Source organism: Lucilia sericata, unplaced genomic scaffold (genome assembly GCF_015586225.1).
Source record: "Lucilia sericata isolate MDLA Ls3-8-SP2 unplaced genomic scaffold, ASM1558622v1 Contig000134F_arrow, whole genome shotgun sequence".
Lineage (NCBI taxonomy): Eukaryota > Metazoa > Arthropoda > Insecta > Diptera > Calliphoridae > Lucilia > Lucilia sericata.
In genome coordinates this window covers 3,997-148,175 of record NW_023994166.1, presented here as the reverse complement: position 1 = coordinate 148,175, position 144,179 = coordinate 3,997, and the positions used below count along the sequence as shown (strand labels likewise).

Here is a 144,179-nt window from a genome sequence, read left to right as displayed (position 1 = left end):
TACCACCCCGACTACATCAAAGTTAATACGGATATAATCAATTTAACTTTATACTCGATTTCATTATTACCCTTTTAATCATAAATGTATGTATGTATGTACATATTGTGGTGGAAAAGTTTTACACAACTGCAAATGTTTTACTATTTTATGAATGTCTGTCTGTTCATGTTTACGTTTTACATAATATATGACCTATAAATGTTGTTTAAGTTAAATTCATATAAATTTATACCCATAAGTATAATTGGGTATACAATTATATATTCATACACATACATATTAGCAATTAATAAGTTCATGTACATATTGTTTATAATAAGCACTTACAGATTCTCAACTCAAAATATGTACATATAAGAAACTCAGATGCAAATATAGCAATCTCCATTATTTATAAATTACAAATTCAAATTCGTTTTTACACGAAAAAAATGTAATAAATATTCTTTCATATACCCTACACCAATGTAGTGGGGAGGATATATTGGGTTTGGGATTTGGAGGCTCTATTGGGTTTATGGTTGTTTTTGCTAATTTTTCTAATGCACAATAATATTGGTCCTACACTTCAGCTTAAAGTATACCAATCTGCTTAGACTTATTTTCTGAGTCGATTTAGCTATGTCCGTCCGTTGGACTATCTGTCTGTCCATAATAAACCTTGTATTCAAACTACAAGTCACAATTTTGAAGATAATTCTATGAAATTTGGTACATGATCTATTGTCCCAGGGACAAAGCTTATTGAAAATGGATAAAATCGATCCAAGATTCCCATAGAACGATGTAGCTATGTCCGTCTGTCTGTCCCTCCGTCCATCCATCCATGTAAACCTTGTAATCAAACATAGGTCGCAAATTTTCAAGATAATTTGATGAAATTCAAGGACAAAGCCTATTGAAAATGGTTAAAATAGGTTCATTATTTCACCTAGCCCCCATATACATCCGTATCGCCAAATAAGGCTTTCAAGCCCATAATTATGTCCCCATACAAAGTCGCCATCAAAAAATGACTTGATACAATAGTATTACGATGAATTTCTGCATAAATAACTTTAATGTTAACGTAAATCCCTCTATGAAATTCATTTATAAGAATAGGACCATATTTCTCCTCTTCCTTATAATCACTTTTTTAAAAAAAATTTAAAATATTGCGAAATTAGTGTAAAAACTGCTTAAATACTTTACTCTTAAAAGTAATCCTAATTCTTAACACACACACTTGTATAGAGTATCATATGGTCGATCACGACCGACTATACGTTCTCACCTGTTAATGAAGCGCTAAGAAACATAAAAAACAACTAAACGCCTGGATTCAAATCTCGGCTGAAACAAAAAATTATATTTCTAATTTATGCTTTCTACATACATAAATGTCCCGAAATAACTAGCTATTACATAACTTATTTGAATGTTTATTTGTAACAAGTAAAAATAAGTAGTTATTCACCCCCAATAGTAAGTACGCAGAGGGAAGAGGAAATATACACGCCTGCTACCAAATTGACACCAAAGAGTTTATAATTTTTCAATAACATCCGTTGTCAAAGTATATACATACGTAGGATAACATTAACGTTGCGTTGTCAGCATTGCAACAATTCGTTGTCGAAATCTGAATTTTATACCCTTCCGTTGTTTAAATGTTAAAAATCGTGGTAAGCTCACTATTGGTAACGGGTTGTTTATCAATAGTTAGCTTACCACGTTTGATATCCTTTAGATTTCGACAACGAATTGTTGCAATGCTATCAACATTACATAGTGTTGTCGTACGTATGTATATACTTTGAGAACGGATTGTATTGAAAAATTATAAACAGTTTGGTGTCAATTTGATACTAGGCGTGTATATTTCTTTTTCCCTCTGTGTAGTTTTAACTAATCTGTCTAGCAAACATTTGGTAATGACATTCAATTTAAAGTAAAGTAAAGTTTAAAGTTGGGCAAGGAAATCTGCTAGATTTATTTAATTCTATTCCTATACATCACTAAAAAGTAAAAATGTTTAGGAAGACTTCCTTAATGGGAGCGGTTCAATTGTGGATCGAGCTTTGAAAAATTTGTAACAGTGAATAATTTCATACAACAAACCATACAAATAATTTTAAACGATTTATGAACAATAATCAGATTTTCTCTAAGATATTTTGGTTTTAATAAGACGTATTAATGTCGAATTTTATTTGCCAGTTTAAACCAGTTATGATAGTTAAGTCATTTTCTGAAAGATGGATTCCAGTAGGCCTGGAAGAAATTATATAATCATATATCCTTTCCTCAGGGCCCTGTAATGCCTTCTACAGATAGACGGATCCAGAATATATAAAGTCCAATAATTCGATATTTTATAAAAGTAAAGATTTTTCCCATTAATTGCCTGAAACTACAAAAGTGTAAATCGCTACTACTGCTTCTATATCCTTTCTATAAAATGGTTATAGGCGATAATTAAGTATACTTGAATTACATATAACATGTTTGCAATATTAAACTGGTATATATGAATGGATTTCTGTAAGGACAATACTATGTCAGAATACGTATGAAATTCATACGTATGAATGTAATCGAAAATGTATAGTATGTGTGTACTATAATATATTTGTATGTTCGTTGTAAACAACAGGATATTTGTTTTAAAAATTTACGAGTGCATACTGATGATGAAATATCTTCATCATCTGTAAAATGTATGTAATATTGACCTTCGGAAATTATTTTCATTTAAATAAATCAATGTGTTTTTATACCCTACACCACTTTAGTGGGGAGGGTATATTGGATTTGTGCTCATGTTTGTAACATACAAAAATATTCATCCTAGACCCACCTTAAAGTATACCAATCGGCTTAGAATCGTTTTCTGAGTCGATTAAGCTATGTCCGTCCGTCCGTCTGGCTGGCTGGCTGTCCATGTAAACCTTGTGCGCAAGGTACAGGTCGCAATTTTCAAGATAATTGGATGAAATTTGGCACGCACGTTTTATTTGACCTAAGGACGAAGCCTGTTTAAAATTATTTCACCTAGCCCCCATACAACAGAACCCCCGAAAAGGGCTTCTGAGCTCATAATTATGTTAAATATACAGATATATCGATAAAATACGGCACAACTAAGTTTTATAGAAGTCTTGATGACCCTGCCAAATTTCATAAAGATCGGGCCACATTTGACCCTAGCTCCCATACAAAGTCCCCTTCAGAAAATTACTTGAATGTCCCAAATTAGCTTATAAACACAAATATCGCGATGAAATTCAGCACAATAAAATATTATGTCAATATAAATATATTCACAAAATTTTATCGGGCTTAGTCCATATTTGCCCCTAGCCCCCATATAAAGCCTCTTTCGGAAAATTAGGTTTTCATCCATAAATTGCTTAAATGTATCGGAACAAGGGAATATTGAATATAAATGCTTTATTATGAAAAATAAATCACATTTAATATTCATAACTGGTGTAGGGTATCATATGGTCGGCCACGCCCGACTATAATTTCTTACTTGTTTTTATTGAAAAAGATTTAAGAAATCTGATTTAAAATTTGCTAACTGAAATGGTAAGCAATTTAATTGCAATCGTAGGCAGAGAATGTTTTACAGAAAGAAAGTAATTATTTTCTCTTTTAATATATTTTTATTTTAAAAATCTTCACAAAATTATTTATGGTCATTCAATAGTGGGGAAAATTACAAATTAAGTAAGCTTAAGTTGAATTGCCTGGATGGTTACCAATTTAGCCATTTAAGTTATCGTGATACCCTTGAAAGTTACATTTTTCAATTTTGTGAATTCTGTGGTCTGGGTAATAACTAATATGCTCAAAATCACATATAATCCGTCGAAAATGAAATTTCCCCGATTTTATAACGTTGAAATAGAAAATCTTAACAAATTCAATACTGTAGATTTTAGATTAACTTCTCGGAACTCTTTTCGCGATCGATTTGGTCTCGAAACCGAACTGTAAAGAAATTTAACGAGGGCTTAAATCGATCTTATAAAAGACCAATGCATCACTCTAGATAATTGCAGAATCTTGTAATCTACAAAGTTAAAATAAATAAACTATATGTTAAAGCCATACAACTAACTTAATATTTCATCTTAATCTCCGCCACTACTCGTACTTATGTGGTTGAGGTACTTTTAAAATGAAAATAAACCAACATAATATGTAATATAGAAAACCAGTATTAAAACTACTTAGCTCTTTTAAATCCGGTATAAAATATTGTAATAAAAAAAATCTCTACAATAAAACTGATCCAATCGTATTTCCTTTTTGATGTGTAAAAATTCTTTAAACAAAAACATTGAAGAAATTATAGTCGGAGCAGGCCGACTACATAATCAACTATAGTACCCAGCAAAAAAAGACTTTCCAAAAAAAGCGAAAAAGAAGTAGAATTAACTCTATGGAAGTACTGAAAAAGGCCTGAAGAAGTGGTGATTTTATTTGATTCCAAATTTACTGCTTCTGAATACAACTAATTTGACTTAAATAATATTAACATTAATAAGGGAAATAGAAACATTTAATACAAAATCCCAAAAAATCAAATTTTTAAACTCATAAAAATGTACGAATAAAAAAAAATATATCTTCAGCAATGAAAAAATATATTTATTTTCGCTTCTTTGGAAGTCATTAAACATCACTTCCACAGAAGGTAAAAAATTCACTTAGTGCTACTTTTGATGTTAGTCTTTTGGAAGTACTTCGTTTTATTTTTGCTGGGTAGTAATTTGAAAACTGGAGGTCTACACGACGCGATCTACGCTTCTTCGCATTCTACGCGGCTGTCAAAAAAGTATCATCAATGTCGTTGTGTGCTACAAGTTACAAGCACAAAAGCGTAGGATGTTTTGACGCGTAGAATGCTTAAAGTAGATCTACTTTCTACATTTGTAAGCGTCATAAGGGGCGCACGAATATGTCAGCTGATTTTGACAATTTTTATATCTTCCAACATCATCAGTGGTGATAGAGGGTATATATAACTTTGTGATTCCGTGTGTAACACCAAGAAATATTTATCTGAGACCCAACAAAGTATATATATTCTGCGTCCTTATCAAATTCTGAGTCGATCTAGCTATGTCCGTCTGTCCGTCCGTCTGTCTGTGTAAAACACGCTCACGTAAAAACGATACTAAATAAATTAATGAAAATCGGCCAAAAGATTCACTATTGCCCTATGCAGTTTGGTATTGAAAATGAGCAAAATAGGTTCACATCGGGAAAAGTTATGAATCAAAATTTAAAACAACTCCGAAAAAAATAATAATTTTTTACACATTCTGATGTAATTTTCTCGAAAAATACGCAAGATAATTCCATGAAAATCATCGTACATTCGTTTCTACACAAGAGCTTGATTCCTGCTGAAAATTGCCAGAATCGGTCCACAATTTCATATACCTCCCATACAAAAGTCCATATTCCTGAAAAATGCGTTTTTTGTTAATAACATCCGTCAGAATGTTGATATCTACACAAAACTTTACAAATTAAAATCTAATGTCAATAGAATTCATTCAGAGAAAAAAATTTCTGCATCGGTCCATAATTGGACATAGTGTGAAAGTTTTTTCCGATCGGTCCATAATTGGTCATAGCTCCCATAGCAGGTCCCCTGCCCAAAATCTTTTAAACGCGCATAACACATTACTAAATTAAGAAATCCTTATAATATTTGGTGGAAGTATTGCTCATATGCACAGAAATATTAATGTGAAATTTTTTTTCCGATCGGTCCATAATTGGTCATAACTCCCATACAAGGTCCCCTCCCGAAAATCACTTAAAATCACATAACTCATTTGCAAATGAAGATATCCATTTAAAATTTGGTACAAGTATTGCTCTTATATACAGAAATATTACTATTGAAGTTTTTTTGGATCGGTCCATAATTGGTCATAGTTCCCATTCAAGGTCTCCTCCCGAAAACCACTTAAACGCGTATAACTCATTACTTAATTCAGATATCCATACACAATTTGGTACAAGTATTGCTCATATGCACAGAAATGTTACTGTGAAAATTTTTTCCGATCGGTCCATAATTTGTCATAATTCCCACACAAGGCCCCCTCCCGAAAATCGCTTAAAGGCACATAACTCATTACCAAATATTGAAAGAAAATGGCGTTATGTTCAATAAATCTTGGAATTGTAACAGATTTGAGCTGTTTAAATCTTGGGGTTTTTCTATTTAAGAGATAAGAAAACTTATTTCTACAAATATTTTATCAATTAAAAAAGTATTAATACAAAAGTAGCACACTAACTTGTTTTATTCTATTTTTAATGTGTATTTATCAATTTTAATAAACTAAAACAAGTTAAATTGAAAAAATATAAATAAAAAAATGAAAAAAAAATGCGAAGTTCTTTAAAAAAAATAAAAAATTGACGCTTAAGAAGCATAGCATTCAACTTGTTGCGTAGGATGCAAAGAAAGTATGAAAAGCACGAAAAGCTTTGATGAGAAAACGCGTAGTATGTTCCTCCAGCTGAAGAAGATCTAATATGAAGGAGTTATGCCGGTCTTATAATAAATGACCAATATGTAGTACATACTATAACAATTCCAATATTAATGAGAAATTAATAAACATGAAAGGAAATTTCGATAAAAGGTCCTCTAAGGGAAGGCATGGAAAATTTAAATTTTAACCATTTCCAAAATAAGTACTTTTTAAGGATTAAATATATTAAATTACTTTATTGTCTGTTAGTCCATTGACAAGCAAAAACTCGTCCTGTACTTACACAACAGCTTACTTTTCAATGCCTACTTCATACTGCCTGTATTACCTTTAAGTGCTCTTATAATGACTTACATATAATCAAATACATAAGTACTTTAAATTGAAATTTGCCATTTTATTTGGACAATTTATTTGATCGCGCTCTAGCAACTGTTTTTTACACACACACAGAAGGAAACTAGTTTTTCGATTATTTAACGCATAATAAAATAACTAAGCAGTGATGTGAGTAGGACAGCGAACTAATAAGAGAATTAGGTTCGCATTATGTGTGCGGCTAAACTCCCTATTTGTAAGTACTTATTTAAGTTGTTATTTGTAATAGAATGTGGTAAATACTTGCTTCCGTGTTAAAATACTAAAGAATAAGTAGTGAAATGCGGCTTGTTTAGTTTTTGAACTCATTATTTTTCAATGTAAGTTTTTGCTGGGATTATATCGATAGTCTATCAAGTTTTCAAAAAATTGCCTTAAACTGTATTTGAACTCATTACTTATCAATGTAAATTTTTGCTGGGATTATATCGATAGTGTATAAACTTTTCAAAAAATTGCCTTAAACTCTGTTTTTTGGATATTTGTTTCTTTCAGAACAAGCTTTCTATTTAATTTGGATATGCTGAACACAAATCCTTCAAAATATTAAAAATCATCACCCATCATGATACAAATTAGTTTAATAGTATTTGTTTTTAATACTTTGCGGTAGATTTTGGATAAAACACCATATTCTGGTGCGTTTTGAAAATTTAGCTTTATGAAAATATTCGTAAATAAAAATACTCTGTTATAAATTAAAAGAGTTGCAGCTTTTGCAAAAAAGTGATCATTTTCTCAGGCTTATAACTTGCAAACAACAAAAATTGTAAACATATAAAATCAAAATCTTCATCTTAATTTTTTCATTTCAAGTGGAAAGTTTTGTATTGCGAAATTGCACTGTTTTTATTAAGAACACCTGTACGTATACGTGTTAATGATTTATTGACATTACATATATTAAGTATACGCCTAATTTAGAGAAGCACTTGCAATATTTTGTTAAAACGTAAAAAATCGTTTTTTTTTAAGTTTTATTTGCAATTTTGGTCTTGTAAAATAAACTATGTACAAGTGTCTTGACCAGCTGATTGTCTAATACTTTAACTGATCTAATAAAATTTAAAAATTGATCCTAGATAGAGTAGAGTAGTTAACGTTACAAATAACAGCACAAGCACATAATACCCAAATCCATTTTAGTAAAAATACTAACGCAACTACAGCCAATTCCTCCATTTGCTGATGAAGTAGAATATAAAAACAAAATTGGCATTCGAGTAGTAAAGTAACAAAAATCATGCACCCACTTACAGTAGAAACCTGATAAGGTCGATTTCAAGTAAAAGAAATGGACATGATAAAGCAGCATTCTGTAAAGAAGATATAGATAAATACTGGGCTAAAATGGCTTTTTAAAAAGAATCATTTAGTAATAATTGACTTAAAGTTTTATCCGTCTTTTCATGATAAATAATAAAACATTTTCCAACTAGTTTTACAAAATCTTCTATGTTTTATTTTTTTTACACTTGCATTATAATTGCAAATACAATTTATTATCAAGAAAAAAATTGGTGTTCTACTGTCATAAATGGTATATAAAACAAAATGAAATCCCAACTGTGTTTCACACCGTAAAAAAGACAACAGCGAGAAAGAATAGCGTGCAAAAATGTTTAAAAAGAATTGTGTCATTGTCAAAAGCATCACATGTTTGTAAGTTTCGTTGTAATTTATAGTTTTCTTTTACAATCAGCCAAGTAAATGCTTTTGAATAAAAAAGAAACATACTTTAAATGAGAAATACCTAAAATAAACAAAGGATGAGCTATTTAAGGCGGCAAAAAAGGAAAAACAAGAAAAAACTTATTATATAGAAAAGCTTTAAACTTTGAAAAAAAAAATACAAAAAAACATGTAACAAAATTCACAACATACCGAAAACAAACAAAAAACAACAAACAACTGATTATAGTCATAGTGTTGCACAAACATAAGTTTTTCTCTTGCACATAACACACGTTTGTATATAGTATGATACATATGTGCAACCCATTCAGACATATTTGTTTCGAGCCACTTGAAACTACCAACAACACTTTGCGGCAATACTCAAACCTCATTTTAGGTTTATCACGAAAAAGTTCTTGTGAGTTCTTCTTTTTTTTCAACAACATATCAGAAATGTTACAAAAAAAACTTTTTAAAATATACAACATTTTAAGTAGTTAAGATAAAATTTTAGTTTTTGGTTTCCTTATGTTTGTTTTCTTTTTACTCACATGTTCTCTCTGTAACTGGAAATTTTAAAAATAGAAAAAAAAAAATCAGCAAAATTTTCACCAAAAAAATATTTAAAAAATGTTTCATATTCTTTTTTTCTGCATTAAATAAAAAGAACGCTGCAACGTGGTTGAACATTTACACATGCCTTTCTTAACCCCTTTTATTATAATGGAACAGTGGTTTAAAATGTTCAATATTTCAGAAAATTCAAAAAGTAACGGTAGATGACTGTAAATGTACCGAAAAGTCCCGATTTTTTACCTTTTCAATCCTTTTTTTTGTATATCATTTATTCAGGCTTCTACATTTCTAATATCTTGGTTCTAGATTAAATCTTATAGAAAACTCAAAAACTACCAGTTCAAAATGAAAAAGTACAAAAAATGTATTATTTTTAACTAAAAAACTGAAGGGGTGCTTTACCCGATGAATAACAAAAGAGGGCCAAAAAATACTTTTAAGGAGTTTATGCACTCAGGGTGCTACACGCATTACGTTGTATTTCGTTGTAAAATATGCCAGAAAGTACTTTTTAGAGAATGAAGAATTGCCAAATTTAATAATGCAGATTTTAATTCACTTCGGAGGCGGTGGGTTCGATTCCCATCTCCTTCAAAACTAACTAACTAACGAACTAAATAACTAACTAACTAACTAACTAACTAACTAACTAAACTAACTAACTACCTAACTAACTAACTAATCGAACGAACGAACGAAAAAGAACGAGAAAACGAACGAAAAGAAACGCACGAACTAACTACTAACTACTAACTAACTAACTACTAACTAACTAACTAACTAACTAACTAACTAACTAACTAACTAACTCTAACTAACTAACTAACTACTACTAACTAACTAACTAACTAACTAACTACTAACTAACTAACTAACTAACTAACTACTAACTAACTAACTAACTAACTAACTAACTAACTAACTAACTAACTAACTAACTAACTAACTAACTAACTAACTAACTAACTAACTAACTAACTAACTAACTAACTAACTAACTAACTAAACTACTAACTAACTAACTACTAACTAACTAACTACTAACTAACTAACTACTAACTAACTACTACTAACTAACTAACTAACTAACTAACTAACTAACTAACTAACTCTAACTAACTAACTAACTACTAACTAACTAACTAACTACTACTAACTAACTAACTCTAACTAACTAACTAACTAACTAACTAACTAACTAACTAACTACTAACTAACTAACTAACTAAACTAACTAACTAACTAACTACTACTAACTAACTACTAACTAACTAACTAACTAACTAACTACTAACTAACTAACTAACTAACTAACTAACTAACTAACTAACTAACTACTAACTAACTACTACTACTAACTAACTAACTAACTACTAACTAACTAACTAACTAACTAACTACTAACTAACTACTAACTAACTACTACTAACTAACTAACTACTACTAACTAACTAACTAACTAACTAACTACTACTAACTAACTAACTAACTACTAACTAACTAACTAACTAACTACTAACTAACTAACTACTAACTAACTAACTACTAACTCTAACTAACTACTAACAAACTAACTATCTAACTAACTAACTACTAATTATTAACTAACTAACTTATAGGTCGCAATTTTCAAGATAAATTGATGAAATTCGCAAGTATTGTTCTTTTCTTAAGGAACAATGATTAGAAAATTTTAAGGAATTACATCCAGGAAACAGATTTTCAAAATAATCGGATAATAATTTCGCTTAAAGGGTGATTCACGCACCTCAAAAAAAGCATATAAGAAAAGGGACATGATATAAAGTTTATAGCATCCACCTCTTCAACCTAACATACATGCCACATTTCCACAGTGCCTACATGCAGTAACACATACCTAAATTTGCACAAACACACACACTCTTCAAAAGTTTGTCCTTATGCACATGTATGCCATTTTACTTTCAACAGTCATACGCACTCCTTTTCTGTGTTACTTGTATTCTTTAGTTTACTTTCACCTTAAGAGGCTGTAAAAGTCCTTGTACTACCACAGCTGATATAAAAAAACATATAAAGGAAAAAGAAAAACAACAAATTAAAAGGTCATAAGTTCATTTTGGTTTTTGTTGTTCCCTTTTGTTTTCATATATTAAGTATTTATTATAAATGTGAAATATTTCTGTCTTACAGATGTTACAAGCATTTATTTAAGTACATATGTATGTATATGTGCATGTGCGTGAGATAAAGATAAATATCATGTGATAAGAGTGTATGCATGTAAGTGAAAATTTAAAATTTTCTGAGTAATATATTCCTTAAGTACTTTTTTTATAAAATCCATTTTTCGCGATTTTCAATTAGCTGACCATAAATGTAAAGAAACAAGAGTTGCAGAAGACAATTTAAGTAGTAGTGTATCCTTACTTTATGTTCTCAGATTTAAAATCAATATTTATTTCTTCTTATTTACTTTGATAAGTGGTAACCAAAGAAAATCACCAAAATATACATATATATTTACTTACTTAATAACTTCCTCTTCGTTTATATTTATCACTTAAAGTAAAAGTTTGCCACATGCTGCTGTTAACTAAATAGTTACAGTTTACCAAGGCAAACAGCCATCACAGTTGGTTACACTCGCTACCAAATTTTTATGTGCGGTCATGTACTGCATGAGTCAGGTATACTTATAAGTTAGTGGATTTAAAAGTATGTAATGTACGTGGTTTTAAACTTAAATAAAAACAAAAAAAATCTAAAAGTTTTTATAACATATTTTACTTACTTATTTTACTGTGCAACTTAAATGGACATTTTCTGTTACCATTTAATAAATACAGGTATGTAAAGTAAGCTGTTCAATAACACGTGAAACCACTTTGATTGGTGGACCAACATTTTCAGAGGCTTTTTAAATAAGTTTAACTAACCTTTCAAAAATTGCATATGCCAACAAATTTTCAACGCAGAAACCAAAGTATACTTTTGGTGGATTGAGCCCCGCTGAATCCGAATCTGGATTCCGAATTGCCCCTTCACATCTGGGATTTGAGTTATCGTGTCCTAAAGATTATCCGTTGAAGTTGACGGACGGACAGACATCGTTAAGTCGAATCAGAAAGTGTTTTTCAGTCGATTAGAGTCGATCCTCAAATAGATGTGGATCCAATATTTTTGCCCGTTATAACCAATATTTGCAAAGCATAAATAATACGAATATGCTGAAAACCATGAGTTTTCAAGTTCTATGAGAAGATATCTCGTAGAAGATGATATCTCAGATGTTAAGCCTTTAAATTAAAGTTTCTAGAATCGACTTTCAGACGTCATACAACATTTTATGAATAAAGTTTTCTTGAAGCAGTTATAACGTCTCAAAAAAGACCAAAAATTGCGTTTTTTCAAGTTTGGAGACACGCCATCTCAAATCCCAGATGTGATGGAGAAAATCTGAGATTCGGATTTAGCGGTGCTCAAGAAACGTCTAAATTGGTCTCTGGGTTTCGACTTGTTTCAAATGTTGTCGGCCTGTGTTATTATAATGATCCATTTATATAATCCCAAAACGACTTCCCTAAAAACATTATTGGAGTACATGATCATTATTGAAAATTTGTGATAGACGGACAGTACACTATGGACCATGATATGATACTGCGATAAAGGGTGGAATATGATACCCCATACCAGTAGTTATGTTAAAAACCTGGATTTTTTTCATAATAAAGCATATAATATTTTTTAAATTATTTCGGAAATATTTTAATAATTTATTTAAGAGGTCTTATATGGGGGTAAGGGTAAATACGGGCCTATCCTTATAAATTTTGGAAGAGGGATTTACGTTTACATTACAGATATTTATGCAAAAATTCATCGTGATATTAGTGTTTGTAAGTGGATTTTGAACTTTAAGTAATTTTTTGAAGGGGACTTTGTATGGGGGCTACGGTGAAATGAGTCCCGATCAATTCGAAAATTGGCAATATCATTAAGACTTATATATAACTAAGTTTTGCTGATTTTTTAGAGATCCATTTAACATTTAACATAATTATGAGCTCAAAAGAACTATTTGGGCGTACGGTTGCATGGGGGCTAGGAATAAAAATGGACAATTTTAACCATTTTGGGTCAAAAGAAGAGTATGTAATTTCATCAAATAATATAGAAAATTGCGACCTGTATCGTGCGTACAAGTTTACATGGACGCAAAGACGGACAGACAGACAGACAATCAGTTAAACAGACGGATATTGCTAAAACGACTCAGAAAGTGATTCTGAGTACACACTTTAAGGTATCTAGGACCAATATTTTTGTGTGTTACAAACATCAGCACAAACGCATAATAGACTTCCCACTATAGTGCTGTAGGGTATAATAATACACTTTAGCATATACACTATATATTAAACTTTAGTTATAAAAATTTACTCGGTGTTTTTGAAACCAGTTAAAAAATCTATTGCATTCTTTTAAATACATGCTTACCAAGTGCTACTCAGATAAAAAAACTTCCAAAGTAACTTGCATACTTTAGGACATTTTTTATGCATATTCATAATTATACCCTATACCATCGTGAGAAGGGTATATATAAATTTGACATTAGGTTTGTTTCGTATCCTTATAGATAGAGGATTAAGCTATGTATGACCGTATGTCTGTCTGTCCGTCTCTAGGTTTATTGAAATCAATTTTCTGAAGGCCCCAGATTTTTTATGCATTCTTAGATAAAAATAATTTTTTTTCTTGTATTAAAACATATATTCAAATTTTCTGGAACTTTTTCTTGTTCCAATGATATTTTTTTATTTTTTGTACTAAAATTGGTATTGACTGCTTTTAAAATACTATGGTAAAGGGTATATAAGATTCGTCACAGCCGAATATAGAACATTTGCATTTTTTTTAAAAAGAGACCAAAAATACCAAACTGTTTTTTTTTCTATGAAAATATAAAATGTATTAAAACGAAAATGTTTGTAAAAGTAAGTGGTCATCTTTAATTGAAATTTAAACTTTTGTAAAAATTTCAACAAATATAAAATGTATATGAACTAAAAAAACTTCAACTGAACTTTTAAGGCAGTAAAAAATCTTGATGTTTTATTTAAATCATATAACATATAAATCATATAATATTCGTATATTGTTGTGTAATAATTTCTAAGCTAAACTGGAAAATATTATTTTTTTAAAAAACTTAAAAATTAAAAAGAATTAAATTCTTCACTAATTACTACTAGTAGTTTTCCTAACTACTAGCAATTTTAAGCCAGTACATTTTCCATGCTAAATTTAATCACAAACTTTAATATTTAAGTATCTTAGTACTAATAATTATCATATATATTGAACTATTTGCCCCATTTCCAACATAATACAAAAAGCCTTTAAATGGCTATATAATTTATTTAAATTACACTTTTCACTTATCTTTTTAAGCATAAAAAATATAATATTAAACATAAATTTTTAGAATTCTTAATGAACACTGTAATTTTCGTTTCTATGTTAACAACACAAAGTTTAACTTAAGTAGCTGTTGGGCGTTTTATAGCAAAAGAAAACAACAAAAATATAAAAGGCTTTAAATTATCTGCAATAAAAAAAATTATACATTATTTTACTTTGAAATAAAACCGGAAAACAAAGAAGGATGTTTTAAGTGTTGGTTTCCAGCAACAGCAACAATAGCAACTGTCCTTTTTGTAGTGACAAAAAGGTAACAATTTATATCCTTTTAATGCTTTAGGGAAAATATATTCATGTTAAAAGAACAAACAAACAAACAAACGAAAGAAGCTATAATAGATATTTTATTGGCCTTTTACAGTGATATGATTTTAATTTTGAGTAAATCATATTTGTTTCAAATTTCGTAAGTTCTTCAAAAGCTATAACTATTTTTATGCATATTGGAAATAAGTTTGACTTATTGATAATTTTTTTAAACATTAGTTTGAAATTTTTAAAAATTTCTTTTAAATAAATGTATAAATTTTAAATTTATAATATAAAAACAATTAAGAGTGCTGCATTCGGAGTCTAATATACCCTTCACCATAGTGTTACATTTAAAATTTTTTTGACTGATTTCAAATAGGAAACTTCTCGAAAGCATGTCAGATAGAATTGTTGAAAATTTAGATACCCAAAATATCTTTGTTCTTCAGAAAATTGATTTCAAAAGATAGGCAGACAGACAGACGGACATGGCTTAATCGACTCCGCTATCTATAAGGATCCAGATTATATATACTTTATAGGGTCGGAAAATTATATTGTAGAAATTACAAACGGAATGACAAAATTACATTTACCCTTCTCACGAAGGTAAAGTGTATAATAACTATTACAGAAAGTATTCGATATGTTTGATTACTTATGTGTTTTTCAAAAAAACTAGTCTTGGGCTATTTCTACTCTGGCGTTCACCCGATTCATGTCTTCTCCAAATGCCCGCTGAAAATTCCTAAATTTTTTTTGCAAAATTTTATGTTTTTCAAAAAATTGTCAAAATTATCCAGAGCTTGAATTGCATATAAATTATATATTTGTGGAAAGAACTAGTCCTGGGCTACTTCCACTGTGACAGTCACCCGATTCAAGTCTTTTCTAAATGCTCGTTGGATCCTCTTGAAAATTTATAAATTTGTTGCAAAATTTGATGTTTATTTTAAAAAATCTTCAAAATTATCCATAAAAGCTGTATATTTTTGGAAGGGACTTGTCCTGGGCTAATCTGGCGTTCTCCCGATTTGTCTTCTCCAAATGCCCACTTAACCCACCTGAAAATTCTTAATTTTTTTTGTAAAATTTTATGTTTTTTCAAAAAATTGTCAAAATTATCCGGAGCTGGAATTGCATATAAACCATATTTTTGGGGAAAGAACTATTCCTGAGCTACTTCCACTCTAGCAGTCACCCGATTCAAGTCTTCTCTAAATGCCCGTTGGATCCACTTGAAAATGTTTCCATTTTTTGCAAAATTTGATGTTTTTTCTAAAAATTGTCAAAATTATCCGGAGCTGGAATTGCATATAAACTATATATTTTTGGAAAGAAAAAGTCTTGTGCTACTTTCACTCTGGTGGTCACCCAATTCATGTCATCTCCAAATGCCCGATAGATCGACCAGAAAATTCCTCCTTTTTTTGCAAAATTTTATGTTTTTTAAAAAATTATCCAGAGTTGGAATTGTATATAAACTTATATTTTAGAAAAGAACTTGTCCTGGGCTTCTTCCACTCAGGCGGTCATCCGATTCATGTCATCTCCAAATGCCCGCTGGATCGACCAAAAAATTCCTACATCTTTTTTTTTTTTTTGTAAAATTTTATGTTTTTTTTCAAAAAATCGTCAAAATTAACCAGAGCTGGACTTGCAAGAAAGAACTAGTCTTGTGCTACTTCCATTCTAGCGGTCTGCCTATTCATGTCATCTTCAAATGTCCGCTGGATCGACCAAAAATTCGTCCATTTTTTGCAAAATTTTATGTCTTTTCTAAAAATTGTCAAAATTATCCAGAGTTGGAATTGCATATAAACTATATATTTTTGGAAAGAACAAGTCTTGTGCTACTTCCACTCTGGTGGTCACCCAACTCATGTCATCTCCCAATGCCCGATAGATCGACCTGAAAATTCCTCCATTTTTTGCAAAATTTAATGTTTTTTTAAAAAATCATCAATATTATCCAGAGGTGGAATTGATTAAAAACTATATATTTTTGGAAAGAACTTGTCCTGGGCTACTGCTGTTCTTTCGTTCATTCCATTTATGTCATCTCCAAATGCCCGCTGGATCGATCTAAAAATTTCTAAATTTTTTGCAAAGTTCGATGTTTATTTCAAAAAATCGTCAAAATTATCCAGAGCTGGAATTGTATATAAACTATATATTTTTGGAAAGAACTAGCCCTAGGCTACTTCCACACTGGCGGTGATCTGATTTATGTTTTCCCCAAATGCAGATTGGATTCATTTGAAAATTCGTCCATTTTTTGCAAAATTTTATGTTTTTTCAAAAAAGCGTCAAAATTATCCAGAGCTGGAATTGCATATAAACTACATATTTTTGGAAAGAACAAGTCTTGTGCTACTTTCACTCTGGTGGTCACCCAATTCATGTCATCTCCAATATTGTCGTATATTTGTCGACAAATTTATAAAATATTTTCAGACATTTTGTAATTATTTGTACTATTTAAGAAGATGTTCGATAAAATAAATACTTTTTAAATCTACATTATGATAAAAACTCTATTTAAGGATAGAATGAATACACTGAATTGGTATAGTTTGGTCGGTCACTTATTTAATCTCAAATCATGCTTTTAAATTAATTAAAACAAACAAAGCTTTTCTAAATTTAAATGAAATCATTAAAAACTTATAGAAAAAATTAAAAATAAAATACATGACCCGTTTAAAAGGGAGTAAAACAATCCTATTTAGTTAACTTTGTATTATGTTGCTGTTACATTCTTCTTACAACATTTATGAACTATATGCCCCCAAACAAGACAGAAAAGAAAACAACAATGCATGTCGGATAGATTGTATATGAAATTTTAATTAATATTGTTGCAAATTATAAGCAAAAAAATAATTAAATTTATATTAAAAAATAAACTTTTGCCATAAATTTTATTTGCTTAGGTAAACAAATAATGTTGTTGAAGGATATTAATGGTAAAAAAAACAAGGATAGGATAGGAGAGGGAAATAAAATAAAATGAACTTAACTAGGAATAGAAATAACAAATATTTAGTTATATGGTCAAAAGTTTACGGCAAAATAGGAACATAGCAGAAACATTTAAAGCATTGACTGACACAAGGAGAATATTTAATTTGTTTTATTTTGTTGAAAATTATGTGGTTTTTATGATTTACTATATGATGGCTGGAGATGACGATCACTGCTTTCAATTTATAGCTGTTCATACTCATGCTCCCATAAATTAGTAAATATTTTTATGCATGGATACATTTACAAAAACAAAAGTCTTATAAAAATAGTTGTAAAAAAATAGGAACAGAAATTTTAATTAGTACTAAACTTTTAAATTTATGCTAAATAAACCAAAAGGATTTCTGCTGCAGACAAAAAGTCAGTTTCCAGCAGGAAAAGCTTAAACATTACTCTATTTTTATACACTTCACCTTCGTGAAAAGGGATATATAAGTTTGTCATTCTGTTTCTTATTTCTATAATATAATTTTCCAACCTAATAAAGTATATATTTCGAGTCCTTATAGATAGCGAAGTCGATTAAGTTATGTCCGTCAGTATGTTTGTTGAAATCGATGTTATGAAGACCCCAGATGTCTTTAGGACCCAAATCTCAAAAATTCTGTGAGACATGCTTTCGAGAAGTTTCCTGGTTAAAATCAGCAAAATCTGTCCATAAATAACTGTAATGTGAGCAAAAATGCGAGATCATCAAATATTAGATTTTTGTGCTTGTAGACAAGACGAAATAACAACAACATACAGCTTCATACAATAAAGCTGCATGTTGTTATTGTTTTGTTTATGCCGAAACCATGGATAGAAAATTGTGTGTAGGAAATTAAGCAGGGATGGGGAAAAAATGAAGAAAACAATAATTTAAAAATTTTTAAAATTAAAATATGCTAATGCGGTGTTGCTTGTAATTCTGGTACCAAGTACTATATTTTGGTACTTTTTCCTTCATTAACTGGTACTTTTTGAGTTTTCTAGACAATAGAACCTAAAAACATAAAACGAAGCATGTAAAGCCCGGAGAAAATGAGAACTTATAAAAGGGCACTTTTTGGTACTTTTTCGTTTTTCAAGGGTACTTTTCCTACAATATTGAACGTAGAAACATAAAGTTAAAAATTCAGAGCTGAGTGACTAAAAATCTGTGGGAAAGGAATTTTAGTACTTTTGGGTTTTTATGCAATATTGAACATATAATCAGATATAATGTATTCTGATGGAATGAAAATCTATAAGAGTGAATTTTTTGTTACTTTTTATTCTTCAACGGATTCTCTTATAATATTGAACCTAAAAAATTCAAAATTGAACACGCATTAAATGGTACTTTTTTGACTTTCTGAATTACAGAATAAGACATATAAGATCCTGATGGAATAAGAAGTTATAAGAGTAAATTTGTTGGTACTTTTTCTTTTTTCAATTCATACTCTTTTAATATTAAACAGAAACGTAGAAATTAAGCAGGGATGGGAAATTGAACGAAAATCTATAAAAGGGGACTTTCTGGTACTTTTTAGGGGAATTTGTTTTAAACACACTGTAGCGAAGGATATATAAGATTCGGCACAAACGAATATAGAACTCTTACTTGTTTATACAAAGTAGCCTAAATCCTAAATATGACACTCACATACTTTTTTTGCCTGTCAGAGAAAATAACATAGATTCAAAAATTTTTTTTTTTATAGCAAAAGTCTTTTAAAATTTATTTTATTAATAAAACAGCCAAACAAAAGTGTAACTCATAAAAAAATGTTTACAGCATAATTATATTTAAATAGTTATAATGATTGAGTGATTAATGTTGTTTTGTAAAACACATTTAGAAAAAAAGGACTAGTAAAAATGTGTAGAAAAATATTTCAAGGTTACTAAAGGATTTATGGTGAATATAAAAGAAAATTTATTGTAGTAATTTTTTAAGTATGCTCCAGATAAACAAATTTAATATCTTGTTGTTTATATAGGAGAATATTTTAAACAAAAAGGTTTTTTATTACTTTTCTCCCATAAAAAGTTTGTAAATTTTTTGAATTAACTCAAAAAAAAAAAACAAACAACGTTTAATAGATTCGATAGATAGATAAATTTTCTTTTAATAAAAAAATTTAATAAATTTTCTATTTAAAAAAATTCTTGGTAAATTCTTTATAGAAATGTTTTGATATATTCGTTACTTAAGAAAAACTCCTAATCTACATATTATCAAATTACAGAAAACATAAACTTTTCAATTTCCAATCATTTTTTAAAAAACTTTACAGAAAATTCCCTTTGTTCCGATTTTTTCATATACGATAAACACTGGTAATAAGAGTATGTAATGAATGTAATGCAGGCGGTATGTAGTAGTCTTTGAAAAGTAAGTAGTTGTGTAAGTACAAGTCATTACCGAATGTTTTAATGTGTGTATAGTATTATTTTAAAAGGAAATTTTATCTCCGTAACCCAAACATACCATGTAGTTAATACATATTACTCCAATAGCGATACAAACTAAATAAATGTCAAAAAATATAAAAAAAGCAAAACTACAAAAATGCTCCAAAAACTAATAGAGCATCAAATCGCTGCAGTTTGGCTAGTGGAAATGAATTTCCTTTCAAACAAAACATTCCATCATTTATCGTCTCAGTTTCATAGATTTAAACAAGCGATTTTTTCAACTCATATAACAACCATTTATTCCCAGTAAAAACTTTCCTTTTATCGCGCAGAATGGGAATAATATTTAGATATTTATTAAAAACCATTATTTGATAATTTCTACTTATTTAAGTACTTATTTGTAAGCGTCCATAATAAGTACTTGTCACTAATGTAGTACCTTTTTAAAAAAATGGTTTAAAATGCCAATGTGCAAGCTTTTTAACTCATTACATATCAAAGAAAGTTTTTCCTGGGTACATATGAAAACGTGAGCGAATGCACCAGTGTTTGCTAACGAAAATATATCTAAACTAAAAAGCAACATACAAAACCATACATACACATAAATAGTAAAAGACACACAAGATTGAACAGGAAGTTAAAAGATAATAAAGTTCCCCGAAATGAAACCAAACAACTACCACTAACACACAGTCCATAGAGCACGAAAAAAAAAAACAAACAAAAACAAAGGTTTTTCAACGATAGAAAACAACAACAAAAACACACATACATTTTAAAACACTAGAACGTTAGAGATGAAAAAAAAAAATCCAGCAGTTGGCATTAAATCAATACCATATAAATATTGTATAGCACCAACTGGCTGGCAACTGCGAAATTTTTATTCACACGTCGAACGAATGAAATATTATCAAGAAAATAGTCACGTATCGTAGGGATCACATTATAAAGTTTGTATTGATAATTATCAAGTCTAATAAAATAAAGTAGAATCAGATTGTGTTGACACTTGACTTTTTTTATGTGCGTGTGTGTGAGCATCACACTGTATTTTAGAGGAACTTGAGTGTTAAGTTAAATTTAGCGAAATTATTTTATAGTCTCCTTCAGTTAGAATTATTTTATACTTCATGTGAATTTTAATTTTTTGAACAGATTTCCGTTTCTAAGGAGCTTAAATAATTTTCGATTTACTTGAATGGGTTTGTAACAGGTATTAAATATTTCTATAACGCATATCAATTATGATGGAATTTCTTTAAAATTTCACTTTTATAGGTACGAAAACTATTGCAAACCCATTATAATAAATAAATTTTTAATATATTATATATTAACACAAATCTTTTAGTACAAAAATGTCGATTCCAAATTTATGAAAAAATTTCTTGGAGAAAATTTGGAATAAAAACTTAACTAACTAACATAGCGAACTTAACTAACTTAATTAACTTAACTAACTTAACTAACTTAACCTAACTAACTTAACTAACTTAACTAACTTAACTAAATTAACTAACTTAACTAACTTAACTAACTTAACTAACTAACTAACTAACTAACTTAACTAACTTAACTAACTTAACTAACTTAACTAACTTAACTAACTTAACTAACTTAACTAACTTAACTAACTTACTAACTACTAACTTAACTAACTTAACTACTTAACTAACTTAACTAACTTAACTACTTAACTAACTTAACTACTTAACTAACTTAACTAACTTAACTAACTTAACTACTTAACTAAACTTAACTAACTTAACTACTTACTACTTAACTAACTTACCTAACTACTAACTTACTAACTTAACTAACTTAACTAACTTAACTAACTAACTTAACTAACTTCACTTAACTAACTTAACTAAACTAACTTAACTTAACTAACTTAACTAACTTAACTAACTTAACTAACTTAACTAACTTAACTAACTTAACTAACTTAACTAACTTAACTAACTTAACTAACTTAACTAACTTAACTAACTTAACTAACTTAACTAACTTAACTAACTTAACTAACTTAACTAACTTAACTACTTAACTAACTTAACTAACTTAACTAACTTAACTAACTTACAACTTAACCAACTTAACTAACTTAACTAACTTAACTAACTTAACTAACTTAACTAACTTAACAACTTAACTAACTTACTAACTTAACTTATTAACTTAACTAACTCAACTATCTATCTATCCATCTATCTATCTATCTATCTATCTATCTATCTATCTATCTATCTATCTATCTATCTATCTATCTATCTATCTATCTATCTATCTATCTATCTATCTATCTATCTATCTATCTATCTATCTATCTATCTATCTATCTATCTATCTATCTATCTATCTATCTATCTATCTATCTATCTATCTATCTATCTATCTATCTATCTATCTATCTATCTATCTATCTATCTATCTATCTATCTATCTATCTATCTATCTATCTATCTATCTATCTATCTATCTATCTATCTATCTATCTATCTATCTATCTATCTATCTATCTATCTATCTATCTATCTATCTATCTATCTATCTATCTATCTATCTATCTATCTATCTATCTATCTATCTATCTATCTATCTATCTATCTATCTATCTATCTATCTATCTATCTATCTATCTATCTATCTATCTATCTATCTATCTATCTATCTATCTATCTATCTATCTATCTATCTATCTATCTATCTATCTATCTATCTATCTATCTATCTATCTATCTATCTATCTATCTATCTATCTATCTATCTATCTATCTATCTATCTATCTATCTATCTATCTATCTATCTATCTATCTATCTATCTATCTATCTATCTATCTATCTATCTATCTATCTATCTATCTATCTATCTATCTATCTATCTATCTATCTATCTATCTATCTATCTATCTATCTATCTATCTATCCATCTATCTATCTATTAACCTTAACGACAGTCAAAATTTAAAAACACTATTTTTCTTCTCTATACATTATAATTCCGAAATGTTTAAGCCATTCAGGCTAAAACTTGCTGGTCATGTTTCCAGTGAGATTATAATCGTCTCATATAGTGTATGATGTAATGGGAGCTTATAAAATTTCACAAACTGAATATTTTTTAAGCTCCTCTGCAGCTCTCACATATACTTGCTAAATTCTAACCTAAAAACAAGAAAAAGGAATTAAGAATTGGACCATTAATCTAAACGAAAGTGTACGATTGTAGTACTAGATTCAATGCATTTTCATTTACAAAATAATACTCAGACGGTGGCGATATTGTCGTGAACAAAACCAAATGCATGTAATAGCAGTGGTTGCAAGCAGTAGAGATATAAGTCGAATTAATTTATGTATTCCACCATATTCTGCTGAGAAAATATATAGATAGATGATATACATATGTATGCAATTATATTTTCAAACGGTTATTTTTCTCAGAACTATTATTTTCGAGTTAGGCTGTATGGGCTTGTAAACACATATGTTTGTACGTGTAATAAATATGTATAGGAAGGTTTGTGTACAAAACATTTGTTGGGGGTGTAAATGTATGTAATAAATGTAATGAGAAAAACATTTGTATAAATGGGTCAAACATGTTTGGGAGTTGCATTCTTCTTACGAACTAAACTAAGCTGTGTATTCGTTCGTTGTTTTCATGCTGTTTTAGCTTACACTTTGTACAAAATTTTTAAGGCAAAATATAATTTCCATCAAATGAAAGGTTTACATTAAAAGTACATATTAGAAAAAGTTATTATTTTACTCATGGTAAAAAGTGTTGAAAGCTAAACACTTGTTGAAGCCTTGGTCGAATTTTAGTTCGAATGATTGGAGATCTTAAAGCAATTTATTTATTTTTCAATAATATTTACATTAAAATATATTGTTAATGAAGGTTGTAAGATTTTTTTAAATTCTTACTAATGATAGAAAGTTATCAACAATTTAAGATTTGAGTTTAATTTCATTTAAGTTACGAGTGATCTCGAAAATTTTTACTTCTAGAACAAACTGTAAATTAACTTTTCAAAAGTAGGGAATTTTCCGAAAATCGTTTTATCCAGCAAACTCAATAAAACTAAATTTATGCTCATACAACATGTGCAAACTATATTAACCTATTACACAGCTACCTATAGGAAAAATTGAGAGCACCGAAATTTATGCACTAACCAAACTGAGAAATTCAAATGGAAAAAATTCCAATGCATTTTGTGTTATTAAAACTTACCTAAGACAATAAAGTTCTTGTAAAAGGAAAACTCAAGCTCAAAATGCTGTAAACTATGCAATAAAACTGGTGGATTAATGTTTGTACATCACTCATACACTCACTCACTCCTCCCATTATTTGCTTTGTCATACGTATTTGTAAAATTTATCCTTGCACTTACCCAGTTATACACATCCTTTTGTAATACTTACAGGAAAACTTTAACGGACTATTTTCAGACACACACACGCTCATGAATGCAAATATGTAACTAAGTCCAAGTTTATTTGGAAGTGCATGTTTGTACTCGCACGTAACTTTTAGCATTAAAGATACATAGAAGTTTGCCACCGAAAGAAAACAGAAACTATTACAAACATAAAATCTTCATACTACCAGCCACCTACACCAGCTCAATCTTTCAGTAGTTTTAGTTATTTCGTTGTAATAGTTTTCCGTTGCAATAACAACAAAAAAAGAACAAAAATAACTTTATGCTGAGCCATGCAAAAAACACTTAAACTTTGTTAGTAGTTTTAACAGAAATTTATGATCCGGAAACAAAGCAGAAGAGAATGAAGAAGGATTTGTGGATTTTAGACATCAGCACAATTTAAAATTTCAACTTGGAGAAACGTTTGTTTGTTGTTGTTGTTGCTATTTCAGTGAAATACAATTTTGTTAATAATATTTTAAGTAAAACACATTTTTTGTACAATGTTTTATAAAATTTATGAGTTCACGAAGTACGTTGATGTATTTGTATGTATGTTTTATATATCTAATTTTGCCAAAATAAAACTTTATTAAAAATTTATACAAACACAGAGGGAAAAATAAATATACACGCCTGGTACCAAATTGACACCAAACTGTTTATAATTTTTCAATACCATCCGTTGTCAAAGTATATACATACGTACGACAACACTATTTAATGTTGACAACATTGCAACGATTCGTTGTCGAAATCTAAATTTTATACACATCCGTTGTCTAAATGTTAACAAACGTGGTAATCATACTATTGACAAAAAATCCGTTGCAGTCAATGGTGCGTGACCTTATGTGACAAAAGCTTGCTTTTAAAATGGAACTCGCTATATAGAAATCTTATCTATTGTAAGGAAAAGGTTAAAGGTCAAATCAATGATTACCAAAATAGACAAGATACAAAACTAAATTACTTCTTTATTCAGCTTAATAAATGTTTTTCTTTACTACCATCTCTTTACAAATGTTTATGTTAATTAAAGACTTAACCTAAAATACGTTTTAAATATCTTTAAATCTTTGTTTGATATATTTTTAATTATTTTACTACCGCAAAATCAATACGAATAGAAACCAATATTTATCCCTACATAGAACTCTTACAAAAACACAAAATTCTTACAGCAATACTAGCTAATTACCCTAGTTATTTGTTTTTGCTATTGTAGCTACATGTTTGCTCCTTTTGCAAGGTAGGTATGTACATTAGGGTGGCTTTACATTTTAAACAATGCTGATTTTCCAGCCGAAAATGAAAATTAAGTTTATTCTCAATCAAAAAGTTCAAAATGTTTGTCCAGATGTCAGAACTTGGTAAGTTGGATCCAAGAACAAAAAGGTCCTTTTTGAGGTTTTTATGAGTTTTCAATCAATTCTTACACAGAGAATATATGCAATAGTATTATATATCAAAGAAAAGCTTAAGAAATGTTGCATGAATCAATGATTTCACTGGATTGTAGACCTTTCACATAACATCTAAATTTCACTACCATATTTGTTCTTCATACAAACAAGGCCACCCTAATATACATACTATACTCATTGTAAGAACCACATTAAATGGTATTATGTATCTTGCAATTACAACCAACTAACTGAATACGATCAAAGTGACTTTTATAACCAATTTAACACTAAAATTCACATACAGCTACATCGAGAGTAAATACACGTATGTGTACATATATCTGTACATCAATAGATACAATCAAACCAAAGTGAACTGCAAATGTATATTGTTCTATATGAAGATACTATAACTCATGACGACAAATCACTTTACATTTGTTAAATATTGTGTAATTAATACTTAGCTCATGTATGGCATCAGAAGCTGCAAAAGAATTTATTTAGCTACAATTTCTTATACAATGAATTTGGGTTTTTCTTTTTGTATGCAGTAGATTTTGGTTAGTAGCTTGATTGATCAGTGAAGTTTTTAGTGGGAGAGGTTACCACAACAGGGCACCTTGGGTATGTTAAAAAATTAAAATTATTGCATCTTTTTGTTAAAAGGAAAATTAATTTTTTCTTAAATAAATAAGAAAAACTTTCCATAAAAAGAAAAGGAAATTAATTGAAAGATTTCTATACAGAAAAAGCTAAAGGAAGAATATCTTTTGAAAATGTTTTATAAACCAAAAATTTTATAGAAAATTTTCTATATAAAAGAAAATTTCATAATTTTTTCATAAAATAAACACTTTTAAATATTTTATATAAAATTTATCGTAAATTTTTTATAAAAAAAATTTATGCAAAAATTTTTTATTAAAAGAAAATTTGTCACAAATTTTCTATAAAAAGGAAAATTTTATGAAAATTTTCCATAGAAAGAAAATTTATAAAAATTTATCGAAACTTTTGTTTTCTTGTATCGAAAATTTTCTACAAAAAAGAAAATATATCTAAAATTTCCTATAGAATGAAAATTTTTAGAAATTTTTAATCAAAAATTTTCTGTCAAAAAGAAAAATTTATCGAAACTTTTTCTAAAAATAAAATTTATAAAAATTTTCTACAAAAAGAAAATATATCGAAAATTTCCTATAGAATGAAAATGTTTAGGAAATTTTTTATGAAAAGAAAGTTTATTGGAAAACTTAATTAAAAAAGGAAACTTAATTACAAAATTTTCTATAAAAAAATTATCAAAAATTTTTTCAAGAATATTTATTGAAATTTCCTATAAGAAGAAATTTAAGGAAAATTTTCTATAAAATAGAAAACTTATCGAATATTTCCTATAAAAAAGAAAATTTATTGTAAAATTTCTATAAAATATTAGATGTATCGAAATTTTCTATAAAGAAGAAAATTTATCGAAAATGTTCTATAAAAAAAATTTATTGAAAATGTTCTATAGAAAGAAAACTGATCGAAAATTTTGTATAAAAAGAAAACTGATCGAAAATTTTGTATAAAAAGAAAACTGATCAAAAATTTTCTATAAAAAGAAAACTGATCGAAAATTTTCTATAAAAAGAAAACTGGTCGAAAATTTTCTATAAAAAGAAAACTGATCGAAAATTTTCTATAAAAAGAAAATTAATCGAAAATGTTCTATAAAAAGAAAATTAATCGAAAATGTTCTATATTGATTGAAAATGTTCTATAAAAAGAAAATTGATCAAAAATTTTCTATAAAAAGAAAATTTATCAAAAATTTTCTATAGAAAGAAAATTGATAGAAAATTTTCTATAAAAAGAAAATTGATCGAAAATGTTCTATAAAAAGAAAATTGATCGAAAATGTTCTATAAAAAGAAAATTGATCAAAAATTCTCTATAAAAAGAAAATTTATCGAAAATTTTCTATAAAAAGAAAATTGATAGAAAATTTTCTATAAAAAGAAAATTGATCGAAAATGTTCTATAAAAAGAAAATTGATCGAAAATATTCTATAAAAAGAAAATTGATCAAAAATTCTCTATAAAAATAAAATTTATCGAAAATTTTCTATAAAAAGAAAATTGATCGAAAATGTTCTATAAAAAGAAAATTGATCGAATATGTTCTATAAAAAGAAAATTTACCGAAAATTTTCTATAAAAAGAAAACTGATCGAAAATTTTCTTTTTATAGAAAATTTATCGAAAATTTTCTATAAAAAGAAAATTGATCAAAAATGTTCAATAAAAAGAAAATTGATTGAAAGTGTTGTATAAAAAGAAAATTGATCGAAAATTTTCTATAAAAAAAAAATTATCGAAAATTTTCTATAAAAAGAAAATTGATCAAAAATGTTCAATAAAAAGAAAATTGATCGAAAGTGTTGTATAAAAAGAAAATTGATCGAAAATTTTCTATAAAAAGAAAACTGATCGAAAATTTTCTATAAAAAGAAAACTGATCAAAAATTTTCTATAAAAAGAAAATTGATCAAAACTGTTCAATAAAAAGAAAATTGATCGAAAGTGTTGTATAAAAAGAAAATTGATCGAAAATTTTCTATAAAAAGAAAACTGATCAAAAATTTTCTATAAAAAAGAAAACTGATCGAAGATTTTCTAAAAAAAAAATTTTAGAAAATTTTTTATAAAAAGAAAATTGATCGAAAATTTTCTATAAAAAGAAATTTGATCGAAAATTTTCTATAAAAAGAAAATTAATCGAAAATTTTCTATAAAAAGAAAATTGATCAAAAATTTTCTATGAAAAGAAAAATTAACGAAACATTTTGTACAAAAAGAAAATTTATCGAATTATCTAATTTTGTATAAAAACAAAATTAGTCGAAAGTGTTGTATAAAAAGATCGAAAATATTCTATAAAAGGAAAATTGATCGAAAAGTTTCTGTAAAAAGAAAATTGATCGAAAATTTTCTATAAAAAGAAAATTCATCGAAAATTTTCTATGAAAAGAAAAATTAACGAAACATTTTGTACAAAAAGAAAATTTATCGAAAATTTCAAGAACAAAATTATGGAAAATTTTATATAAAAATTAAATTTACGATTTATCTCATTGTGTGCAGTTCATTTTTCAAAACTCGACTAGTTTATTTTATATTTACAGCAATCTGTCAATCTCTAAACAATTAATTGAACAAAACACCCGATCAATTTACCCACCAAAACAGTATTTATCAGATAGTAAATTTGAAAGTGTAAAATTTAATACACGTAGACAAGCAAAGACGAAGAAGAAATCTATCGATTTTATCTTAATTTGTGATAATTGTATTTAATTATTTGCAATTGTTTGACTTTATTAGGAACCCACAATTTATTCGGTATTAGTAGTGACAGTTCAAGAGGGTGTGTTATTGTTTAGTCCCCTAAATTTTTAACATTTTGTGGTTCTACAATATGTTTACATAGCTAAGGCTCAACAGCCTTAACATAATTAAAGAATGGTTTTATTTAATTTGTATGTCTTTAATTGGACTATAATTAGCTCAAGGTTGATTAAGGAGAAAAATAAAATGAAAGGAATAATAATGTACAAAGCCTAATTATATTGAACAGTTTGTAGACTGTGTATTAATTAAAATACACAGGTAAAGAAACTAAATTGTATATAAATTTAGGATAATAAAGCGAACATGAACTTGGGCAAATAAGGATACAATTAAAGTAATTTTAAAATATTAGAGTGGTGGTGAAGATAGTTTTAAAACGTGGGCATCATTATGAGTAGAAGGATGATCACCTCTTTACTAAATAAATACTCAAAAGTTTAAAGTCTTAATATATTAAAAAACATTTTAATATTTAGTATTGTTTGAACATTATTAAAAGAATACTGTTACGTAATTAAATGTAATTTTATTTTACTCATATGAACAAAGAAATTATAAATGCCAATGTGTGACACTTCTTTGTTATTTCTTCAATAATCCTTTTTCTTTATAAAATAAATAAAAATCTTGGCAAATTGTTTTAAATCGCTCTTAAACAAAATGAAATGCATTAAAATGATTTTCTTATACTATTATTCTCAAACTGACATTTTCACATGCACGTAATTGAAATTAAATACTTTTATTTACTTTTACTTAAAACTGACACACACACACACATGCATATGAATGTACTTGTAAATATCATCCACACAATATACTAGGTATTTGAAATGGCATTGTATTATTCATTTATTTCTTTCCATTTGTAGATGGTTGACACACGTTTGCAACAAAGTACGATTTTCTTTTCAATTGGTACGTACGTTTCAATAACAGTTTTACGTGTGGGGAATACGTATGATTTCTTTAGGATATGAGATGAGGCAATGAATACCACAAATTAAATTTGTCACAACATAAAGAAAAAGTGTTCAACAAATATACTGAACTCGTATTCGTAAGTATTATACTGACATGTCATTCGGATCTGTATGAAGGTGTAATATACACGCTTGCACGCACATATTTCTGTCAACAATTTAATTTAAAATCGCAAAGGAGAAACTTTTTTAAATACAAACAACGATATTAAATGTTTTCATAACACGAGTTCAGAGGAAAAAAAACAAAAAAGTTTATCAAATAAAACTTCAAATTTTATTTGTTTAATGAAAGTTTTAAAACTATTTGTAATAAATGAAAAAATATTAATAAATACTGAACTATTTTTTTTAATATTAATTTTATACTCAATACGAATATGACACTTACTGACAATTTTAATAAGTACTAAGACAATTTGTGGAAAATTATCAAACATTTTCTTAACAAATAATGAATTTTTAAGAATGGAGGTGTTATTTTAAATACCAAAAATTATCATAAGGAAATTTATTAAAATTTTTTTAATTTAACTTAAAAGAGAATTTATCGAAAATTCTCCGCAAAAAGAGAATTAAGCAAAAAGAAAAGAAAATTTATGGAAAATTCTTTATAAAAAGAGAATTTATCAAAAAATTTTTATAAAAAGAGAATTTATGAAAAAATTTTATAAAAAAGTGAATTTATGCAAAATTTTCACTAAAAAAAAAAGAATGTTTATGAAAAATTTTCTTTATGAAGAGAAATTATCGAAAATTCTCTATAAAAAGAGAATTTATCAAAAATTTTCTTTAAAAACAGAATTTATCGAAAATTTTTTATAAAAACAGAATTTATCGAAAATTTTCCATATAAAGAGAATTTATCAAAAATTCTCTATAAAAAGAGAATTTATCAAAAATCTCTATAAAAAGATAATTTATCAAAAATCTCTATAAAAAGAGAATTTATCAAAAATTCGCTATAAAAAGAGAATTTATCGAAAATTTTTTATAAAAAGAGAATTTATCGAAAATTCTCTATAAAAAGAGAATTGAAAATTGTCTATAAAAAGAGAATTTATCGAAAATTCTCTATAAAAAGAAAATTTATCGAAAATTCTCTATAAAAAGAGAATTTATCGATAATTCTCTATAAAAAGAGAATCTATCGAAAATTCTCTATGAAAAGAGAATTTAATTTAAATATATAAAAAGAGAATATATTGAAAATTCTCTATAAAAAGAGAATTTATTGAAAATTCTCTATAAAATGGGAATTTATCGAAAATTCTCTATAAAAAGAGAATTTATCGAAAATTCTCTATAAAAAGAGAATTTATCGAAAATTCTCTATAAAAAGAGATTTTATCGAAAATTCTCTATAAAAAAAGAATTTATCGAAAATTCTCTATAAAAAGAGAATTTATCGAAAATTCTCTATAAAAAGAGAATTTATCGAAAATTCTCTATAAAAAGAGAATTTATCGAAAATTCTCTATAAAAAGAGAATTTATCGAAAATTCTCTATAAAAAGAGAATTTATCGAAAATTCTCTATAAAAAGAGAATTTATCGAAAATTCTCTATAAAAAGAGAATTTATCGAAAATTCTCTATAAAAAGAGAATTTATCGAAAATTCTCTATAAAAAGAGAATTTATCGAAAATTCTCTATAAAAAGAGAATTTATCGAAAATTCTCTATAAAAAGAGAATTTATCGAAAATTCTCTACAAAAAGAGAATTTATCAAAAATTCTCTATAGAAAGAAAATTTATAGAAAATTCTCTATAAAAAGAGAATTTATCAAAAATTCTCTATAGAAAGAAAATTTATAGAAAATTCTCTATAAAAAGAGAATTTATCGAAAATTTTCTATAAGATGTGAATTTATCGAAATTTTTCTTTATAGAGAGAATTTATCGAAAAATTTCTTTATAAAGAGAATTTATCCAAAATTTTCTTTAAAAATAGAATTTATCGAACATTTTCTATAGAAAAAAATTTCTTATCGTATATTTTCTATAAAAATGTATCAAAAATATTCCATAAAAAAACTCATCAAAAATCACCGTATACTTATTATGAATTACATATGTAGAATTAAATATTAATCATACGTCCACAACTAATTTAATGTATAAGATTTTTTTAAACAAAAATAGATGCTAAATGAATTTTAAAATAATAAAATGGCTCCAACTTGTTCTTTAGTGTGTGTGTTTTTTCAACAAATATCTAAGTAAATGTTTAATACAATTTGCCATGACATTGCAAATTTTAGTATTATATGTCATAATGTATCGTTATCTGATAAAAAAAAATTATTTTGTTCAAACTTTCGGAATATTAAAATGCATGCACGTATAGTAAGTATAACTATGCAATAAGTATTTAAAGAATTTAAAATTTACTTTTCATGTTTAAAGCTGTGTAAAAGAAAATAGCAGCATTAAGCTTCAAAATATTTATATAAATTACAAATCTGTGTATATCTCTTGGCTTAGTACACTTAAGCCAATTAATACCTCTGTATTAAAAAGACTACCCTTGTTATCTACTTATAAGCTATGCCATTTCAATTTTCAATACTGTATTACTATATATAATTTTAAATTTATCTCTCATTCTTATATGTAAACATATTTCTTTCTCTCTGAAGCAAACAAATTGCATGTATTTATCGCCATCATTTTCATTTAAATACCCAGAACAGTTCCCCACAGTAAGTATGTATGACAAAACTAAAGTTTTAAATATTTCTTTTCTTATACTTATAAGATAGAAATGAACGAAAAATGTCAGCTACTGCATTATAACATTGCACTCATCCATAAACTACTTCATATCGTGACAAACTAAACCACAAGAGATTCATGTCAGTATAAAAATTTTATTTTTCTTTTAGAAAATATGTACAATAATAGTACTAGTCCAACCAAAAATAAAAAACTACAGCAAAAACACAAATTTATTCTTATAGATACTTTTTTTTCTATGGAAGATAGTGAAACGTTATGCACGTTCTTACACGCATTTTATACAGAATTTTCTTAAAATTCATTATATATCATTTTTCATTTTTAAAGCACAAAATGTGGGAAACAGCAACAAAACATAATAGAAATATTTTTGAGAGTAGAAAATAAAGAAATTTAAGAATGATATTGCAATGAAAACAAGGGAATAGAAAAAGAAAATCATTTTTTATCTACAATTTGGCAGTTTTGTACTTTTTTCTATATTTTTAGGCAAGCAATGGCCAGTTTAGTTAGGTTGTATAAAAATTAGAAAACATTAAGGTTATCCAAGAAAATAAAAATCGCTGAAGTTCTTAACTAAAATGAAAGCTTAAGAAATTCTTAAAGTAAGTTTTTCAAAAAACAACAAGAAATACTTTTATTATACTTGGATCCAGCTTACCAAATATTGATGTAAGAACAACAATTTTTAAAATTTACTCTTAGATTAAATTCAACATTAATTTATGTTAAGAACTTCAGAAACTTTTGTTTTAGAGCGACCCAAATGTACATACATTTATAGCTTTAAGGTTCCTTGGTGACCAGAACAGTCATACTGTTGCAACCATAAGGACAGTCTGTCTGTACATACATATGTGCGTATGTATATAAGAGACATAGAATGAATTTATTTAAGTGAAATCGAATATTTTATATCTTTTTTTCGTTTTTGGTAAATAACAAAGTAAATAATAGAAGTAAAAAATTCTTAAGCAACTAAAAAATATTTTTGAATAGTTTTTATAAATGACAATATCATTTGATATTCCAGTGAGATTTTTAGGCATTTGATAGGTTTGATTTTCATTCAAAATTAGCATTGAGAGAATGAGCACTCCATTTAAAGAATTTGAAATACAATTTTATGCATGTTTTTTTGCATATACATACACATGATAATTGATGCTGTATCTGCTATTAAAAATAAAAGATAGTCTACTCTATAGTCTAGTCTATAATCTAGTCTATAGTCTAGTCTATAGTCTAGTCTATAGTCTAGTCTATAGTCTAGTCTATAGTCTAGTCTATAGTCTAGTCTATAGTCTAGTCTATAGTCTAGACTATAGTCTATAGTCTAGTCTATAGTCTAGACTATAGTCTATAGTCTAGTCTATAGTCTAGTCTATAGTCTAGTCTATAGTCTAGTCTATAGTCTAGTCTATAGTCTAGTCTATAGTCTAATCTATAGTCTAGTCTATAGTCTAGTCCAACGGTTCCCAAATGGGGGTCCGCGGACCCCTAGTGGTCCGTAGTAAAATCCTAGGGGGTCCGCGAAGACGAACGAAAAAAACATGAATAGACAATATTCTTTTATATGTATGTACAAATATCTCCAATTTTTGTGCAATAATCCCAAATTTTTTGGTGACTTTTTGAATTTTATTTTTTCGGTTGTTTATCAGGAAGAAGCTAGGCCTTACAAATTTATTGTATAACTTTTATAAAGTAAAGTATTGCGTGATTTGTAATTTTTATTTCCTGTATATGTACTGAAATAATGGTTTTTATTTCAGACAAATAATACTTTGCCTTACAATTAAATTAGGGATACTGGTATTCCGGAGTATGAAGTTCAATTCAAAGACAAGCTTATTACAGATTTAAGTTTATCAAATTGTAAGCAAAAGTGTTCTTGTTTGAAAGGACTAAAATTATATATTTTCAAAACAGAGGTGACTCTTTATGCATCTCTTTATAAATATTCCAATCCGACGTGATACACAGATTTTAACTTGATTTTGTCGACCAATACATATTATTAAATTAACATCAGAAAATCCATAGCGTTTCGCGTAAATATGTAGCCAAAAACCATGAAGTAAAATAATTCGTTGGTATTTTAAAATTCAAATTTAAGTTCCAAATTCACAGTACTTTAACAAAGAGTTCAAATCATATATTATGCGGATAACGCATTCCGCAACAACATAGAAGAAGTCCAACTTTCTTATATTATTTTCCCGAAAACTTAGCTCACTTACTCAGTTCACCCTTTGCAATCGCAACAAATTTTTGAAACGTGACTCCTTAAGCACATGTGACAATATTTGATAAAGAAACCTTTTCGCTACCTTGAAGAAAAATGAACATGAAAGATCTCAAGATCATAAAATGAAACATCATGAAACATATCAACAAAGAAGTCATTCTATCTTCAAAACATGCAATTGAAAACCTATTTGAAATATTATATATTCTCGATGTACGGGAATATTTTATAGATATGACATCTCTACATTTATTAGACCTAGGGATTAATGGACTAGGTCAATTTTCGGATGGACAATTATTTAGAACAATAGAATATCAAAATATGTATGGGGGTCCGCGAAATTAAATAAGTTCTTCAAGGGGTCCGCGAAGTAAAAATCGGTGGGAACCGCTGGTCTAGTCTATAGTCTAGTCTATAGTCTAATCTATAGTCTAGTCTATAGTCTAGTCTATAGTCTAGTCTATAGTCTAGTCTAGTCTATAGTCTAGTCTATAGTCTAGTCTATAGTCTAGTCTATAGTCTAGTCTATAGTCTAGTCTATAGTCTAGTCTATAGTCTAGTCTATGTCTAGTCTATAGTCTAGTCTATAGTCTAGTCTATAGTCTAGTCTATAGTCTAGTCTAAGATAGTCTATAGTAGTCTATAGTCTAGTCTATAGTCTAGTCTAATAGTCTAGTCTATAGTCTAGTCTATAGTCTAGTCTATAGTCTAGTCTATAGTCTAGTCATAGTAGTCTAGTAGTCTATCTAGTATAAGTCTAGTCTATAGTCTAGTCTATAGTCTAGTCTATAGTCTAGTCTATAGTCTAGTCTATAGTCTAGTCTGATAGTCTAGTCTATAGTCTAGTCCGCTAGTCGTATAGTCTAGTCTATGTCTATAGTCTATAGTCTAGTCTATAGTCTAGTCTATAGTCTAGTCCTATAGTCTAGTCTATAGTCTAGGTCTATCGTCTAGTCTTATAGTCTAGTCTATAGTATAGTCTATAGTCAGTTATAGTAGTCTATATTTAGTCTATAGTATAGTCCTAGAGTCTAGTCCTATAGTCTAGTCCTATAGTCATAGTCCTATAGTCTAGTCTATAGTCTAGTCTATAGTCTAGTCTATAGTCTAGTCTATAGTCTAGTCTATAGTCTAGTCTATAGTCTAGTCTATAGTCTAGTCTATAGTCTAGTCTATAGTCTAGTCTATAGTCTAGTCTATAGTCTAGTCTATAGTCTAGTCTATAGTCTAGTCTATAGTCTAGTCTATAGTCTAGTCTATAGTCTAGTCTATAGTCTAGTCTATAGTCTAGTCTATAGTCTAGTCTATAGTCTAGTCCATAGTCTAGTCTATAGTCTAGTCTATAGTCTAGTCTATAGTCTAGTCTATAGTCTAGTCTATAGTCTAGTCTATAGTCTAGTCTATAGTCTAGTCTATAGTCTAGTCTATAGTCTAGTCTATAGTCTAGTCTATAGTCTAGTCTATAGTCTAGTCTATAGTCTAGTCTATAGCCTAGTCTACAGTCTAGTCTATGGTCTAGTCTACAGTCTAGTCTAAGTCTAGTCTATAGTCTAGTCTATAGTCTAGTCTATAGTCTAGTCTATAGTCTAGTCTATAGTCTAGTCTAATTCTATTATAGTTAGTCTATAGTCTAGTCTTATAGTCTAGTATCTATAGCTAGTCTATAGTTAGTCTATAGTCTAGTCTATAGTCTAGTCTATAGTTAGTCTTAGTCTTGTCTATAGTCTAGTCTATAGTCTAGTCTATAGTATAGTTCTATGTCTAGTCTATAGTCTAGTCTATAGTTAGGTCTAATAGTCTAGTCTATAGTCTAGTCTATAGTCTCGTCTAGTCTATCTTCGTCTAGTCTATGTCTAGTTTATGTCTTAGTCTATAGTCTAGTCTATAGTCTCGTCTATGTCTTAGTCTATAGTCTGTCTATAGTATAGTCTATAGTCTGTCTATAGTCTAGTCTATAGTCTTGTCTATAGTCTAGTCTATAGTTATATATAGTATCTAGTCTATAGTATAGTTCTATATCTAGTCTATAGTCTAGTCTATAGTCTAGTCTATAGGTCTAGTCTATAGTCTAGTCTCTAGTCTAGTCTATAGTCTAGTCTATAGGTCTAGTCTATATTCTAATTCTATATTCTATTCTATAGTCTAGTCTATAGTCTAGTCTATAGTCTAGTCTATAGTCTAGTCTATAGTCTATCTATAGTCTAGTCTATAGTTCTAGTCTATAGTCTAGTCTATAGTCTAGTCTATAGTCTTAGTCTATAGTCTAGTCTATAGTCTAGTCTATAGTCTAGTCTATAGTCTAGTCTAGTCTAGTCTATAGTCTAGTCTATAGTCTAGTCTATAGTCTAGTCTAGTCTAGTCTAGTCTAGTCTATAGTCTAGTCTATAGTCTAGTCTATAGTCTAGTCTATAGTCTAGTCTATAGTCTAGTCTATAGTCTAGTCTATAGTCTAGTCTATAGTCTAGTCTATAGTCTAGTCTATAGTCTAGTCTATAGTCTAGTCTATAGTCTAGTCAATAGTCTAGTCTATAGTCTAGTCTATAGTCTAGTCTATAGTCTAGTCTATAGTCTAGTCTATAGTCTAGTCTACAGTCTAGTCTAGTCTAGTCTATAGTCTAGTCTGTCTAGTCTAGTCTAGTCTAGTCTAGTCTATAGTCTAGTCTAGTCTAGTCTAGTCTAGTCTATAGTCTAGTCTATAGTCTAGTCTATAGTCTAGTCTAGTCTAGTCTAGTCTAGTTAGTCTAGTCTAGTCTATAGTCTATAGTCTATAGTCTATAGTCTATAGACTATAGTCTAGTCTAGTCTAGTCTAGTCTAGTCTAGTCTAGTCTAGTCTAGTCTAGTCTAGTCGAGTCGAGTCTAGTCTAGTCTAGTCTAGTCTAATCTATAGTCTAGTCTATAGTCTAGTCTATAGTCTAGTCTATAGTCTAGTCTATAGTCTAGTCTATAGTCTAGTCTATAGTCTAGTCTATAGTCTAGTCTATAGTCTAGTCTATAGTCTAGTCTATAGTCTAGTCTATAGTCTAGTCTATAGTCTAGTCTATAGTCTAGTCTATAGTCTAGTCTATAGTCTAGTCTATAGTCTAGTCTATAGTCTAGTCTATAGTCTAGTCTATAGTCTAGTCTATAGTCTAGTCTATAGTCTAGTCTATAGTCTAGTCTATAGTCTAGTCTATAGTCTAGTCTATAGTCTAGTCTATAGTCTAGTCTATAGTCTAGTCCATAGTCTAGTCCATAGTCTAGTCCATAGTCTAGTCTATAGTCTAGTCTATAGTCTAGTCTACAGCCTAGTCTATAGTCTAATCTATAGTCTAGTCTATAGTCTAGTCTATAGTCTAATAGTCTAGTCTATAGTCTAGTCTATAGTCTAGTCTATAGTCTAGTCTAATAGTCTAGTCTAATAGTCTAGTCTATAGTCTAGTCTATAGTCTAGTCTATATTCTAGTCTATAGTCTAGTCTATAGTCTAGTCTATAGTCTAGTCTATAGTCCTAGTCTATAGTCTAGTCTATAGTCTAGTCTATAGTCTAGTCTATAGTCTAGTCTATAGTCTAGTCTATAGTCCTAGTCTATAGTCTAGTCTATAGTCTAGTCTATAGTCTAGTCTATAGTCTAGTCTATAGTCTAGTCTATAGTCTAGTCTATAGTCTAGTCTATAGTCTAGTCTATAGTCTAGTCTATAGTCTAGTCTATAGTCTAGTCTATAGTCTAGTCTATAGTCTAGTCTATAGTCTAGTCTATAGTCTAGTCTATAGTCTAGTCTATAGTCTAGTCTATAGTCTAGTCTATAGTCTAGTCTAGTAGTCTAGTCTATAGTCTAGTCTATAGTCTAGTCTATAGTCTAGTCTATAGTCTAGTCTATAGTCTAGTCTATAGTCTAGTCTAGTCTAGTCTAGTCTATAGTCTAGTCTAGTCTCTAGTCTAGTCTAGTCTAGTCTAGTCTAGTCTAGTCTAGTCTAGTCTAGTCTAGTCGAGTCTAGTCTATAGTCTAGTCTATAGTCTAGTCTATAGTCTAGTCTATCTATAGTCTAGTCTATAGTCTAGTCTATAGTCTAGTCTATAGTCTAGTCATAGTCTAGTCTATAGTATAGTATATAGTCTAGTCTATAGTCTAGTCTATAGTCTAGTCTATAGTCTAGTCTATCGTCTAGTCTATAGTCTAGTCTATAGTCTAGTCTAGTCTCTAGTCTAGTCTATAGTCTAGTCTATAGTCTAGTCTATAGTCTAGTCTATAGTCTAGTCTATAGTCTAGTCTATAGTCTAGTCTATAGTCTAGTCTATAGTCTAGTCTATAGTCTAGTCTATAGTCTAGTCTATAGTCTAGTCTATAGTCTAGTCTATAGTCTAGTCTATAGTCTAGTCTATAGTCTAGTCTATAGTCTAGTCTATAGTCTAGTCTATAGTCTAGTCTATAGTCTAGTCTATAGTCTAGTCTATAGTCTAGTCTATAGTCTAGTCTATAGTCGTCTATAGTCTAGTCTATAGTCTAGTCTATAGTCTAGTCTATAGTCTAGTCTATAGTCTAGTCTATAGTCTAGTCTATAGTCTAGTCTATAGTCTAGTCTATAGTCTAGTCTATAGTCTAGTCTATAGTCTAGTCTATAGTCTAGTCTATAGTCTAGTCTATAGTCTAGTCTATAGTCTAGTCTATAGTCTAGTCTATAGTCTAGTCTATAGTCTAGTCTATAGTCTAGTCTATAGTCTAGTCTATAGTCTAGTCTGTCGTCTATTCCATAGTCTAGTCCATAGTCTAGTCCATAGTCTAGTCTATAGTCTAGTCTATAGCCTAGTCTATAGTCTAGTCTATAGTCTAGTCTATAGCCTAGTCTATAGTCTAGTCTATAGTCTAGTCTATAGTCTAGTCTATAGTCTAGTCTATAGTCTAGTCTATAGTCTAGTCTATAGTCTAGTCTATAGTCTAGTCTATAGTCTAGTCTATCGTCTAGTCTAGTCTATAGTCTAGTCTATAGTCTAGTCTATAGTCTAGTCTATAGTCTAGTCTATAGTCTAGTCTATAGTCTAGTCTATAGTCTAGTCTATAGTCTAGTCTATAGTCTAGTCTATAGTCTAGTCTATAGTCTAGTCTATAGTCTAGTCTAGTCTAGTCTATAGTCTAGTCTATAGTCTAGTCTATAGTCTAGTCTATAGTCTAGTCTGTAGTCTAGTCTATAGTCTAGTCTATAGTCTAGTCTATAGTCTAGTCTATAGTCTAGTCTATCGTCTAGTCTATTGTCTAGTCTATAGTCTAGTCTATAGTCTAGTCTATAGTCTAGTCTATCGTCTAGTCTATCTTCTAGTCTAATGTCTAGTCTATAGTCTAGTCTATAGTCTAGTCTATAGTCTAGTCTATAGTCTAGTCTAAAGTCTAGTCTATAGTCTAGTCTATAATCTGGTCTATAATCTAATCTTTAGTCTGGATTCTACTCTAGGCTATAGTCTAGTTCATAATATAGTCTTTAGTCCTGCTTGTAGTGTAAAACCTAAAAGGTACTCTTTCTGTTTAAAGTTAGTACAATTATAGATCAATCTACTGACCAGTTTTAGTCCTGTCCATATATTAATCAGTACTGTAAAAGAAAGATCTATTGACCAAAATACAGACCAGTCAATAGGCCAAACTATAGATCAATCTACAGTCCTGATTATAAGTCAATTTACAGTCTAGACTATAGATCAATGTTTACCCCAGTCTTTAGTCCAAAATTTTGACTAATCTATTGTTCAATCTATTCATCTATAGTCCAAAAGTTGATAGTACTTAGGATAAACCGAAGACCAATTAAAATTCCAGATCAATATACAGTTTAATCTATAGACCAATCTTTAGATCCAACTATAGACTAATCTTAAGCAACATACATACATATGCAAATATGAATTTGAAATTTTGAAATACCTTTTAGACAATCACATGATTGACTTTTAGGCATTTCAAAATTTTCTTTCAGCATAAAATTTGTTTTTAGAAAAAAAAAACATATTTTAAATTGTCTCCTAATAATAGCAATATACATATGTAGAATGTCGCCTACTCAAAAAACTTCATATACAACGAACCAAATAAACTTATAGAAATATATATATATTTTTCTTGTTTGTTGGTAAATAAAAAATCCATTTTATTTTCAAAATTTCAACTTTACAGCCATTCGCAATACTTTCTTTTGCAACTCTGTTCCTTTCTAATTGCATTACTTAGTAAGTAAATCTCTTTGCTTAACAGAATTTTGATTCTGATCACATTGCTTATGAAATTCTTGTTTTTTTTTTGTACTTTCAATTTGCTTTCTACCTTTTTAAAAATGTACAATGATTGCATTTGGTTTTCAATCCTTTTTCTTTTAACCTTATTCAATATTTTCAGGATTTACATTATGAATATGTATGTATGCTGTTGTCGATATTGGATATAAAAGCTTTAAGCTTCTTCAACATTTTTGGAAAAAAAGTAGGTATGTATGTATGTATGTATGTATGTATGTATGTATGTATGTATGTATATTGTTTTCATATATTCGTGCATGTTTGAGATTCTTGTGGTTTGGGTTTGTAGATATATTTTTTTATTTTCATTAGTTTTTTTTTGAACGAGAACTGTTCTGAGATAGAGAAGAGTATATCTTTTTAATGTACTTAGTTTTTACAGTATTTCTGAAGATTCAAGTATAAATAGCCAGCAAAAACTTACATTGAGAAGTAAGGAATTAAAATGCTGAAATTTGTTTACACAATAGCATTTTAAGTCTTTATTTATAATAACAAGAAAATTGTAATTAGTTAGTGCTCAATTACACATTACAAGTAATTGTAATGATTTATTACACGCTAAACTTAATATATATTCATTACTAAGAAGTAGTATAGTAATGGCTTACAAATAACTATATACGAAAGTTAGGTTAGGTTAGGTTAAGGAAAAAATAATATTTTTACTTTTAGAAGACGCAGTGGACGTATCCACGATGGGTTTTTTATTTAAAAACAGAACTACTTAGGTATCTCATGCACATTCTAAAATTTAGTATTTCAACTAAATAAAAATTCTACAATGTCACCATAATCTTCGGTGTAACTTAATGGAAAAGAAAACAAACAAGTAAGAAAGTATAGTTGGGCGTGGCCGACCATATTATACCCTACACCGGTTATGAATATTAAATGTGATTTATTTTTCATAATAAAGCATTTATCTTCAATATTCCCTTGATCCGATACATTTAAGCAATTTATGGATGAAAAACTAATTTTCTGAAAGAGGCTTTATATGGGGGCTAGGGGCAAATATGGACCAAGCCCGACAAAATTTTGTGAATATATTTATATTTACATAATATTTTATTGTGCTGAATTTCATAGCGATATTTGTGTTTATAAGCTAATTTGGGACATTCAAGTAATTTTCTGAAGGGGACTTTGTTTGGGAGCTAGGGTCAAATGTGGCCCGATCTTTATGAAATTTGGCAGGGTCATCAAGACTTCTATAAAACTTAGTTGTGCCGTATTTTATCGATATATCTGTATATTTAACATAATTATGAGCTCAGAAGCCCTTTTCGGGAGGTTCTGTTCTATGGGGGCTAGGTGAAATAATGGACCGATTTTAACCATTTTCAATAGGGTCAAATAAAACGTGCGTGCCAAATTTCATCCAATTATCTTGAAAATTGCGACCTGTACCTTGCGCACAAGGTTTACATGGACAGCCAGCCAGGACGGACATAGCTTCATCGACTCAGAGAACGATTCTAAGCCGATTGGTATACTTTGAGGTGGGTCTAGGACGAATATTTTTGTATGTTACAAACATCAGCACAAATCCAATATACCCTCCCCACTAAAGTGGTGTAGGGTATAAAAACAACTAATACAAATATTTATAGTAAATTCATTGCATAATATTCCGCAACAGCACGAGTAATATCCAATTACAACTCCTATCTTCATCCAACTTAGTGAAATTGTGCAGTTACTTGGTACCCACTTGCCAGTCGTATTTATATTTTGATTAGTTTCTTTGGACTCCTCTTACACTTAGTTTGAAGTTTAAGAATAATATGTATAAAAACTGAAAACTTAATACATATTTAATGCCAAAGTAACTATCTAAAGTCATACAGACACACTGCTTCATAGTTCCAGATGGTCATTAAATGAGAATAATTGGGTAAAGAAATGGAGAAAGCGAAAAAAGAAACAAAATGCAAAAAGTCCTGTAACTACGTTGATGATGTGCTTAAAATATAAAATTTGCTAAGCAATGTTGTGATGAACAAAATATTTTCTTCATTATTTGAAAACTACTACTTTAAAAGGGGGGGCCCTGGTAGCACAGAATTGCTCAAAAAAAAAAGTGCAAAAATATAAATTTTTCTATTAAATGATTTATTTTTTCTGAAATTTTCAGAAAATTCTTAGTAAAATATATATATTTTTTAAATTATTGTCCTAATCATATTATATTTTATATAAAAAATTTTCAGTGTATTTCATTAACAACTTAATGGAAAGTTGTTGAGAGAAAAGTTTTTAATTTCGTTTGCAAATTTATAAAAGTAGAAATTATACAGAAAAACATTAACACCTTAATGACCAAGGACCTAGGCAAAAATGTAAAACAAAAATATAAACTTAAAAATCAAATGTCAGAACAACAGCCTCATCAATTCTCATCATAAGTACTAGAATAATTGTTCACAATATAACACTCAAAATGTTAATACGAAAATACATTGCCATTAAATTCTCATTCCCCGAAAGGTTAAATTAAAAACCTCTCAAATTGCAATTCTTATTTCCACTAAATATGCAGACAACTTAGATGTTGCTACTAATGAACTTTATGACGATGATGATGATATTTGTATAGCACTTTAGTGGCTACTGATGTTGATGGTAATGATGATAAGGATGATGATTATGCTATGTACTCATAAAGTCATGTGTATTGCTTCGAATCTATTAGAGCAGAACGGAAGTTAAAAATGCAAACTTTTTTTTTGTGGGAGATAAAGAAACAAAAACTAAAAAAGCAAAAGTTTTCAGTTAATTTCACATCAAATTATAACTTGTTGTCCAACAACATACCACCCACTCGGGAAAACTTTTCTGTTTTTCAGGATTCAGTGTAAAATGGTTTATGGTCATTACTGAGCAATAGTAACGTGTGTGTAAGTGTGTGGTTCAGTTGAAATGAGTGTTTGAAGTGGTGGCTAGGTTTTTTTTATGTAAATGTATAAAATTTAGTGAAAAGTTTATATTAGTAGTAAATTCACAGAGTTTGCAATTTTTTTCTAAATAGAGAATTTAGCAAGAAATATAAATTTTTTATTAATATAGATTTCATTGAACATTTTTTGTGACTGAAGAATTTAGAAGATCGTAAACGGTCTATACACAGAAAAAAATAATTCATATTTGGAATGAATTTTGAAATAAATTGAATGAATCGAACATGACTTTTTTTTCCCAAACCATTTTCATTCAGAATACTAAAAGTTCATAAAATGTATGAATTTGTACATGAAAGATTTTTTTGTTTTTTTGTTCATTTTCTTTGATTTTCATCAAAAATGCAATAAATAAATAACCGTTACCTATTAATATCTTCCATTTTTTAGAAAATAATCACATATTAGCGTATTTTTATGATAAATAAATAAAAATGCTGGAAAACAAAATATGAAATAAAAAAACCAGCATATAGCTAAACATCCATTCTTCAGAAAATGCTGCATGTTACGCGCATATTTCATTGTTTTCAATCTAAAAATCATAAAGAAATAAAAAATGTTCTAAAGAAAATTTCAAACATTTTTTAACAAACAGAAAAATATAAAGAAAATTTTTAATATTTTAAGTCAAGGCTTCTAGATTATGTTTAAAAATATAAAAATGAAAAAATTCATACAATTTAGGAACTTATTCTTAAATATTATTAACTTTAGTCAATGAAAGCAGTTCATAATATTTATGCTGAAACTTTTTTCTGTGTAGGAAATACATAATTTATAAATATTTCAAATAGCGATCTGGAAATTTATATATAGACCAGAGTATAGACTACACTATAGACTAGACTATAGACTAGACTACAGACTAGACTATAGACTAGACTATAGACTAGACTATAGACTAGACTAAAGACTAGACTATAGACTAGACTATAGACTAGACTAAAGACTAGACTATAGACTAGACTATAGACTAGACTATAGACTAGACTATAGACCTAGACTATAGACTAGACTTAGGACTAGACTATAGACTAGACTATAGACAGACTATAGACTAGACTAGACTAGACTATAGACTAGACTATAGACTAGACTATAGACTAGACTATAGACTAGACTATAGCTAGACTATAGACTAGACTATAGACTAGACTATAGACTAGACTATAGACTAGACTATAGACTAGACTATAGACTAGACTATAGACTAGGACTATAGACTAGACTATAGACTAGACTATAGACTAGACTATAGACTAGACTATAGACTAGACTATAGACTAGACTATAGACTAGACTATAGACTAGACTATAGACTAGACTATAGACTAGACTATAGACTAGACTATAGACTAGACTATAGACTAGACTATAGACTAGACTATAGACTAGACTATAGACTAGACTATAGACTAGACTATAGACTAGACTATAGACTAGACTATAGACTAGACTATAGACTAGACTATAGACTAGACTATAGACTAGACTATAGACTAGACTATAGACTAGACTATAGACTAGACTATAGACTAGACTATAGACTAGACTATAGACTAGACTATAGACTAGACTATAGACTAGACTATAGACTAGACTATAGACTAGACTATAGACTAGACTATAGACTAGACTATAGACTAGACTATAGACTAGACTATAGACTAGACTATAGACTAGACTATAGACTAGACTATAGACTAGACTATAGACTAGACTATAGACTAGACTATAGACTAGACTATAGACTAGACTATAGACTAGACTATAGACTAGACTATAGACTAGACTATAGACTAGACTATAGACTAGACTATAGACTAGACTATAGACTAGACTATAGACTAGACTATAGACTAGACTATAGACTAGACTATAGACTAGACTATAGACTAGACTATAGACTAGACTATAGACTAGACTATAGACTAGACTATAGACTAGACTATAGACTAGACTATAGACTAGACTATAGACTAGACTATAGACTAGACTATAGACTAGACTATAGACTAGACTATAGACTAGACCATAGACTAGACCATAGACTAGACTATAGACTAGACTATAGACTAGACTATAGACTAGACTATAGACTAGACTATAGACTAGACTATAGACTAGACGATAGACTAGCCTATAGACTAGACTATAGACTAGACTATAGACTAGACTATAGACTAGACTATAGACTAGACGATAGACTAAACTATAGACTAAACTATAGACTAAACTATAGACTAGACTATAGACTAGACTATAGACTAGACTATAGACTAGACTATAGACTAGACTATAGACTAGACTATAGACTAGACTATAGACTAGACTATAGACTAGACTAGACAATAGACTAGACTAGACTAGACTAGACTAGACTAGACTAGACTAGACTAGACTAGACTAGACTAGACTAGACTAGACTAGACTAGACTAGACTAGACTAGACTAGACTAGACTAGACTAGACTAGACTAGACTAGATAGACTAGACTAGACTAGACTAGACTAGACTAGACTAGACTAGACTAGACTAGACTAGACTAGACTAGACTAGACTAGACTAGACTAGACTAGACTAGACTAGACTAGACTAGACTAGACTAGACTAGACTAGACTAGACTATAGACTAGACTATAGACTAGACTATAGACAGGACTAGACTATAGACTAGACTATAGACTAGACTAGACTATAGACTAGACTATAGACTAGACTATAGACTAGACTATAGACTAGACTATAGACTAGACTAGACTAGACTAGACTAGACTAGACTAGACTAGACTAGACTAGACTAGACTAGACTAGACTAGACTAGACTAGACTAGACTAGACTAGACTAGACTAGACTAGACTAGACTAGACTAGACTAGACTAGACTAGACTAGACTAGACTAGACTAGACTAGACTAGACTAGACTAGACTAGACTATAGACTAGACTAGACTATAGACTAGACTAGACTATAGACTAGACTAGACTATAGACTAGACTAGACTATAGACTAGACTATAGACTAGACTATAGACTAGACTATAGACTAGACTATAGACTAGACTATAGACTAGACTATAGACTAGACTAGACAATAGACTAGACTAGACAATAGACTAGACTAGACTAGACTAGACTAGACTAGACTAGACTAGACTAGACTAGACTAGACTAGACTAGACTAGACTAGACTAGACTAGACTAGACTAGACTAGACTAGACTAGACTAGACTAGACTAGACTAGACTAGACTAGACTATAAGACTAGACTAGACTATCTACTAGACTAGACTATAGACTAGACTACTAGACTAGACTATAGACTAGACTATAGACTAGACTATAGACTAGACTATAGACTAGACTATAGACTAGACTATAGACAAATAGACATACTATAGACTAGACTATAGACTAGACTATAGACTAGACTATAGACTAGACTACTATAGACTAGACTATAGACTAGACTAGACTAATAGACTAGACTATAGACTAGACTATAGACTAGACTATAGACTACACTAGACTAGACATAGACTAGACTATAGACTAGACTATAGACTAGACTATAGACTAGACTATAGACTAGACTATAGACTAGACTATAGACTAGACTATAGACTAGACTATAGACTAGACTATAGACTAGACTATAGACTAGACTAGACTATATAGACTAGACTATAGACTAGACTATAGACTAGACTATAGACTACACTATAGACTAGACTATAGACTAGACTATAGACTAGACTATAGACTAGACTATAGACTAGACTATAGACTAGACTATAGACTAGACTATAGACTAGACTATAGACTAGACTATAGACTAGACTATAGACTAGACTATAGACTATAGACTAGACTATAGACTAGACTATAGACTAGACTATAGATTAGACTATAGACTAGACTATAGACTAGACTATAGACTAGACTATAGACTAGACTATATACTAGACTATAGACTAGACTATAGACTAGACTATAGACTAGACTATAGACTAGACTATAGACTAGACTATAGACTAGACTATAGACTAGACTATAGACTAGACTATAGACTAGACTATAGACTAGACTATAGACTAGACTATAGACTAGACTATAGACTAGACTATAGACTAGACTATAGACTAGACTATAGACTAGACTATAGACTAGACTGACTATAGACTACCTAAGACAATATGATCAATCGTGTGTTTTGTATAAAAACATTTAACAAATAGAAATCTGATCGTGTAGTTTTCAAAAGTAGAAAATTGATCCGGTATTTTCCTATAAATTAATATAGAATTGATTAAAAGTTTTTAAGAAATTTAATTTATTGGAAAACTTTTATTCATAATAACGTTTTTATTTTATTTCAGGTTCACGGAAACAAATTTCTAAATTACAAATTTTCTAAAATTTTTCTTTTTATAGAAACTTGAAACCCTATTTATAATTTTACGAAATGTGGTTAAAAAGATAATTTTATGGCAGAAAATTGCAATATTTTTCAATTTAATATTTTGATACGCTTTTCAGTAATTTTAACAGAGCGAAATTAATTTGTGTTATAAATTAAGTTTTTTTCAGATATAATAGTTAAAGTAAACAAAGTATCGAAAATGTCTTAAAGTGTTATTGCAGATTTTACTTAATTATATCAAAAAAAATCAGTAAATGTAAATAAAAAAATTTTTAAATGACAATTTTATGGTTCCTACACAAACTCTTATTTAGACCATCCCTCTCATCTCTGTAATACCATTATCATCTGCATGTTACTTTAAACTTCCTTTCTTTAATATAATAATCTACCAGGCGTTTACTTTCAATTTTCATTATTCCTCTAACTTTATGCAACATTTAATGGTCTTTGTTGCATGTAGCAGCCAGTGATATTGACATTTTCGCAGTAATTTCTTTCATTTTCTTTCTTCGCTTCTTCTTTGTCATTGGCCTGATGGTTATTGGTTTGGTTTGCCTTGGTTTGGCAGGAACTTTGCGAATATTATTTTCTTTTTTTAGAGAAGGTGTGTTAGTTGATTGATTATTGAAACCTAAGAGTATTTAGCGCTTGCTGGTAATGATTATAATTTTTCTTTTACACACTTTACTTTTTTTGAAATGGAAATGACTTAAATGATTTTGCAGTTTTTCAAAAAAGAAAATAAAGTTAAATTATTTAATGATAAAAGAAAAGTGCATGAAAAATTTCGAGATTTAAAGTTTCAAATTTGTATGATATTTTTTATATATTTTTTTTTAGCTACATTCATAAGTGTATGATAATCTTTAAAGAATAATATACTTTTACACATCTAAATTAACAAACTTTTAAGTGTTTTCATATTTTCCGAACAAATTTTCCCACATAAATTTACACCTGTATATGGTATTAAGAGAAAATATGGAAGTGTGAGGCCATTTGCATAATAAATATTTTTATAAACTTTTTTTTAAAAAAGTTGCCAAAATAAATTATATGAAATATTTTGTAACAAGTCTTAACATTTTAAAGCCATTAGATGGAAATTACTCTTTGCTAAAGTAATCTAATCATTCTGTAAAAAATAAGGCAAAAAATAAGTTTAAGAACTAGTAGATAATAGTAGTGGTAAACAAATAACATAAGAGAACATGAAACTATAAAATAAAAAATTTTAAAAACTTTACAAAATGATGAATAAACTGTGGAGCAATGACCTGAAGAATATTCAGTATTATACCCAACAAAACAGAACTTCGATTAAGCAGATCTCAACTCTTAGAAATTACAACACTAAGTGATAAAAGACTAAACAAAAAGAACTCATATCTTGCAACCCGCTCGGAATTTGTTTCTGTCACAAAGAATAAAATTTGTGAACATATAAAATCAAAAAAACTGCATCTTCATTTTCATTTCAAGTAAAAAGTTTTACATTGTGAAACTGCACTGCTTTTATTAACGACACCTGTACGTATACATGTTAATGATATATTGATATTACAAATATTAAGTATACGCCTCATTTAGAGACTCACATGAAAGTAAACAAAATCATTTTTTTTTTAATTTTTTTGCGATTTTGATCTTGAAGATAACGTTGTTCTTTTTGAAAAGATCTAAAATCAAAATTCCGAACGGTTTGCAATATATGCCTGAGAAAAGCATCACTTTCTTGCAAAAATGACACCAAAACATTGGAAGCCCATAAAAAACTGCATTACTTTGGGCAAAACTGGAAGACACGGGTGTTTTTTTTTGTCTTCTATCACGTATTGGTGTCCATATATGGTCATATTTTTTCGTGTTGTCCTGTATATTTTAATAATTTCCATCCGAAGTGTTCATAATCGAATGTTTTGCTGGGATGTAATGGAATAAAAATGGCTATCGTTCATCAATAACAATCGATTTTGTTAATTTTATTTTTTTAACTCTAGAAGGACATAGATTCCAACATTTTTGATTCTTACATTAACTAGGTATTATAAAAGTACAGTGGTACATTCGTACAATATAACCAATATCAGCAGCAGACTTCCTCCGTTGACAGAAGCGCTTATTCCGTGTCAGGAGGCTGTTGGGCCAATCGAAACACGACTTATCATCACAGTGCATTGTTGCGTTTGGTTGCACTTCGATTTACAAAAGCCTTTCTGAAAAAAGTTTTGTATCGAGAGGAATTCGTAAGGGATAAGAGCGTGACATCGAGTTTTATGACTTTCTAGTGTATGGAGATGTTTAGCAGATGATACCGACAAATCCAGGGATGCTAGTGAACTTTAACCACAAGGGCACAAGAGATAGCACAGGCACTCGACACGACAGCATGGGTTGGTGAGTGTTTGCATGCTACCACTGGACTAATCTTTAGCACACAATTCGCGCCAACCTGGATAACGGTGTGGGTATTTAAACTTATTTCGGTAACGATATATTGGCGGTATTTTTACGGTAATGATTATCTACTAGAATAACCGTATTTTACAGGTATTTTAGCTTATTTCTCTAACGGGGTCTTAGCGTTATCGTTATTATTTCGGTATCTATAGTTTAGCGATAACCGTTTTTAGACTTATTTCGGTATTGATATTTTAGTTGTAATGGTAGTTGTATTGAAAATTTTAGCGGTAACGATAGCTTGGCGATAACGGTTGCCAATCTTGTATTAAACTCAAAATGGAACACATGCTTAATGGAATTCGAACCTTCACACTTAAGAGCCGGACTGTAATGTCTCAGTGACAGCAGAAGCAAATAGCACAGTTCTTCCGACTGACCATACCAATATGGATAATAGACATGTGTCAAGTATTAGGTGTTATTTTTATTTTAAAAATCTAAATTTGTAAAACATTTAACTGCAAGATATATTGACATTATATATTAAATATTTTATTGTCCACTGTACAACATAAAAATGTATATATTATACATACATACATGTTATACATACACAAATGAATGTATGTTGTAACTGTATTGTGTGTTTATTTACACATGTAGAGTAAATTGTACAACTGACTTATGTATGAAGACTTTAATAAAAATTACATAGTATATCACTAAAGGGTGTTCCAAAATTCATGACATTTCTGCTTCATCAGGAAATTAACAGATGGATAAAGAGGCAGACCAACATCGATAAATCAGTACCCCGTTTCTGTAACTTTTAGTGAGAAGTTCTCACATCGAGAAGTGTGAAACAAAAAATTCCATCGTTTCTCGATTTGTGAGTAAAAAGTGTTTCTGTAACTTAAAGTGAGAAGAGGCTACACGAATTACTTTTTTATTGGAAATTTCCAATAAAACAGCTGTCAAAAATATAAAAATTAAAAGAAGAAAACGAACAAATTTATAAACGAAGAATAAATAAACAAAAAATATAGAAATTAAATGAAAATTGTTCGAAAAATTATCCCACTAAATTCGCCCTTGCCAAATTCTAAGTTTACGCCCACGTACTTTTTAGCATTTGCTTCTGTATATCCGAAATTCCTCGTATTTTCTAAAAATTAGTGAACAATATTTATTTGAATCTTAATTAATTATAAATATTACATTACTTTTTCATTATTTCATAGAATTCGTGTTAAATTAATATTTTTTTAATTAAAATTTTACATTCCGCACCGTTTTAAAATGTGAGTTTTTTTGACAGTTCATGTGAGAAACTTCTCACAAAATTTTCTTACAGAAACACTTTTACTCACAAATTTCCAATAACTTACTTCAAAAAACATAAATGACAGATAGTTCTCACAAAATTTTCTTACAGAAACACTTGCATGTGAGAAATGATATTTTGTTTCAATTCAAATTGTTTTTTCTTCAATTTCACTGTTTCATGCGAGAAACTTCTCGATGCGAGAGTTACAGAAACGAGGCACAGATTTAGAATATATGTGTATTTATATACTTTATAGGGCTAGAAAATTATTTTATGGATATAATCTTCTCACGAAGGCGAAGGCGAAGGAAATATCTAAAAAGATCTATATTCGGCTAAGCCGAATTTCATACTTCTCTCCTATAAGTTATTTTGAAACATCGAACATTTATAGAAATTTTCATTTTATAAAATTTGAAAACGAGTAGAACTTTATTACAATGTTATTATACCCTACACCACTTTAGTGGGGAGGGTATATTGGATTTGTGCTGATGTTTGTAACGCACAATAATATTGGTCCTATACCCACCTTAAAGTATACCAATCGGCTTAGGATCATTTTCTGAGTCGATTTAGCTATGTCCGTCCGTCTGTCCGTCCGTCCGTCTTGTAATCAAACTACAGGTCGCAATTTTGAAGATAATCCAATGAAATTTGGCACATAATCTTCTATTGTTCCAGGAAAGAAGCCTATTGAAAATGATTAATATCGGTCCATTATTTCACCTAGCCCCCATACAACTGAACCCCTGAATAGGGCTTGTAAACCTTGTAATCAAACTACAGGTCGTAATTTTGAAGATAATTCAATGAAATTTTGCAGATGATCTTCTATGGTACCGGAGACGAAGCCTACTGAAAATAGTTAATATCGGTCCATTTTCTCACCTAGCCCCCATACAACTAAACCCCCGAATAGGGCTTGTAAACCTTTTAATCAAACTACAGGTCGTAATTTTGAAGATAATTCAATGAAATTTGGCAGATGATCTTCTATGGTACCGGAGACGAAGCCTACTGAAAATGGTTAACATCGGTCCATTATTTCACCTAGACCCCATACAACTGAACCCGACAAATAGGGATTTTAAATTTATAATTATGTTTAATATACTCGCATCTCGACAAAAAGCTGCAAAACCAAGTTCTGTACTAGCCTTGATGACTCTCATGAATTTTATAATCATAGGGTCTCATTTGACCATAGCCCCCATACAAATCCACCTTCAAAATTTGACTTAAATGTCCACAATTTTATTCAACAATAAATAGCTTAAGTATAATTCAAGGCAAGGTGCAATTCAACTTAAGTGCTTTATTATGAAAACAAAATCACATTTCATTTTTGTAACAGGTGTAGGGTATTATATGGTCGGCCTCGCCCGACTATAATTTCTTACTTGTTAATTCATGAGTTGACTTTATATGGAAGCTTTGATTTATTATAGGAGCTATAGTCAAGTATAGACCGATACCGGTTTTAGTTGGTAATATAATTTCAATTGATATTCGATTTTTATGTGCAAACTTTGCTGATAATACCGATAGTCTAGAGGGAGTTAGTAATAATAAGAAATTTTTAGCCGATTTTAAAAATTTTCAACCATGTTAATCGCTGATCTAAAGAAAAGAGTTTGTTAAGAAAAACTAATAAAGAATGAGAAAAAAATATTATTATAATAGGTTCTTTTCGTTATTTTGCCCATATATCCGTTATTTATGGACAGAATTCTGATAGAATTGTAATAAACCTAACATATACTTTGGTATACATTTTATATATAAATACATATATACATACTATAATACTTCTTTAATAGATAGATTGTAAGTACAAATGTTTATATGCATGTTTAGTTTGAAAAGTAAACAAACCTTAACTTTTATTTACCCCACCTACTCCCCTTCCATAAAAAGCACATACACTACACAAGTGCTTACAATGTACTTCTCTATGTAATTGTATACTCTTATAAATACTTACACATATACATTACAGTGGCTCCAAAATAAATGTTGCTGATGTTTCCCCAGAACCTTAAAAAAATTACTTTTTTTACATTGACCCTTTGAACTTTTAGAGACAATAATTTTCGATGCTAACATCAATACTTTATTTCTTCTCTATAAAAACGGGGCCACCCTAATGTACACCCAACTACATACATAAAATTACATTGTACATAAACAAATAGTAGGAAAAAAAAAGAAGAATGTGTTTATTTACAAAAGATTTAAAATTTATTAGTTTAACACACCTATAGATTTTCAAATAAAAAATACAAAATAAAAAAACTGCATAGAAAGAAGATTTTATGTGTGTAACGTTAAATTACATTTGTACTTTGATAAACTGGGCGTTTTATAACAGCAACAACAAGGAAATCTTATAATAAACCTGGTGTGAAATGTAAATTAAAAAGTATTTATTTTATGATTCCTTTATTGATTTTTTTATTGACATTTATGAGAAGTTTATAAAAGGAAAAATTTTACCTTTTTATAAAAAAAAAACAAAGTTAATATTACTTTGATTTCATTTCTTTGTAAAATATAATAATTTAATTAGGTTAGGTTAAAAGGCCAGATATCGTGGTAGCTGTGGGCAGTGTTTCGTGGAAAATGTTGGAGGAGAAACCTTATATAGCGAACTATGAAATAAATTATCATCTAATGTTCAAATCTCCCATTCCGCGTTCTTAAGGTATGGTTATTCAGAAATCAAATCGATCGACAAATGCTTGGAAATGACGGAGGATGTGTTCCAATGTTTCACTGTCCTGCCCCCATCCTCTACATTCGTTTGAATCCGAATCAAACCAATTAAGCTATGTCTGTCTGTCTGTCTGTCCGTCTGTATGTCCATATAAAACTTGCGCACGCTTCAAGTTTTCAAGATAATTTGATGAAATTTGCACATACTCTTTCTTTGACGACAAGGAGGAAACCTGTTGAAAATTGTTGAAATCGGTCCATCGGCCCCCTTACAACCATGCCCCTCGACTAGGACTTTTAAGCTTATGATTATGTTAAATGTTCTAGTTTCTCTACAAAAATAGGCAAAACTTAGTATAAATTATACTGCCAATTTTTGTAATAATCGACCCTCGTTTGACCCTAGACTCCATACAAATTCCCCTTCAGAAATTCATAAATAACTTTAATGTAAACGTAATTCCCTCTATCAAAATTTATAAGAATAGGCCCATATTAACCCTTGCCCCAACTACTAACTACTTTTTTAGAAAATCTATGTTTTTGTCAGCAAATTGTTATGATATTTCGGAGTTATGGTTAACATACGCACTGGCGTAAGGTATCATATTGGCGGCCAATCCAGACTATACATTCTTACTTCTTCTTAATTAAAAATATTGATGCAGTTATGTGAAAATTATAAAGCTCAATATTCATCTAATCTATAATTTATTAAGCTTCAATATGCCATCAATATTCAATTACTTCAGCTTATTTCTACATTGTTCCATCAAATATATACCTTCAATATGCTCTACTTTTTCTATTTAATTATTCATTATACAAGTTGTCATGCATTTAGAATCTCATAATTTGCATTAAAATGTATGTAAACAACTCTTAAGCATTTTTTTTTTTTTTTTTGCTTCATCATATAAACTTCGTTCACTCATAGTTATAATAAATGTCAAACATAGATGGAAAAGTGTGAAAATACATTAAATATTTTTATTATTATAAAATTTATTATTATTTCACTTAAATACCATGGAAAACTTTGTTAATCCCACTTGTGTGTTGGAAAACGAAAAAAAAAATAAAAAATAAGCATCAGCAGCAGCAGTAACTAACTTCGAATGCATTGTTTTAAAACTATGATGACAGCTTTATGAGAGCGATGAACAACAGCAAATGTAATGCCATATAAATAGATAATACTTACAAACGTACAATATTCATATGTACGTAGACAAGAATCAACTCTTCAAAAACAAGTACTATTCCCCCTACTTTCGTGCATATATAAAACGAGTACAAGTTCCACTTTTTTGCTGAAGCAGTTAGACAATTGGGAGTTTTTATGGTAGCAATCCCAACAACATTAAAACATTGACTATAGTATTTAAAAAAAAATCCTGAAAATATATTATCATTTCTTTTTAATCTTACCTACTTTGTTGTGTAGTTTTTGTTGGTGAGGGCGGTTTGTAATGTTAGTTTTGTCGGATGTTTGTAATCATATACTTACAATAGTACTACAATAGTAAGTACTACTGCAGTACTTTTAAAGCAAGCAAGTGTACTGCAGTTTTAAAAGTGCTTAAAGAAATTTAAAAAAATAGCAAATATTTTATATAATGAAGGTTTTTATTAAATTTCAGAAGTTACTTCTTTAACCTAAGGTAGGTAGATAAATATCACAGAACTAGTCACAGATTCATATATTCGATTCTTAATATATAATAAACTGATCAATATAAAATCTATTATTTTTTACTGCAGGGTTTTATCGGAAGGAAGTACAAGCTGTACACACATTTCTATACCTACACCTTCATGTGTTATTTAAAAGGGAAGGAGAAACATAGAGAAAAGTTGCAGAAACTAATTAAAAATTTATAGCAAAAGTACTAAAGAATGAAACATTGTTATTGTTGTATAGAATAATAACTGTAAAATGTAGTAAGTTACATCCGCCAAAAAAACAAAAGAGATAATTTGGTACTTATAAATCCTAAGTATACATGTGTACATATGTATTTATATATAACAGATAATTATACATAAAAAATAGGAAATAATATATGTATTTATCTAAAAACAAGGAATCATATATACCCGTTTAATGTGGAGTTAGAGATGTCTTAATAACAAATACATATGTACATACATATGTATGTAAATGTACCTTAACATTTAACTGCTATACACTCAAAAAAGATTGATTGACAAATATACACCACAAGTTCTTAGTACTGCGTTCTCGAAAATTGGATCTTCGCTCCGGAACGACCCGCGACAGCTGTATCAACCGAAAGTTTTTCCCCAGGAAAGAACTATCGGCCACAGTCGGACCGTTTACAACAACAACAACAGTATTGTGTTCTTGGCATAAGGTAGCACAAGTATAACGATCTCAAATAAATCAGATACAATTTCGCATAACGCCCTATCAAGACTATTTTCCAAGAGTTTGCAATTATGCCAGGCGATATCAAATGACTTCTCAAAATTCCGGTGATAGTCAAGTACCCATATCGGTAACTGACCTCAGTCAAGCCGCCAATTAGTCTGGTAATTAAAAAATGTTAGATCAGTTTACCAAAAGACGATATTGTCCTATAACTGGCTCAGTGCCTTGGGTTCGATTTCGTCATCATAATTTGGACAATCTGTGTCCTAGGAAAATTTTCAACATTCAATCGGTGATGAATGAATGATATCCAACATAAAATGATGATGAAAATGCTACCAGAAAACCAGCGTGTTCTCAATACAAAATCGGCGATTCCATCAATACGACTGGACCTTTATTGGATCTTTTCCTCACCTATAGGATCAGCCTGTGTGAAACCAAGTCGGTCCGGGTAAGTTCTGTCAGCAAACGTTTTGGCAGGAGCCCTATATTGCTCAGGGAAGTCACCCGATAATCAATGGGGAAAATTTTACTGCTTTAAATTTCTTAACTAAATGAGAATTATATTATATAATTATCTATAACTATAACTTCTGTAATCTTCTATATTAAAAAACTGAATTTGGACTTTTTTATTATTATTATTTTTACTATTATTCGTAGGACTCCCATTTCCGATTTATACATCAGGTCGTATTAATAACAGTCACTTGACATCTCAAATCTTCAATTCTCAAGTACCGAACAGGAATATTAAATAGTAAGGCCATCGCGATTCTGTAGCTGAACTCGCGGAGTATTCTCTGTTGCAACCAAATAGCCTTTAGTTTGAACGTAAATATCGAAACCCTTTATATTCAAACGGTTAAATTAACAACGATATTTGTACGTAAGACTAATTTTGAATTAGATTTAAAAATTTAAGCTTATCTTAATCGAATAATTAGTTGTTGATGGGATCATGGTCTAAAAGTAGGACATTGCTGTAAAGTTTAGCTTTATTCTCCGAAATAATATATGGACCTAAATTACAATATACCACCGCTCTTTTGTGTATTATACAAGATGGTGGCAATTTTCGTACATGGTTCCGCCAGTCCATACGCAAGCTCTTTTCTCACGTACTCGAGCTATGGAATCTCTAACTATTGCTGCCCCGTTGCGCAACTTCCGAGAAGCAAAAACATCATAACCACACAAATGGAATGGCATACGTTGATTCGACCACAGTACCTAGGGACGTAATAGGTAGAACGAAATACGAATGCAGTTATATGGTTGGACTAAGTCCCTACGTCCTAACACCCCTTCATTCATCCCATATCATATACACTTGACATCAACTCACTTCCAACGCAATGCCCTACAAAACAGCAAACTTCCCGCGAGCACCCTGAAGGGATCACTCCAATAACTTGGACAAGACGAAGTACGAAAATTAGGACTACCAGTTCGCGTGGTGACAGATTGTATGAATCCCTGGTTTGACCCCAGAACAAATCATTAAAAATATATAAAGATATATTTGACACCACCAGTTTATAGATCCAGCTGACTACAGGTACTGGTAACACCTATTTTTCTCCTTATTGCAATCACACCAAATTTGGAGAAGTTCATCAAGATAACATGCCCTGGAAGAATAGCCACCTCAATACACACTTCTTCAATTACAAAATACAATCCATTTTACTTTTAACGGAATTGTTTAAACATTCTCAATGTTGAATCAAATTTTCGCTAAATTTTCGCATCTCCGTACCACCTTCAAAAAACTTCAAAATGAAGAAAAATCTTCATATATTGCAACACAGGGACCGCATTTCCAATAATGGAAACTTTTAATCAAACAGGATATCGAAACTTAACAATCAAAGTTTATTATCACCTAAAGCTTTGTGTCTGACTACGTTATTTTATCGGCTGTATAAAAAGATCTTAATATTTGAAAAGGACAAACTTTTTAATTCCCCATTTTAACTGCACAGCCAACAATATGAGTTGCATTAACTTTTGCTTCAAACTAGTCAGTGTTATCACTATTATATTTAATAGACTTGTAGTAACAACTGTCAACACAGAAGAGTTATTATTAAAAATAAAAAAAAAAATATTTTTAAACCTTTTAGTTGTCGTCAACAGTCATATTTAAATGAATGACAAGAGGGTTTGTGGATTAATCCTTGTTGTTAGCAAACTTTTAATTGCGCCTTGTCAGTGTGACATTTGTTGAGAAAAAATTATGAATAAGATTTTTATATTCAAAATAATATTTAGTCTACTAAACGATTGTTTAATTAAAATTTTTAAATTAAATTGACAAGCATCCGTGTATAATTAATAATAATTTTGGTAAATATTTAGAATACATTTACACAGCTTGTATTGCCCTAAAAAAAAAAAAAACATAATCTTAGCATTAAAAAATTACATTACATTTGGGCAAATTTGCCACTTTACAGTATGTTAGTTAATATGTAGTTAAGTGAAATAAAGGGATGTTTTACAATAATGTTAAATGATTATTCGTTAAATTACTTTTAAGGTATTCTTCGTTAAATTTAAAGTATCATACTGTCATGAAAATTTTTGGCAGTGTATTATTTGCTCTCAATGAACAACAGATGTCGCTTTGATATTTTTAGTCACTACTCAAACCATATTCACAATAAAGTCTAGAATTTGTGCGTTAAGTCTTATTGTGAATTCGTTAAGTTTGTTTGGTGCTTGTCTTTGGTATCAATAGTTTGGAATGTACTGAGTTTAATTCACCAAAGAATTCTTTATTACGATTTAAAACCGAAATGTAAATACATTCGTTAAATAGGTTAATTGCATAAATTCACCATATAACTGTTTAAAACTCACCAAAATGAGGTGAGTTTTTCACATCTAGGAATACGTTAATTTAAAGGTAAGTTATTTTTACTCCAATTCTTTCAATATCGGGTTATTATGCTCTACATAACTACAGTAATGGATTATGGATTTATGCTGGTGTTTGCATCTGACAAAAAACATTGGTCCAAGCCCTTCTTGAAGTGTACCAATAGGCTTAGAATCACATTCTCATCACATTCAGGTTCAAGTCGCAATTTCCAAGCTTTTTGATCCAATGACTAAGCCTATGTAAAATGGTTGAAATGGGTCCATTATTTTACCTTGCCCTCATATAACCGAACCGCCCGATTGAATGATATACTAATACCTCGAACAAATCGTCACAAAAATTTGCAAAATCAACCCGATTTAGGAAGTAAATGTAAAAGTAGGACAAAGGAACTAAGAACATCTGGAACATTTATTCCTCACTAATGGAAATGGCGATGTGGTTTCAGGAGAAATATTTACAAAGTAATCATTCTGGTCGAAATGTTGTTGTTGTTTGAAATTTTCAAAGAATAACAGAAAATGGGATAATGAAATGAAAGAAACTAAAATGTTGAAAGTGTGTTCAAGGTGCATATAATAAATCCCATTTTACAAATCCGTTGAGAGCCAGAAAAATAATTCCCGATTTCCTTTCTTAACTATTCTAGCTTCAAGTCCATGATGCTACAACCCGAATCTAAAAACGAAACAAATATTGATTTTAATCTGTTAACTAATCTTCGAACACATATTATTTTCTACAAACAAAATCGTATTTCACTTTTTTAAAATTTCCTCTATTCTAAACAAAATTTCAAATTCTAAAAATTTTATTAATAATGCCATAATATCACAACATCTAATAAACAGCAATTTAATTTATTTGTCGATGTGCAATCTTTACTTTTGACATTCCTAATCGCCACTTAATATTAATAAAAACAACATCTTATTTATTTTTTGAGACATCTTCTAAAGACAACAAAATTCTATAATCTTAAATGGATAGCTGACAAAACTTTTAATGCCCATTTACATAATTATCATCTCATTCCTGCTTTTGATTTCGAAATGATTAATTTGGCCATGAACAAAGCAAAAAAAAAACAATAATAATAAAATTGTGGAGAAAAACAATCTTAAAATGATTCAAACATAAAAATTCCTTCACTTTCGGTACTTTAAACAAACATTTTGTTTATGAAAGAAAAATAAATTAAATACAAAAACAAAATGCCACATATTTCTTCATTAAAACAACGTTCTTAATTATAATTTAAATAAACTAAAGTAACAATTACCAAATCGGAATAAAAATTAAAAAAAAATTGACTTCGGCGAATACAAAACTAAAACTATAAAATTATTACATTTTCAAACTCATGTGGATTCTTTCTTTGCATGCCTATGAGGGAATGACTGATAGGCTGACTGTCGATCCGTATGTCAGACTGAATCAATGAATGGTAACTAGAATATGGTCAAACACTAAACCACCCCTCCTGCATTATTTTTTTCCCATTGCTTTCAAAAAATATCGTTTTAATATTCAAACGGCACACATTGTTCTTTACATCAGTCAGTCACTCAGTCTGTCAGACAGACCGACATCTGTAATTTGCACCATGCATCATAAACAAACCAACATTGTAAACTAAAAATATTTCTTTTTCTACATGCCTCTCTTATTCGCTTTGTATTTATTTATTAATTTTTGAATTATTACAATGACTTCGATGAGAAATAAGGGAATGTAATACACACATAGTTTTTCTGTTTTGATTTGAAAGTTCTAGAAAATCAAAGGTTTAGTTGCAAATAAAAAAATGAATCCCAAAAGAAAAACGTAATTAAACTAGATGGATAGAGTAAGTTCCATTAAATTCTCCGTTAAAAATAAGTATTTTTAAAATTTACTAAAAATTAAAAATTTTCTATAAAGCGAGAATGAATCGAAAGCATATGGGCGGTTCCAATTATCTATCTATCTATCTATCTATCTATCTATCTAATCTATCTATCTATCTATCTATCTATCTATCTATCTATCTATCTATCTATCTATCTATCTATCTATCTATCTATCTATCTATCTATCTATCTATCTATCTATCTATCTATCTATCTATCTATCTATCTATCTCTATCTATCTATCATCTATCTATCTATCTATCTATCTATCTATCTATCTATCTATCTATCTATCTATCTATCTATCTATCTATCTATCTATCTATCTATCTATCTATCTATATCTATCTACCTATCTATCTATCTATCTATCTATCTATCTATCTATCTATCTATCTATCTATCTATCTATCTATCTATCTATCTATCTATCTATCTATCTATCTATCTATCTTCTATCTATCTATCTATCTATCTATCTATCTATCTATCTATCTATCTATCTATCTATCTATCTATCTATCTATCTATCTATCTATCTATCTATCTATCTATCTATCTATCTATTTATCTATCTATCTATTTCTCTATCTATCTATCTATCTATCTATCTATCTATCTATCTATCTATCTATCTATCTATCTATCTATCTATCTATCTATCTATCTATCTATCTATCTATCTATCTATCTATCTATCTATCTATCTATCTATCTATCTATCTATCTATCTATCTATCTATCTATCTATCTATCTATTTATCTATCTATCTATCTATCTATCTATCTATCTATCTATCTATCTATCTATCTATCTATCTATCTATCTATCTATCTATCTATCTATCTATCTATCTATCTATCTATCTATCTATCTATCTATCTTTCTAGATATCTATCTACCTATCTTTCTAGATATCTATCTACCTATCTTTCTAGATATCTATCTACCTATCTTTCTAGATATCTATCTACCTATCTTTCTAGATATCTATCTACCTATCTTTCTAGATATCTATCTACCTATCTTTCTAGATAGATATAAAAAAAATTATCGAAATTCGGCAAAAAAATAAAAATGTTATCGAAAAATTTCTTTAAATAAAATTTTTTTAAATTTTTTACAAATATATAAATATATATATATTTTTTTTTAAATTAATTTATTAAACATTTTCTTGAAAAAGAATTTTTTTTAATTTTTTCTCTAACTAAATTTAGATATTTAGAATTTTTTTTAATTTTTCTCTACCTAAATTTTTCAAAATTTAAATTAATTTTTTTCCGAAATAAACTAATTTGTTAAATAAGAAATATATCCAAAATTCTCTGTGAATAACTTTTAAATTTCTTCAATAACTTATCGAAAATTCTTTTAAGATAAAAAAACTATGTTTATTTAAGTAATAACATTCGGGAAACAGTGTTTTAAAATTGTGTTGTTCATATTGCTATTTTATATTGTGTACACAATTAAAAATACCAATGTAAAATCAATCAGAATTTATCTAAAGAATGCGGGGCCACATAAATGTCAGATAGATTTTTATTATTGCGTTATTGTTGTTGCTGCCCTCCAATATTTCCAGTATTCATTCGATTCTTATTTTTTTAATGTTGATTGGTTTGTTTACACAAAAGATACATTTTGCGCTTCTGTTTCTTGTTTGTTCTATTGATACGTTTTATAGTCTAACTGACTGACTGAATGACTAGACTAGCCAAAGTTAAGTTGATAGTTATAACATTTCATTTCTCTTAGAGGCATTATTTTCAAATACTCTCATGTACATAAGAATAAATTACTCACACACTTGGACTTTTGGATATGTAGTATAGAGGAAAAAATATTTACATCAGGCATGGAAAATTGAAAATTTTATAAAAAAGTGTAATACTACATAGTACATAAGTCCATAGACTAGTCTAGTCCATAGCATAGTCTACACGGTAGACTAGTAAATAGATTAATTTATAGACTAGTCCGCAAACTCTTAGACTTCATCATACTCTAATATTCTAATCAATAAACTAGTCAATATTCAAATAAATAGTTAAGTTAATAGTTGCGTCCATAGACTAGACACAAGTCAGTAGACTAATAGTCTAATAAAAATATGTCTAGTCTAGTATTTTGACTAGATACTTGTCAGTCCATTGAATAGTCTATATCAATAGAATAAGTAGTTCATAGAGAAGTCAATAGACTTTACAAAAGACTAATTAATAAACTAGTCAATAATCTAATCAATAGTCAAGTCATTAGACTTGGCCTAAGACTAGTCAATATACCAGTCAAATCAATAGATTAGCTATAGAATAGACCATAGTCAATAAATTATCTAACAAACTAGTCCACAAAATAATCAGTAGTTCCCTAAACTAGACAATAGACTAGTCTATAATTTAGACTATTACCTAGAAAAGTTAATAGTTTAATAGATTAAACTATAGACTAGAAAATTGACTACACCGCACAGTGGGGCAGAATGGAAATTTTTTGGAAATAAATCTGGCATTTCTAAACGGCTGATCCGATCGGGATAAAATTTGGCGTGAGCGTAGCCAAGGAGTATTCGAGTTTAAGTTTTGAAGATGAACCCTGCAGATGCCCCAGGGACGGCGCTGTGGCGGCTCAAAGTAGGGTACCTACGACATGTAAAATTTTTAAACTCGTGCCATTTTTTTGTTTTTCACCCAAATACATAGATTTTTATATTTTGTGAAAGCGCTCGACGAGATCTTGAAAAATTATCTTATAATATCCGAGTTATAGGCATTTAAAAATTTAGTGATACAAAATTGACCATACCTTGGTCCGCCTTTTTTTGAATAATTTAATTTTGGACCAAATGGACTCAATTTTTTCTTGTTAGTTAGACAACAAAATTTCCAATAATATACAAAAAATTTCAGATCAATATCGTTTACAGATCCAAAAATATACGTTTTTTAATTTAAAAATTCAAAAAATTTTAGATTTTTGGCGTTTTTTTGCCAAAAATGTGTCTTAACTCTTTTATTAATAAAATAAATTTTTTATTAAGAACATATAACAATTTTATAGTTTTCTAAAAGGTATCTTTACGCAGAACGCTTTGGCGTAAAAAACTTGTCCTATTTTTTGAAAATGTTGCCACTGCGTCCTTCCGAATATGACCTATTTTTTATCAAAACTTCAATTTTGGGCGACATGTTCTAAAATCCCAAAGCTGGGATCAGAAAACTGAAAGCAGTTTTGGAAACCTCAATATGTTTTCTATTTACTCCAAAAGTATTTTCCCAGCCCTGAAAGAAATGTGGACCCTATGGGCAAAAAAGTAAAAAATCCCATTTTTGGGATTTTCATTCCTATTTTTGGGAATTGCGGGATGCCCTTTGACCTTTTCAATTTTTTTTTTGCATATTCTTATTTGAAATGACAAATTTAACAAGCGTTGAAAATTTCATTGAGTTTTGTTCATAAATAAAGATTTTGTCATATATTACATATTTGTTTAATTTCTAAAACTATGATTTATATCAAAATTTTAATAGGATCGCAGATAGCTACAACAATTTAGTCCATATTTATCCCTTAATATCATTTTTTAGTTAGATATGGAAATTCTCGACCCTTTACAAAAAATTTCAAGCCAATATCTCAATTACATTCAAAAATACTATATGTTCATTTAAACCTGTGTCCTTTAATTTCATCTTTTTCATATTTTAGTATTAAGTATGACAGCACATATTTAAATCTTATATTTACCTATTTTCTATTTGTTTGCTTATCCTTATAATTGAAAGGTCCTATTATGCTTAAATTTTAAAAAATTTATAACTATTTTTTACCTAAATTTTTTCGACAGATCATTTCGTTCTGTTTCGTTTATGATCATGTAGGTAAAAATGTACAGGTAATGATAATTTCGATTCATTCACTAATAAGAAATATCAATGACTGAATTACAGGTTATAGTAATATAGTCCTAAATGTTAATAGGTAGACAATTCGTAATTTTTTACTTTGGAATACCTGTATCGGAAATGACAAGAATTGGTATATAAGTAAACTTCTCAGATTTTAAGTACCATATTTAATAAATCTACAATGAAGATTACATTAAAGTACGAAGAGTTGTGTTCCGTTTTATGGAGTATATCTTCAAAAGGGCCAGAAAGAATTGAAGACATTTCAAATTATATAAAAACTACATATAGTAGAAAAGTAGACAAAACAGGCATATCAAAAATTGAAAACTTTTTAAAACTTTTTGATGTAAAAAGTAAGTCTGTGGATGGAAATCAAAAGAAATTTCGATTAAAATTTTGTAGTTGGATGGAAACTACTACGGAAATCTCAACTTACAACACATCAATAGGAGCGCCTTGCAAGTCATACGAAGACTTATGTTCAAGGTAAAAAAAGAGGGTCACACAAAAACTTTTTTCAATCTCAAATGAGAAAATTGCTGATACATTTAACGAAATGCTGAAAAAGGAAAACCAACATATGGATGTCGTACATATTGCAACTATTCTTCCTAATGCATCACCAAAACGACTTAAGCGAATTGTGGAAAGTATACCAACTCCAACATCATAATCAAATTTTACTGAAGAGGAAGCAATAGCGCTTATGTTGGAACTGGGTCTCAGTCGAAATAAGTACCAAATATTAAGAAAAGCTCTGCATGAAAAAGGACACAATATATTACCATCATACAAGGCGATCCAGGAAAAAAAAACAAACTATCCTACTAAATCAACAAAAAATAATGAAGAATTGAAAGAACTGAGAGCTGCGGAAAAAAGCAGAATCCAAGAAGAATTTAAAGTTCAGATGGGATTAAACATCGACAAACCACTTTCAAGTTGCGGTAGTACAAATGACGGTAATACGTCGAGAAGGTTTTTTCGTGATTTTGAAATAACTTCAAAAATAACTGGAATCGACAAGGAGTTGCTTCGAAGAGTTAAAACTATTTTAATGGCACTGAATAGTAAACATAAAATTAATGAAAATCAATTTGGGGAATACACATCTGAAATTACTAAATTACTTGTATCTCTGTATCCATGGAGGGAACTAACACCAACAGTACACAAAGTATTGTGTCATGGTCAAATAATAATTGAATCGAATATTCTTCCACTTGGAGAGTTAACAGAAGAAGCCCAGGAAGCGAGGAATCGAGATTTTAAGCATGTTCAACTATTCAGCTCAAGAAAATGCTCCAGGCAATCACAGAATGAAGATATTTTTAATAGTTTACTTCTATCTTCTGATCCTGTTCTTTCAACTATGCGAAAAAGATGGATTTGTTATGAAACTCTATCATCTCAAAACAAGGAAGATTTAAAGGACTTATATTACCTTCTGGATATGTATACCGATATGACAGATTATTTTATAGAAAATAAGTAGTGTTAGGAATTAACTATATAAGTAGGTTGTAAGAATTAATTGTATTATGTTTAAGATAAACAGTTCAAATAAAAAAAGCTATTATACTAACTGATGATATTGTATTAAATTGTGTTTTATATTTCGGTGGGCGGGAAAGGTAATTTGTGTGGGGTGATTTAGGTGTTGTTGTGCGTGGCTCATAATAAAATTATAATTTTTTTTATTTAATATACAATATTATAATAAAATAATTAACTAAATAATTTTTAAAAATTGTCCAAATATTTTATTCAACACCAAATGTATGTTCTGTCATACTTAATACTAAAATATGAAAAAGATGAAATTAAAGGACACAGGTTTAAATGAACATATTTTTGAATGTAATTGAGATATTGGCTTGAAATTTTTTGTAAAGGGTCGAGAATTTCCATATCTAACTAAAAAATGATATTAAGGGATAAATATGGACTAAATTGTTGTAGCTATCTGCGATCCTATTAAAATTTTGATATAAATCATAGTTTTAGAAATTAAACAAATATGTAATATATGACAAAATCTTTATTTATGAACAAAACTCAATGAAATTTTCAACGCTTGTTAAATTTGTCATTTCAAATAAGAATATACAAAAAAAATTGAAAAGGTCAAAGGGCATCCCGCAATTCCCAAAAATAGGAATGAAAATCCCAAAAATGGGATTTTTTACTTTTTTGCCCATAGGGTCCACATTTCTTTCAGGGCTGGGAAAATACTTTTGGAGTAAATAGAAAACATATTGAGGTTTCCAAAACTGCTTTCAGTTTTCTGATCCCAGCTTTGGGATTTTAGAACATGTCGCCCAAAGTTGAAGTTTTGATAAAAAAATAGGTCATATTCGGAAGGACGCAGTGGCAACATTTTCAAAAAATAGGACAAGTTTTTTACGCCAAAGCGTTCTGCGTAAAGATGCCTTTTAGAAAACTATAAAATTGTTATATGTTCTTAATAAAAATTTTATTTTATTAATAAAAGAGTTAAGACACATTTTTGGCAAAAAAACGCCAAAAATCTAAAAATTTTTGAATTTTTAAATTAAAAAACGTATATTTTTGGATCTGTAAACAATATTGATCTGAAATTTTTTGTATATTATTGGAAATTTTGTTGTCTAACTAACAAGAAAAAATTGAGTCCATTTGGTCCAAAATTACGCCCGGTATTCGAAAAAAGGCGGACCAAGGTATGGTAAATTTTGTATCACTAAATTTTTAAATGCCTATAACTCGGATATTATAAGAGATAAGTAGTATGTCCAAGCATGTTTTTTCAAGATCTCGTCGAGCGCTTTCACAAAATATAAAAATCTTTGTATTTGGGTGAAAAACAAAAAAATGGCACGAGTTTAAAAATTTTACATGTCGTAGGTACCCTACTTTGAGCCGCCACAGCGCCGTCCCTGGGGCATCTGCAGGGTTCATCTTCAAAACTTAAACTCGAATACTCCTTGGCTACGCTCACGCCAAATTTTATCCCGATCGGATCAGCCGTTTAGAAATGCCAGATTTATTTCCAAAAAATTTCCATTCTGCCCCACTGTGGCACCGTAGCATATTATACTGACTATTCCATAGTTCTGCCAATAATAAAGTCTATAGTGTAGTTAATAGTCTAGTCAAAAATCTAGTCAATAGACAAGTAAGTAAACTAGTCCTAAGATTAGTTTATAGAGTGGTCCACAGACTTTTCAATAGACTATTTAAGAGTCAAGTATAGTCTAGTTTATGGTTATCAATAGTGCATAGACTAGTATATAAACTTGTCAAAATTATAATAGAATTGAAGATATTAATATATAAACACAAAATCCAAAAAATCTATTTTATTAAATGATTCGACACGTACCGGTAGTTCACTTAAGGATAAACAAATCTAAAAAATAAGTAAACACTACCAACATCGCTGCCCGAGTTCAGATTATTTAAAATGGATATTGTGTAAATCTTCTAAGTGATAGAATTATTCGGAAACCACGTTTCGATTCAAGAACACTTAAACTGTCATAATCATGCCCTAAAATTCAAAGGATCAACAAAAAACTTTGCAGATCAGTGTAATTGAAAATGAGCAATCGAAATCTTTAGTCGAAATTTTAAAGTACATATTTCTCATTTACTACAAGACTGCATAATTCAAAATTCGGGCCTAAAAGTCATGTTTTAATAAATATTTTACAAGTAGGAATTGCCCATCCCTGGTATTTTTTGTATAGAAAAATAGTAAAAGAAACAACAGCAAAAAAAACCAAGCAAATTTAATGGGTACAATAAGATACCGGAGATGATAAAAAGGTACTTATTGGAAAAATGCCACCATTTTAAATATAGTATTTTGATGACTTCTTCTTAGTAATAAGTCCAAAGTGAGAATGCCTAATTTATTAAACTAGCAATGTATAAATGATAAAAAAAATTAAAAAAATATTCGAATAGAGATTTCAAAAAAGAAAAATGTATAATATAAATGAGTATTAAAAACTCATGTGCTTACGGTAGGTTAATGTATTAGTCTGTCGTAACGGAGGTCGTGGGTTCGATCCCCACCGGAAGCATAGATAAAGGGGCGCACAACAAACAAGCCCATTGGAGGCTAGGTTACATTCCTTCAAATTCCATCAAACTAACGTTATAACCCCATAACCCAAAAGGTACTTTTTTACAATTACACAAAAAGTACCCAAATCCCTGAAAATAATTCTAACATACCCTCCGATACAAAACTCCAATACAAGCAAGCAGACAAACAAATAAGATACTGCCATAACAAACATTATACTCATTAAAATGTTGTATTTTGTTGTTGTCCAAAGGAATTTAAAATAAATTAAATACAATATGTATCGGTGAAATATTAAAACGAGACACCGAAAGATACAAAGAGTAAAACTTACTAAATGAGATAGTGAGAGAGAATTTTTGGAATATATTCAGAATGGGAGAATTTATTGGTGGGCGAACAAGTAAACGACCTGCCTGTTGTATCTATAAGATACATTTTTCCATTTTAAATATTCGCTCTCGTTTACTCTCCCTCCCTCTCCGCCTTATAAAATTTCTCTCTTTCACTCTTTTTGTAGTAAGTATATTTTTTTTGTATATTTTCAGTGAATAAAATCGGCTAAAGCAGCGCCCTCATTTCAGAGCGGTCACATTGCGTACTATCTACGGAATGCTGAAGTGAGTTAATGCGCTTGTTATAATAATATTTTTTATGACTGTTTATTTGTATTTCAATTTACGCAGTGGACTCAAGACGGCGGGAGGCGGGGTGCTATACGAAGTACCAGAGATTCATGACAAAACAAAAGAATCTTGTGCTTATTTGTCTGTCTACTGTATGATTTTTTTTATATTTTTTTTTTTTTTTTTTTTTTTGGTATTGTTTTTTTATTATTTTTCGTACGAATGCGAGTATTTATACTTACTCGTACATGATGAGATCTAATATTATGAATGTGGTATTTTGTAGTTTTAGTTTTATTTTTTTGTTTTCCATATTGCTGTTTTAAAATTTTTTGTTGTCGAATTGAAAATTTTTTCGCTCAATATCTCCACTACTCATTTGTATTCTTCGCGTGCTGTTTTAATGGCAAAAATGTATTATTTTGCAGGTGTTGATACATCATAATAATAAAATACCAAATAAGAAATAAAACTAAACAAAAATTCATAATAAAATACTATGAAATTTGCAAAGTACATATTTTTTTTTGTTATCGTAGCTCATTAGGCTAAAAGAGATCATTTGGATATTATAAAAGCACATGTTGGTTTTTGATTTTTAAGGCTTCAAAAGTTTAAGATTAATGAAAGAAGAATCAATGTTTGTAAAATTTCTAAAAAAAATTGGCCCCTTTACATGTACCTAGGTTATACCATCTATTTTAAGCCTTTTGAAAAAAGAATCTAAGGATATGGCTTTTGATAAAACCTAAGGGAGTTGCTGCTGAAACGGCGTAGGAGATATTAGAGACCAGATCTGGCAAGCTCATCTGCTTGTTTATTTCCATAATAGTCCCTATACATAGGGATCCAAACAAGAGTAATGCCAGACAGGCGACCCAGCATTGACAGATCTTTCTTGCATTATTTGATTAATAGGGAAGTGGTAATATAAGAGTTTAGTGAAAGAAAGACCGCTTGACAATTGTCTTATGTTGCCACGAATATTAAGATCGCATAGTACCCTACATGCTGACATTATTGTAAATAATTTAACCTGAAAAACACTACAGTTGTTGAGACAAACTTATAACAGATTCTTTGCAGAAGTCACCAGAACCAACATCGCAGTTCATTTTAGAACTATCTGTAAAGATTCTGGTAATATATTGGCTTAGTTGGTTACCTCTACACCACCCGCTTGACAATCGACTAAAATACCTATGTAGTCACGAATATTGAGATCACATAGTTTTCCTGCTGACATCGCAAATATGTCAACCTGAAAAACACTACAGTTGTTGGGAAAACGGTGTGACTTAATTATCCAAGTTTCTTCACAGAAAACACCAAAAACCAACACCGCAGTTCATTTTGGAACTATCTGTAAAGATTCTGGTCGTATATACGCTCGGTACGCTTCCCCTACACCATCCGCTTATGGAAAGTACTCCGACTTTGAAAGCTCTATCCAAGTCTGTGAATGGGGTATAATAGTTGGTTCAAGATTGGAGGTAGAAGGCTTAAAATCTCAACATGTCCATATATCATTGATCTCCAACTTCCGTATGAGTTAACATCGCTGCGTTGCAAGTCATTACTTATATACAGATCCGAATATGTAATATGTACAATATAGTATTCAGAGCTTCTGAATGACTTAGTTCTTAGAGCAGCTGTTATTCCAATGCACACTGATCTCTGCTGAACTTTGTATAGCTGATACAACAAATTTCTTCTTAGTTGAAAATGACTAAACAAGAGTGATTCCATCAGCTAGATATTTAGCATTGTTTCATAGTGGAGAGATAACGCCGTACTGTGGTGGGCCTCATTTCACTTGGTTGGACTTTACGTTGTTACTAAGACTTGTCGTAACTATTCTATATTTGAATACCAGTTTCTGATATATTCTTCAACATCTGGAAGAGCTTCTCCCATAGTATATTCAAGGGATTTTTCTATAACTCGTACAACCTCAAGTAGAGCTGCTTCTGTAGATCAACCTTTGAAGTAGGTATGTCCACTAGTTGTAAGACGTAAGAAGCCGTCTAGTAGCTGCCTATTAGGCAGTGCCTAATATGTGAATCAATGAGTCTTTCCAGCGGTTTGAGCTGATGAGATGAAATACTAATTGGAAAGTCTTTCGCATTCTCATAACTTCCTTTGCAAGCTCTGGGAATAAAAACTGTGTACTATATGAAGCCAAGGGCTGACATACATATATTCCTTTCCATTTTGAAACATCTTTTTCAAAATACCATGCAGTCCTGGTGATTTGAATGGGGAAATACTATCAATAACCGACGAAATTCTATCATAGGTGATGGTATTACTATTGATTCCCGATGGTGTCCTATTTTCAATAGCAGTTTCCGCGACAGTATCTTTGCAGCCCAGGAAATGTGTATTCAGTAGGATATCAAGAGATTCTGCTGATGAGTTCGATCAAGCGTCGCCTTTCCTTTATATATATGTTGGAATAGATTGGCAGAGTTGATCATTTCACAGTTAAACCACTCATAAATATTTTTAATAAATTTTTCCAAATATATCCGATTTTTTGGATCATGATTTGAATGTTACTTCTTCTAATTGATCAATTATGGACCGGACTCTTCAGAACACAAGATAATTTCTTATAACAAATCAATTTGTTGAATTTCTCTTAATATCTTAATTTTTGAACGATTTATATACAACAAACCCATCTTCTGTAAGAGTGGTCGGTTAAGCCATTGTGCGAAAGGTACAGGTTGAAGTTTTGACCCCTAGATCCCATATAAAGCCTCTTTCAGTAATTAAGGTTTTCGTCAAAAAAATTACTTAAATCGTAGCAAGGTTATATTCGACATAAATGCTTTATTATGAAGTGGTACTAACAAGTGGTGCAAGGTATCTTATGATCAGCTATCTCTATCCGACAGAAAGACGAATATGGCTAATTCTAATACATTTGTGTATATAAATGCAATATTTCGATAATCGATATAAGGCCAATATTTCGATGGTGATTTATTAAAAAAATATTTTTCTATATATGTTAAATTCTTTAAGAACATCAAATCATTCTGTACGACATAATATACAATTTGAACTTTTAATTGGACTCAATGTTTTTTAATTAGTTGCAATTTACTGCCAATGTTTAAATACTTTTGAATTTATTTCACCAATTTTCCATATAAAATTTAATTTTAAATATAATTTTAAGAATATATGAATTCGTTTTATAATAACATACTTACAAAAAAATTTAAGAAATAAAATTCCAAATTCTTTAGGTAACATGTTCCTGACCTACTATAAACAACAACATATAACATTAGTCCATTCACGTACGTAAATACCCTAAGAGCATTACAAAATCGCATAAAAGAATATATGTATATATTTTTTTCATCTTAAAAATATTTGGCATGTCAGATAGGTATTGATGATACACTCACTCTTAAAATTAAATTTCCAATCAGATTTAAATCCATTTATAAACAAATTTTGCCCCCTTTGGTTTTCTGGTTGTGTTTCTATGTTTTTGGTTTTTCATAAAATACCTGTATGATGAACCCAAGTAACAAATGGTGTTGATAGTGCGTACATACCCAGCAGATGCTTGAGTAATCATAAAATACACTGTACAGTGGACGATTACATACCATACAGATGAACGAACGTACGTTCGTACTTACGTATGGACCAGCAGACAGATTTTTTACAGGTATTCATTGCAAATATAACACACACAATTTAGTTACAAAATTAAAAACAACTACGTACAAAATTATCTTAAAATACTCGTACTCATACTTGATACTAAAAAATATTTATCTTTTACACAATTAGTTTAAAACAAAAACAGGCGATGCCAAATGCTAAGGAAAAGCCAAAAAGTTAACATTTGTACTTTTAACAGCAGGTACAATTGTACTTTTTTATTGATTGTAAATTTTTCATAAAAATTGCACAATACCGCTGCATTTGTGTTTGCTTATTAACTTTAAGGATACAGTTATACGAGGGTTATTCCAAAAATGTATACAAATTGTTTAGAAAAAGGCACATCTATTCATATTTAGTACACCTTACAAATCTTTGCAAAAAGCCCACGACAGCTACAAAATATTTTAAATACCTGTTTAACAATATTCAAGGCGAATTTTCCTAAATTTGTTTAAAAGATTTTTAATCTTAGCTATTTATACCAGCAAAATTGGTCCATAAATATCGGAGATATTAAAAATTTCCGAAAAGTTTTATGATTTATATTAATAAGTTTATTTAAAAAAAGAGGACCTTTTTGCGGTCACCTGTGGACTGATCCTTATGACATTTTCAATACCAAACAAACTGCATTCATTGAAAAGGCTAGAGATCAGTCATGACTAGATTGTCTTAGAATTTCTGAGATTCTTTGTCCAATATTTCGAAATATCGCATACAGCAGCTAGATTCGTGCTAAATAGTTTCAGAACTGTTCTGAACAATGTACATACATATTTATGTATACATATTTATATTCCCCAAAGCTTCCCTAGAACTCGTTCTAAGAGTGAAAAATTAGAAGAAAATTGATTATGGAACTCGCTCCATAGATCGAGTCTTGACTTCATAAGTCTTTCACAAAAAGTTCTTAAGGTTTTTTAAAGTAATTTTCCAACCAATTTTGAAATAAAACCATAGTCGATAATTGGTGAAAAATTAGAAGAAAATTGATTATGGAACTCGCTCCATAGATAGAGTCTTGACTTCATAAGTCTTTCACAAAATGTTCTTAAGGTTTTTTTAAAAGTAATTTTCCATCCAATTTTGGATTAAAACCATAGTTGATAATTGGACTTTTGATCTTGTTCGTTCTCCATTATATTTGAACGTTGTGATATAAACATTTGATATGATGTAGTTAAAACTTTTGTCACATGATCTCGTGAATTCTAAAATCCAAACAAGGAAGTCAGAAGAAGACGTATGACGCGCTGAATTCTCTTAATAACTCTCACATGGTTGATAATGTGGAATAACCCATAGACTATTGTCGCTATTTTTAGGATAGGTTCAAAAGAGCAGCCACTCCACGAGCGGCTCACTTGAATTGTAATACCCTCGTAGTCGCAGGAGTATGACTGAGTATTATTCGCTGCTTCCAAAATCAAATCATACAGTTTCATTGATAAGGTTGAAGATATGCTTAAGATTTATATAGCTCCGCAATACCTGACAGCAAGTGAGTACCAAAGTTATGTTCTCTATTCAAGGAAAGTATCAGGCTATAACATAGTACGATGGAATTCTGACCCATCCACCTCTTCGTAGTTATTGTATTAAAAACCCAGTCTTCTGGCATAGGTGCCTATGACACAGTTACCCGTAAAGCTAAGCTATAAGTAATCTTGACATGAGAGTTTCTTATGATCAAATTTTTATTCAAAGACTCGTATCGCTTGAATTGGGAATGGATTATCAGTGCTCGATTCAAATGAATACGACTCTTGTCGCTAACGATCATGTTTGACCCAAAATGTTAACAGCTGCGCACAGTGGTATAGGAAAAAAAAAAAGAGGGAAATAATTCGGTAACTTGTTAAATTTTTAAAACGATCCTATTTCTTCATTTGAGTTCCGATTTAAAAAAAATTTCGTATATAGAATCTCCTCATCGAGCACTATAAAAAATGTCGTCGTAGCAGTAAATTATCTCTTATAGTTTAGGAGATATTCGCATTTGAATATTAAAATTTTAAAATTTTTACCGTCCTTACTTTAGTTTTTTTGATAATAGCAGGTCCAAATATTTCCGATTTTCGCCATTTTTTTTTATTTGCTTAACAACAAGTTTATATACCAAGCAGTGAAAGAATTATGTAAAAATCATGACTGAGTCCAAAGTTATAGGCATTTAAATTTAAAAAATTAAAAAAAGGCGATTTTTTGTCATTTTTTTGGGAAAAAAGTATCTTTTTCTTTTTAAGTTATCTAAAAAGTTTCTAAGAAGATGTATATAGAATTTATACTTTTTGGAAAGCTGACTTTACATAAAATACGATAAATGAAACAAAACCTAAAAATTTTTGATACCGAGGGGACCAGGTCCATCCAAAAAAACCCTATTTTTTATGGAAAATTAAATTTTGAGCAAAAATTCTCAAATCGCATAGTCGATATCAAATTATAGTGACCTGTTTTATATGACCCAATAAGTTCTTAATCATTTTGTAACGGGTTTCGATAACCCCGCCCCTGGTATGGATATAATAGGCAAAAAACCAAAAAATCCCATTTTTGGGATTTTTTAAAACTTTTTTGGGAATTCCGGGATTTCTAATAAGAAAATTCGAAATTTTTATTTAATTTTGGATTTTGAGTAAAAAAATCTACCTAACTGTAAAATTTCATCAAAAAATATTCATAAATAAAATTTTTATTGCAATTTGAAAAATTTGTATCTTCGCAAAAACTGAATAAAAAACATTTTTTAATTTTTTTTAAAAAAAGTATTCCGCGAATTTTTTAATTTTCAAAAATTATATACAGTTTTTTTTAGAAAATTTGCCTAGCACTATTATTTTCATCCATAAGGTTAACTCTTAAATTTGTTACATATATGGATGAAAATAATAGTGCTAGGTAAATTTTCTAAAAGATGTTGAGTTTTCCCTAATTAATTTGTCACTTAAAAAACATTAGGTAGGCATGTTATATATCAATGGAAAGGTAATTTTGTCTATTTTTCAAAACTGTATATAATTTTTGAAAATTAAAAAATTCGCGGAATACTTTTTTTAAAAAAAATTAAAAAATGTTTTTTATTCAGTTTTTGCGAAGATACAAATTTTTCAAATTGCAATAAAAATTTTATTTATGAATATTTTTTGATGAAATTTTACAGTTAGGTAGATTTTTTTACTCAAAATCCAAAATTAAATAAAAATTTCGAATTTTCTTATTAGAAATCCCGGAATTCCCAAAAAAGTTTTAAAAAATCCCAAAAATGGGATTTTTTGGTTTTTTGCCTATTATATCCATACCAGGGGCGGGGTTATCGAAACCCGTTACAAAATGATTAAGAACTTATTGGGTCATATAAAACAGGTCACTATAATTTGATATCGACTATGCGATTTGAGAATTTTTGCTCAAAATTTAATTTTCCATAAAAAATAGGGTTTTTTTGGATGGACCTGGTCCCCTCGGTATCAAAAATTTTTAGGTTTTGTTTCATTTATCGTATTTTATGTAAAGTCAGCTTTCCAAAAAGTATAAATTCTATATACATCTTCTTAGAAACTTTTTAGATAACTTAAAAAGAAAAAGATACTTTTTTCCCAAAAAAATGACAAAAAATCGCCTTTTTTTAATTTTTTAAATTTAAATGCCTATAACTTTGGACTCAGTCATGATTTTTACATAATTCTTTCACTGCTTGGTATATAAACTTGTTGTTAAGCAAATAAAAAAAAATGGCGAAAATCGGAAATATTTGGACCTGATATTATCAAAAAAACTAAAGTAAGGACGGTAAAAATTTTAAAATTTTAATATTCAAATGCGAATATCTCCTAAACTATAAGAGATAATTTACTGCTACGACGACATTTTTTATAGTGCTCGATGAGGAGATTCTATATACGAAATTTTTTTTAAATCGGAACTCAAATGAAGAAATAGGATCGTTTTAAAAATTTAACATAGCCGAGGTGTCCTAATTTGAGGACCCCCCGCCGGGCCCCTGGTTGGCCTATAAGGTCCAAATTCAAAACCTAAACTCGACAACACCTCCTCTTTGTGCATACCAAATTTCATTAAAATCGGATTAACCGTTTAGAAGTTACCGAATTATTTCCCTCTTTTTTTTTTCCTATACCACTGTGCTGCGTTGAATAATTTGTAGAAATCAGATCGCAGTACTTCACTTTAGTTGTCGATTCAGGTGGAAATGAATCCTGCTCCTGGTCGTAGAAATACTTTTAATTGCATTTACGATCTGCAGTAATAGGTTTAGTTGTGATATTCAGGGAGACGCAGAGCGGATTATTGCTATCTCCCAAATACTGTTTCCATGTTGAAATCAACCAGATTCCTTAATGAAGTTTATGATTTCGGTTTATTCCAGATACCTTAAAGGAATGAAGAACTAAAAGGACGTCGCAGAGTAAATGAGATATTGCCTCTTCTCCCTATATATTATGACAACTTCTACAATAGACGTTAAAAGTGAGACCCAATTTTATGGCGTGAGACGGTTGATGGTTTGTGGAGGTCTAATTATTTTAAAAATGTTAAAATACATTTTAAGAATTTCGGAATGCACCAATAAATTTTCCAGAAGTTACTCGCCAGCTTTTCAAATTATCATGGCATACATATTCAGCTATAAATATGCTTAGCTAAAGCTAGCCCAACCCGAGTGGAAGCATTTATCTCTGAGTCTTATTTGATTTTTATTCTATTATTAATGGCATTTTGGTACCATTCAGATATCACTACTAAAGGTACCAAAACAAGTACTATTATTTTATATTGTACCAACTTTCAATAACAATGACTATTTTAAGTGAGTGAGAGAGAGATACAAAAAAACATGTCCCTTGTAGTGAGAGAGTAAAATATGTTGAAATGAGAACCAAATAACAGGGTTAAAGAGCGTCGCAAATGAGAGAGTATGGAAAAAGCAAGATCTTTAGATACATTTTTTCACAGTTTGTTAATTGAACAGAAACATTTTGTGGGTTTGCTCGCTAAACTCAACAGTTCATTTAGTAAACGGCTACACGACTAAACGTAATGAACGACGGATTAATGTAAAAAGCAACAACAAAACGTGTAAAATTCAGCAAAATAAATAATATCTAAATAAAATTGTTTTCATTTTTTTAAATACAAAATTGGATATATTATACAAATAAGGTTTTAAAATTATTAAAATAACTAAAAAGTAGCAATTGTAAAGTGTTTTTAACTGCAAAAAACAAGAGAAGAAGCAAAAAATTGTGAAAAAAATAAAATAAAAAATATTTTAAAAGCAAAAATTGTATATGGCATACACATTTTTACGTTAAATTTATACATACAAGCATATGAAAAAAATCTTTCAAACAAGCTCTTTGTGGAAATAATTTAAAAAAAATTTAACATTTTTTATGGAATGGAATGCAGCAAAAGAGATAGCGAGCGTTGAACGCCGCCGTTTTAATTGTGTTAACACGACATGTGCCAGAAAGAGAGGCAGATAGAAATTTTATTATACAAAATATCTCCTCACATTGATTAAGAGCACACAACATACAAGTCGTCGCCCGTTTTTTTTTTCTTCATATATGTATATTTTCTATAAAAATTTTTTCGTTAAAGTAAATGTTGAGATACACTCTACGTAATCGGCCTAAATAGTGTTGTATATATGGAGAGATTATCAAAGTGTTTAAAAAAAATTAACGAAATAATAAAAAACCAATTGAAAGAAAACAAAACATGAATTAATTCTTAAGAAATATATTTCCAAATTAATTTGTGTAACAAGTGATTGCTGGGGTATTTCTCCAAGTGTACGAAAAGAAAAAATAGATACAAAATGAAAGAATGAATCTGAAAGATATAATTAAAAGAATCTTACTACCCACAAGCTTAATACAAGAAAATAGAAATGTTTATAAGAAAATAAAATAATAGTTAAACCAAACCAAGTGTTGAATAAAAAGAATGTGAGAAAATTTCAAAGTGAAAAAAAAATTGGTAAAAAAATATTTAAATTTCAAAAAATTAAGTAAGATTATGATGTTTTTAAACCCATTAATCTTTAAATGGAGAAATTAATATAACAACAACTACAAACCAAACAAACAACTAAAAAAAAATATTAAAAAATTTTACAAAAATAACCTCAATACAAACACATACACACATGTAAATGGCCAAGAAAAAAATAAACGGCAGATAACAAAAAAAAAAATATTTCAAAATTCAAATAACGTTTTGAACGGTCTGAAACAACAACAAGAAAACAAAAAATTGCCAACACCAAAATAATAACAATAACAACAACTAAAAAACAAAACAAAATAACCAACAAGTGGACAAAAATGTGGTTGTAAATATAAATAAAAAAAAAACGGCAACACCAACAACAAAAACGAAAGATTTTTTGACAATTTTAAACACGTTTTTTGAAAACCAAAACAACAACACAAGCAATCATTGGATATTTGGTTAAAAGCTGAAGAAGGGAGCCGAAGCAAAAAGAAAGAAACAAAAAACGCCAAATATCGTCATTAACGTTATCATTAGCCACATTTTTTTGTAGTTTTTGAACTCCTCCATAAAAATAAAAAAAAAAAAAAACACAAACAAAAGGTTTATGATTTCATTTATCATATGCTTATGGATTATTGCTATTATTAACATTAGCAAGAACAACAACAACAATAATAATAATAACAACAACAGCAATACTTGTTTTGTTGTTGAAGCAATAAACCCAAAAATTCATTATCCACACGTGCAATTATTTCAATTTGAAATTATGCCAAAATTACAGCAACAACAACAATTACCACACCAGCAACATCAGCCACAAAATCAAAATCACTACCAGCAACATTATCAGCAGCAACAGCAACAATACCAACAACACCAGCAGCAGCAACAACATCACAATAACCAGCTGCATCATCAGAGTTCTTTAACAAATGTAGCCGCCGTTACAAATCCCTCTGCCTCCACTACCACCCTGCTATCCACCTCTTCCTCCTCAATACAACACATTTCGCCACATCCCTATCAACAGCCTCCGCAACATTATCACCAGCACAACTATCAGCAACAGAGTCAACATCAATCGCAACATTTACATCATGGTGAATTTCCACTGCCCGAGGGCTGGGATATTGCCAAAGATTTCGATGGTAAAATCTATTATATAGATCATAATACGAAAAAGACAACATGGCTGGATCCCAGAGACCAGTAAGTACCTATTATGAGCCTACTTTTGGAAATGTGAAGAAAAAATTTTGGAAATTTAAGTCATCATTCAAAAGTTTTCTAAATATTTATTTAAAAACTTTGTAATTAAATTCCCAAAAAAGAATTCACTATTTTAGGAAATTTTTTAAAAATCTTATAAAAAGCTAATTTAAACAAATATCAAGTTTTTTTAAAAATAGTTTAAATATTTTATTTTTTTTTAGTTTTTATAACAAGTTTTAAATTAAAGTGCAGTTTAAACTTTAGTTTTAAACTTATGACTTGAACTCAAAGTTGTATTTAAACTTAGGTTTAAACGTCCGTTAATATTTAGACGATTAAGACATATAAACCCCTAAAAAATTATTTAGATAATTTCAATAAACAATTTAATTAAGAAACTGCATTAAACACAAATATTTTATTAACAATTTGCTACAAAAATACACACCAATAAAAACATACTCTCAAAAACTCGTATTTAAGTCATCTTTAAAATATTTCCCATCATTTATATACACAATTATTTTTGTGTTATACAATTTATCATGAAAATAAATTTTAATTAAAAAAAATTTCGATTTTATTTTCAAATTTTTTTTTTTTTTTTTTTTGTTTTCTGCAACATGTCCAAATCTTACAGCCAAAATAGGCTGACAGTTAAAATTGCAAAAAAAAAATACTATATACATTGCGGAATTTTTTCGCTTCAAGCTCTCACAAATACTGTCATACAAAAATCATATAATTGAGCAGTACTAAGCAATAACAAACAAAAAAAAAATAAATAAATAAATAAATATTTTAGCAAATACTCGCAAGCACACCAATCGACGAAGTAGTATCTGACAACTACAGAGATACTACAACAAGCTGGCAACAACAACAAAAATTTATAAAAAAAAATAAACTGAAAATGGAAATAAAAAATAAACAAACAAAAATAAATAAAATAAAACAACTTTAAAGCGAAAACATTCCAATGTGATGATTAAGACTAAAAAATAGAGCTAAAATTAAACAAAAAAAAAAAATAATGAAAAACTAAAACTTGCAAAAAAACTTAAACTCACATATTTACAAAAAAATCTGTATATCCCAGCAACGTTAAACTATGGTAGGGCCTCTATTCTCTAGGCCTTTGTTTTTCATTATATGGAAATTTAAACTAAAAACCTACAAAGTTTTCCAATTTCATATGGGGGCTAGGAGAAATAATGAACCGATTTTAACCATTTGCAATAGGCTTCGTCTTTAAGTCAAAGAAACATTTGTGCCAAATTTCATTAAATTATCTTGCAAATGGCGACCTGTAGTTTGATTACAAGGTTTACATGGACGGTCAGACGAAAGGACATTTCTAAATCGATTCAGAAAGTGATTCTGAGCCGATTGGTATTTCTATGCTTCATCATACATCAGCACAAACCCAATATATCTTCCCTACTAAAGTGGTGTAGGGTATAAATCTGTTATCTCTCTGATTTTGCTACTAAAAGAAGATCATATGACATACATTAGATTTGTATGCTTAGCATATTTCCTAACAAAGATATAAAAACTTTAGATTTAAAAGACTCATCTCAAAGAATCGAGGTTATATATTGTTGAAACTTAAAAAGATTTAAAGTTATTTTAAATACAATATTGATTTCATTCGATAGACAATATTTCAAGAACACTTTGGCGAGACTCGGGCTATTGTAAGATCGCCTCCCGATCTCCACAGATTTCGAAGATCAGTTTATAGGAGAAAGATAACAATGGTACAAATATTCCCTAGAAAACCTCAGACAATATAGATATTAAATTTAGTTGGAGTTAATAGATAATTTGATTCGATAGACTTTTTAAGAACATTCTGACGTGACTCGGGCAATTTTAAGAAGAGTACAAAGATTGGTGATCACCAACTTGAATTAAAATCGTCTCTAGATTTCCACAGATTTCGAAAATCAGTTCAAAGGAGAAAAATAACGGTGGGGAATAGAACGAAGATTCCCTGGAAAAATACAGCTAAAAAATTTATCGTTTTCGTGATGGATCATGCAAATTAGACTAGTATTATACTATTACAAGTGATGAGAATGATGATATAATGATTTGTGGCACATTGCTAGAACCTTAAGTGGATTTTGATTTCACAGCTACTACTTGACAACCAATTTTTGGGTTCGTTGTAACTTGAAAGTAAAACTGGGCCTTTTAGAAGGCCTCTAAAATTGTCTTTCTAACCCATTGAAATGCTTTGGTAATCAAAAATAAACTCACAAAATTTACAATTACAAGAGAGTACAAGTATGAGTGCGCAAAAAACAAAACTGAAACAACAAATTATAGTTGCTGCTCGGTATAGCTGTAAAAGTATGTGTGAAGTATTATTGTAAGTTAAAAAAAAAAAACAAAATTTTGAAAGTAAACAAATTACAATTATTTTACAATTTTTTCACATTTTGCCATGTGCTTTTAAGAAAAATGAAGGGATTTTTTTTTCAAATAAAATAATATTTTTAAAAATTTTGATAAAATCTAAAGTGATCGATAACTTTATATAAATTTTATTTAGATGGAGAAAGAAATGTTTACATATTATAAAATTTAAGGAAAATTTACTTACATAATATTGTTTGAAAATTGTAACTGAAAGTAAACAAAAAGAAATAATATTAGCAATAAAAAACCATATAAAACTTGTTTACTGCAAACTTACAAATGGTTGTTGTAATTAAATTATGTTGCAGTAATCATTTAAATGTTTGCTGCAATCATATTTGTATATATTTGTGAACGTTGATTTCCTAAAGTTTAAAGCTTTCATTTATGCTTTTATCTCAAAATATAGTTTTGAAATTTCATTTAAAGTTTAACCAAAATATTTTGATTCCTCAATACACGTTTTAGTTAATAGCCTTTCCAAAATTTTACCAATTTTTTAAATTAACTCACATTATTCTAATTTTCAAATTTTATAACGCACAATGTTTATTAGGTGATCATTTATAGTTTTAAAAAAGTTATTATCAAAAAAAAAAAGAAAACAAATTATGTTAACAAAACAACTTGTTTTTGTGGCGCATTTTGTCTAAAAAAAGAAATATACAAGATATGTATTTAATAAAATCAAATTGGAAAAGTAGCAGCAGCAGCCAGAAAAAAAAATGCTACAAAACAAGTTTCCGCATAGAGGAGCTACAGTAAAAACTATAAAATTGAATATTTCTTTAATAAATAATTCAACTTAAGGAATTTTGAATATTTGTTATTTTTTTTTCTTACACGCTTTATTTAATAAAATAAACATTTATACAACTATTATGACAGCAATGTTTAAATATACGTTATAATTTTCAATTTAACTGCACATTATTTAATTTAACTGTAGTTGACGAGAAGAAAAAGAAGAAAGAAACGTCATAAATTTTAATTAAATTAAGGTGAATTTATTTGAATTCACATGCTATATTAAAACTTGAAAGCCGGCTTTTTTATTAATAAATTGCAAAAAAAAATACGTATGAAGAAGACAACGACAAAAAATTTACATTAAATTTATTAATAAAAAAAAAATTTGGCATTCATAAGCTAAATAAGTGAAATTAAATGAGCCTTTACAAAAAACACATTTCTGAGATACAAACAAAAAAAATTTAATAAATAAATAAATAAATACCCACAATTTTGAATTTTATTTCATTTCGAGAGCAATAACAACAACAACTACTACAAAAAATGAAAATTTTTTAAAATTAACGTCAGCATTAGCCTCGTGCTGGTATGCGTTACGTTTTTCGTTGCTTCTTTGTAAATGTGAAAATTATGAAAAATATTTAGCGAAAAAATTCAAAATGTGTTTTCGTATAAAATTATACCGAGTATGTGTATGTAATAAGCACATACACACATATGTAGATGTGTATAAATTTATACAGCATACAGGGTACTGAGTATGGAAATTAAAAAAAAAAAAATAAACAAGTGAAGTGCTATTTTCGGTTATGCCGATACACCATCGAATAGGACCTTTATTGAGGACATGAATTGCTTATAGCCCAAGTTTTGACGATTTATATAGAATGATCCATTTTCAAAATGAAAACAGTTAGAACGATTTATTGATTATGGGAAATAGGGCAATTGTAAACCGATCCCTTTGTTTTCTATAAAATTAGTTTATTTCGTATTGCTTCACTATAGCGGTATTTGTAAGCCAGCAATGATCGATAGAATTGATTACTGATAGAGGTCTTATATTTATAAGAGATAGGGTCAATTATGGACCGATCCTCATAATTTTAGGTTAAGAGTATAACACTTGTTTATAAATGTTTAAACGGTATTCTTGGGGGCGCTTGCATAGGGTAAATCGTTAACCGATACTGTACAATTTCAATGCCAAACAACCTGCACCAACGAACTCAATTAAGTTTTCAACCGACAGTCGGAAGGACATTAGGTATGTCCGTCTAAGAATCTAATAAGGACCCAAAATTACTTTTTTGTAAATGGAGGTGTTGACGACTGAATAATAAAGCACAACTAAATAATTTAATATTAGATTTTGAAAACAAATATATCAACTAATCGAGGGACTATATTCAATAGTCTCTATCTAAAATAATACAAGTTTTCAGGAGAGCAAAAAAACTGTTTATTTCGCTAGTTCGTGAAGATTTTTTAATTTTTTCTTTTACAATATATTTTTACGACCATATTCTAAACCATTATATAAAAAGAATTTCAATTTTTGCATTATTTACAAAATTATTCACAAATTTATATCAGATAGAGCTTATTTTTCTACGAAAATGTTCATGCAACCAACAGATAGAGAGTTTTTCATGGAAACATAAAATTTTTATTTGAATTAAAATCAATAAATATTATATTTTATACAATTTAATGGAGGAAAAGAAACCAAATTGTTGAAAAAGCAACAGATTATAATGTTTTGGTCCAAAATCAATGTTATATGGTTAAACACGACAATAAAATTGATTTAATTAGTATCATAATGAGCGATATCTCAAAAACTATTAGACCGATTTTAAATATTTTGACGGATTTGTGTTCAGCATGTCCAAATTATAAAGAAGACTTGTTTTGCAACAGAAAATTATCCAAAGGGATCGAGTTTGAAGCAATTTTTGGATAAGATAGAGAGTTTTGCATTCAGAATTTTTCTTTTTTTAAGATAGAGAAATTTAAAAAATGCTATAAAATTGCCAAAAAATATTTTTTTTTTCTTTGAAATTTATATCACTGATGCGCGATAGTTTGCTGAATATTTTGCCATCAAAATCTCATTTTCATAAAAATGACAGATAGCGACTATTGAATATAGTCCCTCGTAATGCTCTCTATTGCAGTTACATACATATGTATATAATTCTCTCTCTCTCACTTGCTAAACTGTAGATATGTATGTATATGATAAAGATTAATAGCTTCAAACCAATTTATTAGACACAACTAAATTGTTCGTCTTAGAATCTAATATGGACCCAAAATATACTTTTGTGGTTTCGAGGTATTGATTACTGAATAACAAAGTGAACATTATGTCCGTCCAACTTCAAAAGCTTCTAAACAATCTAATTTAATAATGAATATTGGTTTTTTTTTACACAAATTTTGTAAGCACAACTAAATAATTTAATATTAGATTTTGAAAACCAATGTATTAACTAATACTCTCTATTGCAGTTACATACATATGTATATAATTCTCTCTCTCCCTCTCTCTTGCTAAACTGCAAATATGTATATGATAAAGATATGATAGCTTTAAACCAATTTGTTAGACACAACTAAATAATTTATTCAGCATACGAAATAAGCTTAAATCTGTAATCTAAGCTACTATTTAGCAAACACTAACTTCCACTATTCATAAAGACATTAAACTTCAGTTTACTTCAGCTTTATTACACACATTGCTAAAATCTTTCCTTAACGCTTATTAAATGTAAATATTACTGAAGATTTTCCTCTACTAACCATTAGTACTAAATTTCCATTTAATGATGTGATATTTGAAACTACAAAACGGAAGGAAGTAATTATTTGATAGTTATCGCCAGCTTAAAGAGGAAAGAAAATCTTATGAGGAAAAATTAAATGTAACCTGATGATGTACTGAGAATAATGGGAAAAATTCTTAAACTAATTGAGAAAATTAGTTGTGTACCAGTGTAATTGAGTGGGTATGGTGTTAGTTATTCTAACATTAGATTTAATTTTGTTTAATTATAGACGAAAAAAAAATCTTAAGATTTTCTTTAAACACAAAGAAAAGAATTTCTAATGATGTCTAATTTTATGGGAATGTTTATATAATTCTTTTTTTTTTTTGTGTTTAACTAACAGCAGAACATTTTTTTCAACATCTGGAGATTTTTTTTAAGAAATTAAAAAGATTTGTTTGTTTAAGAAACTAATTCTAAGAAAAATTGCTTTTAAATTAAGACATCGTATGTATTACGTTTATTAAGAAATAGTACAGGGTGTTAAAAAAAGTTTTTTAAATTTTAAAAATCTCTGAATAAAACTTCAAACATTTTCACTTTATAAAAAGAGATTTTTGCAAAATTTGTCTAAATAAATTAAATTTGGAATCAAATTCATGCATTAAGAAAAAATCACTATAGATATAGCATATGATTGCCTTCATTATGCCCTTTACTGTAAATTTTTCTCTGGTGAATTATATAAAATTTCAAATTCCCTACTATTCAGTTCAATAAGAAGGCTTATTGCTGCTTAGGAATAGAGAAAAACACATGCCCCTTAGCATTTCTTTGTTAGAGAAAATATGTATATGAAAAAAGTGTGGGCGCGTCTTTATACCTACATTAGGTTACCTTTTTTTTTCTAATCTACATCATCACTTTTTCTACTTTACTTTCTTAACAATAATAAGCTTAGACTGCAGCTTGTCTCTAAATACTATAAATATTAACTCAAGAATATAATACAGAAACCTGAAACATTTTTTATACAAAATTTTCTTAAAGAAAACAACAATAATAACACATAAGAAAACATAAAGTAGCAAAAGAAAACATAGAAAAAAATCTAAAGAATATTATAGAAAATATAGAATAAATATAGCAGAACACTTTTAGATACAAACTTACATACATGGATACATATGTAAGTATGTATCTGAAACTATGTATAGTATGAAAAAAAAAATAACTACAATGTGAAAAAATACTGAAATGGTAGTCAATAAAATATGTAGAGTACAATGTAAAATAATAGCGTTAACTGCACTACGGCAACAACAAGAACAAATAGAGAAATATAAAACAACAACAACTAATACTATGTCTATTACTAACTACTAGATACAAGATACAACTTTAAGTTGATTGTATTTAGTAGTGGTCGATTTTATAAGCAGTAGTAGTAGAATCATAATATATATAAACTAGTATTAAAATGCTTGCATGTATGTATATATATGTGTGTGTGTATGTACATATGCTTAAAGAAAAAACTGATCACAGATACTTGCATACTTAGAAAAAAAAAAAACCTGGTAACAAGAGCAACAGGTGCAATTTGTAGCAACAACAAATAGAAAACTACTATAAGTACAATATAATAGTTAAAAACAGATACAAAATAGAAACAGGGTGTTTATATCATACAAAGAAATAAATCTTAAAGATTTTAATCTTCAATCGTTTAGGATTAAACCAAATTTTTGTTATATAGTTTGCTAAATCTTAAGTTTAACTATATACAGAGACAGAGAAGTCTCTACTACAACAATTAGTTAAGTTGTTAAGAATTAAGTTGAAATTGGAACCAAACACAAATTAAATAACAAAAAATTTCAAACAAAATTCTCAAATATAAAAGATTTTTCCAAACACTCTTACACCTAAACAAATTTTCTACTACAACAACTACAAAAATAATATTAAGAAAAAAATTCCCAGGCCAATATACTTATTACGTTTGCTTTTTTTCACTCGCTTTAAAGTTAAACTTTAGTTTACAATATTGCAAAATTTTCAATTAACTATGAATTTCGTTGCTAAATGTATATAAGTACTTGTACTTACTATCTATATAACTATACAATTTTACATTTTACTAAAGCGTTAAAATGAAATGCAGTACAACTGCATTCCTTCTTAGTTTTTTTTTTTTTTATTTTCTCGCAAAACTTTACTGTGGTATATAGTATAGCAAAAAAAAAAGCAAAGCCAAGAAAAAAAAAAGCTGAATATTTTTTTTCCAGTACATACTATGTAGATGGTTGATTATTCATACATAGATACAAACATATATCTACATTGGAATGCTATGGCTACATAAATGGTATGTTATTGCAATAACAGCAATAGCAGCAGCAGCATGCAATGCAACAGTTTGCAACAAGTATTTCCACTTTATTATACTTACAAACGAAAAAAAATATAAACAACTACATATTATCATCATCCATCCCATGAAGAGAAAAAAAAAATTATATATTAAAGGAATAGTTTTGTCTATATTAAGTGATATATGTATAAACTATATATACATACATAAATACATACTCATACATCAAGCTTACACACTCCTCTTAACATGAATATGTCCACAATGTGATTTTATACAATTTAGGAAACTAGAGAGTTTTTTTACGCTTTTTGGTCAAAAACTATTTGTTGGAAAAATATTAAGGAAGTAAAGAATTACTTGTGCAAATAGTTTCTTTATAAAACAATTTCTATAAAGAGGAAAATGGAAAATTTTCTTTAAAGAGAAAATTTATCTTTTCTTTAAGAAAATTTATGGAAAATTTTCTATAAAGAGAAATTTTCTATAAAAAGAAAACTTATGGAAAATTTTCTATAAGAGAAAATTTATGGAAAATTTTCTATAAGAAGAAAATTTATGGAAAATTTTATATAAAAGAAAATTTATGAAAAATTTTCTATAAAGAGAAAATTTATGAAAAATTTTCTATAAAAAGAAAATTTATGAAAATTTTTCTATAAAGAGAAAATTTATGGAAAATTTTCTATAAAGAGAAAATTTATGGAGAATTTTCTATAAAAAGAAAATTTATCAAAAATTTTCTATAAAGAGAAAATTTATGTAAAAAAAATAAAATTTATCGAAAATTTTCTTTGAAGAGAATATTAATCGAAAATTTTCTATAAAGAGAAAATTCATCGAAAATTTTCTATAAAGAGAAAATTTATCTTTTCTTTAAGAAAATTTATATAAAGAGAAAATTCATCGAAAATTTTCTATAAAGAGAAAATTTACGGAAAATTTTCTATAAAGAGAAATTTTCTATAAAAAGAAAACTTATGGAAAATTTTCTATAAAAAGAAAACTTATGGAAAATTTTCTATAAGAAGAAAATTTATGAAAGATTTTATATAAAAGAAAATTTATGAAAAATGTTCTATAAAGAGAAAATTTATGGAAAAGTTTCCATATAAAGAAGAAAATTTATGGAAAATTTTCTATAAAAAGAAAATTTATCAAAAATTTTCTATAAAGAGAAAATTTATGTAAAATTTTCTATAAAAAGAAAATTTATCGAAAATTTTCTTTAAAGAGAATATTAATTGAAAATTTTCTATAAAGAGAAAATTCATCAAAAATTTTCTATAAAGAGAAAATTCATCAAAAATTTTCTATAAAGAGAAAATTCATCAAAAATTTTCTATAAAGAGAAAATTCATCGAAAATTTTCTATAAATAGAAAATTTATGGAGAATTTTCTACAAAAAGAAAATTTATTGAGAATTTTCTATAAAAAGAAAATTTATGGAGAATTTTCTATAAAAAGAAAATTTATGGAGAATATTCTATAAAAGAAAATGTATGTAAAATTTTCTATAAAAAGAAAATTTATCGAAAAGAGAATATTAATCGAAATTTTTCTATAAAGAGAAAATTCATCGAAATTTTTCTATAAAGAGAAAATTCATCGACATTTTTCTATAAAGAGAAAACTCATCGAAATTTTTCTATAAAGAGAAAATTCATCGAAATTTTTCTATAAAGAGAAAATTCATCGAAATTTTTCTATAAAGAGAAAATTCATCGGAAATTTTCTATAAAGAGAAAATACATCGAAAATTTTCTATAAAGAGAAAAATCATCAAAAATTTTCTATAAAGAGAAAATTTTTTGAAAATTTTCTATAAAAAGAAAATTTATCGCAAATTTTTATATAAAGAAAAAAGTTATCGCAAAATTGTATATAAAGAGAAAATTTGTCGAAAACTATCTACCAAGAAAATTTTTGCAGATTTATTAAAAATTTGCCATAAAAAAATTATCAAAATTTTACTTTCAAAGGAAATTTTTTAAAAAAGAAATTTGATTGAAATTGTTTTATATTAAAAAAAGTTATTGAAAATGTTTTACAAAATAGAATATTTATTGAAAATTTTCATCAAAAATAGAAGTTATTGATATTTAAAATAAATATATCGATAATTTTCTATAAAAAGAAAGAAAATTTGTCGAAAATTATGGCTAAACAGATATTTTATGAAAAGTTTGTCAATAATTTAAGAAAACGATATTAAGATATTAAGATAATTCTTCAAACCCTTTAGTTTATCTGATCTTTAAGGGGTTAATACAATATTACAATTATTTGGTATCGTATTGCGATATTGTTAGTATATAAAGTAGTAAATATATGTATTTCTATACATACATATCTATGTAGTACATTGTAATGCAATGCAATGCAAGTGGTGTTTCAGTTTCATTCTTATTCGTGTTATGTATTTCCTTTTTATAATGATAATATATTGTGTGTGAATTTTTTTATAATCCCGGTCTTATAATTTATAAACGCGTAATTATACAATAGTCATACTATAAGATACGAAATGTAGTATGTATGTATAACATAAAAAATAATGTTTAAACTGAAAAAAATATATATTTATATAAAAAGTGCATAGAAAAATATCCAACGTACCACTTATCATGGAATGAGAAAATAAATATTACAAGAAATATATTGTAAATTTTATATTAGCATTTACATATATATTCAAGGAAATGGTGTAACAATTCTTTAAATTGCCAAAACTTTAAAATCTTTTTAGAAATATTTTCAACATATAGAATTTTCATAATATACAACTCAATTTTTCATTGTCATATTTACAACAAAAGGTGCTTATTAAACTCAATTGCAAATGCATCAACCGAACAAGCCTTTCGAACCTCTCTATGGAAAATAATTGGATTGAAAAGAAAACAAAATAACAATAATAATAGAGAAGAGAAAAAGAAAACACAAATATTTTTTAACAATATGTATGTATGTTGGTGCAGTCCATACATACATACTATATAAATATAATTCAAATATCGATTTGTAATAATTCAGCTGTCATTCTTTCAAAATAAAAATAAAAAATAATAATAATAAAATCAAGAACAACAACAGCACTTCATGATCATAGTATGTAGTTGTAATGTTGCATGTTGTTGTTGCAGTTAAGGAATTTTTGTAGTTTTGTTTTTTTGCTTGTTTGTTTTTATTTTGTTTAAGTTTAATAAACGTGAGTAGAAAATTAAGTTTTTTTTTCGTCTTTTTTTAGTTATTCGTTCATCATGGCCAGAAGATACAAATCACATACATACACACACATACATACAGATACTTTTAACAAATTACATACATATTGTGTACGCTAAGGAATTTTTATAATACACAGCTTGTTGTAATGCAATGTTGTGGTATGATGTTGTTGTTATTTGTTACTTGATCATATAAATAATTACAAAACAAACAAATTGATTTGAAACTGAAATTTTTGCAGAATTTTTCTTAGTCCAAGTTTTAAGCTAAAATCATAAAAAATTATTGGGACTGGAATAGATAGCAATTGTTTTCCGTTTTTTATAAAATTTTTGAATAATTTTCTTTTTTAAAAACATTTTGTAAAAAGTTCTCATTTAATACAAAATTTTTGAAAATTAATTTCTTGTTTTTAATCATCTTTTTCACCACCTCCAGTTATCGTTTAACTGGTAGTTATTCTTTCAATTTTTGTATGAGAACTATCAATATATCTTTAAGTTATCTTTTTTTATAGAAAATTTAATAATTTGGAAACATTTCTATTTTAATACAAAAGTATAATTTTATAGAAAATTATCTCTCTTTTTTTGTAAAGTTCTGAAATATTTGTCTCTTAATAAAACTTTTTCGAAAATTTCTCTCTTAAAGGAAATCTTTGAAAATGTCTCTTTTAATTGAAAATTTTTCTTTTAATAGGAAATTTTTGAAAATTCCTTTTTTAATAAGAAAATTTTTAAAATTTTTTTTTTTAATAGGAAAATTTTTAAAAATTCCTTTATTAATAGGAAATTTTTGAAAAATTTCCCTTTTAAAAGGAAAATTTTGAATAGGAAATTTTTGAAAATTTCCTTTTATAGGAAATTTTTAAAGATTTCCCTTTAAAAAGGAAATTTTTGAAATTTCCCTTTTAATAGGAAATTTTTGAAAATTTCCTTTTAATAGGATATTTTTGAAAATTTCCTTTTAATAGGAAATTTTTAAAGATTTCCCTTTAAAAAGGAAATTTTTGAAATTTTTTTTTAAAGGAAATTTTTTGAAAATTTCTCTTTTAATACGATTTTTTTGAAAATTTTAAAGGCAAATTTTTGAAAATTTCTCTTTCAATAGGCAAATTTTTGAAAATTTCCCTTTTAATAGACAAATTTTTGAAAATTTCTCTTTAAATAGAAAATTTTTGAAAACTTCTCTTTTATTAGGAAATTTTTGAAAATTTCTCTTTTAATAAGAGATTTTTCGAAAAGTTGCCTTCTTATAGAAAATTTTCCCAAATTTCAATGAGCAAGTGGAAAATTTTCGAAAATTTCTCTTTTAATACAAAAATTTATCATTTAGTAGGAACTTTTTTAAAATTTGTTTTTTACTAGGATTTTTTTTAAATTTCTCTTTAATTGAATATTTTTTCAATTTTTCTTTTAATGCTCAATTTTCAAAAATTTTCCTTTTATTGGAAAATTGTAGAAAATTTCCCTTAAATTTCTCTTTTAGTAGAATATTTTTAAAAATTTATTTTTTAATAGGAAATTTTTTAAAAATTTCCTTTTAATGCAGAGTTTTAAAAAATATCCGTTTAATAGATCATTTTAGAAAACTTCTCTTTTTATTGAATGTTTTTATAATTTTCTCATTTAAGGAACATTTTTGAAAATTTCTCATTATATAAAAAATTTTTGAAAATTTGAATTTTTTTATAGGAAATTTTCAAAACATTTCTATTTTAATAGAACATTTTCCAAAATTTCACTTTTAATAGAAAATTTTCCAAAAATTAATTAAAAAATAAATCAAAAATTTCTCATTTAATGGAAAAAAATTACAAAATTCTCTTTTTACAGCAAATGTTCGAAAAATTTTCTTTTTATAAAACATTTTCGAAAAATTTTCACAATTTCAAATTTTCTGTGTAAATCAAACAATTGATAACAGCCGAGCAACTTACAAAGAATTTGAAGAGAGTGAATTATTTATCAGTTACAAATAAATATTTAACAACAACATTAAATTTGTTGTTGTTGATCGTGATATATGCTGTTATGTTATGGTTTAACAACAAAAGGTAGCAATTTTCCATATTACTTGTACAAAAAATAAAAATACATCGAAAAAAACTCCACATCCTTGTATTATGAACATGAATTTATAGCATGCCTAGCAGTTACAGTTCTGTGTGTTGCCTTGAATAACTTAGTGCTGGTGGTAGAGGATGGATGAATGGCTGGCAGGCTGGCAAATGCAACTCCATCTGTCCGTCCCATTGTTTTGCATTCTGTTAGTGAGCTCACAATCATTCAGTGTATTTTTTTGTGTTCACTCGCTGCTGCTCTAAAAGACCTTTTGGCTGACTATTTGGCATTTAGTGCGTTTATTTTTCCGATTTTTTTGTATTGTTTTGTTTTATTATTTTTTGTGTTGTGGTTTGATAAATTACTTTAAGATACAACACGCAGATGTGCAATAATTTTCATTCGTTTTAGTTTTTGCAGCATACGAGCAGTTTCAACAACAACAAAATAATATTGAGTATATAGTATGAACATTTTTGTATTTTTTTTTTTATAATGTTGCGTGTACACTTTATTTTTGATTATACAGTATGATCATAACAATAGCAAATGCATGGCATCAGGAGTTAAAGACTGCAAGAGTTTTGTGGAAGAACAGACGAAAGGTCGGACAATTGGTTTGTAAGACAAAAATTAACGAAACAAAAAAAAGGAAGGGGCAAAAAGAAATACCTTAAAACCTGTAGCATATTTTTGAGATTATATAGTTTGTTTTTATTGTTGTTGCTTGTTACTGTTTGTAAATGATGTTTAATCCTTTTGTTAAGACATTTTTGTACAGTGGGCGTATAGAGGATTTCTCGATTCTCGATTTACAAGAAATTTTTGATAATTTCCCTTTATTAAGAAGTTTTCAATAAATTTCAGGTTTAGAGATTTGTAATAAAATGAAAATGGCCAAAACGGAACATTCGAAGTTTCAATTTTAAAACTTTACTGGGAACAAAGGAATTACGGCTTTATTATGTTTTATTGGCAATTTTGTCCCACTATACCCAAGAATTTCCTTTAAGCAAACAGTTTGGTATTCTTTTTTTTTTTTTTTGTTCCAGCCACCACCAGCTTCATCTTTGGATTTTATATAATAAAACTTGAGATAAGGAATGAATAAACATTTACGTCACATACCAATGTTTTCTTTTTTATTGGTGTCCCAACAAACCAAATTGTTGCAAGGCAGTATGTGTGTTTCTTTTTTTTTTCAGTAGCACATTAAGCCTCTTTTTTTTGAAATTTTTGGACTGAGCTTATTTACTTTAGTTTTATGGATTGTATGTGGTTGTTGCTGTTGTTTTAATTTCATAGCTTTGGGTGTTATGTGGCCTTAAAAAAATGTTTAAATTTATGCTTTAAGCATAATTTTGGTTTGGTTTTTATTTTTTCTTCAATAATATTTTTGTCTTTGTTGTTTTTGCCATATTTATGGATACTTATAATTCTATATTGTGTATATGTTTGTATGTATGTGTATTTATTATTTTCTGGGTTTTTAACATTCTTTAAGCCAAAGGCTTAACTTGAAATACTTTTTTTCTTGTTATTGTGGTCGTTGTTTATTTCTACTTCATTTGATAATTTCAACAGATATTTAAAGTTTAACATAAACATTAAGTTTAATACGTAAAATTGACGTTTTTTACAGAAACACAGAAGAAGAAGAAAAAAAAAGTTGTGGGCCTTTTTTTTTGTTGTCTTCTTAAATTTATGACCAAATGAAAAAAATGCGATAAGCCTCTCATTTTTCTTATAATATTTTGTTAATAATGTGGTAGTATATGGAATTTAGGTTGTTTATTGTCACTCTTAAGACCCCCACACTGTTCATTAAAAGTGACTGATTGAAGCTGCATTCTTGAAATCCTTTTAAATGAAATTATGGTTTGTTTATGAAAAAGTTTGATTTATTAAAAAGTTCTTCAAAAAAGCAGGAAAATAATAAAAATATTTTATAACATTAGCACTATAGCTAATTAAAAGCTTAATACTAAAACAGATGAAAAGCTTTCAAGAAGCTTTAGAACAGAATTTAAGACCTAGAAAACTAGAAATAGTTGATTTCTTAAAAAGTTCAACATAAAAGCTGGACTATAATTAAAATAGTTTAAATAGTTAGCACAAAAACTAATTAAAAGCTTAATACCGAAACTAGTGAAAAGCTTACAAGAGCTTTAAGGCATAATTTAAGGGTAGCAAGCATATAACAATAGGTTTTAACTAAATATTAAAAAAAAATTTAAATCACATAACACTGCTGCTACTGAAAAGCTTTTTTAAAGCTTTTTTAAAGCTCATGAAAAGCTAAAAAACTAGGACTAATAGAAAGCTTACAAGAGCTTTAAGGCATAATTTAAGGGTAGCAAGCATATAACAATAGGTTTTAACTAAATATTAAAAAAAAATTTAAATCACATAACACTGCTGCTACTGAAAAGCTTTTTTAAAGCTTTTTTAAAGCTCATGAAAAGCTAAAAAACTAGGACTAATAGAAAGCTTACTAAGAGCTTACTCAATACCGAAACTAATGAATAGTTACAAAAGCTTTATAGCCAAAAACCTTAATTAAAAAACTTTTATGACAATATTTGAAATATTTAAAAGCTTATTTAATAAAAAGTCTTCTAAAAGCTTTAGAGTTAAGAACCTATACAAATTGTTCTATAACCAATTACTAGTTTATTTCTTTAAAATCAGTTTTAATCATATAATACCATTAATGCAGGAAAGCTTGGTAAAAGCTCTAGAGAAAAATTTTCTAATTGAACTGTTTCAAATTTAGAAACATTGTTAATGTTAAAAGGCAAACCAGAAAAGTAGCAAACACGTAAAGCTAATGAAAAGCTTGCTAAAACGACAGATTTTTTAAACATATTGTTCTATAAAGGTTTAAAAGTAGAGCTTTAAAACCTGTTACTTAAACATAAAGCTTATAAAGAATTATTTCAACAATTTACTAACAAAACTCATTAATAGATAGCAAATCTCAAATATTTTAAAAACCATTTTTTTTAAAATTGTTTCAAAAGCATTCCCTCAATTTTTGTTATCTTTTGACCCCCTTCTACTTCCCTCTTTTAAAACATTTAAAATTTCTTTGTTTCATTAAAAAATATGAAAAAAACAAACCACACACAACAGAAATTCTTTCAATCATCCTCCACTAAAAGAAAGATGAAAAAATTAAAAAAAAAAATATATTTAAAAGAAATATATTTTTATATAAACAATTTTTATGCTTCATTGAAATTAAAATGCCACATGTCGCATTCCTAAACAGCGGCGGCAGCAAAAAACCAATTAACATATTTTAAAAATATATTATGTAAAAAGAAAAAAAAAACAAAATATTATAAATGAAAGAATAAATTTAAATATAAACACCAACAAGAAAATATTTGTTTAAATTCATAACTAAAAATGTTTTTTAAAAATACATACAGATTTTTTTTCAAATATTTATACATATACATATTTAATATATTATAAATATATTAATAAAAAGAATTTGTTAGTTTTTAGTTTAAAATAAAATATTTTTAACACTTTTACCTGTTTAAATAGTAAATATTTTGTTTGGGATTTTTTTTCTAAAATATTTGTGTTTATAGATATGATCATAATAATGATTTAATTGATTTATTTTTGCAGTTTTTAACAGTAATGTAAAGGAATATTTTTAAAAATTTTGTTTTAAATTTAAAGTTTAAAAGCATTTTATTAGAAAGCCTAAACCAGAAAAACTTATTTAAATTAGTTTATCGAATAGTCACAAACGCTTTTCAATGACTTTGCTGCCGCTTGAAAGTTAAAACTCCATTTAAGGTAACCAGTCACGTAACTAGTTCTATTTAAGTGGTCTTCTCTCTAATGTAATTACCAGGATTTTAGTTAAACGAACTTGTTGGGTGACTTATGAAAACATGAACAACTAAAAGTCAATAACAATTTGTTAATGTAGGCCAAATCTAAGATTTATCTAAGATTTTTTAAAATGATATCTTTAACCCTCCTGGGACATCATCAGGTTGAAGTGATCGAGCCTTATTTATATATACTTCTACTAAACCCGACTAAAACAAAGAACCCTTTTTAAAAGCCCCAGAGATCCCTTTTACATGTTGTAACCTTAATCTTTAATGGTTTACGTATGAACTGATGAAAGATATAAAATTTTATCAACTACAAAAATAAATCTTAAAATTTTACAAAGAATCAACACATTTAAAAACTGATCTATGTCAATTCAATATTATAATCACATCAACAATTTAGCAAGTATAGTCAAACAGGCAGTCGTCAGTCCAACATAGAAAAAAATGGGCAACAAACCAACCCATACGAACGAATGAATCCAACAATAGTGATCGAAGAAACTAGCAAGCAACATTTTTTTTTTAAATAAGCTCGCGCGTAATTACGTTTAACGATGTTGCTGATATTGTTGCTGTTGTTGTTATTATAGTATTGCTGATGTTGTTGTAGTAGTAGTTGTTGTTGTTACTGAAACAACATCGTTTACGTCGACAGCAAGAGTGGAATGTGGTTTTGACAAGTTCTTCTAAAATTGTATAGAGCAACTTTGCTATTTCTGCTATGAGTAAAATACAACACACTCATATAGTATGTAATGAAAACCCAGCAAACATTTGGTATAAGAAAATACATATTTAAATATGAAAAAAAATGTGAAAAAGCTCTGTAATAGTCATAAAATTTCATTACTTATCGTGAGAAATTAAAGATTAAGATACATTTTTTCTTTCATATAATTTGTTTGTTGGGCTTAATAGAAACATCTAGATATGCAATTGTGTTTGTGTGTATAGATATTTAATTGTATGTAAGTATTTTATACATATTTTACATTTATCTTATAGTTACGTACATACGTACGTATGTATGTATGTTTGTAAGAATATAGAATGAAAAAAAAATGATCATACGATGTGTAGTTATATCGTATATAAAATTTTTCTTTGGTGTTTTTGTAGCGCATTGCAAAAACAACAACAACAACAAACGAGTAAGAATCATAATACTTGAAACAACATACGTAGCTACTTAAAATAGTATGTACGAGTACAAATCTACACAAACATTTTTTTTGAAAAGAATTTTTTCTGCATTTCGTTTTTCTATTTTTTTTCTTCTCAACATTTTGCAAACATCAAGTAAAACTTGCAAATATTATAGTAGAGATATTTTATTATAAAGCCAAAGGCTGCTGACTTGTTGGCCGTTGTTGTTTCTATTAAATGTTCTTTCGTTTTAGATCGGGGAAAAATATCAGAGAAATTTTAGGACATTTTAAGAAAATCGTTGAATTGAGTTATCGGATCCAGCCTTTCTGCTCTTAAGTCTATGTTTAATCTTACATCAGGAATACTTTATGTAAAACTTGTGATTTTGATAAAGATCCTAAAAACTGATCTTTCTTAAAAAATATTTTTTGCTGCTTTATGTCTCTCATTGACATTACTGTTCTCCGGCACACAAGCATAGAAGTTCGCAAACGTTTTGCACTCTCTCCTGCACTTCTTCGACGCACATTTGTAAGTTTGTCTGTCTGTCGGTATGCATTTGCAATAAGTATGTGAGAGTACGTAGACTTTGTATATGGTTTAGATTGTTATGGCATGGAGCCAAAAAAAAAACACACTATTTTTCCCCATTTTTTATTGCAATTGTTGGTTCTTCTTCTATTTCTTGTTGCATTTATTTAATTGTTGTAGTTGTATGCTGAATTGCCAAGTATGTGATAATATATTTTTTTTTATTTCTTGTTCACTGACAATGCGTGAGTGTTGGGTATTGTAAAAATGCAAGAGAGACGAGACGACCTCTTATTAGTAAAGAGGTAAATAAATGAAAATTTTAGAACTAAACCAAATGTTGGCATCTAAAGAACTGTAAATTTTTTAAGGTCTTATTCATAAACTTTTATCAAAGGTTTATAAATGAAATTTTCATACAAAATTTGTTCTATAAACCGTTGATGAATGTTTATGAATAAGACAATTAAACTTTATTTACAAAATTTCTTTCAATACTGAATTTTAAAAACTCCTGTTTTGGTGTTTACTTAGACTCAAAATTTCTTGTATTAAAAACCCCTTTTAAGAGGTTCAAATATCAGCACAAGTTCATATACATATATAGGTATAAATGAATATTTAACTAACTTTTTAGAAAAAAAAGTGAACAGCAATTCTCAAATAATCTTGCCCACATTACAACTAATCAAAAAAAAAAATCTGTTTTGTTAAACTTCATACTGAATTGTAACAACAACTCTAACATCAAAAACTATATATTAGTTGTAACTATATAATAAAATAAAATGGCAACGTCATGATATGCTTGTTTTTTCCATTATAAAACTGTTGCATCTTCAACTTTTTACTTTAGTTTTTCTAGTTCTAGTTGTAGTGTTTCTTTATCTTTTTTTTCTTCTTTTTGCTAACTACTAAATAAAATGACAAGATTTTATAGATGACATCAAAGAAACTCTTTTTTTTTTTTTTTTTTTTTTTTTTTGAAAATACTTCATACAACAACTTCAACTACAAAAATAGCATTGAATAGTTAGATACCAAATTGTAAATATGTTTGTATGATATGAGCATGTACTTGAACCAAACATCTAGTATAAACCGGCTTAATATAGAAAAAAAGTGCACAAGAATTAACTGCAACATCAATATAAGCAAAAGTTGCTGAAGCACCAACGACAATGGCAACAACTTTAATAAATCTTGCAACTAGAACAAGTATAAGAACTTTAAAAAAATTTGCAAAAAAAATTAAATAAAAAACATAATAATGTTGTTGCAAATGATGGCCATCATGATGAGATTTGAGCAAAATAAAACTGACATGTCATGTCAAAATAAAATGAAATTGTTATTATATATAAATAAAGTAATTAAAGAAAATTTGCTAAATTATTTTAAAATGTAAAGATTTATTTAAGTTGCAATACTTTGTATTAATTATTTTAGGTCAGGCTGTAAATTTAGAAATAAAAATGGATCTATAAGTATGTGTACATACAAAATAGCATTATATTACTCATTCATTTATTGCAATTGATCTAAATTTGTTTCCACAATACACTACAGCAACAACAAAACAGCACAGTGGGAATGAACGCAAAAAAACATCTTAAGAAAGTTTTTTCTATTAAAAGAGATATTTTCGAACATTTTCTGTTCAAAGGTTATTTCCAAAATTTTTCTATTCAAGGAAAAATGTTTGAATGTTTTCTATTCAAAGAAAAATGTTCGAAAATTTTCTGTTAGAAGTGAAAATTTCGAATATTTTCTAATAAAAGAGAAAAAAAATAATTTTCTATTAAAGTATATATTTCAAAGAATATTTTCAAAATTTTTCTTTTCAAAAATAAATTTTTTAAAAGTTTTCTATTCAAAGAGAATTTTTTTTAATTTTCTATTTAAAGATAAATTTTTGTAAATTTTCTATTCAAAGAGAAATTTTTGAAAATTTTCTATTTAAAGAGAAATTTTTGTAAATTTTCTATTCAAAAAGAAATTATCGAAAATGATAAATTTTCGAACATTACTTTTTGAAAGGATATTTTCGAAACTTTTTAAAAGTTTTCTATTCAGAGAGAAACTTTTAAAAGTTCTCTATTTAGAGAGAATTTTTTTAAATTTTTCTACTGAAAAAGAAATTTTCGAAAATATTCTATTAAAAAAGATAATTTTGAACATTTTCTATTAAAAAAGAAATTTTTGAAAATTTTCTATTAAGATATTATATTTTACAACATTTTCTATTCAAAGAATATTTTCGAAAGTTTTTTATTCAACGAGAAATTAGGCAATATTTCAATAATTTTCTTTTGAAAGAGAATTTTTGGAACATTTTCTTTTAAAAGATTAAAATTTCAAAAATTTTCTATAAAAAGAAAAATTTTAGAGAATTCTATTCAAAGAGAAATTTTTGAAAATTTTCTATTTAAAGATAAATTTTTGTAAATATTCTATTCAAAAAGAAATTTTTGTAAATTTACTATTCAAAAAGAAATTTTTGAAAAGTATATATTTTCGAACATTTTTATTCAAAGGATATTTTCGAAATTTATTAAAAGTTTTCTATCCAAAGAGAAATTAATAATAACTTTCTATTCAATAAGAATTTTTTGAAATTTTTCTATTCGAAAAGAAATTTTCGAAAATTTTCTATTTAAAAAGGTAATTTTGAACATTTTCTATTAAAAAAGACATTTTTGAAAATTTTCGATTAAGATTGATTTTTTAACATTTCCATTCAAAGGATATTTTCGAAAGTTTTTTATTCAACGAGAAATTAAGCAATATTTCAATAATTTTCTTTTAAAAGAGAATTTTTTGGAACATTTTCTTTTAAAAGAATCAATTTTTGAAAATTTTTTTTATAAAAAGATACATTTTCGAGAATTCTATTCAAAGAGAAATTTTTGTAAATTTCTATTTAAAGATATAAAAGGATAATCTAATTTAAAATCAAGTGATATTCTAAAAATTTTCTTTTAAAAGAGAAATTTTATATTGAAAGGAAAATTAATTTCAAATTCTCCATTGTTAGAGAAAAAATTTTCCTAAATCCCACTATGCTTTGCCATACAAAGAAAACCTTTTTTGTTAGTTGTTATTTGTGTTTTTGTTTTTCAATACTCTAGATTCATACTCGTCTGAATAAATATTTCTTTATTGTTGCATGTAGTACTCATATGTATATGAGTTTTTCTTTATGTATTTTTTGTTGCTGTTAATGTTCAAGTCAAATTGACATTAATAAATAAACAATGTAAATTTTTTTATTATTATTCTGTTTTATTTTCGTTGCTGTTGATTTTTCTGGCATTATAAACCATACTCACTAATATTTGAACTCTCTTCCATATAACGATCACAATGATCGTAATAAAAATGACGTTACTCTCATATAAATTTGCATTTAAATATGTATAGTATTTCTTTACATATTAATTTATTGCATTGTTATTGTGCTTCTACACTTTTAGTTATTAAACTTTTTTCATTATGATGATCTTAAATGATAAACAATTGCTGGCAATAGAAGACAGACAGTAGAGTATTTTTCTACTCAAGTCAAGCTCAGAAAAAAAAGTACTACATATAGAGAAAAAATTTACTTAGTTTGTATGTATGAAAGAAATAAAAAAAAAAACTTACAATTCGTTTGCTCTGGTATGTGAAGGTCGCAGCAGTTGTTTTGTTAATGACAGTGTATGGATTGTATGTTTTATTTAATAATCGGTACTTATATGTATAGTACTCATATGCTCATAAAATATACAATATTTAATAAAAAAACAAAAAAATATTTTGATATTAACTCCATAACTGACTGACAGTTTAAAAAGAATATAATAAAGTTGTTTAAAATTAAACAAAAAAATTTTGGTTTGTTTTTAAATGAGCGCGGACAGACTACTTGTCTGAAAGTTTCTTGATTTTGAAAATTATTGTTTATGAAGCCATTAATTAAATAAAAAAAAATATTCTTGTAGTTTATTTTATAAAGCTATACCCAGTATGCTTTGCTACCCCAAAAACAATTTTAAAATATTTTAATAGTTTCCCAGATATATGAATTTTTGTATTTAATTCATATGGGAGGTGCCACGCCTCCTATATCAAGTTCGCGAATTTGTTTCCCATATATTCATATCGTTGCCAAAGCAGTTGGTATAAAATTTGAGGATTCCAGATCTACTAGTTTATCAGATATACGAAATTTTGTATTTTATTCATATGGGAGGTGACACGCCCTATGAGAGATACCACGCCCACACATTTATCTACCAAAATTTGGAATAGCTTGCAATTGTTTAAAACGATTTCTAAAGATTATAGTGCTAAGCCAATAGGAAAAGGTTTAACATAATTTTTAAATTTTTCCTTTCAATTTAATTCTATTTTAAATTTAAACGTTTCTTCTTTATGCTATTGAAATAATTGACCTCTGTTTTAAAAACAAATTAGTGAAAAAATAAAAAAGAAATCAACCTACAAACTAAAATCTTAAGTATTTAAGCCAATTTAAAAGAACATACGTTTAAATGAAATTAAACCCTAATTTTACAAATTTAATTGATAAACAAATAAAAAAAAAAACGCAATTGTTTTGAAGGAAAGAAAAACACTTAAAGAAAAAACAGATCGAATTGTGTTTCTAACCTAACAACATAATGAAATTACTGCTATTGTTTTTAAAGGCTTAAATAAAAATGATTTATTAAATTAAACAAATAACAATAAAATTTAAAAATAACTAAGAAACAAAAGAATGGAAATACAAGTTAAAATTCTTGTCATTTTTTTTTTTGTTTTTACTCCAACGACATTCTTATCAAATTCGTAATAAAAATATATAGACATTAAAGGGGTTGGTATTTGGCTGACGTCACATAAATAAAAATTCAAGTGGCTAAATTGCAATAATCGTGTTAAAGATCACGTCAACAAGTCTCGCACAGTAGAAAATGCTAAAATTATTATTAATAATAATGTTGTTGTAGCCTTATTTGCAATTAATTGAGTAAACATACTGCTTACTGCTGATCAATATATAATTAATCTTAGGAATGTGTACTTTTAATTTTCTATAAAATTAATTATAAATTTCTGAGAATAAATATATAAAAACTACCAGATAATTCGATTTAATAATCCCAGGAATATTTTGTTATTATTTTAAAGAATTCTTTTGAAAAAAAAAAGTAAAATTAAGCCAACTTAACTTGCAATAATTTCGAAAATATTTCTAGTTAAAATTTTGTTTTGCTTTTTCAAAATTAAACATAAACAAATAATTTGAAATGTTTATATTTAAATTTTGAGAAAATAAAAGGCAAAATTCTTAACACATGTTTATAAAAATGGCAGCCATTGTTAAAAGAATATATGTATTTGATACACAAATATGTTCTGAATTAAAAAATGAGAATAAATTTAGATATTTTAAAATAAAATTTAAATTAAAATTAAACATTTGTTTAAATAGTAAATTTTGCCACTTTATACAAATAAAAAGCTTTTGTTTGCATTGCCTTTGTTTATATTGACGAAAAGTTTCATCGTTTATTGTGTTAATTAAAATGTTCAATATTTTTCGTTTAGTGTTTGGCTTTTTTTATTGTTGTAATTTTTATGATTTCTTAGACACTTAAAACAAGTTACTTTTATAGGTATATAAGCAACTTTGTGACAGGTCAGTTAAAAAAAAAACACTTTTAAGGTTTCAACAATTTCTAATGATTATTGATTGATATACAAATTTAAAAAAGAAATACAGAAAATTATTCTTTAAATACTATTAATTATAAAAAGGTAGTTTCAATTATAATGAACTGTTATTTTTCTGGAAAGGTGTAAAAGAAAATTTTTAAAACAATTTTCCAATTAAAAGTTAAAGAATAAAATATTTAATTGATTCATTTTTCGACTTCGCTATCTATAAGGATTCAGAATCTATATGTATATAAAAATTTCTAGAAATCTGTTTAGCCGTCAATAAAGTCCTACAATTTGCCTGTTTGTCCGTACAGAGGGAAAAGGAAATGTACACGCCTGGGGCCAAATTGACACCAAAGAGTTTACGTGGTAAGCTCACTATTGGCAACGGATTGTTTCTTAATAGTGAGCTTACCACGTTTGTTAACATTTAGACAACGGATGTGTATAAAATTTAGATTTTGACAACGAAATGTTGCAATGTTCTCAACATTACATAGTGTTGTCGTACGTATGTATATATATATATATATATATATATATATACTTTGACAACGGATGGTATTGAAAAATTATAAACACTTTTTTGTCAATTTGGTACCAGGCGTGTTTATTTCTTTTTCCCTCTGTGTAGATTATGGACAACTTTGAGGAGGAGGAATTTGTGGAGAAAATGGGCGGACTTTTTGTAGTGGGCGTGGCACCTCCCATATTAAATAACATAATTTGTGTATTCGAGAAAATATAGTAGTTACGAGTCCTTTAGTATCAATATGAATATTTTTTAGAAAAAGAGCGGAGAAAAATAGTGGGCGTGGCACATATAATATTTCGCTTATCTGCGAAACCATTAGCGCGGGAATCCACCAATCTTGCAAGGGCAACATTGAAAATTATATGCACAATTTGGTAGAAAAATGGCCGGACTATCATTCGTATATCTGGGAAACTATTGGAGCTAGAATACTCAATTTTTACACGAACGAATTTCACATCCATATAAACATTTGAGTAAGAAATTGGCAGACTAGCAATAGGAACCGTGACACTTTCCATATGAATGAAATACTACATTTCGTGTATTTGGACAGCAGGCAAGAGTACTCAACTTTTGTACAAATAGATTTAGTGTCAATATGAACATTTGTTAACGGAATAAGTGGACCAGCAATAGTGGGCTAGAATCCTTAAATTGTACACGAAAAAATTTCACATTAATGTAAACATTTGAGTAAGAAATTGGCGGACTAGCAATAGGGGGCGTGGCACTTTTCATATGAATTAAATACTAAATTTCGTGTATTTGGACAGCAGGCAAGAGTACTTAAGTTTTGTACAAATAGATTTAGTATCAATATGAAGATCATTTGGTTAAGGAATAGGTGGACCAGCAATAGTGGGCGTGGTACCTCCCATATGAATTAAATACAAAAATTCGTATATCTGGGAAAAGATTAGAGCTAGAATCCTTAAATTTTACACTTACAAATTTCACATCAATATAAACATTTGAGTAAAAAATTGGCGGACTAGCAATAGGGGGCGTGGCACTTTCCATATGAATGAAATACTACATTTCGTGTATTTGGACAGCAGGCAAGAGTACTCAACTTTTGTACAAATAGATTTAGTATCAATAAGAACATTTGGTTACGGAATAGTGGGCGTGGTACCTCCTGGAGTTTTACATCCATATGAAAATTAAATTTTAATAAATTTTAAATTATAGAAATTTCTAATTATTACAAATTTAATAATTAAAATTAAATGTCTCTTGATAACTAAAAACCTTAAGACCATTAAAAAAAATGAAAATAAAAATTGTCATCGTCAACATAAATTTGAAATAGATGGATTGACAAATAAATTTTTAAATGGCTTTTGACCATCAATTTGACACCTACACTCAAAGTTAAAAAGAAAAAAAAAATTATTGAATTTTTATTTTATTTTTTTTTTTTCAAATGGAATGTTTATATATGGAAATAATATGTTTTTTATTTTTTGTAGGTTTATATATATGGTGGTCTTTTGATTACATTATTGTGTTTATGCCAATGAGTTTTTTGATAATTGACACCTACTTAAGTTTAGGACAAAAACAAAAATCAAGAAGAAGAAAAAGTAACTAGATATACATTTAATAAAAGAAAAAGAAATATTTGAAATAGTTGTTTTGTTATCTTTAGGAAAACATATTAACAAAACTAAAATTTACAAATTTCTTTTGTCAAAAACACTATGTTTTTTTATTTTATTTTATTTTGTCAATATTAAATATCAATTCAATAGCAGACGTATAGTTCAATGACTTTTAAACAAAAAAAAAAAACATAAAAAAATGTGAAAATATTTGTTTAATGCAGTCGTAGACAAAGTACATTTTTATTTTGAATATTTTGTCATAATAATAAAAAAAACGGCTTTATTTCCGTTTTTGTATTACGAAAAGATTACAACAGTGCGGTCATAAGCTAAAGACAGTGCATTTTTTTTTTTTTTTTTTTTTTTTTGTTATTAATTTTTTTATTTAAAACATAAAAAAGCGTAGGAAGTAACTAAAAATTGGTGTTTTAGAAAATATTTATGTTGTTATGTGTAAAATTTCCTTCAAACACACAAAACAGGAAATGCCATTAAATATTTTAGTAAAAATTGTAAAGTTTTAATATTAAAATATTTTTCACTGTTCTATTGTTAATTTTCACTTAGATAAGATTACATATTTCTTTAAGAGTTTTTTCTGCTATCTTTTCGAATTTCACAAAAAAAACGACCTTTTATCTTATAATTTGATTAAGCTTAAAAATATTTTTTTTGTTGTTTTTTTTTCATTCATTCAGTCTAATTTTGTTCATTCTTTAGTTAGATAAGCAGAAATATTTTTGTATTTTTTTGTTAAAATAAAAATAAATATTTTTGTTTATTTTTCTTTTAATTAAACTCGTTTTTTACAATAACAAACAGTATAATAAAAATATTTTAATAAATTTATACAAAGGTGCGGTTTTTACAAAAAATATTGTTAAAAAAAATCCACAAAATGTTGTTAAGCCTTTAAAATTTTTGTTTAAAAAAAAGTTTAATATTAAAAAATTTATAGATTTTTATAGCAATAATTTGTTAATGACTCTTGTTGAAGAAGATTAATAATTTAATAGAAAAATAATATTTAATATTTTATTTCAAAATTTTACATTAAGGCGGGCATTTTTTATGGAATTTTGGGGAATTTTAAGGAATATGTCAAACTTATTAGTAACAAATGAAAGCTTTGCGTAATACCTTTGCTTTGATATACATGAATGACAAACTTACACGTATAAATATACCCTTCTCAGGAAGGTATTTGTATGTATAAGTTTAATATTTATACAAAAATATTTATTAAAAACAAAAAAACAATTTCTTTCACATTTTTCTAGCACAATTTTCTGGTATTTTATAATAAATAAAGTGGAAAATATATTGTCATAAATAAAAACAAATTATAAACTATATATAATATTTAGTATGGTTTCTTATTAAATCGACATTTGTACATGTTTTAAGCAAAAAAAAAGAGAAGAAAAAAAAAACAACTAAATAAGGTGGCCGTAAATTAAAAAATAATTTTTTGCTACGCCTTCGCAAATAATAAAAACATTTAAAAATTCATAAATTCTTAAATGGTTGTTAACATACATATTTGAAATTCAAAAGAAAAAAATAAATAAATTTCTTATTTTTTAACACATACATGCAGTTTTAACTATATATATATATCCGAAGATTGCTAAGTATATAGTATAAAGAATTTTTTTTGTTAAAAGAAAATATCAAGCAAAATAAATGTCCACCTGTGTTATTTTGCTGACGTTAGATTCCAAGAATATATAATATTCCTTTTAAATGTTGTTTTGTTTTGTTGTTTTTAAAAATAAAGAAAAATTTACGAAATTTTTAAAAATAAAATGCAGCATATGTTTAACATGCATGTATGATTTTAAATAAATAATTAAAATTTTTTCTTTTTAAAATAATTACAGTGTTAGGAGTTAAAGGAAATTTAACAACTTCTATTAAATACTAGCTATACCTAGTGTTCTTGGCTATGCTACAGTCTATATAAATCAGGAACCCACTTTACGATTCTATCTCTAACAGTTTCCCAGATATATGAATTTTGGTATTTAATTACTATGGTAGGCGCCAAGCCCCCTATTAAAACTCCGCCAATTTATTGGCCAAATGTTCACATGTAAAACTTTTTCGTACAAAATATTAGAATTTTTTTACTTAATTCACATGGAAAGTGCCAATCCGACCTTTTCCCCAGTTTTCCTTATAGTTTCCTATATAAACATATTTTTGTATTTAATTCATATGTGAGTGACCATGCCCCTAAAATCAATTCCGCCAATTCATTACACAAATATTCACATGCAAGTCAAAGTTGTTCTTACAAATTTTCAGATTTTTAGCTTTAATAGTTTTACAGTTAAATGAATTTTTGTATTTAATTCCTATGGGGGAATTACCACGACCCCTATTACTAGTTCGCCCATTTTTTTTTATCCAAAATATTTATGTCGATACTAAAGTGGCTCTGAAAATATTTGTGGACTCTAGTTGTTATATTTTCTCAGATATACTAATTAAAGGGAGTGAGGTGCCACGCCCCCTGTAGCTATACAGCCCATTTTATTAACATGTGTTTATATGGAAGCCAAAAGTTGTTCATTTGAGAACTCTAGCTGTTGCAGTTTCTGAGATATGTGTCATTTAACACTTATTTTGTATGTGGACGTGGTACCTCGCCTCCTTCCAGACATACCGGAAGACACTGTGAAATTTTTTAAGAAAATCGGTTCAACCGTTTAGTCGTCAATAAAGTCCTACAATTTGCCGGTCGTCCGTACATATATGTATAAACCTATGTTGAAAAGAAAGCAATTTAACGAAGGCCTCAGATATCTTAGGGATCCAGACATGTTTACCAAATCGGTCCAAATCGGATAATGAAAAAACACATATTTCGGATGTTGTGTCCCATATATACTCTTGTACATATATGTATATCAGATATTCGAAAGACCTTTCCTTTGATCATATCTAAAAATAGAACTATGGTTTCGAGATCTATCCGAAAATATGGTAAAAAATATGAGGTTTTGAAGATTTTACTCATATCTCAAACATGTATGTACAAAAGTTGATAACTTTTGGCAAAAGTTTTAAAAATTAAAAATTTTTAAAAATGAAAAATTTTTAAAAAACATTATTTTTTAAATAAATATTTTTTTATTAAAAAAAATATATATTTTTATTAAAATATACTATGATGAAGTTTATATAAAATAGCAATCAGTAGTTTTCTCTATAAATTCAAGGCACCTTATTATCAAATATTTTTAATATTTTATTTAAACAATTTAAATATTTAATTTTATGTGCTATATATTTTTTTTTTCTATTTTGCCAAACAAATATTCTAATTTTACCCAAAGCAGACTATAAAATATGTTCCATTTATTTTTTTGTTTTCAAAAATATTTCATTTAATATTCTAATGGTTTATATATTTGTTTTCTACGAAAAAAACTTAAATAACCCTGAGAGAAGGACGGAATTTATTTATTTTCGTGTGTTTTTGGTGTAGTCATAAGGTCTAAATTTTAAATTGTCGTCATTGAATCGTCGTCATATCATTTTAATCAATAACTGCTTGAAATAAAAAAATAAAAAATAAATATTTTTGTTTATTTTTTAAACAGCCAAACAGCAAGAACTACATACAACAAATCATTAAAAAAATGATTAATTAATAGCAAAGTATTTAAACATATTTTCAGTTTTGTAGCTGTTTTAGTTTTTTTTTTTTTTTTCAAAGAATTTAAATATAAAACATTTTTTTTGAAAAAAATTCCCCTCAACTTGAATTTGTCAATTAAGAGACGTGATGTGAATTCTTTTTTAATTTTCAGTAATTTCTTAGTTATTTTATCTATAGCCCTGTATGTTAAACAAACCCCCAAAAATGTGTCTAGAAAATATTTCAATGATTTCTAGATAAAAACCAAAAAAAAAAAAACAACACACTTCCGAAAGTATCAATAGAAAAAATATATAAAAAAAAAACAAAACTAGTTATTAGTAATGCCTCTCCTCTAATAGCTCGTGTTTACCATAAAAAATTGTTTAAATATTTTTATTGGATTAAAAAAAAAAACAGAAAAAAACTTAATATTGAATTAAAATAACTGACCACTTGAATTTCAATATAAAAAAAAATACTTTGATAAGCGTTTTTTAATAATTATTATATTATTGTGTTTTATTTGAAGTTTTCGCCAAGAAAAGAAAACAAAATTTTTTTATAGTATAAAATTCTTAGAAAAAATGTTAACGAGCTTTAATGCAAATATTTAGATTATTTTAATGAAAAACAAATTCAGACAGAGAATAGATGTTGAACGCAAAAAAAACGGGTGTATTTACCTTTGTTGGCAAAAAGTAAAAAAAAACAACGTTTACGGTCTTCAAACACATGTGGTATGATTAGTAGAGGAAATGCCAGGAATTTTTATGAGACTAACATTAATTTGAATTGTTAATCTTATCGTTGTTTTGTTTGGAAAAGAATTTTAACATTCATAGATATAATTAACACTAAATATACCAAAATATAAGATCGATACAATCGAGTTCCAAATTCAGCTATTGTATATTCTGATTTATAGAACTCAAGAGCGAGATTTTTAAAATTATACATGGTTTGAACTAACCTAATTGGAGACCTCATAACGCTGCTCTTGAGGGATCCATCATCAAAACTCGAACACTCCTCTGCTTAATTTAATTATCATTCTATTTGGGCCCACTATATCTTCTGGCCTTACTAGTGTTAAAGATTTTTTTTAGAATAAAACAGTAAATAAAAAACCCAACCAGACTTATTCATGAGATGAAACTAGTTTGTATTTTCTTTAAAAATTTATTGAAACAAAATTTTTTTCGATAAAAAATAACATCCAAAAATAGATAAATTAATGTACAGTCAACTACTACAAAAAAAAATTAAACCGGAAATGGCTTTTGTAAAAAAAGTATTTCGAAAAAATTCCATAAATTTGCATTTCTAAATTTCTATAGCTCGATAAACTTTCATCTAAAATAAATGTATAAATTTCCTTTATCTAACTCCCTCTCTCTTTCTCTCTCTCTTTCTCTAGATACACAAAACCCCAATCATTTGAAGATTGTGTGGGTGATGAATTGCCCATGGGTTGGGAAGAGGCTTATGACCCCAATATAGGACGTTATTATATAAATCACATAGCACAGACCACACAATTGGAAGATCCCCGTCAAGAATGGAAAAGTGTACAGGAACAAATGTTAAGAGACTATTTGTCAGCGGCCCAGGATCAATTGGAAAACAAACGTGAAATGTTTGATGTTAAGCAACAGAGATTATTAATAGCTCAAGAGGAATATAATCATCTTAATAAATTGGCGGCCAGTAGAAGCAGCTGTAAGTTCAAATACACAATTATACAAATAGTTAACACTTTCTAATTAAATATCTCTCTCTCTCTTTCTTTATTACAGTATGCTCTTCCTCCTCTTCTATGAGTCGTCATGATCCTGAATTATTAAGAGCCGATTTGAAACTGGCTAGAGAACGTGTTCACCAACTGAAACAAGAACTCAAACACATTACAAATGATATCTCCGATACACAACGTGGTATGAATACTTTGTATTCAGTGGGTGAGAAAATCAATGCTCGCCAAAATGGTTGCTACGACATAGCCGAGGTCCAGGCTATACGCGAGGAAATGCTCAAAGTACACAAGTCCCTTGTTTCGGGTGAGAAGGTACGCGAAGAACTGATACGCAGTTTAGTGCAAATCAAAAATGAGCTTAGTCGCCAACAAATCAATGAAGAAAATGCTGAACTACTGAATGCCTCTTCGCCCTTCGATCGGGTGTGTGTGGCTTCTCAAACCGATCTGTGTGGGCCGGGTGATAATTTAAATAGCGGTGCCCGTTTTGCTGAAATGGCCAAAACAAAACTTCAATACACCGAATGGCGTAAGCATATTAAACGGCTGCAACAGCAATTGGCGGATCATGTGGAACGCATTGAACCCGGCCAATTGGAATCGGATAAAGATAGAATACTATTGATTCAAGAAAAGGAAAAACTACTAAATGAATTAAATAGCATATCGTTGAAATCACGCACCTCCGAAGAAATACATGTCATACAAGAAACCCGCAGAAAATTGGAGGAAGATCTAAATGAAGCATATGAAGCGACAAATCAACAAATAAACAATCGCCTTCGTTTTCACGAGGAGAAACAATTGCTGTTGGATAAGTTGCAAGAGGCTTTAAAGTCCACAAAAATGTTAGAAGAACGCTTGAAATCCTTCTCTTCAGAAAGTACCTTTTCCATTAGTAGTGGCAGCAGCTTGGGTTCTTTGTCGACGGCGAGCAGTAAAAGTGCTTTAAGTTTCACCGACATATACATAGACCCATTTGCCGTGGATCCCCAAATAGATGTGGTGGATTTGCATCGCCGTTCACAAAGGCTTTTCCAACAGCCACAGCAATTGCAGCAACAGGCTCAAATTATTCAACAAAGCGTAGTAGGTGATCAGGTTCTAGGTCATCCTCCCCTGCAGCAACAACAATCTTCCGAAATCTCTTTATCTCCACGCAGTAGTCTATCAATAGAAACCCCACCCGCCTCTCCTATGAAATATAATCCCGCCTCTGAACAAAATCCATTAAGTGCCTCTTCTCAGCAGTTACTGAAGGAAGAACCTACGTATGCCAATGCTGGAGCCGTCTTACAAACACTGTATCAGCAATCCAATCAGATACCCGCCTCAGTGGGCAACAGAGCAGCTGCACCAAATCCTTATGACTTAGATTCTACAGTATTGGACTGTATGATGTTGGAGGCTAAATTACAAAAACTCAATATGTCGGCACCCCTCAATTTGGGAGCTCCTTTGTCGCCTATTTCAGAAAAACCTTCACTGCTAGATTTACCCCAAGAAATGTTGAGTCGTTCATCGTCTACATCGAATACACGCTCAGTATCGGCAGCCGTAAGCAATGAATCTGTGGCGGGAGATTCGGGTGTATTTGAGGCTTCACGAGCTCATTTGCCACGCAAGGAGTTGGCGCAAGTGCAAATAGGTTTGAAATACCTAAAGAAGGAAGGCGTTTTGGTGGTATCTTTGGAACGTGCAAACAATTTATCTGCCCTAGTGACAACCTCAACGGAAAATTCGCAAGTGTAAGTAGAAGATTTAAAATTTATTTAGTAAAATTTATTCTATAACTTATTTTGCATATTACAGATATCTCCGTGCCGCTTTACTACCCAATTCCCTGACATCCATACGCACAAAAGCCTTACCAGATTTCCAAAAGCCCGTATTTAATGATACATTTGCGGTGCCTATTTCACTCAGTAAACTTTTAACCAAGAGCTTGCATGTGACCGTGATTAGCATGACCGGACAAAAAGAGGAGATTATTGTAAGTTTTTTATTATTTATGGAGAAAATATTTGATGAACAATTATTAACAATTTATTTTCTCTAACTATAGGGAACAGTTCAAATAAGTATGGCTGAATTTAATCCAGAGGATTCCACCTTGAAGTGGTACAATGTTTTGAGTTCGAAATTTATGCCCACATTTGAACCATTAGATATGCCCTCAACTAGTGCAGCAGCTGCTGTAGCAGTAGCTGGACATGTGAACAATAGTGCTCCAGTTACACACAATGTTTGCAAAGAAGAATCTTCTGATGAATCGACCATAACTTCATCTCAAACTTCCACACTGACACGAAACCAAGTGCCACCATTTGAAATGCAAGCACAAATTGCCGAAGATTTAAGAGAAAATCTTGGCTTGGATGTGGATGACAACGATGAAGATGAGGACGATGATGAAGATGACGAAGAGGAAGTAGATGATGAGGAATTGGAGGGCGCTATAGGAAGTGGTAAGGAATATCTTAAATCTTAATTATTAAAAGCTCCAAGACTTATTTTATTTGCTTACGCTTCTAAACAGATTTTACCAAGAAAATGTTGGATGCCTACATGGACAATATGAAACAGGAATATGTTGATAAGGAAACCAATACAGAATGTGCATTCCCTCCAGAAAAATCTCGTTCACAACAGGGTCAACAAACAACCGATGATAGACCCGTTAAACGGTCACAAACATTTACACCTTCAGCGGCGGTGGGTAAAAGTCGCTATATTTGCCGCTTGAATCGCAGTGATTCAGATTCGGCCATGCATTTTGGGGTTACACCACATCCCTTCCATCGTGGAGCCATTGAAAGACGTTCTTTGCGCTTCCACACCAAAGCTCCTAAAACTGCCACAAGTAAGTTTCCCTTCTGCTAAAAGAATTTTTTAACAGTTTTTTATAATTTAAATATAATTTTATTTGCAGAATTAAATCATACTCATATACCACGTACTAGCTTGGATCTGGAATTGGATTTACAAGCTCAACATAGCAAACTAGACTTCCTAAATGATCAAATTGCTAAATTGCAAAATTTAAAAGATGTGTAAGTATATAAGAATAATAATAGAGAAAATGAAGGTGTTTATTTAACACTTTTTATAATTACAGTTTGGAAAAGGCACGCGATGAAAAGGATCCTTTAATCGCCGCCTGGGCTATTGAGAATGAGGAATTCCAACGTTTAGTAGAACGTGCCGATCCTGCCAAATGCCCCGAAGAGAAACAATTACAAAAGTTGTTAATGAAAACTACTAAGAAAATTTATAAATTACGCAAAACAAAAGTCCCTAAAGGATGTCCAGATTTAGTGTCTTTCAAGTAAGTAGTTTTTAGAAAATATTTATTATATACAAATAATTAAAAAACTTACTAAATAATTGTTCTTATTATTTTCTTTTTGCAGAGAAAAAATTTCCTTCTTTACTCGCAAGGGTTTGTCAGTACCCGAACTACCAACTGATTTTATGCTATCCGAAGCTGATCCTATCGAAGAGGAAGAGGAGGATTTGGAAGACGATGATGATGAAGATAATGCCGCCGAAACAGCAATTGCCATTAATACTGCTCTCGTAGCCAGTAGCATACGTAACAAGAATCTCAGTGAGAATCATAGCGGTGGCAGTGCAAGTAGCCGAAGACAACAAGCTACACAAAATGCCACCAATAAAACTAAAATCGCAACCTCAACCACAACTACAACCACTATTACAACAGAAGAAACCGAAATTGTTAAAACTTTAGAAAACACCAAAGAAAACCAACAACAGCAACAAGTTAATAACGGCAAAGAAGATGACGATCAGAAACAACGTTTCGATTACGTTATCGATCGTACGTACGGTGTTGAAGTTTAGAAAATTAGGCTCTTCATTTATAATTTGTTTTTTTATTTTATTGTACAGAACTAGAAAATGTTTTTATGAAGAAAAACATTTTTTTGATTTGCAAATTTTTTCATAATTACAATTTTTAGAGAGAGATCAAGAAGATATAAATAGATAGTGTATAGAATAAATTAAAATATAATATAAATATTAAATTATTTAACAAACAATAAAGCCAGAGATTATTATATAAGCTTAAAGCTACAACTTGTAAAAAGAAAACATGCATATAATTTATTTTATAAATTATAAGAAAAATAATAATATAGGAAATAGAGTAACAACTTTATATAGAAACAGAGGACAACTGCGGATAGATACTATTTCCAAAACAATCTTAATGAATTTATCAAACTATAGTTAAAAGCCAAACTATGAAATGTTTGTAATTGAAACAGTGATTTTAAAAATCACTAATTTTTTATCATAACTTTTCAATAGTTTATTGTTTCTATAAAAAGTTATTACTTTATTATATCTTTCAAACTGAAGAAACAAACAAATTGTGCCTTATATTTAAAATATTTAGTTATAAGTTAAAAAAAGCAAAAATAATTATACTAAAAATTTTGTAAATTTTTGAAATCCCCTGATAAAAAAAATTCCCAACTGTGCATATTTTTTACTCAATACTAAACAAAAACAAAAAAAAAACTGAAAATAAATCTGTATTCCTAAGACTTTATGAAACACTATACGAATGTAATTTATTTAAAACTAAAAAAAATATTAAATTAGAAAAATAATTAAATAGTAATTAGAATTAAGACAAATCCTTTTGTATATAAACCTACCCGCCCTACAAAACCACAAAATCCAAAACATACCCCCCCCCTCCAAAATAGTAAAATATTTTTAACTAGAACTTTTTCAAAATTTTTTAAATCTTTTTTTACACAAAAAGTAATAAATCTACAAAAGCTTGCGTTTTTGATGAGCTTTCACTTTATATCTAATCGTAATTACATGCATACAAACAAAACCAAACAATTAGAAACCATACTTCCATAATATTTTTTTATTATTATTATTATTTATATACTCTTCCCCTAATTTCATGTAAATCGCAAAAATATATCATTTTACCTACAATTTTATATACCGTTTTCTAAAAAAAATAATTTTCCTTTTCTAAACAATAAAAATCTATTATTATTTACTTTTTTGTAAATTTGTTATTTTAGTTTTTAATCTTATTATTAAAATTAATCTGTAATTTGCAAACAAAATATTATATTTTTTGTTATATATATATTTTACTTTTTAGATTTTAAGTTTTATGTTTAATTATCAATTATTTAACTTTATACGTAACTGCATATAAATAATTAAAAACAAACATAATATTATATTTTGTCATAAACTGTTCATATCAGGATCTTCTGTATGTTAAGGATCCTTTTTTTTTGTTTCATATACATAAAAAACAATTGAATAAATAAAACAAAAAATTGTTGAATAATTATCCCTCAATTAAAAAATTTACTCAAATCATATTTATAGTTTATACATAAAAATAATAATATAATATATACATAAATAAATACCAACAACAAATATTAATTGTATTTTGTGCAATAAACAAAATCTGTAAAAAAGTAATTAAAAATAAAAAAAAAAATGTTTTAATTATTATTTAAGAGCAAGGTTTGAATTTGAAAAACTTGTTTTTGCGTTTCTAAATCTTATTCGTTTCAACTTATTCAATGTGAAAATATGGTTCACATTGAATATTCACAGGAACAAGTAGGAGTTCTATATAGGTCTATACCGAATCTCATACATATACCCACCATCAAAGTGTATGTTGTAAATTAAAGTTTATTACGGAAGGTGATCTTATATATGAACTTTAGCTCTTAGTAGTTTAATGGGGGCTTGATTCAGTTACGGACGGGACTCTACATAATTTAAAACAGTGAAAAATATTTCTCAAAATGTAAATTTTGTCGAATTTTACTTTAATTTTGCTTTCTGAAAGTGGGTTTAGATGGGATCAATTATTGGTTTATATAATATATAATAGTAGTTTCTGTCGCCATTTTTTTAAAGCGAGTTATGAGCTAAAAAATAATTTTCAGAGATGGAACTTGGATTAATATGGACCGATAATCATCAAATTTGAGAGAGATTTTTGTTTCTACAAAACTTATTTATGTTGGATTTCATCGCTATACTAGTATTATAAAGACAGTTATAAGAGTTGAAGTCATTTTCTGAAGGGGATCTTATACGGGGATATTTCAATAATGGATCGTTCTCATAAATTTTGGTAGGATTATTTTGGTTTCCACCAAACTTGTTTTGTCTAACTTCATAACTATGCGGTTGTGAGCGTTAAAACGAGTTTCTGAAGGGGGATGGGTCAATTATCGACCGATCCTCATTTATGTCGGATTTCGTTGCTATACTTTTACTATTAAGCCAGTTATGAGCCTTAACGAGATTTTCTGAAGGGGACCTTATATATATAAGAGTTAAAATTGTGCAAAATTTTATTACTATTTCTGTAGAAATAAATAATTTATGACACTTCAAACTTTTTCGAGAATCGAATTGTATGGGACAAGGCCAAATCATGGACGATATTGCTCATTTTCAATACAAAACAAACCTTATCAATAGAGAAGATTCATGCAAAATTTCAACTGCTTAGCTCCACCGACGCTAAGGCGGACGTAGCCATATCCATCTTAGAATTTAATAAGGATCAAGAATTATATATGTAAGTACTTTTGTGGGTCTATGACTAATATTTCGATGTGTTTCGATTGCGTTTCACGCAAAAAATCGATTTACATTTATTTTGACACACTTCCAGATCTGAACTATTAAACAATATAACTACAATTGTAAAAGCTTAAATACCGTTCAAATTTAAAAAAGAAAATAGTGATCATTTAATGGGTTGTAGCGCTCCAATTGAAAAAACAGGGAATATTTGAGAAAATCTGCAATCACTTAATTTTTTCATAAAAAAAGAACTTTTAATATGAAAAACAATAAAATAATGCCACAATTAAATTTCTCACCACGCTAGCTCCTTCATTAGGTAATATTTTCAGCATTCTATACCAAACCAACAACTTTCCTATATGCTGAAATATTACAAATGTATTAACCCTAACCGTGAAAATTATAACCCAAGGACAATATGTTCTGTGCTTTCTAAAGTTATGGAAGGTATAGTTCACTTCCATCAAATATTTAGACAATTTATTTAACCACCACCAGTATGACATTCATAGTTGTAATAAGGAAGCGGCTCTAGATAGTACCAAGGTGTTTGATAGAGTGTGGTGTGGTATGGTACATTTATATCAAAACTAATTGTATTTTAAGCATATTCACCATTTATTTTGAGCTTTCTCAGATCGCTCTATACGAGTTGTTGGGATCTCATAGTACTTAGTTAATTAGTTTGAAAGGAGAATATATATACAACCTCAAATCCGAAGAAATACACGAAGGGCTTTATAGGGCCTATTGTGTGCTCCTTTACCAGTGCCTCAGGTGGGAATCAAACCCACAACCTCCGGTCTACAAGACTTAAACACTAACCACTAACTTACATCATTAAAGGAGTTCAAGATTAATGTAAGGCAATGTTCTTTCCCATACCTCACGTCTTATTTTCATAAACTATCTTAAAATCAACCTTCAGACCCTATCTACACTTTTTGCCATTCTTATCAGTGACTGTAGAGCATCCAACTCGTATTGAGTCACTAGAGCACATTCGTAACGAGGAGTTTATTTCACAGTTCTATCAATGTTCTATCGGCATTCCAATGGAATGAGTTTCTGTGATATTTAGAAACTTGATACTGAATACTCGTACATTTTTACATAACACACGTATTTGATGAAGAACAGAGACATTTGTGGTGTACATATTTCAAACCGCACTGTTTGTATGTGGAACAAACTTCCTGCAGGAGTATTCCCTGCCACTTTCGATAGGTCAATGAGGCGGTCTGCTAAAGACCGACTCAATTCGCTCTAAATATTGGTCCCTATCCTACCCTTCGACCCTCACTTAGGGCATTACATAAACGTGTTTAACATGGAATCAAACCAAGCAATTGCACGAATGAACGACAATTGGAGTTTCTCTCAGGAACGACCCGATTCCCAATCGGTCAAAAATTGTGATCTCAGGGAAGAACATCCAGTCACAGACAATATGTTACAACAACAATAACAACGAATGGACGAATCTTTCAAATAAGGATTTTTATATGACAAACATAAAATATGTAAAGCCATTGATCTTTAAGTAAAGCTCCAGGATTAATTAGTATCTACGACATTTGTATACTGAAGATTTAAACATTCGCTTTGATAATTGCCCCAATGATACCAACAAAAAACTTAATTGATTAACTGACCTTTCCTCACATTATCAAATGGTTGTATGGGTCCGAAAAAACTTAACACAATTAAATTTATTTTACTTTACAATATCTAAATCATTTATCAAAGAAACAAAATAGTATTACTAAAAAAAATAACGGGGACTCCAAAATTTTGCCGCCATTTATCGACTTACCTGTAGATTCAAGCAACAAATTAAAAGTATGTATTTCACTATTTTATTATTAAAACAACATTTTTAATATTAATATAACATTAATCAAACTTTTACTACTATTTCTTTAAATTTTCACTTAATAACTTTTACTAGAACTTATTTCCGCGCACTAATTAGAAATTTAAATTTTTTTTATTTTTGACGTTTTGTTTTATTTACCTCAAATATAAGAGTAACCAGTGGTTAACTTTTGAATTGTGCGGAAAGGAAATCACTGTTGCCAATTTGACGATTTTGCAATTTCTTGAAAAATGCTTTTTAGCGGTTAGAATGAAATTTGGAGTAGGGTTCTATAAATCGACTTTCGAGTAATCGAACAATCGACTTTTTGTCGAAAAAGGTCGAAAAGTCGAAGTCGACTATTTTGTTCCAAAAAAGTCGATAACTCGACTATCGTCTGTGAAAAAAGTCGACTTTGTTATAAAAGTCGAAAAAAGTCGAAAAGTCTGAAAGTCGAAAACTCGAAAAAAGTCGATAAGTCGAAAAAAGTCGAATAAAGTCGAAAAAAGTCGAAAAAAGTCGAAGAAAGTCGAAAAAATTCGAAAAGTCGTAAAAAGTCGAAAAAAGTCGAAAAGTCGGAAAAAGTCGAAAAGTCGGAAAAATTCGGAAAAAGTCGAAAACTCGAAAATTGTAGAAACAAGTCAAAAATTTTAAAAAAGTGGAAAAAAAATCAAAAACTCTAAAATAGTCGGAAAAACTCGAAAAAAGTCAAAAAATAGTCGGAAAAAAGTAGAAAGAAGTCGAAAATAGTCAAAAAGTCGCAAAGTCGAAAAGTCGACTATTTATAAAATACTTATAGTCGAAAAGTCTAAAAGTCGACTTTTATTTAAATGAAAAAAGTCGAAAAATCGACTTTTCATAAAATGCAAAAAGTCGACTTTTACCTAAATGAAAAGTCGGAAAGTCGACTTTTCGTTTCAACTATAGAACCCTAATTTGGAGAAATTTAATAAACAATGTTTGGAGATTTCTGGCGTTTTGTTCTCAAGTAAATTAATTTGTTATAAATATTGAATATTTCTCATATAAAATGAAGTAGTTTACTATTTTCTGAAAAAGTCGCGATTTTTCAAGATTTATTATATTCTGCACTCTAGTTTATATTCAACTCTATACGTAATTATATAGTTTAGTCTATAATCAAGTTCTTAACGCGTTAAAAGCTTTAATACACATTTGATTTCAATAAAATGTTCTTAAATTATTTAATAAATCCAGTAAAAATTGGCAAATAAAAAGACAGAAAACCAAAAATCAACTTTTTTAAGCATGTGGCAACTTAAAACTACTATTTGTTTGTTTTTCTATCGTTGTCATTTTTGGCAAACGTCTTCTATCTGGCAACATCGTTTTGTGGCATTTAAGTGACAAGATACGTGGCTGTCGAAAAAAATACTGAAATCGAAAAACTTAAAACTCATTTAATTCGCTAGAAATTTAGTTATTTAATTAATATAATATAGTCCAATATATTACGAAGATGCAAAAAAATCTTTTAGTAACAATATTAACGCTTGCCCTGGTGCAATTGTTGCAAACGGCACAGGCCTTTATTGTTAATGTAGATGCCCACAATGAGGAATGCTTTTTCGAGAAAATTGAGGCCGGAACAAAATTTAGTAAGTAAATCATCACGGAGTTAATTAGAAACATATTAAAATTCTAACTTATTTTAATTTAGGTGTTACATTTGAGGTAATTGAAGGTGGTTTCTTGGATATTGATATCAAAGTAACTGGCCCTGATCAGGGTATCATGCATCAAAGTGAAAAAGAGTCATCGAGCCGTTTGACTTTTGCTGCTGTCACCACTGGTGTGTATACTGTATGTTTTGATAATCAAAAGAGCAGCATGACACCCAAATTGGTAATGTTTTCGATTGATGTGGGTGAGTCACCCCATCGTGCCCCTGGTGCTCCCGGCGAAGAAGATATTGGCCACACAAAATTGGAGGATATGATACGTGAATTGTCGGGTACTTTGACCAGTGTTAAACATGAACAGGAATATATGCACGTAAGTTTTATAACAATCAAATACTGTTATTGGTTATTGATTTAATATTTCCTTTTTAAGGTTCGTGACAAAATCCATCGTTCTATTAACGAAAGCACCAACTCCCGCGTTGTTTTGTGGTCCACCTTTGAAGCTTTAGTTTTGGTTTTAATGACCATCGGTCAAGTGTATTATTTGAAACGTTTCTTTGAAGTTAAACGTGTGGTTTAAGGCCTGTCTATGTCTGTAAATTATTTAGGAGCTGTCATGTTAAGTTTTACACATAATTCCATAGCCATTCTCCTTTCATTGTGAAAAATAAATTTTAATATTTTTTCTTTACCTAAATGTTTATTTAAGACAATTGCACATATAAACATTACTCATCTATTAAAAATATTTTTTAAAGAAAATGTCTTCGTTCTTATTTGGTAAAAAAAAATAATTTAGATTTATAGGTAGTTAGAATCGAAAAAAAGGCAGGATTAATACGTGCTTATACAGTTTTTTAAATAAGTCTTTCCTTAAAAATATATTGTGTTCATTACTTACAACTGCATATGAAATACCGGTTGTATAGTGTAAAAAGTATAATTTAAATTGAAAGAAATGTTTAAAATTTTTTAATAACAGAATATCAAATGTAGAACATTTATTACAAAATCAATAAACCTATAAATTACTAAAAGCTATTTTATAATGTCATTTAGAATCTTACATTTATTTCCAAACATGAAGTTATTAGGATTGATCATAGCTACTCTACATCTTGAACATTTTTTATAAATTCAGAACTTAACAAAAATTATCTAAAATATGAATTTATTGAAAATTCTATATAAACTCAAGATCTGTTCGGAAATTCATCTGAAGCGCAGTAGGTTTGGAAATGCATCCCAGAAATATATGATGCGCAAATAAAGTCGAAAGATGAAAAATATGTGTAAGTATTTAGATGTTAGATGCTGATGCGTACATCGCATACTAACCATCGGATACAGTAACGTATTGCGAATTTTCTATACATCAAGAATTTATTGAAAATTTAAAATATCTTGAAATTCTTCTATGATTCCTGCACTTAACGAACAGAATCTTACAGATAATAGATAGAATTTTACACAAACTTTTCATAAACTCATTCATAATTTTTTATATCGAAAAATTTTCGAACACTTTCTATGAATAGAAAATGTATACAGAATTTATCGTCACCTAAAACGCAAACGGCCCTATCTAACATTTTTTTAAATTTTACAGGAGAAGCAAAAAACTATTGAAATTGAAAAGTTGTTTCTATCCACGCGATTTATTTGTAGTAAATAAACAAATTGTTTAATAGTGAAACCTATCAGTTATTATGATAGTTGACAATGGCGTATATAAAAATGGATAGGGCCTTTTGTTTTTTGTCAATAAAATCGCTAATTTTGGTCGGAGGATTCCAAATACATTATAATCAACAATAAAATCGATTTTGATATTTTTATATTTATAAATGGAAAATTTATTTAAAGAATGATTTCATCACAAATTCTCCATAAACCAAAATTATCAAAAATTCTCAAAAAATGCAAAGTTTTTCCAAAATCGAAAATTTATCGATAATTTGTTTGAATTAAAAATGCATCGAAAATTTATATAAATTGCCAATTTATTAAAAATTTATTAATAAATCAAAAATTCATCAACATTTTTCTATAAATCATAAATTCATAAAAATTTTTCTATAAATTGACAATTTTCCATAAATCATTTAATTCATCGAAAATGAATAAAACCTCCGGTAGGTTAGTGGTTAGTGCTCTAGTCTGGTAGACCGGAGGTGGTGGGTTCGATTCCCACCTAGGTGTATTTTTTCGGATTTGATCTATATACATCCTCCTTTCAAACTAACTAACTAAATACAAATTCATAAAAAATTTCTATTAATCAAAAATTTTCTATAAATGGAAAATTTATTGAAAAATGCTACAATTTGAAAATTTAATATACAAATCAAGTATTTATCCAAAAAAATTAAAACAGAATTCATTGAGATCTTAAAAGAAACAGATTAGTAAAAAAAGGTTTTTCAAAAATATAAATCTATAAGTATTTAAAATAAAATTTGATCAGCTTTTGGAACTTTTCTAAAGAGAGAATTCATTCAATACTTCTATGAATCAAGTAAGTACCTTTGTTCTAAAAGTGGAGAAATTATAGAAAAATTTCTATGAAAGAAAAACTTTTTAAAACTAGATTATTTATTCGAAGTGTTCTATAAAAACTAAAAATGTCTTAAAAATTGAAAATTTAGCTTAAAATTTTAATTCATATATTAAATTAATAACTTCCTTATACATATATTTTTATTAATATTTAACAGTCTTTTTATTAGTTACATATTTTGATCAGAATTCAATTTCAAATACATATTAAGTACTATGTACCATTATAACAATTTTATCTATCGTTTATAGCAGTATATATAAAAAAACTCGATTATGTATATAATTATTTATACATTGTACTGTGAGGTAAAAAGGAAAAGAAAAAAAGTTATATTTATGTAAAAAAAAGTTAAAAGTTAAATTAGAAAAGAGGGAAAACAAAATTTAAAGGTAAAACAATTTATCGCACAATTCCTCCGATGGCGAACGACGTATATTCTGACCCACTAAATAGGCCATCTTGTGAGCATATTGGCAGCAGGCTGGAATGCGTATAGTACCAGGCCAATTGTAGTATAGGAAGCACAACTTATAGGTCAATCTTTGTATAATATCTGGACTGTAGACAGAGTCATCACGCAATACAACATAATGACTAGGACTAACCGTACCTTGGCGAACACTTTGCGATACCAAAAAGAAATCATAGTAGTTGGAGCGTGTTATGTTATTGTCAACAACAGTGCCAGGCTGTGGATTGTTGGCATTATTGCCACTAACTGTAAAATATCGAGTGTTAATGCGTTTTTGTACAACAATAAAGGTGATTTTGAGTGTATGGTTTAGCATGCGATTGCAAGCAGCTTCAAATTGTGGAATTTCATAGGATTCACAAAGGGCCAGTTGGCCGTCACCCACACCATCACGATAAATTATAACACTATCAGGATATTTGCCATTTTCCTTGCGAAAAGCCAGCAGAGCAGATATGAAACTGGAGCATAGACCGCCAACAATCTCTTCGCGTTTGGTCTGAATAACTGCCTTGCTGTACCATTTAGTGTAGGTATGATTAATGGAGGCCACAAAGGCAGCTACCGAATTACCTTTTTGAGCAGCATCATGATACGAATCGATGCCACAGATCATAACATTCTTAAAAGGTATCTTAACCGACCACAAGGAACCACCCAGTTTGCAGTTCATTTGCAATAGGATCTTCTGGACTATAGAACGATTTTTGGCATCATTAGATAAAGTGCGAGCATTTATCACCTGCGAAGGTATAGGCATTTCAACGCAGCATATTTTCTTTATGGCTGAGTATCGATCATCTCGTGCAGTCGGTGAAATGCACACCACTATTTGAGTTTCTTTGGTAATATTCTCACGTATGGCTTTGACATAAGTGTCTACACGATCGTTTGGCAAAACAATCATTTTGGGCTTTTGCACTTTCATGCCAAAGGCTCTGGTATTTCTTTCGATATGATCACAAAACGATTGGGCTACCTTTGAGTCATTCTTTACATGTATCAGCAGCCAGTCATGTATATTAACGACCTCCAGCAATTCATTGCTGCAGGCATAGCGGGAAAAGTCAGCAGTAGGTCCAGCCGAAAAGACTTTTTGATTGAAGTAGATTTTCTCCTCTTCAAAACAGCGGCCATTAATATGTTCATAGGACTGCTTTAAGGTCAGACCCCAGTCATTTAATATCTGCCTAGCCTCAGGACTTTTGTTAATATTGGTGTAGAATTTCTCCAAAGCCTGCAAACGTTGATTGGGTGATATGCGTGTGAAGGTGGCAATTTCACGCATTAATTTGAAATCGGAACGCATATCGTCACGCAATCCTGTCAAATGACAAGTTTCGGGTATCAAACAAAAGACTATATCCTCCGCTTCCGTATTGTTAGCCAATTTTTGTTTCTTAATACTGATAAGCAACGGTTGAGATTTATCCTTGATGGTAATATTATGGCTTTTTAGGTAATAGTCATTGTAGGATATGGCGCCATCTTTGGTGGGAAAAGTGGACATAGGAGTTTTATCAAAAACTATGTCATCTATGCGGTAGGTACGATTATTGTAGCGCGTTATGATAACAGCTCCCAAAAGAGCTTTCTTGGCAGCCTCTTGAAATGAACCTGAATTGCTTTTGTGTATATCGATCAGCATGTCGAGTACGGTTTTTTGGCATAACAAACGATGTGAGACATCACAGCATAACATCAAACCACCCTCATATTCATCTACAGCAGTGACATATCCCGGCCAAACTTCTAGCTTTTGTTGTGGTATTATCTTGGGCGAAGTGGGATCAAATTGTTTCCGATCAAAACGCACATAATTTAGAGTCTTCATAACACGATCGAAAAGTACATTATACAAATGAATACAGTTCTTGAGGCTTTCTTGGCGTTTATATAGAATACGAATTTCTATTTCCGAACCATCGGCTTTGTTTTGTGAAACAAACGTGGTAAGTTTGTCCTTTAATAAGATGGGCAAGTACAATGTGACACCATCGAACGTTTTAGTGCCACCAAACTTATCACGATGTTCATTTAGGTACTTCATGCGCAAACTGGTGGAATCTACATTCGGTACAAATCTTACCTCATAGACAAATACACCTTTCTGAGGATCAGACTCTAAGCGTATGTAATTACAAGCTAATTTGGCCGGAGTTCCCTTAGATCCATGAGTATTTTGTACAGATTTGAAAAATTCAGACTTTTCTTCTTTAGCTTCTTCCTTTACCTGGCCTTCCACTTGAGTTTGAACTTCTGGTTGTGTCTTTAAAGGTGAGGCTGCACGACGCGGTTCTTCCGAAGAAAATGAGGCGGTAGAAGTAGTCTCCGAAGTAAAACGTTGAAATAAACTTGCTCTACCACGGCCAGGAGCTTGTATAGCACTCTGGGAGCCTTCATCATCTGTAACTCTTATGTTACTGCGACCACGTCCACCAATCGATAAACTAGAGAAAGAGGTAAGATCTTCTATGATTTTACCACGTCCCAAGCGTCTAAATTCTCCACCACCACCAGAAACGGGACTACGTGAACCTAAGCCACTATCTTTGGTGGAAATACCTTCAGTTGATTCAGTGGATTCAGTCAATACAGTTTGCTCTAAGCACAAATTCAGAAATTGTCCGCGTCCTTTAGACATGTTTTCTAACGAGCATTAATTGTCTTTACAGCTAAAAAGTTTAATTGATCCTCACTTGGAAACAGTTTTGAAATCAGATTTTTAACGCGAACACATTTGCAACAAAACTGTAAATCTTGTAAAAAATGCATAAGAGAACAAAACATATAGTTGCCATATTGTAAGATTTTGAAATTTGATACTTTTTTGATTATTTTGGGTAAAATCGCTGCTAAGTTATCAATCATATCGATAAAAACCGTTAAAATTGAAATGTTGGTTCAATATTTGCTGAGCTGCGTAAAATGATAAAAAGCCCATTTTTTAAAGTTTTTCAAGTCTTTTTACAGTTTCACCAAAAGGAAAGATATCAAATTTTAATATTAATTAATTTCAATATTCCAATGAAATATATATTATATATCAATAATGAGCTTATGAAATTACGCGTGTATTGATGTATTTATATACATATGCATGTATGTCCTAATTAAGTAGCTAAAAGAAGATCGGGTAAAAATGAGTTTTGAAAAATTAAAAAACATTTCGGTGAAATTTTCAGCGGGAACCTAAGCAATTTCAATTTTACGCCCATCCTAATATTTACAATAAATCAAACGATTTTAGAATTTTCTGCGTTCTTTAATGCTCTTTTAAAATTATGTTATATTCTTAATGTGAATTCTTAATAGATTCTATGAAATGAATAATTTTGTCTAGCTCATAAAGAAATTTTTTATATATAAAATGAAGACATTTAAAAAAATATTTTATTTATTAAATTTCTTCCATATTTTTTTAATTTGTAAAATATTAGGATTTGTAGAATTTTCCAATATTTCGCCTTATTTGAGGTGCTGTTTCTAGATAGCATGCGAGCACTTTGAGTTAAAATTTTATTTGTATATTGTTATTGTAACAAAAACAAAATATGTACATTTAAAATTTTTACTTTTTCTATAATGCGTTTTATAGACTTTTCAAAAACAAATTATAGAACTCAAGATGAAATAATACAATAAAATTGAAAATCTGGTAACGCCAACCTTATATTCAACGACGTTAAAACTATTTTGCTTGACTTTGTTTTCTTAGTTGTCATTATTGTTTTCTCTTTGTGTCACCAAAAAAGGTGTGAAAGTACCAGCGTTGTCAACTTAGTGCTTTTAGTGCTTTTAAAAATTTTCGACGCGATTAAATTTCGCATCAGTGCCTAGTGCTTTTTTAGTGCTTTCTCTAAAACTTTTGTGGCACTATATTTAACGTCGAAAGTAACTTTTATAATTTTTTTCTAGGAAATTATAAAATATTTTAAAAATTATAATTTTTTAAGGTAGTTTTAATTGATTTTTTTTTAATTTTCTAGAAGAAGAAAGAGTTTCTGTTAACTTACAGTCTGATAACCAACATACAAATTAGGGAATTAAGGACGTTCACGTCAATTTCTGAGGAGCACCAAAGACCTATTCTGGAAGCACAATTGTACAAATTATCTTGAATATTTCGACCGTTTGTTTGATTACAAGGTTAAGAAACATCAGCACAAGTTCACTATAGGGGTATAGGGTATAAAAAAAAGCTTTTAAATTTATATTTTTTAATCAGGACTTCGGAAATCCGTGAAATTATTTAAGAGTTATTCGTTCTATAGAACAGTTCTAGATCGATAATTTTGGTATTACATTCACAACTCTTTGAAAGGGTTTTTCAAGAACGTATTTATTATTACAAAACTTATTTAATTCAAGAAACTTCTCAATATAAATTTTAAAATTTTGATCCCTTTACGAAAATATATGGAAATTTTATTTTTTGGTTTAAAAATACATACATATTTGTTAGCTTTTTATGGCTGACACTCTTTCTTCCCGAACCTAGTATATTCGAGCAGTTAATTTTCCTTTAAGCTACCATCTTTAGCGTCTTACTACTTTTTCCGAAATAAATCAACTGAATTTAGAAAAAATTAAATTTTCTATAGTACATATACATATATAAAATTTTTCCTTTGAAAATTGTAAAATTTTTTTCAGTGCTTTTTTACGAGAAATACGCGTTTTTTATTGAATTTGGTGCTTTTTGAAATTTTAAAGTTGCCAACGCTGGAAAGTACTGTGAATTGCGGGTTCGGTCAACGAGATTAATTTTTTCATCAAAGAAATAGAAATATTGTGCAAAAAATTAAACAAAATTTATAAAATTAGCTAAATCATTAAACGCAATTAGTGTAAAATAGAAAACATTAAACATAATTTAACGCAAATTATATTTAACATAAAAATTATAACATTTTGTGCTAAAATGAAACAAGAAAATAGTGATTGTGAATGTTCAAAAGAGAGAGAGAAAGAAAATAGATAAAAGAGATGGTTAAAAAATAAAACAAAACAAAATTAGTTGTATATATTCACATAATTTAAAATGCGGAACCTGCACAAAAAGGCACCGTTTTAAAAAACAACAAAATACCGCTAAAAACAAATTTTACATAAACAAATAAACTATTTGTTGTTTTTAAACAATATTTATTAACATTTTCTACAACTTGGCTTTATATCAAGGTATGTTTTAAGCTTATTCAAACAAAATCACCGGTCCATTTTTCTTTTTACACATCCGAACAAATTTTAAATTCCTCTTTTCATCCTTTCATTTTTCGCTTAACATTAGGTTTCCATTTAGCACACAGCACTGGCTCATTTTCCATTTGTAGAGTATGTGTTTTTTCAAGTCAAACTTTATTTTTTTCTTTTTTGGGTTGTATCCATTCATGCGTCGTCCTCTTGCATTGAGATACTTGCAGATTTCCTTATTGACTTCGTCAGTTGTATCGTGCATTTGCAATTGTTAAGTATTGTCTCCCGGCCGCTTAAATTTAAATTTTTGACTTTTTGCAAATTATAACTTGTAACTTTGGAGCTACAGTTTTATTTAAATGTTATTAAGTTACCGCGATGATATAGGTATGTAGTTTTGCCAGTAGTTAAATTCAGTGTTCAAGTGCTTGTGTCGTTGCAACCAGTAATACTGGCTTTTCATATTACTCCATTTCATTGTACAATTTAGTTGCTTCTACATATAGCAACAAACTGCTGTGTATATTATCTTTCCTTAAATACTTGCTTTTTTAAATATGTATTTTTTGCATTTGTATATGCAGTAGGTATAGTATTTGTTTCGTTTATGGTAAATGACTTTTGGATTCTTTATTGAATGGCAAGGTTAACAAGGTCTGTCCAAACAACGTTTTGGTCCACTAAGTCTTTTTATCATTCTTTCATTGCAGATTTATGATTTGCAATAATGAGAATTGTAGCTGTTTCAAAATTTAAAAAAAGTATTTCAGAATGGGTGGATAATTTAATTTTTTAAGGATTTTCTGGGAAATTTTTTGTTTGTACATTGGTCCTTAATATGTATTTGCTTCCTCTCTTAATTTTCTGATGTAGCCATTTACTGTGTGATAGTTTGGATGATTTATCCATTTATATTTTAAAAAGGATATTTGCATTTCCTTTTTTCATCGATTTAAACTTTTTTCGCAGAAGATGTTGTTCGAATGTTTTCTAAATAGCCTAAGATTGTTGTCCCTGGAAGATAAGCAACACAATAAAGTTTCTGCTACTACAGTTATAGAAACTGTCATAAATTTTTACTTAATTGATCTTATGTTACTGAGACATCTTCCATTATCCGAATAATGCGAAGTCTATCATTCAGGGACTACTTTTTTCAAAACAATCGTGATAGAGGCAGTCGATCGATGATAGTATAGCAATAAAATCTAAGTGTTATGTTGACAAATAAATAGCCGACAACAATGTAGCCTCCTTATGTAAATTATTTATACTTGGTCCAAGTTTTAAAAAAGACTGCTTAGATTTGAAAGCATATAGCCACAACATACTGAAATGTTACATTTAAGTAAGTTCAACATTCAACATTTTTGCTATTTTTACGTTTATGCCAGTCATGTCTAATGTTTAAACTCTTCCAGAAACCATAATCGGCGTTTGTTGATTTAAAGTGGGTGTAAAAATAAAAGAAATGCAAATAATTCATAAATAAGAATAATGTTCCTATTTTAGTATTTCTCTGTAGCTCCTTTAGAATTATTTGTAATAAGCGTATGGCTGGGAGTAGATTTTGTTTTGTGTAGTTGCTTCACATAGAAAATAAATGAAATTAAATAAATGCAGTAATAAAATAAAACAAAATTGCAATGACATAAAAAAACTAAAATTTCTTATGTGAAAGACTCTCTTTATAAATTGTGGACATGAAGAGAAATTTTTACTTATACCTATATTTATCGGGGTTGCCAAAGAAATTTCGCAAAGAATATCAAAAAAATGGAAAATAAGCTTGGAATCCTTATGCTTAAGGTAATCTTAGGTAGTTTATGGACTGAAGAAGTTATTATTGTCTGTATATCCTTGGAATTCTCAAATATAAATCAGTTTATAATTGTGGCAAAATGTTTTTTTGGCAACACTTTGCCCCCACTCTTTGCAGATTTTGTTAAAAATCGTCCCCATAAATTATTATTTTGTTTTGTATACTACTCCCCATATAAACTTTCTATCTCTCTATTGTATTTAGAAACTCGAAAACATTTACTCTTACAATAATCAAAACATTTTGTGTTAGTATAAACAAGTTTACAAAATTATTAATAAAAGAGATTTTTTTTTCTTCAAATATAGGTATATGGAGAGAAAATTATTTATGTAAAGTTAGCACTCAAATACGTACTAAAACATACAAATACGCCTCTGACTAAAGAGATGTTTCTTTTCATATTTGGATACATACGACAACAATGAGCAACAAAGACCCAATATGAATAGAATATACAAATCAGAGATACATAGAAAGAAAGACAGACAGATAGCTCCCACACAATCGGCTGACTGTTGTGAACAATTGAGCACCCAATGTGTATTTGTAGCACACAGTAATGTGTCGGCAAAGGTAGCAACGATATCGTACAATAAACTAGTAGGTCGCGAATGCTACCAAACTCTTTAATTTACGGAAATTGTTGCAATATTTCTTTAAGTTTACTTTTTTATTTTGTATTTTCTATTTGTTTAATAATTTCTCTTTGTAATAGAGAAAACATTTTAACAATGTAATAACTAAAAGTGTACGTTAAATATCGTTTTAATATGACTTTGTTGAAAAATGTTATAAATATTTAAAAAAGTAAAAAAAGAAAACTTTTAAGAACGAAAAAACTTTGTATATGGGTGAATAAGGAATATGTTGAGTATTTAAAGTATCACTAGTTAAATATGTTTAGTATTGGTCGCTTTAAAAGGGTGGTCGTTTGTCTGCTGCAAGCTTTAAGAAAGATTTTTTATTTTTATTTTATTAGAGTGTGTATAATGAGTAAAACAAAATTGATGTAAGAGTGTTGAAAATGTTGTTGTGTGAAAAGAGGCAACAGCAACTGCAAGAAGTGAGTTACTAAAGTATGTTTCAACATTTTGGGGCAAGCTTGAGGCAAAAGAAAACAACAGTCATTACTACCACTTCCACTCCTTGCAGTTTTGTTGTGTTTTTGTATTCTTTTTTATTTTTTTTGCAAAAAAGGGGTTGCCGTTTAGTCGAATTTTTATATATTGGAATTTTGTTTTTGAAAACACCAATTGTTATCAATCATTTCTAGTTCAGTTCTAGTTCAGTTCTAGTTCAGTTCTAGTTCAGTTCTAGTTCAGTTCTAGTTCAGTTCTAGTTCAGTTCTAGTTCAGTTCTAGTTCAGTTCTAGTTCAGTTCTAGTTCAGTTCTAGTTCAGTTCTAGTTCAGTTCTAGTTCAGTTCTAGTTCAGTTCTAGTTCAGTTCTAGTTCAGTTCTAGTTCAGTTCTAGTTCAGTTCTAGTTCAGTTCTAGTTCAGTTCTAGTTCAGTTCTAGTTCAGTTCTAGTTCAGTTCTAGTTCAGTTCTAGTTCAGTTCTAGTTCAGTTCTAGTTCAGTTCTAGTTCAGTTCTAGTTCAGTTCTAGTTCAGTTCTAGTTCAGTTCTAGTTCAGTTCTAGTTCAGTTCTAGTTCAGTTCTAGTTCAGTTCTAGTTCAGTTCTAGTTCTTGTTCAGTTCTTTTCAATGTGATCTTAAATGTAAAATCCCAGCAAATGGAAATCGTTTTCGAAAAAGAGTGGATTTTTCTCAAGCCGTTTGAGAAAAATTAGTACGATAATTAAATCTTTGTCATCCCATTTTGGGGATGTATTCTTTTACACATTTTTGGAGCAAAGAAATCGGGACTTGTGGCTAGTTGGCATCCTTGTTTACACTCTCACACACATACACATCATAATACTCTTGAGTATCTATATGTATGAATTTATTTTACATACATTATTTATTCTCTTTTCGTTTTGATTATACTACGTTCATTCAGGCTACCAACCAGCCAGCCAGTCAGTCAGTCGTACATACAAAACGGTCTAACAACCCACCGCAGTCAGTAATAGTGGCAAGCAAGCACAACAAACACAATCAGTTAAACTTTAGCGGCACGCCCTTGTATTTTTTATATTATTTTTCAGTATCGATGAATATTCAGTGTAGATTTTTTATTTGTTATTATTTTTGCAAATACTAGTATGATGAAAATACATATAAATAAAACATAAATAAAGCAAATAAAACAAGGCAAAAATAACAAATTTGTATACAAACTAAAATTTATTCTGCAATATAAAAAAAGTCAAGTGCTAAATGAAAAGTGTGCAAAAAATACTAAATTAAAAATACATACAAATATTTTAGGTAGCAAAAATGTGAATCTTCTAATACAATAATATAATAATAATAGCAACACAAAGAAATTGAAATAATTTAAAATATTTTTTATTTATTTTTTTAGATCTTCAATTTAAGAAAAATTGGTTGCAAAAGTCTTCCAATATAAACAAAAATTGTGAATAAAAAAAATTTTGCGAAAAGAAAAAAGAACCTAAAAGTTTTTTTAAATGTTTGTGTTTAAATAATGAAGAAGATTTCTGAAATATCAAAAAAGCAACTACAACAATGTCAAAATCATGTCTAAAACATCAATCTTGTTTCTAAGAATAGAAGAAAAACGAATTAAATAATAAAAAAACAACAATATTTTTGTGCTAAATAAAAAAGTAATTTATTTTTTGTAGAAATAGTTGTTGCTTATAAAGCAGCAAAAAACGTCATTGTTGTTTTGTTTGTTTTTATTTCCTTGCGCTCATCATTAAAAGCAACAGAACTAGCAACATCACTAAGTAGCAACAACAAGAAAAACAACAGCAACATATTTCTTCATACATACTCATTTACCATATTCACCAGTTTTGTGTGTTTCTTCACAATTCCAACGACTTCCACTTGTTAATTTTTTGTGTTAAATTCTTAAACATCTCTCTCCCCCTCATCCCCCACTTCTACCCACCCCATACTCAAAAACATTCGTCCTCTCTTACTCTCGCGGTTTCACTAAAATCCAAACAAAAAATAAAACCGCACAAATGAAAATGGTTGATAAATCATCTAAATTGGATAAATTTAGCGCCAATATGAATGCTTCTACATCAGCTGGTGCTGGCAGTGGTGGAGGCAGCGGTGGTGGTGGTGTCGTTGGCAACACTGGTGCTACTGGTGGCAGTGGCATGAATACTGGTCATGGTGTTTCTAATATATCGGGTCACTATTATCATGCTATGCAACAGCAGCAGCAGCAACAGCATCATGGCGGTAGTAGCCATCATCAAAATGGTCAAAAGCCAGTACCTATGAAATTATTTGCTGCATGGGAAGTGGATCGTACCCCACCAAATTGTATACCAAGGTAAGTGTTTATATGCCTTTACATTTTTTCATTATTTTATAGTTATTATTAGTTGTTATATAAATAATTATAATATGCAGGAAAATTCAAACGAACCATTCAAATTGTTTATCCTTGAGAATGCACAACAAGAAATCCGATTAAATTTTAATTGATTTAAAAGAAAGTAAAATAATATTTACTATGAATCTGTTTGTTTAGATATTTAGTGAACTGCTGTTGAATAATTGAAATTTTTTAATACAAAATTTTACATATTTTCAGTCTTCGATTTAATTTATGTTGGGTGGATTGGATTAGACCAAAATTCAGCATTCGAATGAAAGCTGATGATACTATTATATAAAAACTGTTTGATTTAAATTTAGTCTTTCCACTTCTTAAATTCGAAGAAATAATTGTTGATAGATAAATATATATCTTACATATCGAGGAACTATATTCAATAGTCGCTATCTCTCATATTCATGAAAATGGAAAAAAAATTGCTTTAAACTCTCTTATTTTGGATAATTTTCTGTGGCAAAACAAGTTTTCATACTAATTTGCACATGCTGATCACAAATCTATCAAAATATTTGAAATTGACCTAATGACCTTTCGAGATATCGTTCATTATTATTATAATTAGTTAATTTTATTGTCGTGTTTAACCATATAACGTTGATTTTGTACCAAAACACATTCTGGTGTTTTTAAAGAATTAGGTTTCTTTAACTCCATTACATTAAATATTATGTAAAATTATTTTAGTTGCAAATATCTTTCAACTTAATCGAATTAAATACAATTTTTGAGATATCGTAAGCATCATTGTATTGAAGAAGTTCGTTCAGTTCCGGGAGCAAGGAAAATCCTTAAAAATAATTACCAAATTCTTAAACTGGTAGTAAAACTTTATTAAAATGCATTAAAAGGTGAAGAAAATAGCAATGAAATTTAGCAAAGAAATTTCTAAAGGTTTCTATTATGAACCGATTTGAAGTATTTCTAATAGGGTTCGCACTTTGATCAACAAGACGGACAGACAGACAATAAGGCAGAGACATTCATACAGGCAGACAATTTTATTAAAATACTCTAAAAATATTTTAAGAAACATCAACAATTTGTGATGAAATTATTTTACTTTCCGTTTTTGTGTTTATATATTTGTTAAACTATTAATAAACCATTAATTTAAATTAAAATCTATCAAAATTTATTATTAACTCATATATTTTTATTTTGCCAATTATTAAAATTATAAATCGATAGAGTTAAATTAAACAAACGAAAATATTTGTATGTCTTCAAAATAATAAAAAACTCAGCACATACAGTGTCTCTCATAAGTATTCGAATTTAGGTAAACTATGAAAAGAAACCAAATTTAATAATATATTTTGTGTGGAAAATAAATAAATAAATTTGTTATATTGTCTAGATAGTCCTTAGTTTTGATATCACGCCCCTTAAAACTTGAAAACTTTACATTTACTCAAATAAGTTGTGCTTTTTTTAAAAAAGTCCATGAAACTACTTCACAAAAGTATGCGAATTTTTCCTGTATTTCATATTTGATCATATTATACGATACACAAATTTTAGAATCGCATGGTTTTATGCTTAATATTGTTTTAAGGGGTTACTATCAACCGCATGGATATATTTTTGACCCATTTGGTCCACAATTTTGGGGGATTTGTACCCTCTTTTCAAGTAATATCATTAAAATGGCGATTTTTGGCTATATTTGTAATGTTTTCACCCTTTTTCCAGAGATGAAACCAAAATTTAATGTTGGAATTTAATAGAACCCATAGGGTATCCAAAAATAATATTTTTTGTTATAAGGATCTGTACTTAAACGTTCCAAGATGTATTTTTGGTATCGTTTTTCAGTTTCTAATTGAATTATCTGGATCATAAGTCCCTTTTCGTACCTCTAGGGACGATATTTTTCGACAAAGTTGTCTAGTGTATATTCATGTACATATTGGCACTAATGTATTTTAAATTTTCAATATATTATAGCGGTATACATCCCCAAAACATGTCTTAACAAAACGTCATCCTATATAGTAGAATTCAGTTTTTACTACTCGTAACTTTCATGCTTATGTTGCCCGTTACAATAACACTGTAAGTCCTAAATTTTGGTTTTGATTTGATCATAGTAAATAATATTTAAACACATATCAACATTTTTCATGTGATCATATGATATCGTGCCATGAAGCATGGAGGCCATTGGTATATAAAAATAATGATTGTACTATTTTGAATGGTGCTTCTTCGAGGCATGTTTTGGAGTTGTACACTTCCACAACACTTTGAAAACTTAAAATGTATAAAAGCTGATATCTAAAAGAATATATACCAGAAAACTTTCCTCGAAAATAGTTGATCCTAGTATTATAAAAATGGACTTAAGTTCCAATATATTGAAGAAGAATGATCCGAATAATTTATCTTGGAACGTTTAAATACAGATTCTTGTAACATAAAATATTATTTTTAGATACCCCAAGGGGTCTTTTAATTCCCAATATCAAATTTTTGTTTTATCTCTGGAAAAAAGAAGAAAAATTTACAATTATGGCCAAAAATCGCCATTTTAATGATATTACATGAAAAGAGGGTACAAATTCCCCAAAATTGTGGACCAAATGGGCCAAAAATATATCCTTTCCGTGGATAGTAACCCCTTAAAACAATATTACGCATAAAAACCATTCGATTCTAAAATTTGTGTTGCGTATAATATGATCAAATATGAAATACAGGAAAAATTCGTATACTTTTGTGAGGCAATTTCATGGACTTTTTTTAAAAAAGCACAATTAATTTAAGTCAACGCAAATTTTTCAAGTTTTAAAAAGCGTGATATCAAACATAAGGACTATGTAGACAATATAACAAATTAATTTATTTATTTTGCACACAAAATATATTATTTAATTTGGTTTCTTTTTATTGTTTACCCAAATTCGAATAATTATGAGAGACACTGTATGTTATAGTTTAGGCAATTTAAATAAATTCTACTCTAACAATTTTTTTTTGCAATTTTTGTTGTGCAAAATTTACATTAAAAATAGATTTAAACTATTTAAATTTCCTTATACGTCTGTCTGCTGCTGAGGGACAGACAGACATTGTCATCTATAAAATGTAGGGATGCCAATCCCGAAATCCCGATCCCGAAAATCCCGGGATTTTTCGGGATTGGCAAATCCCGAATCCCGGGATTTGGAAAATAAATCCCGGGATTTTTTCGGGATTAGGATTTGTTTCAAAAAACTGTTTTTATTTTCTTTTTTTGAGCCATAATTTTCATTAATTTGAAAATTACGATCTTATTTTATTTTTGACTCATGCAAAACAAAATTCCGCAGAGCTAATTTTATACATATTTGAACCTTTTATTTTTTAAAGTGGTATGAGTCCATACACATAGCACATATAAATTTATTTATTCACTTCGTTTTTATACCTTACACCACTTTAGTGGGGAGGGTATATTGGGATTGTGCTGATGTTTGTTACACACAATAATATTGGTCCTATACCTTAAAGTATACCAATCGGCTCAGAATCATTTTCTGAGTCGATTTAGCTATGTCCGTCCGTCTGTCCGTCCGTCCGTGTAAACCTTGTAATCAAACTACAGCAATTTTGAAGATAATTCAATGAAATTTTGCATGATCTTCTATTGTACTAGAGACGGATCCTATTGAAAATGGATAACATCGGTCCAATATTTGACCTAGCCCCCATACAACTGAACCCCCCAAATAGGGTTTTTAAGTTCATAATTATGTTCAATATACTCGTAACTCGACAAAAAGCTGCAAAACCAAGTTCTATACTAGCCTTCATGACCCTGATGTATTTTTTGATGATGCGGCCTCATTATATCTGAGGCAAGGTACAATTCAACTTAGATGCTTTATTATGAACAATAAATCACATTTTATTTTTATAACTGGTGTAGGGTATTATATGGTAGGCTTCGCCCAACTATAACTTTTTACTTGTTAGCACATTGCAATGTTGGTCGTAGACCGACCCAAAAAGTATACACATTCTGTGTCTGTAAGCTGAAAACACGAGTTAGAAGACTCATTCTATTTGGGCTGCAAATTTGGACCAAAATTGACACAAGAAAACCTAATTGGACCTCCTCTGAAAATCACATTGATGCTGATATTAATATCAATACATTACAATATTTTGATGGTGGGTATTTAATTTCGGCACAGTCGAATACAAACTTTATTTTTCAATACTAGAGGATTTTACATTTCTAACTTTCTACAAATCTGAATGATACCGGTAAAGGTAAATTACCTTGTTCTGAATGCACCTAAAATTTTAAATTAATACTACGAATATAATAATATGTTCCAAAACTAATATGTATTTTGAGTAAAATTCCAAACATTTTTCAAAGAATAGGTTCTAAATTGATGTTCGAATAATTGAATTGGTATCTGTTATAATTATTAGTTCACATGGAACAGTATGAGGTTTTAAAAAGTGCTTATGTCTAATTTCGGAACTTGATATTTATTTTTATTTAGGAAGTAAGTATGTATTTAAAAAGTTTCAGAAATTATGCAATTCTGAAAGTTTTTATTTAAAAATTGGAATTAATTGGATTGTTTTAATTTAAATATATCTTCTGTCTGTTAAATTTCCACAAAATTAAACAATTTTCTTTACAAATATGATGATTTAAAGATTTTCATATATAAAATAATTAAATTCATGTAATCCCGAAATCCCGTAAAATCCCGAAATACCGAAAAATCCCGGGATATTTCGGGATCCCGGGATTGCAATTTTCAAAATCCCGAATCCCGGGATTTGTAAAAGCCAGTCCCGTTTGGCATCCCTAATAAAATGTTTCAACAATTTAAATTTCGACATATTGTTGTTAATTGCATTCAATATACCACAATACATTGAAAAATATAAATACATTTTGTGTTTTATTTGTACAAATTTTTCAATAAATTTATTTTTGAACAAAATAAAATTCTGACATTACGAATCAATTTAATGTGAAATAAAAATAAATGACACATGCAGTCATTTAACAGGCGACCATAAAATACATTCATTGCCTTTTTCTCATTAGCACATGCATCAATTGAATTTCTTTAAAGTTTGTTTTTTTATTTTGAAATTTTGCTGTTTACACCTACCAACAAAATTTTGTTTGAGTAGACATGTTTTAGTGGGAATTAAGTTATTTGAATATGTTAATTTGTGTTTTAATAAAAACTGAATTTTAAACACTAGTTAAAAATGTTCTTTTTAACAATATAAAATACATACTTAAAAAAATTAAACAAGAATATACAAATTACATATTGTTACTAATCTCAACGCCCTCAATCAAAGTCATAAAGTGACACACTTTTAATTTAAATGTGTACTTTTATTTTGCAAATTATAAATACTACTACACACATATTTATTATTATTAATTAGCCTTTATTTTGTTATTAATCATAGCTTGAAGATTATTTTTTTCAAATAACAAAATAAACAATTATGAATGATACTTAAGAATATGATAAAATAATATTTCAGATTGCTTATCAAGGAATCTCACTCTTTACCAATGGATGGTAATTAAATGTATATCTAAACAGTAAATTTTGAAAATTTCTAGCAGATTGTCATAATCAGTTTATGTATATTTATATGACTCTATGAAAACCCTAATATATATGTTATATTAACTACTCATATGTATCAGATTATACC

General features: G+C 28.7%; 4 protein-coding genes across 5 annotated transcripts; 3 read left to right on the top strand and 1 right to left on the bottom strand.

The window, feature by feature from the left end:
• Positions 1 to 80,101: 80,101 nt before the first annotated feature.
• Positions 80,102 to 119,841, top strand: LOC119601005 (protein kibra). Its single transcript, XM_037951623.1, has 9 exons — positions 80,102 to 82,360; positions 114,471 to 114,772; positions 114,850 to 116,554; positions 116,619 to 116,799; positions 116,872 to 117,274; positions 117,346 to 117,669; positions 117,739 to 117,859; positions 117,925 to 118,134; positions 118,220 to 119,841. Exons 1-9 carry the CDS (start codon positions 81,753 to 81,755, stop codon positions 118,668 to 118,670), a joined length of 4,305 nt encoding a protein of 1,434 aa, XP_037807551.1. The 5' UTR covers positions 80,102 to 81,752; the 3' UTR covers positions 118,671 to 119,841.
• A 4,762-nt stretch (positions 119,842 to 124,603) lies between these two features.
• LOC119601006 (transmembrane emp24 domain-containing protein 2) lies at positions 124,604 to 125,994 on the top strand. The gene is made up of 3 exons (XM_037951624.1): positions 124,604 to 124,913; positions 124,976 to 125,310; positions 125,371 to 125,994. The coding sequence occupies exons 1-3, from the start codon at positions 124,775 to 124,777 to the stop codon at positions 125,518 to 125,520; spliced, it is 624 nt and encodes a 207-aa protein (XP_037807552.1). The 5' UTR covers positions 124,604 to 124,774; the 3' UTR covers positions 125,521 to 125,994.
• A 1,228-nt stretch (positions 125,995 to 127,222) lies between these two features.
• Positions 127,223 to 130,759, bottom strand: LOC119601004 (protein argonaute-3). Its single transcript, XM_037951622.1, has one exon. The coding sequence runs from the start codon at positions 130,617 to 130,619 to the stop codon at positions 127,887 to 127,889; it is 2,733 nt and encodes a 910-aa protein (XP_037807550.1). The 5' UTR covers positions 130,620 to 130,759; the 3' UTR covers positions 127,223 to 127,886.
• A 1,931-nt stretch (positions 130,760 to 132,690) lies between these two features.
• On the top strand, positions 132,691 to 138,420 carry LOC119601008 (COP9 signalosome complex subunit 7a-like). Of its 2 annotated transcripts, none has more exons than XM_037951628.1 (2): positions 132,691 to 133,159; positions 137,466 to 138,420. In XM_037951628.1, exon 2 carries the CDS (start codon positions 138,097 to 138,099, stop codon positions 138,418 to 138,420), a length of 324 nt encoding a protein of 107 aa, XP_037807556.1. In that variant the 5' UTR covers positions 132,691 to 133,159; positions 137,466 to 138,096. The 2 variants fall into 2 exon arrangements, with proteins under 2 accessions (XP_037807556.1, XP_037807557.1); XM_037951629.1 differs by lacking the exon at positions 132,691 to 133,159 and adding an exon at positions 135,572 to 135,747.
• Positions 138,421 to 144,179: the final 5,759 nt, after the last annotated feature.

What these genes read in the sequence shown, in the direction of transcription:
- LOC119601004 (XM_037951622.1), bottom strand. Translation starts at nt 130,619, where the DNA reads ATGTCTAAAGGACGCGGACAATTTCTGAATTTGTGCTTAGAGCAAACT.
- LOC119601005 (XM_037951623.1), top strand. Translation starts at nt 81,753, where the DNA reads ATGATTTCATTTATCATATGCTTATGGATTATTGCTATTATTAACATT. An exon ending in AGCTCCTAAAACTGCCACAA is followed by an intron (nt 117,670 to 117,738) that starts GTAAGTTTCCCT and finishes TTTTATTTGCAG; the next exon opens with AATTAAATCATACTCATATA. An exon ending in TTGCAAAATTTAAAAGATGT is followed by an intron (nt 117,860 to 117,924) that starts GTAAGTATATAA and finishes TTATAATTACAG; the next exon opens with TTTGGAAAAGGCACGCGATG.
- LOC119601008 (XM_037951628.1), top strand. Translation starts at nt 138,097, where the DNA reads ATGAAAATGGTTGATAAATCATCTAAATTGGATAAATTTAGCGCCAAT.
- LOC119601006 (XM_037951624.1), top strand. Translation starts at nt 124,775, where the DNA reads ATGCAAAAAAATCTTTTAGTAACAATATTAACGCTTGCCCTGGTGCAA. An exon ending in TGAGGCCGGAACAAAATTTA is followed by an intron (nt 124,914 to 124,975) that starts GTAAGTAAATCA and finishes ATTTTAATTTAG; the next exon opens with GTGTTACATTTGAGGTAATT. An exon ending in ATGAACAGGAATATATGCAC is followed by an intron (nt 125,311 to 125,370) that starts GTAAGTTTTATA and finishes TTCCTTTTTAAG; the next exon opens with GTTCGTGACAAAATCCATCG.